Source organism: Lygodium microphyllum, chromosome 25, assembly GCF_053477565.2.
Source record: "Lygodium microphyllum isolate KBCC chromosome 25, Lygodium_microphyllum_v1.1.10, whole genome shotgun sequence".
Taxonomy (NCBI): Eukaryota; Viridiplantae; Streptophyta; class Polypodiopsida; order Schizaeales; family Lygodiaceae; genus Lygodium; species Lygodium microphyllum.
In genome coordinates, this window is record NC_141159.1 from 100,399,571 (window position 1) to 100,543,749 (window position 144,179).

At 39.4% G+C, this 144,179-nt stretch overlaps 1 protein-coding gene across 1 annotated transcript; it reads right to left on the reverse strand.

Moving 5' to 3' along the window:
* Positions 1-73,668: 73,668 nt before the first annotated feature.
* LOC148014558 (vesicle-associated protein 1-2-like) lies at positions 73,669-104,730 on the reverse strand. The gene is made up of 9 exons (XM_087667038.1): positions 104,430-104,730; positions 103,600-103,794; positions 103,387-103,457; positions 103,068-103,149; positions 102,857-102,972; positions 97,504-97,653; positions 97,336-97,374; positions 74,355-74,432; positions 73,669-74,163 (listed from the first exon to the last, which is right to left on the reverse strand). Exons 2-9 carry the CDS (start codon positions 103,646-103,648, stop codon positions 74,029-74,031), a joined length of 720 nt encoding a protein of 239 aa, XP_087523164.1. The 5' UTR covers positions 103,649-103,794; positions 104,430-104,730; the 3' UTR covers positions 73,669-74,028.
* Between the last annotated feature and the right edge of the window lie 39,449 nt (positions 104,731-144,179).

The window sequence follows — 144,179 nt, forward strand, 5'->3', positions numbered from 1 at the left end:
GAGAGGTCTGACTCTTGCAAGGGAGTAGTGTCATCGTCTAATATTCCACTAGAACCAGTGTCCTCCTTCTGAACAGATGACTCATTTGTCTGTTGAGATTGTTGGAAGGGTATCAGAGCTTTGTTTGTTTCTGTGTGAGTGGTGATTTCTTCTGGACTTAGGGATTCATCTTTAGAGGATGCGTCCAGGAATGTCACATAGCACGGACCTTCTATAAACCGTGGCTTTGATGGCTCTGGCTTCTATTGACAAGGGGCATCATCATCATCTTTTCTCCAGAATGAATGGTCAGGGCGATAGGAGTAATTGGAAAACTTAATTTTTATACCTTTGATCCATTGCTTATGCAGATTTTGCATACTTTGTGGTCCATTGGTCAACCCAAATGAAACCATGGTCATTTCATCCAACACTCCGAGATCTTCGGCCTCTGAGGTCTCTATAGAGACATCAACAAGATCGTCCGCTATCAGAGGAATGTCTTCATCTACACTTTCATAACCTACATTTTCTTCCTCATCATTTTCATCCTCTTCCTCTGGAGGCTCTGTCTCTGCTTCTGTAGAGGCTTTGTAGGAGAAAAACAAATATTATGCCTCTGCGTCTACTTCTGCTTCTACTTCTGTCTCTAGCTCTGTCTCTACGATTGCCATATAATAGGGAGAGCAATACATCCATGCTTCTATTTCGCTATCAAAGGTGATTTCAAAATTCAATTCGGGTTGAGACAGGAGGTATTCTCCCATGGAAAAAGACTTTGCTTCCTTTGGTAGTTGGCTTATAGTGCCCACTCTTAGGGACTGTGCCTCTATTTTCTTGGGAAAGATTTGTTTAATAGCCTCTTCGTCTCCTGATGTACCATTTGTTACTTCATTGGAGGAGTTTTTATTACTTCAATGGATGTGGATCCATTGCCTTTTTGCGATCCATACAATTTCAACACCACTTTATGGGGTCCTCTTCCTAGGGTTAGGGTTCCTTTGAACCAGTCAGTCTTGACTCTTGCTTCAAAAAGCCAAGATATTCCCAATATCAGAGGGTATGAGGTCCCATAAGAATTTGGTTTGACCACCAAATATGTCAACCAATAGTCTCTTCCAGCAAGGGTTGTTTTTACATATGGGAGGATGCCCAACGGTTTAATTATGCTTTGGTCTGCCAATCTGATAAGCCATTGTGTAGGCTGAATTCCTTGCAAACCTAAGTCCTTCATTGTCACATCCATCATTATGTTTACTGATGAGCCTCCATCAATCAATGCATTTGAAATAAAGCATCCTTCTATCCATACACTAGTCTTTGGGGTTCGAGGATCTAGGAAGGCGTTAGCCACATCCACTTTCTGCACAGGTTCTAAAGCTATATTGGACTTTATTATTGTTGGGGGAGCAATCCTTAGTTTGCGTCTTCTTGTCAAGATGCTTTTGAATCTTTTTCGATAACTGGGACATAGCATCAGCAACTGTCAGAATGTTAGGTTTGGTTTAAAGGTGTCTAGGTCTTTGACCAAGTCATAATATTTGATAGGATCCACAGGCTTCAATTGACTGGGATATGGGGCCACACCCACTTTTATTTTCCCTTTTTCTTCAAGGAGGAGCAACATATGTGCTTCATCCTCACGAGGATGGACTTCTACATTCTCTATTTCTTGGACCTCTGGCCCTGCCTCTGCAACTGTCTCTGTAGCTCTCTATGACTCTGTGGTGATCTGTAATTCCTTATTTTGGATTGCATTGTTTTGTTTTTTCCAAGGGAGGTCGAATTTCACCGTCTTTGTAGAAGGAATATTCTCTTTTGGAACTATGGGTTCTCCTTTCTTTGCTCGCATTATTGCGGCCACTTCCAATTCCACCAAATTGGAAGCAGGTTCTTGGGTCTTCTATTGGGTATCAAAAGTAGATTTGATAGGGGTTGGACTTGGACAATCAATTGCAGTATGGCCTTCTCCTTTGCATCGACTACATAAGGGCTTGTAATCCACAGATCTTCTAGGGTTTGGACAATTCGGTGAGATATGACCCTTCTCTCCACATCTGTAACATTCCACCTCTGATCTTTGACTATCATCCTTTTTGTAACTTTGAGAGGGAAACCTCCTTGGGCCAAAATTAGGACCAAACTCCCTAGGCTTTGGTCCAATGTCCTATGTTGTCATTTTAGATTCTAATAAGTTGAATCTTGTGTTTTCATCTTTCTATCTTCGTTCATGCATCTCTTTCAGAGAGAAGATATCCTCTGTATGGTTCTTCCTCAAATAGTAGGAACATAAGACTCCAGGAATGGTTGGTTTTTGGGTACATTCAGTGGCTAAATGTCTTGCTTGATGGCCCTTTCCGCACCATATATTAGAACGCATCACATCTCTCCCACCTCCCATAGAAGTGGATATATTGGCGGTATTCACCTTCAACGTCTATAGGTGCTCTGTAATCACATCCATAAGCTCTTTCTTGATACTTGCGACTGAGTTGGATAAGTAGTCCTTTAGATTTTCACCTCCTGAAGTACTTGTAGTAGGGTTTTGGGAAGCTTCTATAATTACTGCATATACAGGTTGGGTTGATCCAGAGGGTCCTCTGTTCTGGTTCTAATTTAGAGCTCTTGTTGAGACTTGGGGTTGTTGATTCCAGTTGGTAGGGTTTCACTGTTGTTGAGTCACCATTAGAGGAACTATTTGAGGCCACTGATGTTGTGATTGAAACATTATTTGAGACAGTGTCGTCTATGGCCACCACTATGGATTAGGTACACTGTACTGCGGCACTGTTTACATCTGGGGATAGGGGTAGGGAACTATCCCTAGGAATGCATTTGGTGGGTATACCATTCCTGGCATGGGAGGAGGTAAGACTCCTCTTTCTGGAGTCATTGACAACCTTGCTTCAACTTTGTCATACAATCTTGCACCTTCCACTCAACTTGCAGATTGACTGGTCTTCTCAATTCCACAAACTTGTGAACTTCTGGTTGTAGGTCTCTAAGGAACACTCCTTTCTAGATACCTTCATCCAAATGATGGTTGGTCCATCTCTTCAAGATGGATTCCATTTGCGAGACATAAGATTCTACTCTTCTCCAGAGGATTGACTTAGATTCATGAACTCCTCTCGCATCCGCTCTTCAAAACCTTCACACCTGAATTTAGTGAGGAAGGCCAACTTCAGGTCCTCCCATGTGCCAAAAGCTCTTGCTGCTTGTCTCTCATACCATTGAAATGCCGCGCCTTTAAAAGTGGCAAGAAAGATTGCTAACCAATGCTCGAGGTTTCTGGCATTGTTAGCCACACATGCTACCATAAACTCTGCTACATGAAGATCGGGGTCTTCATTGTACTCTCCCTTAAAAATTGGCAATGAGACTACATTTGCTGGCCTATCATCAATATTTCCAGGACGAATCTAACTAGGAAGGGGACCTTGAGTTGCCATAGGAACTTCTGTAAAGAGTGCTTTTAGGGTGTCAAAGGAGGCTTTTGCTGCAAGCTCATTCTCAGCCTTGATTCTTGCATTCTCTCTTCTTACGTACCTCTGGACTCGTTCTAGCACTTGCCTCTTGATTACGTCATTCATCAAGGGGTTGGCTCCAACCAGTTGGTCTATACTCAGTAGAATAGAATCAGAGAGAGGCTTCAGTCTCTGGAGGATTCTTTGGCCAACATCTCTTCTACTTCCTTCTTTTCAACATCTTTGAATTCGGCTTTCAAACCACTATAGAGGGGGAGATATTCCATTCTGAAAGTATAAAAACTCATTCTTCTTAGAATCGTTCTTGTGCCATCATTATAAAAATGCCAGCTTCTGATGGTTTCAATAGTGTATGTTGTAAAGAACACTCTATCTACCAACTTCTAGTGAGTTCTAATTGGACACCAGGCATCCCAATATCTTGCTGTTGAGCATCCACAAACAAATTTCAACTCTTTTTTTTCTTGCTTTCGTGAACCTCCATTGACCACGACTCCTGAAGCTTCTTCACAATCTCCCACTTGATGATGTCTGAAAACTTCTCAATGAATGTCAAATCTTCCATGGATGGTCATTCTCTCTGTTTCTACCCTTCAGTTTGTTCCCAAACAATTTGCCACCACGATGCAAGTTTCTACTACTTCAACAAGAAGATAAAATAGTCCACCACATAGAGCTTGCATCATGATGATAATATGTTTCTGCCATTGTGGAATGAAATTCTTGTAGAAAGTGGCTTTGGCAATAAGAATCTCCAACTCTTCAGTGGAAAAATGAGCTTTGCAAACATCCATTGAATTTTCAGCCTCTTCTGATGCTTGTTGATGGCAAGTTTCCTCGGCTGCGCACCAAAAACATGGAGCCCCAAGAGGAACACCAAGGAAAAGTGTTTCTACTACAAGAAAATCTATGTTGTAACGTCAACAAGCTTTTATTTCATTCTTTTGATTACCAAAACAAGGAAAATAGCAAATCTTCACGCAGCATCAGAGTAGATATCTCCCACGGATTTGATAGAATCAACCATAATCTTCAACATCTTCACAGAATCCATCAATAGAACAAGAAATACAAAATAATACACCATTTTTGAATGGAAATCAATCACATAGTATTCATCTTTAATGTCTTCATAGTTCTCTCTCTATCTCTCATAGTAGATACATTGTTTGTTTCAAAGGCATAGAACTGAGTTTCTCTCACTTCTCTCTCTCACATACTCTTACTCTCTCAATAATACATCATAGCCTCACTACAGTACTCAAGAATGGCACTCAATAATCCTTTTTAGGTCGTGGATGCACCTCCCAAGAGGTATGGGAGGTATGAAAAGGCATGAGAGCCGCTATAGTGTCTCTTCATAGCTCACTACTGTCACTATCATTCCAGTCTGCTCTTCAGTCTTCGGTAGCTGCTTCTTCCATTTGTTTTAGCTCTTTTGAACTTAGATTCATCCTTTCCAAAAGCTAGAAAATTTTCTCAAAGTCACACATACATTCTACAGAACACTTACAGAAGATCTACATAACAGAACAGGAACAGAGCAGAGACAAAGGCTCTACAGAAGGTCTACAGAGGGTTACAGAAGGTCATCAGAGAACAACAGATTCTCATAACTCATACTAAAACCATTCCAAACTATCAAAAACTATTCAATAATATTTCAAAAGACCTCAACCTTCATCAGTCATCAATCCATGCTTCACAGACAGAACATATCTGAACCAATCAGAACATACCAGAACATCACATAGCTTCATATTTCCACTAAGAATCATCATGAGCTTCCAAAAAATGATCAATATCATCCAAAACACTCTCAAACACTTCCAAAAACAACCAAACATCACTCAAAATCCATCAAAAATCAACCATTCAGATCTCAAAAATAACAAAAATTAGTCAAAATTTCAGTCTTTTCCCACTCTCAACAACTCATGAAAAGTCTCTCAATGGAGTGTTTTTCCTTCCTTAGGAAGTTAATAGGCGTTGGATGAGACGACCTCTATTCCTCATCCTATTGTACTCTATGTACATGTTGCATTTTTCTTTTTTCCTTTTAGTCCTCACTCGAGACACATTCACCTTCTTTAAGTGGGAGGTTGTTGAAGGTAAAGGCACATATGCCTAGTCATCCATGTATTATTACACTAACAATACCTGCACATCTACACAGAAGTACAAGTGGCAAGTGTCCATCACTATCACTTTATTCTTTATTCTTTCAGTGATATTTAAATAAGGAAAGGTCAGTCGTCACACATTGTGACTATTGGAGTTCCCACACACACACACACACACACACACACACACACACACACACACACACACACACACACACACACACACACACACACACACACTCTCTCTCTCTCTCTCTCTCTCTCTCTCTCTCTCTCTCTCTCTCTCTCTCTCTCTCTCTCTCTCTCTCTCTCTCTCTCTCTCTCTCTCTCTCTCTCTCTCTCTCTCTCTCTCTCTCTCTCTCTCTCTCAGGGCTCATATGCTCCACTCATAGCTCACTCCCTTCATTAAGAAAATTCAATAAATTAGTTTATTCAAATTTAAATGAAAAAATTATAATATTAATTTTCCTTGTATAATTGCCTCCCATTGATTCTCCCTCATAAAATCATCTTCTTTCTCAATGAATCATTTCCCATAAAGTGACCTCCCACCTCCCCTGAATTACTTCCCCATGAAGTGACTTTTCACCTCTCTCAATTGATTCCTATCAACTCAAAATTTAACTCTCTTCTTTTTAAAGTACAAAAAAAGATAGGATATTCCTCCCCATTTATTCACGTGAATATTTTTTACATATTCATTAAGAGATGTCTTTTTTATTATTCTCCATGAGTGAGCATACCATTATTCTCCACTATTTCCAAGAGATGTCTTTTTCCTCATGTGGGTTGTATGCCTTTACACACATGAAATAAAAGTCCCCCTCCACCACCATTTTGGTGATCGACACCTCTTCTTCCCCCTAATCATGAGGATAAAATCTCCATCTCTATCATCTATTTGATCGACACCTCCCCCTCCCCCTCCCCTACCCATTTAATCCAAAATGCCAATGACATCATCGGCATCTTCTCTGCCCCCCCCCCCCCCATTCCTACAAATCGAATCCATGGGCAAAGATAGAAGCATGAAAAAATTTAGGATCCGAAAGTTTGAGTCCTTCTAAGAGAGAGAGAGAGAGAGAGAGAGAGAGAGAGAGAGAGAGAGAGAGAGAGAGAGAGAGAGAGAGAGAGAGAGAGAGAGAGAGAGAGAGAGAGAGAGAGAGAGAGAGAGGTTGTGATGGGATAAAATTGGATGAATGAAGACATGTTGAGTTGTAACTCATGTGAAGCTTCAACTTCTTATCCGTTCCTTCTCTTTTATCCTTCCCATTTCATCCCCACAATATGCTACAATTATGGGAGTGTGGGATGATGCGACTTGATCAAAGCATATCAACACTCTCCATAAAACCTAGGTTCTTTTCTTGTGCCATTCATTTAAATAATTACTTAAAAATATATTGCTCTTAATAATGGATAATAAGACATGACTAGTTACTATGAAGGGACTAAGATTGGTTGTTTTCACTAGGTTCTCTCAATATGCTATTTTCATAAAGGGATTATGCAATGGTGTCAAGTTATATGGATGTGATGTTGTCTAAGATAGGGAACATGCAATTGTATCGAGTTATAGATACCAACCTTGAGTATGCATGGATGCATCATCATAAAGACAATGAGTTTTTTCTATGGCCTAAATATGTTCTTATGTAGGCATAAAGTGTTGTTATGCAAGAAATGCTATGATTAAAGTGAGTTTGTTAAAGTGGATTATTGGATGGAAGAGACATTGTGGTATCATGTTGTGACATTATGATTGGAAGCTAGTTGTCAATGCGGAATTATTGTTTCATGGAAAATGTTTTTGCCTAGTTATACCTAGTTATGGATTACTATTGATAGACACGTTTGCGCCTACATATGGCTAGTGTTAGGCAACATGCGCTCAACATTTTGGGATGTTGGGCACCCTCTTATCAATTCAATATATTTGAACATGTAATGTGATGAGTAGCTCTCACCTAGCCTCTTGCACATTGCAAAGGTCCTATCTATTGTAATGAGCTCACTTAGCCCACCTTCACGCTTGAAGGTCACACTTGGCAAGCTCCACAATCTACACATGCACTCCTTTCCTTCTTTGCCCTCTACAACCTTCATGTGCAAGGAAGTACCATGGGCATAGGCATGAGCGAATGCTCAAGAAGAGTATAGAGGTTTCACCCTTGGTCCCTCACCCTCAAACGCTTCCTCTCTCAAACTCTCTCCCTCACTCACAATGGAACGTGAGAAGATAGGTACAAGAAATTAGCACATATGTGAAAGCCTTTTCTATTCTTTTCCAACCTATTTATAAAACTTTTTAGGGTTAGGGTTTCCCATCCCCCTTGGGCATCTAGCCCAATTTTCGGGCCAAAGACTAGTCTTCCCTCAGAGCATACACCTAGGTCTATTGATTTACTTATTTTCTAATCCTAAGCACTACTTATTGTGCCAATACAATTTGCACATGCCTGACTCTCACTACGACATTTGATATAATGATTTTTCCTTCCAAAACATGGTCTTTCCCAAAACTCTATGGCCTTTCATGCTCCTCGTTCTCTTCATGTCATTAACATTTTCCTCTCCTAGACAAGTGTGAGTCCCATGGCACTCATGCTAGTAGGAACATAGTGCAACTGAAAAATGGTATTGGAATTGTTGATGCAGAGGTCCTAGTGAAGTGGATGCTTGGATGGTGATGAAGGAAAAGTGGGATTGATATATTAGATCTTCCTTGGTGTGCTCCATAGCAATGAGAAAATTGATCCCTTGAATTTGCTCTAAGCCTTCTAAAGTACTAGCCACCAATCATAGTCACAAGCTTTGAGCTCTTCAATGTTCTCTATTTGCAAAATTTGAGTCGTTAAGGTAGCTTCTCTAAATATTGCATGTTGCTTTAGCATTGTATGCTTATATGCTTCAATTTTCACTTTATGTTGGCTTTCCTTGTACATTGGTGTATCCAAGTCATTGGGGATTTTCATGAGGTTTTCTTCATAAAGCTTCTGAGAGTTTGACTTTCTTTACTAAACTTACAGCTCCAATTAATCTAGTGCCTATGGTTTCTTGGAGGCTAGCACATGTGATCTTCTACTATCCCTATATTTTTTGACATTCCTATTTATCTGTGTCTATGGTTTCTTGTAGGCTAGCACATGTGATCTTCTACTATCCCTACATTTGTTGACATTCCTATTTTTCTCTTCCTCGTAGTGCTATTTTTGTACCTCTTGTGGTAGTTGGATTTTGACATATGAAAGTTTGTGCTTTATTTCTTATAATTGTTATTGCAACTCCATCATCTCTTCCTTCTTTTCATGAAGGGTGGAATTCCATTCTTGGAGTTGTTTTTGAAGGTTGTACACATGTTCCTCCGACTGAATGATGAATTTTTTGTAAGATTCTTATGTCCCATTCAACTATTCTTGACATTCTTTCCTGATATAAGAGATTCTAATTTCTCCTTCTTGAGTTCCTCATAGAGTTTTTCAAGGCTTCGAGGGCCCCTTTTGCACTCATTTTTGTAATTTGAATGATGGGTAAAGGAAATAATGGCCATTGTAGTAGAGACTCGCAATCCAACATGGGCAAGTCTAAGTCTCATGGGTAGTCATGCAATAAATCTTGTGGTGCTAAGTCCTCTCTTACTTATCATTTTTGTAGGCAGCAAGGTCACATAAGGCCACAATGCTATAAAATGCACAATGACAAGCATGAAAAAGAAAGTGGAAAAGTATAGGGGAATGCTAAAGTTTTCTAATGATTGTAGGATTGTTCAGACCACCGTAAAGGTTGAGGAGATAAATGCATTAGGGGGATAGTTCAGATGATTATGTCATTGCAGCTTCTTCACTTGATCCTACCCAGTTGATTGATATTTAGTTCATTTACTCTTAGTGTTGGCTTCTTGATTCGAGATCTTTCTTTCATGTAACCTTGCATCGTCATTGGTTTTATACATATCACACAATTACATGTTCAAGTAGACTAGGGGATGATCATGTGTGTCATGTTGTTGGCATAAGTGATGTGAGACTACAATTTGGTAGGGATAATTCATTTGTATTGCATGATGTATGCCATGTCCCAACTTTGATTAGAAGCCTTATCTCAATTGATAATTAGATGATGATAGGTATTATGTGTCTTTTCGTGATTCTACATGGAAAACTACACATGGCAATCTCATTTAGCTAGAGTTGCCAAGGTTGGCAACCAATATCCCTTACTTGTATCTAGATCTATTGATCATGTTTTGGCCATGGCTAATCTTCTACATGTATCTTTTTGGCATATACCCACAAAGATAATGAAGAAAGGTGTGTGCCCTCTTTGGGAAGATATTTGGGACTATTCTAGTCTTTCTTTCAAAGCTATTCTTATGATTCAAGAGCAATTTCGTCTATCTAATAAAGAAGCCAACTTTGTTAAAAGAGTATTGGACAGATGATTGGCCTTCTTCTAGAGTCACTTCACAATCCAACATTATCACGTTCTTGAGAGCATGATCTTGTAAGCCTCTATGGAAATGCAAGAGAGAGAAGGATTTTTTTTTAATGACAAGAAATTCTTGTTGAAAGCTTCTAAGTACTAGAGAAAGTGGTTCCCGTGTAGTAAGAAACAGACTTGGATCAAAAGGCTCAATAGGGTTTGGAATTTCTCATCATTAAATAAGCTCAATTTTATGCTTTGGAAGGTCTGTATGAATAAGCTTACCATGAGGGAGAGATTAAGCAAGGTCTTTCTTGCATCCCCATATTGTGTTTTCTATAGAAAGGAAATAGAAACAGTGAGACATTTGTTTTGAAGTGTAAGGAGGTGAAGCCTTTGTGGAAGTAGCTCAAATAGTTGGTGAGGAAAGCAAGCTTTAATGAGACTATGGATCACAAACTAAATTTATTTGGGGATAAGGGTAAGTTGGATGTTTAGACTTTGGGTTTTTGGAATGTTCTCATAGCTATTTCTAAGCAAGAAATCTAGAAGTTGGGGAATGACAAATTATTTGGACAACTTCAACATCCATTAGTTCCCAAAGACAAGTGATTTAAGTTAAAAACTGAAATCTTGATGGTGCTTAGGAGCCTCAAGAGGTCTAATAGTTCTTTTAAGGTTTTCTGTAAAGCATTATCTAAGTTCTAAAGCTTTGTGCTTTCCATTAGCCTTAGTCTAAGAGGCTATGTAAATATATTTCTTCCTTATTTATAATAAATATTATTTTCAATGTATTTTAAAAAAACTACTTCATATGGAGATGATTTTAGCGGTCGCCTAATGCCAACAGGCATAGTAATGGAACTTCTTAACAATGTGTATTTTAATAAGACCCAAAAATATTTGTTTGCCAATATAAATAAAATTTATATTTTTCAATAATGCTATATGAGTAGAATTAACATAAGCTAGTTTTAAATTTTTTGTAATTTATTATTATGTTGAATGTGCAGCAACTTAATTTTCTTTACATGTTTAACCATTATGAATCATTACAATTATCCAAAGTTCATAGTTCTAAAAATTGAATTATCCAATGATGTTTTAACACGTGCAATCTAATGTATATACTTAATTAAAACTCATATAACTTGATTAATACAAATGCAAGACCACATTGATTATATAAGATGAACTTGTTCATTCAAGAGTTTTGAATAAATTTGGTTAACTATGTCTTACCTAGATGCTTGCACTCTAAGCTTTAAATCACTATCTCAAACCTAGTAGTTTGCACTCTAAGCTCTAAATCATTGCACTCTCCTCTCATGATTCCCATGAAAGAAAGTTCAATGACTCAAGAAATTATGGTAGATACACCTCTCCAATACCTTATCTTCTAGTCTATTCTTGAAGAAAGATGTAGTTGGTCACAAATACTCGAGGATGCCCTTCGCAAGCCAAGCCTTTGATCCAACACCTTTGTGCCTCCTTCCAAGCTTTCAAGAGAATCAATCATAGGTAATGATCATTCACACACTCAATGATCTTAGATGCATTATATAAGAGAAGAGGGAGTGGATAAAGAGAACAATTGATGCAAGGGAAGGTTTTTCTCCATCGAGTCCCACGCTTGCTCTCACTCTTTCTTTTTCTCGCACTAGCAATGGAAGTAATTGATGCAAGGGAAGGTTTTACTCATTGAGTCCCACTCTCACTCTCACTCTTTCTTTTTCTCACACTACACACAAGAATGAGCTTTTCCATTCGCTTTTTTTCTTTTATACATTAGGGTTAGGGTTTTCACCAAAATTTGGTCATCCTAGCCACTTTTATGGTCCTTTAAATAATGTGTGCATATCCTCTAGGTTAATTGGACCTAATCTAATGGAGATGAATAGATGCAAGTTATAGGGAGTGTGCCTAACTCTCCAAGTATTCCAAGTTGATATTAGCATGATATTGACATCTTATTACATGTATCCAAAATAATGTGATGTAGTCCAAGAAAAATACATGTTCTTGAAAAAATAATTATGGCACTTAGTTCTTTATTTACTTGGATTTATCATTCATATTTCTCAATTAACATTTACCCCTCTCCTAGATGAGTGCCAATATCTAGGCACTCAACATTGAAAGTAGCATGTTGGAGCTTGCACCATAGATGTCTTATGCTAGGGATAATCATGATGGGGTCTAAAATAAGGAAGTTCCTTATAAGTGTCTTAAAAAATGAGGTAGGATTAATTAGATAACTAGAGCAAAACCCATATATATATAGTCCATCCTATGGTTGGGTGGGCTCGATAAGTTGGAAGGCTTCTCCATGATTGAATTTAGGATGATTAAAACCAATGCATTGATTCATAGAGTTTATGATTTATTAAAAGGTGGAACCAGAGTGATAGCACAAGTGGAAGCAAGAGGATATAAGAGCTATGGATGTTCAAGCAAGAGAACTCCAAATGTCCCCTTTGACTCAAATTTAGGCTTGCAGGGAGGAGATGATTGTGCATGCCACAAATGTCTGCTATGTTGAGAAATCATTCACTCTGTGCTTTTCTTTCTCTTCACTTTTCAGGTATTATATAGTGGAAAGTCTCAAAAAGGGTGTGCACGCCCACATTCAAGGGTGCCATCCTAGACAATATTTGCCTATTTATATGTCGTCTCTCTCCTCATTCCAAGTCTCTCACACATATCATTAGTCATTCTCCTAACACAATCTTTCCACCATCTCCGTTCTCTCTACTTCTAGGTGCCTTGTCTCCTTCTATCAGGCTTGCATTTGGAGTATCGTCCTAGCTGGCATCATCATCCCCACCTAGTGACAACTCATCTCCATCAAGCATCAGCTCTCCTCCATCAGACGTTACTATCTGCCTTGTGTTGGATAGTTTGGGAGGCTCATCCCCATCTGGCATCATCTCCAAAGACTACTAGGATATGTGTATTGCAGCTTGGCTCCTCCTCCTCTACCTAGTGTCACCCCACAACATCAGGTGTCATGAGGACATGTATTTTTGAAAGCTCACTTAACACGTGGATTAATTTAGCCCAAGGTGATAATGCCATAAGAATATATATGGGACTACATCCACTGCGAAAATATGGTCAACTGACCCATATACAAGTAAGGGATAGAGAGTGTTGGACTTAGCACCACGTGCAATGACAAGATTTCCACGAGTAATCTTCCATGAGGAATCACCAAAAGAAACCACATAACCTACATCATCCAAAGTGCCAGCAAAGATAAGACTCTTCATGAGAGCTAGTACATGATGTACATCATGAAGAGTAAATATGCAACTTGAACCAAACTGCAGCTAGACATCACCAATACCAACTATCTCGTTCATTACCCAAATGGACAGATCCAGTCAAATTGCAATAGTAGTAAAGCCACTCTCTATGAGGGGTCACATGAAAGGAAGCCCTAGAATCTATCAAAGCTAACACTGAGTATACCCTAACAAAGCATCAGTTAGTTATGAAGTATCAAGAGAAGAAGCTATAAGTATGAAATCATTATCAAAATCAGTATGCACAACATTAATCTCTTCACTCTTAACACCTGACTTGCTAGGGACAATGCTGCAATCATCGTTTTGTCTTATACTTTACCCTTTCCTTTTTCTTTGCACTTGTCCTCATGCATCTTGTGGCACAATGGTCAAATATTCCCTACTTTCCCATAGTAATGACAAGTCAATGAGGACTTATAACCACAGGACTTACCGTGAGATTGTCCACGTAATTGAGAGCGAGATTGTTGAGAGTCTCTCCCACGGCAGTCATTACTTCTCCTACCATTATTGCCTCTAATTGTCAAAGTATGAGAGATGCAGGAAGCATTGATATTCTTTTGTTAACCTCTTCAGTCAAGAGTGCATCCTCTACATCCTACAACTATAATCCATCAATAGGTATTTTGGCACACATAGTAGTATGAAAGATATCCCATTATTCAGGCAATGTAACTAAGAGGAACAAGGAAGAATAGTACCCTTGAATCCAATCCCATGTGAAGACAAATGACTAATAGTGGAATGAAACTCATTTAAGTGAGCTAACATAGAAGTGTCCTCCTTCATGTGAAGGTCCATGAGTTGCTTTAGCCCCAATATATCTAAGAAGTGGGGCTTTGCTTGTCATAGACATTGTGAGTATTTTTCCATAATTCCCATGCAGACTACCCATCAAGGACAACATTATAGAACGCCTACTTATAGAGGGATAATATGATGGTGGACTTACATAGCTCATCTCACTCAACCCAATCCTCTACATCAATAAATTCAGGCTTGACATCCTTATGTTTTAAAGGCCTAACCTACATTTTTTGCACTAAAACTTGCCAAACTTGGGTCTTCGAATAGCTGTAGTTGGTGCCATCCAACTTGTCAATATTAAAGATAGCACTATCACTCAAGCAACTAGCCATGATGAAGGCAAACAAGTGCACAAATTGTCAAAACATGTTTTTGTAATTACTACAAACAGCCCTAAAACCATTGCCAAAATCAAGTTGAAAATAAGGGGTACTAATCAAGTAATGAGCGTGCACAATCTCAATGCAAAGAACTATCAAATGAGGGTGACTACTCGCATAAATAGTACAGTAAACTGCAATTACAGCATGCTAAAAATGAAACAAATTAGTAAGAAGTCAATCCCAAAGAGGGGCAATCACTGATATAAGACAAACTGCAACTACCAGGGAATAGCTCCAACTAGCAGTTATTGAATATGCGATTGGTAGTGAGAACTGACAAACAACTAATGTGTCAGACTGAGATACATTCCATAGGCATAACCATCATGCATAGAGTGGGTCTCATGGGTAATAACTAAAGGTACAATAGGCCAAGAAATGTAACAAAAGCTCAATACATAGCCAACCAATATGTTATACATCACTAATAATAGCATGGCAAAGATAGGTGCCAGCCTAAGAGTAATGTCAGATCTGTCCACTAAGCATCAACTGTGTACATAAAGCATGATAAGAGCATGTACATGTCACTAAGTCCCATGATCTCACTATAAGACCCTCAAGCTCAACTACATAACCAAATGCTCAATGTAATATCCAAGTGTCAAGTAGTGGCTCCCATTGGAATAACAAAAGTCAAATACTAGACGAGCGAAAAAAGCTCAAAGCATCATATGGAAGGCATCCATACATCCAAGATCCAAGTAGCATATATCCGAGAGAATCTCACCCACGTAACTTGCAAAGCGCTTATTGGAGCATCAAATAACCATACATAATAGTGAATGACAACCAATATCAATATTCAAAGCTCCAATCTCGGCTCAAAAAGCAATCCAAGAGCATAACCAAGCATGTAACATGAACCATATGCATTGAAACATCACCCTGAATAGTTTGTAAGCACATATGCTTTCACATATAAAATAAGCTTCAGCTATGTTATAAATAGCAATGAAACAACCTCTGTAAATTGATCCAAGTGAGTTCAATAGAAGCCCAAGAAGCATCCCAAGCATCAAGCTAGCATATGGACATCCATGTCAAGCCCCAAGAGCATCAAATAGGTAGAGATAAGCTCAGTACTTGTTGTCCACATGTAATATACAATAGACCACTATGAATACACAATGAAGAGCTAAAATAGGAAGGCCCAAATCTAACTCCAGGAGCTAGTAACTAATGCCAAGGTGCCAATGGGTGAATGCCCAAGAGTTATCCAAGGAGTAGAGACCCAATGGGAGGCAAGACAAGTACCTGATGAGGTAGGAAGAGGGGAAGGGGGATAGTAGGCACAAAGACACTGCCTGCAACCCCTCTTGTTGTAGCTATCACTGCCCACAATGGAGCCCAAGGAAATGATTGCTGGGGCGAGGGGACGGCTTGGAGTAAACCTCAACAAGTCTTCTATCACTAGGAAAAAGAAGAGCACTAGCTATTGATATTGTCTCCCAATTTCCACAAAATGTTCAAAATCATTTTGACATGAAGATGAGGCTTGAGGTTTGCCAATCAAGCATGTACATCAAAAGCAATAAAGTAGTAGAGATTGTGAAAGGAGTGGACATCGCAAATGCCTTCCTAGATCATGGCACCCTAGAGACCAGTATATGGATAGAAGGTTTCTTCATTGCAGATACATTGATAGATAGAGGTTCCTCAATGATAGATATAACAATGAAAGATCTTGGCCTACAAGGCATGCAACCTACTCTCACTGGCTCATTAGACTAGCGATCAAAGCAAAATCAAGTCCTTAGGCATCCTCCCATATGTCAAGTCCACCTTGGCAAGATGAGATTATTGGCTCACATATATGGTGATCAAGCCAAACCCTTATGGGACATCTTACCCTCTATTGTTTACTAGAAAGACCATGGCTATTTGAAGCAAGAGCAAGGATTGATTGGTTCCCCGAGAGATCCGGTTATAGAACATGTAAGATACCACCTAAGTTTAAAAGAAAGGGTATTATATTTAGTAAAATTTATAGGATTATATTTACAAAATAGATTTTTTAATTACACTTTGAAAAAAATCGTAATTTTAGTAAAGTAAAAGTGGTCGTTTTAAGGCCTTATAGTATGTAAAGAAAAGGTATTTCTTAATATCCTTTGAATGCAGATTATAAATATGATTTTACAGATGGATTCTGTGGGATTGGTTCAAAGGAACCCTAACTCTAGGCATGGACCCAATAAAGTGGTACTAAAGTTGCATGGTTCTCAAAAATGAAATGGATCCATCTACATAGAAATCTTGTTGTTTGACTCTTTCAATGAAGCTACAAATGGAACATTGATAGAAGAATACATTATCAAACAAATTTTCCCAAAGAAAACAAAGGCACAATCCCTAACAATGGGCATTGTGAGCCAACTCCTAAAAGAAGCAAAGTCTTTATCAATGGGTGAATATCTCCTACTTTAACCAAGAATGGCTTCAAAAATTAACTCTGATAGTGAGATAGAGGCATGAGTGTACTGTTCTCCCTATTAAATGGCTATAGCAGAACCAGAGATAAAAGCAAAAACGAAGCACTGAATTTATTCTTCTCTTATAAAGCCCCTAGAAAGGCAGAGACAAAGTCCAAAGAGGACAATGATAAAAGTGAAGAGTAAGATTATGAAAGCAAAGTGGAACAATCCATCCAATCAGAAGAGGATACAAATGAGGAGGAAGTCCCGAAGGACACAAATGTTGAAAATCCCATACTGCTGGATAAATTGACTATGGTACCCTTCGAACAAATAAATGAATCTCATCATATGCAAAAGAGTTATAAGAAGTGGATTAAGCAAAATAAGCCTTTTCTTTAGCAGTGCCTCTTGTCACCCTAATCTACCCTTCTCAAGGAAAGATGATGAAGATGCACCATACCAGCAAGCACTAGTCCCACAACCCGAACAAAGCTCAGATAGTCCCTATTATATGACATTCTTGGACGCGTCCTCAGAAGATGAGTCCTCAAGTCAAGAAGTAATTTCACCTCAAAAAATTTTAGAAATAGCCCTAATACCATTTCAATATACTAAGGGGCCCGATGAGTCTCCACTAAAGGTCAAAGAAAGTGGTTCCAATAGAGCGTTAGAAGAGGAGGTCACTCCCTTGAAGGAGTCATATCTATATCAGACAGCAGTCCACATGACCTTCATTAAAAAAGTGAAAGGTAAAAAGAAATTTTTGTGGATACAAATGGCACTGAATATCATCTTAAACTAGGTAGTAGCCTTCCAGAAAAGGAGCTATTGGACTTGCATGACCTATTGAAGGAGAACTTGGACGTATTTTCATGGTCTTATAAAGATCTAAAGGGGATTGATTCCATTGTGCATCAGCACCATATCAACTTAGAGCCTCATGCTAAGACACTATGGCAACATCAGAAGTGCATGAACCCAAATTACTTAGCCTTGGTGAAAGCAAAGCTGTTAAAGCTCTTAGAAGCCAAGTTCATTTATCCAATGGCCAATAGTGAATGAGTCTCATGCATCATGGTGGTACCTAAGAAGAATGCAAAGTTGTGAATCTGTGTGGACTTCCAAAATCTGAATTTCAAGATAAAGAATGATCATTTCCCATTCCTTTCATAGACCAATTGTTGGACACAATGGTAGGAGATGAGTTCTATTCCTTACTAGATGGCTATGAAGTCTAGATAGCAAAAGAGGACCAATCCAAGTCACCCTTTACTACAGAATGGGAAACCTATCCTTACATGGTGATGCTATTTGGACTATGAAGTGTCCCTACCATTTTCTAGAATGTGATAATAGTCACTTTCTAAAATCATTTGCACGACTTCATTGAAGTCTACCTGGATGACTTTTGTGTATGTTGTTTGATCGCAAACATTGGGGGCACTTAGAGCAGTACTTTGGTCAATGTCGGCAGGCTATGGGATCTCCCTCAACCTCGACAAATGCATTTTTGGAGTCTCTTTAGGAGTTCTATTGGGCCACATTGTCTCTACACTGAGGAGGGCTATTATAGGTGGTCCATTACACATTTTGCAACAAAGGCAGCCCTATATAAGCTCCTAAGGAAAGATGCAAAGTTTATTTGGACTAGATGATTATTAAGAAGTCTTCAATACCCTCAGGCAATGTCTCATCAAAGCATCCATTTTGCAACCTTCTAATTGGACAAAGGAGTTTCATGTGCATATTGATGCATCAATCAAAGGCTTAGGTGCAATCCTTTACTAGAAAGGCATCTCAAAGCTAGATCAACCCATCTATTATGCAAGCTATAAAGTCACTGATAGGGAGCGAAACTATATAGTAATAGAGTTAGAGTGCCTATCAATGGCATTTGTGCTAGAGAAGTTTTGGCACTACTTACTATCAATCCACTTCAAGTTTTATGTGGATCATGAGACATTGTCCTTCTTGATGAACAAGGTAGATATGAAAGGCAAAATGATGATATGGTTACTACTATTCCAAGAATTTGATTATGAATTGGTCACAAAGTCTATTGCTCCCATATAATAAATACTGGTCGATCATCTCTCTCGAATTCTTTAAACTGAAGAAGAGGGACAACATGATCCGGACCTTTTTTGTGCTTCCTTGTTTTTGGTCAAGAATATAACCCCATGGTATGCAGACATTGGCAATCTCTTAGCTACATAGTAATATCCTCCTGGTAATCTAGTCAAGAGAAGAAGAAGCTTTTATTGGAATCAGCCCCCTACACCCTGTTAGGCAGTAGATTGTACACAAAAGGCAAAGATGAAGTGCTACAGAGATGTGTAGGAGACAAGCTAGGGATCATACTAAAGACATACCATGACAAGCCATGTGGTGGACACTTTGTAGGAGAAGGGAGAGCCAAAAGGCTCTATTCGTAGGATACTGATGGCCTAAGCTACATAAAGATGCTTACAACTACTACAAGCCTTGTGATGCTTGTCCAACAAATGGAAAAGTCTACCAAAACCAATGACATACCCCTACAATCTATCATTCCCTATAATAAAACCCCCTTTTCTATGACCTACAAGACCCCCCCTAAATCATTAAAATTAATTGATTTTTTTAAACTTCCCCCTATTGTCAACGCCGCCAGTTGGCCGGAGGGAGGAAAGTAGTAGATGACGAAGATGAAGATGACGATGATGACGATGATGATGTCGATGGGGAGGAGTGGCACACGTGTGCCTCCCCCCCAAACTATCTTTTTCCTCCCCCAAAGTAGACTACATGGCGATGGGCCAATCTGGCTGCCTAGGTGGAGGAGAGTGCCTCCATCATGCCCCCCCCCCCCCCCCCCCATAATAACCCTCCTCTCCCCTATAAAACCCCCTTGGAAAAAAAAATGATCGATGCCCCCTCTCCCCCCACCAAAAATTGTGCCGAGATAGAGAGAGTGTGAGAGAGAGAGATAGAAAGAGAGAGAATCTCTAAGAGGAAGGGAGAGAGAGAGAGAGAAAGAGAGAGAGAGAGACTCTGAGAGAGAGAAAGAGAGAGTCTCAGAGAGAGAGAGAGAGAGAGAGAGAGAGAGTAGTTTCCAATCCCCCCCTTAAGAGGGGTTCCCATGCAATATTTTCTCTTGTAAGGAGCAAACCATCCACCAAGGATGCATGTGCGAGGAGCAGCTTCAAGCTACCCTGGTTGAAGATTATTCGAGTCTTCGAATGGCCCCCAAGCAAAAATCACCTCACACTGATGGAAAACCCACAAACCTCAATGGAGTTACCGATCAAGGCAATACGAAAAACAACAACTCAAGTTCGGGTGTAGACAATACATCCTTGAATAATCAGGTGCTATCGATAATTTTTCCTACGTAGAAATAGTAGATAAAGGAAACAGTTTCAACTTATGAAAGATCGTACTTCCTTGCACTGAAATGGTCTATTGAAATGATCATGTTATATTGTATAAAATTGAATAAATTGGTACATGAAATTAGAGTTAATTTGGCAGAGAGCTACATATAATTCACGGCTCATTCTCACTCATAAAATCACACAGCTAGCAATGCTTGCATTAAGCCGCCATGAAGAATAGATATATGTGTTAAAAATCTTCGTCTTTAACTTATAAAGTTGTTCTTCTAGGTGTATGTGCTAATACCTCTTTGGTTGTAAGATTCATCTTTAGAATTCTAAAATTGAATTATTGTAAGGGATGGTATCTCAAGGCGTTCTTAAAAGAAATATCTTGCATAAGCATGAAGAAACTTGCATTACATGGAAAACATGCTCTCAGGGGTGTTAAAAACTTGCATCCTGATTTTTCTCGATATCATAGATATAACTTTGATTGTACTACACATAGGACATGGTCTTCATCGTAAAATTTATTAAAGTTTTTACTAAAGTTGGCTTGTAGGAGGAAAATTTACCAAGTCATTCTTTTGACAGTAATCAACCAAGAACCAAGCACAAGGTAGATTGAAAAATGATACAAACCCGAGATAGTTTTAGTCGAACAACATTAGTGAGAGGATTAAACTCGGTCATCAGTCGTTACTAGATTCAAGAATCCCTCTAGATAAACTTCATGGGCATGATATCACTTAAATTGACGCATCTAACGTCAAGGGAAGGACCTTCTCCACTAGTCTAATATCATACATAAAGCTTGCAATTGGACAAGAGATAACTAAAATAAACTAGGTTATCCTTACCCTTGCAAGAGGATTGAGCAAAAGATTTTCATCATGGAACCCTAGAGGAGAGAAACTCTTAACGGAAGTTGGAGTGGAATATAAATTCGTAATAGAATCTCAAGAGGGTGGAGGCACCCCCTCAAACATACCTTTGGGATCCTAGATTGGATTATCTAAAATCATGCCAAAAACCCAACTCAACGTGTCTTTTAGATCAGACTCCCGATGGACTACTAAAGCATGTCAAGGAGCAAGCACGTTACAGTTGGTATCAGAGCAAACCAAGCAAACAATCAATATAAGAATAATCGGGAAGAGTAAAGTGATGTTTCACTAGAAAACATTTTTTCTTTTACTCACTTTTGGGATTGTTGCTGCTTCCAGACCGTCAACGAGACATGGAGCAAGTTTCTCATATTCCATATCATGTTCAAGTCTGCTATGAACTCTTCAAGTTATCATAGAAGAACCGACATGATGAGGATCCTAGATTAGTTGTACAACCCTTCACCGATGTATGCGGAAAGGCATTGGACTTAGAGTGCAGGATACTGCTACATAGATACCAACTGGCTTGCCTATTTTCAAAACAATCTAAAGAGGCTAAAATGGCTGGAGGACTTGAAGATTATCAAATTATTCAACTTCCATGAGGCACGTGTGAACTTGATCCTACACATCGGACGCCGACAGGTAGAACAAACTCGCTACATCTATGACGAGGTGGTCAAAGTCTTGCCGCTAGTAGATAGAATTAAAATAATGGGACGAAATGAATTTCATGGCTATAAAAAATGGGGATTTCCTGAACTTCCCATGACTTACCGCTTCCTGAGAATCCATTCCCTAAACCCATATTGCTATTATGTCCCTATAGCTAAATCCAATAAAGAATTATTAACCTAGTGTTGATGTACCTCTTGAAAGAAAAATCATCCTAGCCTATCTCTATCTATCCCCAAATAATTGTACTTGAGGCTTATTCTTTTTTATGAATAAATAAGAATTTTATGATGATTTGATTTGTTGCACAGTATTGATGAAAAATAATATGCGCATTGAGATAAGTTGTGAAGAGATGTATAAATGCAATCTTAATGCGAAAGTTTAAATTGAAATCAGATACACCCCAAATGCAGAACCAGAATCTTGTTCCCACACTAAGCTCGATAGAGGCACGAGAGAAGAAGTTTCTTCTCAAACAAATCAAACCGCCGAAATTTGATGGGAAAGGGAATGCTGAAGTATGGATTGAATCCATGGAGGATTACTTCAGTGCAGTAGGAACATCACCTGCAAACCAAGCTATGATTACCAAGCTGAAACTCACCGACGAAGCTAGGCTCTAGTGGAAGCAATGGTGTAAAGATCAAGTAGTCACGGAAAGCACGGTAACTTGGGATAAGCTAAAACAAGTAGTACATGGAAGGTACATGCCACCCTGCATACAGAACTCAAAAGATGAATGAGTTCTTTAAGTTGAAATAGCTGGGCCTTGTCTCTAGAGACGTACTACTCAAAATTTGTCTCCTTGTTAAAATACGCCCCGACAATGAGTATTTCCCAACGAGTCTCTAAGTTCTGTGATGGGTTGAATCCACCAATGAACACTCGATTGGAATCAATGCATCCTTTGGATTTAGAAGATGCATTGATAAGAGCAAGACCTTTGCCTAAGAAGTCCACGCAAGGACAGAGTCAAAGCCAACGGAAGAAGCCGAGGGCAAATGCAGTTAGTGACTTTGTCCCCACTCAAAGAAACGACCAAATTCTGCGATGTTTTTACTACAAGGAACCTAGGCACTTCAAAAGAGAATGTCCCAAACTTGGCGAAGATCATCGTTAAGGAAAATTCAGTGGCCAAGCCAAGGCTACCCATGGCCGCAGTCATGCAGTAATGGGAAGGGCAAAAACTTCCAATATTACCATTAAGGGAATCAATGAAGAAGAAGACCCCTCCATGAAAGCTGAGATGAGAGGGCATCAGTTCATACCACTCTCCATATAAAGGGCCCGAATCACCAATTTTCAATGATCTAAACTCCATCGATTTACCAAGGTAAGAAATTCAAAACCCTAATTGACTGCTTGTCGAATTGGCAAATGGGCGAGAAATTGCTTGCACTACACAAACTACTAAGGTGGAATTTCTACTCGAAAAAGAGTCCACATCTGTTAAGTTCAAGGTAATGAATCTAGGAGTCCATGAGTGCCTACTCGGGATGGATTGGCTAGTCCCCAACAATGCTCACATCCATTTTGGGAAGGGCCAAGTCTCCTTTCAAAATCCTAAAGGTGAGTCAATTACAACTCAAGGACAAGCTGGTAAACCAAAGATCCAACTAGCCAAAGCAACGCAAATAGCTCAAGGAATAAGGAAAGGATTATCTATCTATCTGATCAAGCTAAACAAGCCCAAATAGGTAGAGGACTCCAATGACGAACTGTCATGGTTAAAAGAGTACACGGATATATTCCCAGAAGAATTGACAGAACTACCACTGCCTAGGGAAGTGGATCATGAGATTAAGCTAATACCAGAGGTGTTGCACTAGTTGCAAAAAGGCACTACAAGATGTCCATTCCTGAAGCTACTGAGTTAAAAGAACAACTCAAACAGTTATTGGACCAAGGGTACATACACACTAGCAGTTCTCCTTGGGGGGCTCCGGTCTTGTTCCACAAGAAGAAGGATGGTACACTTCGCCTTTGCATCGATTATAGAGGCTTGAACCAAGTAACCATCAAAAATAAATATCCTATCTCAAGGATAGACGAGTTACTTGATCAATTGCAGGGAGCAAAAATCTTCTCCAAAATTGATTTGAGGTCAAGATACTACCAGATCCGCATCAAGGATGAGGATATTCCTAAGATGGCATTCAATATCAGATATGGTCATTTTGAATTCACAGTAATGTCCTTTGGATTGACTAATGCCCTTGCCACATTTAATAGGCTAATGCAAGATATTTCTAGACCATATCTCGATGATTTTATACTTGTCTTCTTTGATGACACCTTGGTTTATTCCAAGGAAGAGGAGGATCATGAAACCCAAATTCACATCGTCCTCCTTGAGACCATGAGGACACACAAGCTCTATGCTAAGAAGAAAAAGTGTGCCTTCCTCAAGAGACAGATCGAATATCTTGGATTTATTGTGTTAGAAGAAGAAATCTCCGTAGACCCTACAAAGGTTAAGGATGTCCAAGATGTTGAGATGACAAGCTCAACACATGCGGACATTGATGATGGACCGCCTGGCTAGATGGGTCCGCACGTCTACATTTAGCACATTGGTATCCATTATGACACTCACATGGCCACTAATTTATCACTTATTATATTTAGTTTGTTACACCTACTTATAGCTGGCAAAGATATAGCGCCAGTCCATTAGTGTAGTCGGGTATGCACTGTTTGACTTAGAAGGGCACTTTCCTTTATGTTGTATCTTATTATACTTTGTGTACATTGTATAATGTGTGGAAGAAGAAGAAAAAATCAGCAAGAAAACGTTTTGGCCTCCATCTCTCTTCTTCTGTTCTTGAGTGAGCTTCATCATATGTATACAGTGTGTGTTTGGTGCAGTAGCTTAAGCAAATCCACCCATCACGCGATTCTTGACACAAGAGTGGCCTCCACCAACCACTATCAAAGAATTGTGTAGTTTTCTTGAATTAAATGGTTGGAATAGGATCTTCATTAAGGAATATGCCTTAATCGCAGCACCCCTCACAAATCTATTAAAAAAGTAGGTTGCTATAGTGTGGATGCCCACCGAACAATCAAGTTTTGATCAACTCAAACATAGCTTAGTGACACCACCAATTTTGACACTCCTTGACTTGAGCAAGGAATTCAAAATTGTCACGAACGCTACCTCACTTGCCCTAGGCTGTGAACTAATGCAAGAATGTCATCCTATAGCATATTCTTCGAGGAAGCTAAAAACCTATGAAAAGAACTATGCTACTCATGACTTGGAGTTGTTAGCAATTATTCATGCTCTCAAAATTTGGCGACACTATTTTCTTGGCAATAAGTTCTCTTTGGTCACAGACCACAAGAGCCTCAAATGGATCTTCACCCAGGCTGCGACCTCAATATGAGGCAATGTCATTGGATTGAGGTTCTGCAAGAATATGACTTTGAGATCAGGTGTAGGCTTGGTAAAGAGAATGCAGTCGCTGATGCCTTAAGTCACAAGGCGTTCCTCAACTCTCTTATTATGGAGGAACCTTAAATGGGAGAATCATTAGAGACTATAGTGTCAATGCCTAGTAAGCCTGTCCTTGAATTAGCTAAGGAGGAAGCTAGCCATGACCCAGAATATCTAAAGATGATAAAGGATATTTGGAAAATGACCAAAACCCCAGACTTAAGATCAAGTATCAAGAATTCTCTATTAATGGGGGACTTGACTATTTTAGCACAATATTATACATTCCCTCAAGCAAGAAACTCAAATAGACAATACTCTGGGAAGCACATGACTCCCCCTTTTCAGGCCATCCCAGATATGTCAAGACCCTCAACACGATCAGGAAGAGTTACCATTGGAAAAGGCTTAAGGGAGATGTACTCAAATATGTCACGAAATGTTTGTCTTGCCAGCGCATTAAGGCAGAGAATTTCAAGATGCCTACCTGCATAGTAGCCTTGTGCTTGCAACAAGGCCTTGGGAACCATTATGACTTGACCATACGTCGATGTTTGTAGTTTCGTCTCGGCCTCCTAGGTCTTGAGTATGGATCCTTAGCCTTGTGAGGCCATGGGTTTCTATTCCTAGGCTGCACTCTCTATTTAGGTACCCATTTGAACTGGGTTCATGGGCTTCAGTAGTGTTGGTTCTAGTGGGTTTCTGGCCTTGAGGCTAGGTAGGTTGTGACAAGTCCCAACCCCCCTCTTGAGACTTGGCAGTGGGTTTCTCTACCGATGACTTTGTGGACTTGGAAAGAGTCAGACCGCCCTTGCTGGAAGTTGTAACTATACAAACATTACCCATGGCTAGGTGGATACATTGCGACTCATAGTCAGCATGGCAAGAGGCTTGCTTCTTGAAAGTTTGTCCTAACAGCGATTACGTGCTTGCATTCTTAGTGTTGGGTGACACATAGAAGTTTATTGGCATGCTTTCAGACTTGATAGAAACTGCAGCCTTCCACTTTTCCAAAAGTGTGTAGGGTTGGCCTCCATAAGGGGTGAGATTAGCAATAGTGGGATGCAACTGCGGTTTGCCAATTTGGGTCCAATGGTCATGAGTCAAGATATTAAAATCAGCTTCCTCATCGATCAAGGTGTTGATGGTACATGTGTATTTAGCAGTGACCGGCATGCTTCGGTAAGCTTGTGGTACTACTTCCTCATCCTCATCGTCCACCTCGGTGATAGTGGCTACTCGTACATGGACAAGGGGTGCTAGTATTGGGGGCTCATGCAATGGGTGAGTGGGAGTGAAGTACTTCTTTATGCGGCTGCCATTGAATAAGCTTCTCTATGGTTTCGAGTTCTACGTTGCCAATTCGGCTGTTGGTTCGAACCTTAAAATATTCTAGCCGTCAAAACTTCAGCTTTTGCTTATGTCCCTTGACTGAGTACAACAGTACTAAGTCACCCTGTTCGAATTTGCACTACTTGACATGCTTGTCAAACTATCTTTTGTGTCTTGCATTCTCGCATATGAGCGCATGGGTGGCTAGAAGGTGGATTTCTGTTAAGCATTCGAGTTCAATCAAGCGTTTCATCCATGTCCCCCTTCCCATCCCATCTTTCTTGGAAGGCGATCCTAAGGCTTGGTACGAAGAATTCCAAGAGAAGGATTGCCTCCGTGCCATATGTCAATCTAAAGGGGGTCTATTCTACCGTTGTCTTGTAAGCCGTGTGGTAAGCCCACAAGGCCACCATCAATTTGTTATCCCAATCACTACGTGAAGCAGAGATGACCTTGGTCAAGACATTTATTAGGATTTTATTTTTCGATTCAACTTGACCATTTTTCTGTGGGTAATAGGGTGAGGATTTTCAATGGATGATTAGGAAGGAGGACAGGAGGTGAGCTATTGCTTCATTGATGAAGTGTATGCCCTGGTCACTAGTTCGATGGGGTAGCCAAATCGTGAGATCACTTGCTCCCATAGGAACTTAGAGGTGGTCCTAGCATCATTCTTTCTCGTAGCTCGTGCTTCTGCCCATTTGGTTAGATAGTTGATGGCCACAATAATGTATTTAGCCTGTGAATATTGTGTCCCAGGACTAGTGGATTCGATGAAGGCAATCCCCCATTTCTCGAAGTGTTATCGTACAATAATTGGGGTTAGCTCCATGAGATCTTTACAAATAGGGACTTTAGTTTGTTGGCACTCATCAAAATTCTTCACAAATTGCGTTGCATCTCGGAAGAGGGTAGGCCAACACAGCTGGGACTACAACACCTTGTGGGCTATCACATGTCTACTAAAATTTCCTCCTGCAAATTCACCATGTGCCTCTGTCAGTACATTATGCATATTATGCTCACACACGCATCTGCGCAACAACCCGTCTTACCCCAGCGTATAAAGTTGGCCAACTATCAATTGATAGGGTTGGATTTTTAGGATAAGCCGCCTAAGGTGACCTTTTCTATCAGTCGTTCCGGTAGTCCATGCTGAAGCACTTGAACTATGTCATCTGCCCAATACGGCTTTAAACAAATCTTTTTTGTTGGATAAGTAGAATATGTGTGCTTCTGGCAGTTCATACACAATGCCTTGTCCAGCGACTTCTCTCGTGGGGATACGAGACAAATGGTCAGCCATGTAATACTGCTTTCCTTTACGCACCACCATGGAGAAGTCAAATTCCAAAAGCAAAAGTAGTCATCTAGCAATGCATCACATAGTGCATGGTTTATTAACCAGATACAACAAGGCTTGATGGTCAATGAAGAAAGTAAAAGACGTAGCCAAAAGATAACATCGAAATTTATTCATGGCAAATACCATGGCCAAGCCCTCTCTCTCCATTGTCGAGTAATTCATTTCAGTCTCAGTGAGTCATCTACTAGCAAAGCTCACTAGATAATCTAGGTTGTGTTCACCAAGTTGGCACAACATAGCTCCTACGGCGAATTTCGAAGCATCAATGTGCACATGGAACGTGAGTGTCCAATCTGGGGCTCGTAGTATCGGAGTAATGGTTAGAGCCTTTTTTAGTTTCTCATATGCGCGTTGGCACTCCACGGTCCATTTGAATACAATCAATAGCTTATATAGAGGTTTAGCAATCAATGCGTAGTTTAACACAAACCGTCAATAGTACCCCGCATGTCCTAAGAAGCACTAAACACCCTTGTAATCAGCTAGGGATGGAAAATCGACAATGACCTTGATCTTTGAGAAATCTGTGGCAATGCCATTCCTTGACACCACGTGTCCTAGGATACATCCATGCTTCACCTAGAACTGGCATTTCAAGGGGTTCAATGAGGGACAGTATAACCAGCATCGTTCAAAGACCGCTCGAAGCCTGCCTAAGTACTCTCACCAAGCGGAACGCACAAGTCATCCACGAAGACTTCTAACTCCTTCCTTATCATGTCTTTGAATATTGTACACATCCATCGTTGGAAAGTGGCTAGTGCATTAGTCAATCCAAAAGGCATGACTATGTAGGCAAAGACTCCCCGTTCAGTGGCAAATGTCGTCTTATGCCTTTTGTATCCTGAGAATCCATCTAGAAAATTGTAGGCTTCTTTGCCAATCACTCTCTCTAACATGTGCTCGATATAAGGTAGTGGGTAATTATCTCTTTTTGTAGCTGTATTTACCTTATTGTAATTGACACGCACTCGAATCTTCCCATTTTTCTTTAGGATGATGACTATGGGCGAGACCCAGCCCATGTGTTCAATTTTGTAGATGAATCCTGCTCCCATAAATTTTTCAATTTCTTTCTTAACAGTGTGAGCGTACTTTGGATTCATGGGATATGATCGCTACTTAGCCGGTGTTGCATCACATGCCATGGATATGTTGTGAGTCACCACACTCGAGTCTACCCTCTTGAGCTATTCTAGGGACCAAGCAAAGACATCTACATACTCTCGCAAGAGAGTGATGAGACTTGCTTCGTCTTGCTCAGCCAAGTCATCGCCTATAAAGACAGGTCGTGGGGTCGCCCCTTCCCTGACCAAATCAACCTCCTTAACCTTGGCGGGTCCCTCGATTGGTTCACTTGCTTGCCCCTGTCATTTGGCTCCCATCAAGATCACCACCCTATCTCCCTTTTTGAACTTCGTGAATCGTTTTGGCAGGTATTGTGGTTATCGTTGTTTGTCTGTCCACGTTTCTTTGCTCAATGCCTATCATTCCTCCTTTAATCGTCGGTGTCAGAGGTGGACGGGTAGGTCCCCCTTAGTGTGTCGAGTCTTGGGAGGCCGAGGTATTTCTAGGTCACTATTTGATCTGACTTCTGACTCGGAATTGAACTCTCCCTTTTCGCTAGAAGAGGGGCTCTCCCCTGATGATCGTAGCTCAGAAGGTGAGTCCATTTGCAGCAGTGGTGCGTCACTTGGTTGGGCTAGGCCTGCTTGCTCATAGTCGATTGTGCCCATGTGCTCCAACCAAGTTCAATCACAATTCTTGTGTCTGACTCCTTTCCCTACTCTAAGTGTACTCTACTTACGTGATCTGGAGTCTACTTGTATTTGTTCAATCATATGCCCCTCAGTGTCATACTCTAGGGTATTGACTTCCTTTTCGCTCTCTTCACTAAAGGAACAACATTCCTCATATTCATCATCAAAGCTATCTTTGTCCAGTTGCTCCTGATTCTCCTGGTTCTAACTATTCCCTTCTTGTTGGTCAAGACGTAAGGCCCAATTGTACTTCAAGTTTAAATTGTGCACCTTGGACCATCACCATTCAGGCTCATCCAAGAGAACTTGGAGTGGTTTAAGGTTCATCGTTGGATTGCCAGTCAGCTTGTTGGTTAAGTATCCTAGGATCTCTTGGAGCTCGCGTCTATTGCTCGGGACTCAAAATGCAACATGAGTGGGTCTTCCATATAAACTTCCAGTCATCATATAGACCGGCATTGAAGGTGTATCCTTGAGCTTTTCGGTTGCCTTGGTGGCTTGTTCGTACCCCTCAGTGTCTGAGAATGGTAGGTCAATGGTGGAAAGAACATGCATCAATTGAGATGGCAAGCTCAACACGTGCGGACATTGATAATGGATTGTCTGGCTAGATGATTATGCACGTCTACACTTAGCACATTGGTGGTCATTATGATACTCACATTGCCACTGATTGGTCACTTATTATATTTAGTTTGTTACACCTACCTACAACTGGCAAAGATATAACGCCAGTCGATTAGTGTAGTCGGTTATGCACTCTTTGACTTAGAAGGCCACTTTCCTTTATGTTGTATCTTATATATATTTTATGTACATTGTATAGTGTGTGGAAGAAGAAGAAAAATCAGCAAGAAAACGTTTTGGCCTCCATCTCTCTTCTTATGTTCTTGAATGAGCTTCCTCTTGTGTATACAGTGTGTGTTTGGCGCAGCAGCTCAAGCAAAGTCCCCCACACTCGATTCTTGACATGGTATCAGAGCCGTGCCACTGAGAGAGGCTGATTTCGAAGGCTGAAGTGAAGGAAAAGAAGCAAGGTTCGAGCAAGCAAGCAACAGCTAAGAAGCTCTCCTATTCTTCCACTCTCTCTCTTGGATAGTGCATGTGGAGGCACCAGAAGCAAGGTCGAGCAAAAATCTCAGATTCCTGTGAGATTTCGTGTGTGAGAAGATCACTATATATTCTGCAAATTAGGGTGCATCTAATCATATGACCAGTCATGTTGAATGGTTTAGAGAGATGCAGGACTTACAAAACCTAGGTTATGTGCAGATGGGTGATGATTCATGCTACCCAATTTCACACATTGGAAAGGTTCCCTTGTCCTTATATGATGGCCAGACAAAGAGTCTGACAGATGTATTACATGTGCCATCAATTACAAAGAATCTAGTATCTGTTGGCCAAATGCTAGAGCAGGGGTTGCAGGTCCGATTCAATGAAAAATGTTATTTTGTAGAAGACTTTAATGATAAGTGCAGGTTGGTCGCAAAAGGAAGTAGAGTTGGCCGAATGTTCACTTTAGATGCTCGAATTCCTGCAATCAATGCTGCTATGTATGGGAGCAGTTGTATATATTGAAATATGGCATAAACGTATTGGACATGCAAATGTGCAAAGGCTAAAATTAGTGGAGTCTAGAGGATCGGTTACAGGGTTGCCTTCTTTTAGAGTTGTAGAATTGCATAAAGTCTGTGAAGCATGCCAGTTTGGTAAGCAAGCAAGACAACCCTTCTCACATGACAGAGAAGTGAGTAGAAAAATACTTGATGTAGTGCATACATATGTTTGGGGGGCTACACAGAATGTATCTCTTGGTGGTGGCAGCAAATATTTTGTCACATTTATTGATGATTATTCAAGGAAGTTATGTGTATACTTCATGAAGGAAAAGAGTGATGTGTTGGAGCACTTCAAATCTTTTAAGGCAGCTGTTGAAGGAAAAGAGTGATGTGTTTGAGCACTTCAAATCTTTTAAGGCAGCTGTTGAAATAGAAACAGGCTTAAAAGTGAAGTGTTTGAGATCAAATGGAAGGGGAGAGTACCTCTCTAATGAGTTCAGTGGCTTCTTGAGGACTCATGGGATAAAGAGACAATTTACTTGCAGGTATACCCCACAGCAAAATGGTGTTGCATAAAGAAAAAGCAAGCATATTGCACAAGTTGCACGGGCATTAATGGTTGAAAAGAATATGCCCAAACTATTTTGGTCTGAGGCTATCCATACTACTATCTACATTATGAATAGAACTCCCACAGCTACAGTTCATGGGATGACTCCTAAAGAATGTTTTACAGGCAAGAAGCCCGATGTATCGCACTTGAAGGTATTTGGCTGTGTTACATACGTTCATGTGCCAGATGAGCTACGGAAGAAGCTTGATCCAAAGGCAAAAAATGTATTTTTATTGGATACTCTTTAGAGCAAAAAGGGTATCGATGTTATAACCCTGTCACAAGTGAGTTCAGAGTGAGCAGGGATGTTATCTTTGATGAGATGGGAAGTTGGTATACACCTGTTGGTGATGTTTTGGATGATGATAATGATCAGGACAGCTATATGCAAAAAGATAAACAAGAATCACAGAGTCTTAGTGGACCAAAAATATCATCTGATACTACATCTACAGTGAGCCCTTGGTCTAGGAGACTAAGGAGTAGCCCCACATCTTCAGGTGGATCTATAAGTGTTACAAGGAAGGACAAAGGAAAGAAGAAAGTGTTGGATGGTAATGATGCATCTACCAGTAATTTGGGAATTGATGGAGATTCTAGTGGTTTGAAGAGTTTGGATGATGAGCTTGACATTCCTTCAGTCAAGACATCAGGTATACAAAGAGCTCATAGTAATGTAAAGGCTCCATTGAGTGATCCAGTGGTACACAAATCTAGCAGGATTAGATACCCTATTAGAAGATTTGGTTTTGAAGGTTATGCAGCTCACCATTATGCTTATATGGTGAAACTAGTTGAGGATGTTGAGCCCACTTGTTTTGAGGATGCTGTTGGTCATGCTCATTGGGATGCAGCAATGGATGAGAAGATGGCTGCATTAGAAGCTAATAAGACTTGGGATTTGGTACCCTTACCTAAGGGTAAGAAATCTATCGGCTATAAGTGGGTTTACAAAGTCAAGCATAATGCAAACGGTTCAGTTAGCTTGTATAAGGCTAGGCTGGTTGCAAAAGGCTATGCTCAAACATATGGCATAGATTATGAAGAGACATTCAGTCGAGTTGCTAGGATGGCAACTGTTAGGTGTGTGATTGCCTTGGCAGCAGCCAAAGGTTGGAGTTTGTAGCAAATGGATGTTAAGAATTCCTTCTTGCATGGTGAATTGCAAGAAGAAGTGTATATGGAGTAGCCAATAGGTTATGAGGATTTAGAGCATCCCACATATGTGTGCAAGTTAAAGAAGGCACTCTATGGGCTGAAGCAAGCACCTAGAGCATGGTCTGACAAGATTGGAGAGTATCTTGTCAATATTGGATTTTGTATTTCTGATGTTGATCACTCACTTTATGTGAGAAAGGGAGATGCAGGTTTGGTCATCTTTGTCATCTATGTGGATGACTTGATTATTACAGGTGACAGTGACAATGGGATTACTGAAGTTAAGGACTTCTTGAAGAGGATGTTTGAGATGAAAGATTTGGGTGAGCTGAGATACTTTCTTGGTATTGAGGTGATCAGATGTGATGATGGTATATGGCTATCCTAAAGGCAGTATGGCTTGGATATGTTATCCAAGTATGGTATGACAGCATGTAAGCCTCTTTCAATACCATTGGAGCAAAATGTGAAGTTGAGTGTTGACAGTGGGGATGAGATAGAAGACCCTACTATGTTCAAGAGGATAGTAGGGAGTTTGATTTACATGACTATCACTAGGCCAGACTTGAGCGATGCTGTTGGCCTTGTCAGTCAGTTTATGCAGATGCCTAGAAAGCCTCATTTGAATGCTGTTAGACGTATATTGAGGCATGTGAAGTCCACTTTACATTATGAAATTTTTTATGAGGCAGTTAAGGACGTACAGGCCTTTGGATACACAGATGCAGATTGGGCTGGTAGCATGTTAGACAGAAGATCTACAAGTACTTCATGTTTTCCCTTGGTAGTGCAGAAGTTACATGGAGCAGCAAAAAGCAACCTACAGTTGCTTTACCAAGTACAGAGGCTGGGTATAGGGGTGCTACTATGGCAGTATGTGAGGTGGTATGGCTGCAAAAGTTATTAGGTGATTTGACTTACAGGGAGATGGTCTAGTTGTCATTCATTGTGACAACATGAGCAGCATACAACTAGCTAGGAATCTAGTGCTCCATGCTAGGACAAAACACATTGAGGTGCACTACCACTTTGTGAGAGAGAAGGTACTTGCAAGAGAGATTGACTTGGTATATGTCAACACACAGGATCACATAGCTAATATTGTCACAAAGGCATTGGGTGTAGAGAAGCTTCGAAAGTTTGGAAGCTTACTTGGAGTTGCAAAGATAGAATTGAGCTTGAGGGGGAGTGTTGAGATGGCAAGCTCAACACGTGCGGACATTGATGATGGACCGCCTGGCTAGATGAGTCTGCACATCTACACTTAGCACGTTGGTGGTCGTTATGATACTCACATGGCCACTGACTTATCACTTATTATATTTAGTTTGTTACACCTACCTACAACTAGCAAATATATAATGCTAGTTGATTAGTGTAGTCGGTTATGCATTGTTTGACTTAGAAGGCCACTTTCCTTTATATTGTATCTTATCTATACTTTGTGTACATTGTATAGTGTGTGAAAGAAGAAGAAAAATCAGCAAGAAAACGTTTTGGCCTCCATCTCTCTTCTTGTGTTCTTGAGTGAGCTTCCTCTTGTATATACAGTGTGTGTTTGGCACAACAGCTCAAGCAAAGTCCCCCACCACGCGATTCTTGATAGCATCCAATCTCGCTCATCCTCAAGGCACAAGATATACTTGGTAAGGGCCCCATAGGATCTCCTATCTGTCCCTCACCCTTCAACATGGTGGAGATGGCATCTAGATCAACATGTGTAGTCTTCCAGGTGTCCATCTTTACTCTCACAACCTCCATTCAATTGCCTAAGAAGATGAGGCCATTGCCACAATCTTCTACAACCCTCACGTTGCGCATCTAGGGTCAGCCTAGCAAGATGTCGTAGTCCACTCCCTTCATGACTATGAAGTCAACAGAGAATTGGATCCTTGAAATCTTTACTAGCCAATTTGTTAACACTCCGAACTGCTTCACCTTCATTCCATTTGCCAGTGTGATGTTAAATATAGCAAACTCGACTATTGGGTTACCCCAAGTTTAGAGTATTGTCAAACTTACCACACTCACTCATGCCCCTGTGTCCACAATCCCCTTTTTGGTGACGTCCCCTAGTGATAAGACTGGTAGGACTACATGCTTTTCCATGCCTTCCCAAAAGGTGTTGACATGCAAGGACTTCGACATGGAGTGCAGCGTTAAGCTCGGTATTTGAGTTTCTGCATCATGCTTAGGCAAGTCTGCAACAATTGGCGCATTTGGTTCTTCAACCTGCTACTTCAGCTCTAGCCATAGCGTTGGGTGCTGCCTAAGCAGATCGCCTAAGCTTAGAGTTATAGGGGTGGCCACCAATGTATTGAGGAGGTTGTTAGTCACTTGTCTCTCTCCTAAGTCTGCAGTTCTTGGCCAATGGCCTTGACTGGTGTGTTGGCCCGAAGCAGTTAGACTTTGTCTAGGCTGCCCAACTTGTGATTACCTCCCTTGATTTTGGTTGTGGGAGAGAAATCGGGGTGCCTATGCTTGAGAGATCATCGATCTCATCCTCCAGTATGGGTTTAGCATCCTTTAGGTGCTCCTCGCCCTCCCTCACCCACTCTTTCACCTTCTTGATGGCTTGGAGTTGGCACTTCAGATTGGGGTACTCCCTGACCTTAGCACTTTCCTTCTCAGTCGTCCATGGAGCCAACGTTTCTTCCTTAGCATCAATGACTTTCCTTCCAATCAGTAGTGTTGTGGCACTTTTGATTTTAAGGGTGATCTTAGCATCTGGTCTCTTCTTCCTTCGTCTTTGACTCCTTTTTCCAACTGAGGTTACGTCAAGGTTGCTAAGACCTGGCAATGATATACTGGCTTGCTTCATTTACGCACGGGTCATGACATGCAACAAGATAGGTGTGGCCTCCCTGTCAAGTGTCTTGACACCGAACAACCCCAATGGGACCGATGGCTCATTTGCTGAATTGGAGGATGGTCTTCGCCTAGGGCAGTCGACAAAGAGATGAGTGATTCCACACTCAATGCATCTCAAATCATCCTTATCTCTATTCGCTTGCTCTCTCTCGAGGCAGTACGAAGAAATATGTCATGGACCGCAAGCCCAGCACACAATTGGCTCCTAGGGTTGCCCTCCTAGGCATGTGCCTCTCCCTCTTCCCAATGTCATCACCGGTATTGGTCAATAGTCCATGAGCATAGCATTGCCTTCCTCATTGTATGACACACACGGGTTTACATACCACTCATTGTTGCTAGGCTCGTACACATAGTGGACCGGGGCATCACTTAGTAGATGGGTCATGTAGGGTCCATGCATTCTAGGGATACTTGTAGGGTTGATTTCCATCCTAGGGCTGGTAGGTTTAGTGTCATTTGGTGCTGAAACAGCCAATGGGGCTCCCGTTCCAAAGAAATTTGGTGGTCTATTCACAGGGTGGAGTTGACCGTCAGGTTGCAGGTATGGGAGCCTCTGAGGTAATCGACAATGTATGGTTTCATGATCGAACCTACCACAATTACCACAAGGTCATGGCCTAGGGTCTTGACACTCAGTTGGTAAGTGGTTCCCACTACAATGCACACATTGGACATGTGGGTGCGTTGGTCATCTCATCATCTCCTACAGTTTGGCTATGTCCATCCTAATCTTTGCTAGCTCTTGTCCCGTCTCAGTGCCCTTTCCTTTGTCCTAAGTGCTTGAGTCTATTCTCTCACTCGGCGTTGAGGCTCTCCCGGAACTCCTGGCACTGGACTATTCCTGATTCAAGCCTCTAGAGCCTCTTTCCTTGAGCTAGTCGTCCACTCTAATAGCTTCTTCAAAGACCCTTGCCAGTGCATCTCGCTGCAAGCTTGAGTTGCTGGCCAAGGCTTTGTAGAGCTCCTCGCCCTATATTCCATTGATGAATACCATATATACCACCCTTTCGGTTGGTCTCTCACCCAGGGGAATTCTCTTAAAGAGGCTCCTTACGTGGGTCACAGAATCTCGAATGTCCTCTCTCTCTTTCTACTTGACGTTCATGAGCCGTGCTGACAGGTTATCGGAGTATCCCGGTTCCAAATATCTCTTAATGATGAGGTTTTTCAAGCCTTTGAAATCAGCACGCTCCACAGCATCTAAACTTGTGTACCAGGTTCGACCCTTGTCGCCTAAGCACAATCTGAAGGCTTGGGAGCGTTGATAAGTAGGATTAGTGAGGACGTTGGCTTTGCAAACCTACTCAAATTGCTCTGCAAAGCCATATGGATCATTGATTGCTTGTATTTATCTAGCTGCTTTACTACCATAGGAATTTTTTATTGTCTCCTAGAGTCTTGGTTGACTCCTAACCCTATCAATAGTGATGTTACCAATGCTGTGGTGCTTTGTTCTGCGACCATGTTATCTGGAAATCGCTTTGTCAGGAGCTCTCTCAGTATGAGATCTCCTTCTAGAGCTCTCTCACGCTCGCTAAGGCTAGCACTCTCTGGATCTCTTGCATTTCTAAGCTCTAGCATAGGTTCCTAGTTTGCTGATCTTGGTTATACGCAACTAGGCCTTGCAGAGCTCTGCGGGGGCCAGTTTTCTTTCCTCCTCTAGGTCTTCCATGATGTCCTCGACTGGTATGTCGTGATGTTCTAATCGGGTTTGAGCGTTGTATTTGTACACTAACTATTAGACAACCTCAGGAAAGTCTCCTAGATTTACCTCATTGTCGCTTCTATAGCTTGAGCTGCCTCCTTCCATGTCTAGGACTTCCTGTTCTGCCAAGTTGTCGATCAAGTTGATAAAGCCGAACAAATCCACTTCCACTGTATTGTCAGTTCTTGTGGCATTTAGATATTTTTGGTCATGTTCTCCGCTTGGTCGTACCTTTTGGGGATTCGATATCCCTTCTATATCATTGGGTCTTCTCTTATTGGTAGGTTCCTTCAAGTCTTTAGGTCCACGTGTGTTCCTTGTTACTTACAATCAACCCTCAACTTACCCTCACTCTGTGTGTGGGTATGCGTGTGTGCTCTTTTCTGTGCACTGTGCAAAATCTGGCTTTTAGCTTTCCTTAATTGAGCTTCGAGTGGTGGAACTCAAAGTGAGTGAAAAAACAAAGTGCACATAGCTCCGGTGCTCTTATCTATGGGTTGGCTTGATAGCGTCATGTGTTTAGTTCCTGTGCTATCTCGTTCGGCTCAATCCGAGTTGAGTTGGGGTCTTGCAATCAACCCACAACCAAATACACAGGGAATCAAAGCTTTATACAGCAAATTTTCGTGCTGCCCATTCAACGCTTCAAGCATTTCACTGTTGTAGACAATCCATTACTGCATCAAAGCAGAGCTTGCACTAATATAGCAATGGAAAATCATGATGAATTTCATGGAAAACCGAGTTGGTGACGTAGATGCTGCTAAATTCACATGTTTCATCATAGAGCACAGAAAATTGCCTCATAGCGCATTACATAGAACAGTTCATAACTTTCTATGCAGACCTCAGATCGCCAAGATTCAAAAAGGAAAGTTGTAGCTCTCTTTCTAATTTATAACTTTTTAGAACAACTCATAGTCAGATTCCTTGATCTACTATCCTAAAATAGCTCTGCACAGTCTGCAATCCTAAATTCTTGCATGCTCTATACAACAAACACAACTTCTTTGTTCCAAAAGCACAATCTTGCATTAATGAAGAGTCACGGGAGCTTCAAAATTTATGAACTCTGATTCATTATTTTCTTGGCTGCAAATGTTTTTAGATTTCCACTGACTCAAACCCGTGCATTCAACACTTGCTCATTATAGATATTATGTGTCTTATACCCAATTTCAGATGTAGAGACCCTTCACTTCCATTCTTCTCTTCTGACGGGAAGCATCATAATACATATTTCGTGCCTCATACCCAGTTTTAGATGTAGAGACCCTCCACTTTCATTCTTCTCTACTGATGGGAAGCCTCACTCAACAACTACCAAACATCATTCTCAACATGATGAAGAACAACCCTCTGTTGTCGTTCACTCATATCCATACACCAAAACTAATTTGCAAACTCTCTGCCCCACAAAGCAATAGAAGAAAACAAGAAAAAAGGAAGACTCTTATTACCATCATCTGAAAATTGAGAACTCGCATCAGCCCATTGACTTCAATAGCCTTGCCATCATGCTCCACGGCTCCAATTACTTTAGCTTCACGGTCTCTTTCTTCTGACAATTTGTTCTTCTTCTTCTGAGCTTCAAATTTCTCCCTTCTTCAGCCTGCAAGATTCTTCTTCCTACAAGATTATTATTATTATTATTCTTCTTCTTCTTCTTCTTCTTCTTCTTCTTCTTCTTCTTCTTCTTCTTCTTCTTCTTCTTCTTCTTCTTCTCTCTCTCTCTCTCTCTCTCTCTCTCTCTCTCTCTCTCTCTCTCTCTCTCGTTGATTGTCTTGTGTCGAACACTTCTCTTTTTTTTTTCCCAAAAAAATTACTCACGTTTTTGCTTTTCCCCTTAATTTTTTAAGTTGCCCCTTGCTTCCCCTTAATTGTTAGATGGCAAACATGCCCCTTGCCACTTAAAATTCCACTTGGGTACTCAAAATTAGAAGCGACAATGCATTTCCTTCTCTTCATATATGAAGCACGTGTCTCAAAACTGAAATATCACAACCATGTGTCGAACATGCATAGTACCACTTGGGGATTTTCATTTATCAACCTAACTCCTGCTACGGGTAAGTGTTAGAAAGACAAAAAAATGATATTTTCATGTGTTGCCCCACTTGATTTCACACAACATCATGTCCCCAGTCGCTCATTTTCACTCACCACCATTTTTGTTTCCCTATCCACACACTAGATGGGCCTCCACCATCACTACACACACATCACTCTGTTTGGTGCACTCCAAGGGTTTCTGGCCTTTCTTCTCGCACCTATGCCACATAGGTTGGGATGCACTAATAACTATCAAGTGTGCACGTTGACATACTTCTTTTGAACCATCCCTCTTGTTGATTTCTAAACCAGGTGTGAGATACGGGTTCCAGTTATTCTCCTTGAGTGATGTGAGCTATGGGGCAGCGCGACTGATCTATCATTTAAATATGAGTGACTATTGAGATTGAGTATTATATTCTTCCCTATCAACAGCTTATCGAATCTTCATCAACAACACTACCTCCTTGGGTATTGTTGCATGGTCTCTACTATGATAGAAGTGTCGTGTGGTGAGCCTTGGTACCTCTTGTGGATGACTTCGCCTCCCTAGTCCCACATATCAATGATGACCTACATCAACCAACCAAATGGGCCATGTGTTTCTAACCCTACCTCTTGCGTTCACTTATGTATATGTCATGTTTTAAGTGTGGAAACACATGGATACGGATTGTGGTCAGGTATTAGGCCCTTGTTGCTTAGTCAACCTGATTTATTCATGTCTTACGTGTGGGGACACGTCCTTGTGCATCTTGGTTGTATACATCCATGAACATGCTATTAGTTTATCCTTACACGATATCATGTTTTCTTTATGCCCTAATGCGGTCCCTTCCCACTCAACCAGCCTATTTTCCCCCATTCTCGTGGTCCTTCATTGACCTTTTGGTTGTTGTACCATTTTCTTGCTCCTCCATGTGACTATATCCTATGTTCACCAAAATTGCAATCTATCCTTACAACCCCATTTGTCCCTTTGAGTTGGCCACTTTCCTTTTTACGACCCTCGGTTCCGAGCAATGGTTTCTAAGTTATTACTTTTTGAAGAATTTTATGTGACTCCGATGTGTTTCCATGCAAATGCACCTTTTTTACGTTGAAACTGCAGTTTGATGTGATAGCCCTACTTTTTCCTTTTCTTGGAAACTTTTCCTTTTTTGTGGCCCCTCTTTCTGATGCATTGATTCACTGTTATTTATTTTTATGTGTTTTTTTTCATGTGACCCACTCTTTTCTCATTGGAATGGCATTTTGTTTAGATAGCCTTGAGTTGTTAGTCCCCTCGAAAATTTCTCCTTTTTTCTCCCTTTCATTCTAGCCTACCGATTTTTTGTTATTAATTTTTAATTGTGTTTTCTTATGCATTTTTACCCCTTTTTCATGTGAACGTGCCTTTCTTCCATCAAAATCGTATTCTGACCCAATAGTCCTCTCAACCATTCTTCCTTGGACATTTTTCCTTTTTGTTACACCTTTTTTTGACTTGGATTGTTTGGAATTAATTTTTGTTTGGATTTTCGAATCTGTTTTTATTGTTTTTTCCATGCAAACCATCCCCTTTGCCATCAAAACCATGTTTCAACTACACAGACCTAACCAACTTGTCAACACAAACATTTTTCCTTCTTGGTATATTCCATTTTGACTTTTTTTTTTAATTATTACCTTTTTGGGATTTTATTTTTCTATTTTTTCCATGTGAATGGGTTCTAGTCATGCCGAAAATATTCTGATGTGACAAGTCTGTCCAACTCCTCATTATGGACATTTTTTTTCTTTTCGCATTTTGTTTCGGATTGACAAATTTTACAAAATTAATTTTTGCATGCTTTTTCATGGTTGATTTTTCATATTTTTCTATATGAACCCCCTATTTGCTGTCGAACATGCTAGATGCATTGTCTGTGTCATTCCTCCTTGCCCAGTTTTGATTTTTATAGCATGTGGATTCGATGTCCCTATCCCACCGAATTAATTTTTTTGTCTAAATTTTGTTTCCTTGCCCCCCGTGTATCGTGTAAACGGTCAGTTTTGCCTCATAATGCATGCCAAGAGTTCGTTGTGTCGCATTTGGCCTCTCCAATCTCTCGTCCACTCCCATCCATTCCCGTACATCACAAATTTTTTTACTCCCCCACCCGTGTTGGTGCACGAGACACGGAGGGCACGCTTTTTTCTAATTACCACAATTTTTTAACAAATTTTTAAACACAAAAAAAATATTTTTAAAAAAAATTTACCCCCTTCCTCAACCATCATGTCCTCTCCTACCCTCTCCTTCTCTCTCTTCCCTCTCTCTTTCTCTCTCCTTGAGCCTCGTGTTCCTCTCCTCTCACCTTTCCCCCTCCCTCCTCACCTTTCCCCCTCCCTCCTCCCTCTCCTTCCACCTCTTCCCCCTCTCCTTTCTCCCCCTCCTCCTTCTCTCCCTCTTCTTCCTCCCTTTCTCCTTCCTTGCCGCCGTCATCGAAGGTCGGCATCGCCACCATCATCACAAAGGTCATTGCCCGCCGTTGTAGGTGCCGCCTTCGTCACCCGGCCGCCATCACAAAAGCGCCACCACCCACCACCGCATGGCTGCCATTGCACAAGCGCTACCACCTGCAATCTTTGCCACTCAGCTGCCATCGCAATGCTATCACCCACTAGCCCACCTTCCTCTGCTTCCTTCCCTGCCCACACCAATCCCCCTTACCCCCCACCCCTTTCAACCCCCTTTTTCCCCTACCCTCCCCACCAATCCCTCTTGACCCCCCTTCCCTTTTTTCTTTAATAACACCAAACACCCATGTCCCCTCACGAAATATTTATTTATTTATTAAACAAATAACACAACAAAACAACACCCCACTTCCCACCCCCTTTCCAAGTACCAAAATTCATCTTTTCGCCCCTTTGCTCTGTTTGTGGTCCTTTGTGTGGGCGCGGTTCATAGTTGTTTTCACGGTCATTCATACGCGAGAACGTGCGTGTGCTCTTGTTCATGCGGTGGCGGGATTGTTGCTATTCATATGCGGTCCAACCCCACGTACATGCATTTTTTAAAAAAATTAATTGTGACAACAAAAAATCATAAAAATTACACAAAAGTAGTAAACCAAATGGTAAAAATTTTTGAAATTTTTTATTATGTTAAATAACTAAAAATAAAAAACAAACATTAAGTTAAAAATAAAATTCTCTTAAAAACCCCAACATTCATTAAAGTTTTGTAAAAATTCTAAAAAATAGCCAAAAAACTACCTAAATTTTAGAAAATTCTATTAAATTTCCATGATTAATTTTTAATCTCTATCTTATTGATTGAATAATACATATTTTCTAAATCAAGTATACTTAAATAAAATTGAAATTAAAAAATAATTTAAAATCTATCTAAAATAAAAACCAAAATATATCAAACAAAATATACATGGGTTATGGTGTTTTCACTTATGCTGAAAATTTTTCAACTAGCTCAAGTGTATTTTGGACTCAATCATGGTCATGATCATTTCTCATCCTATCAATTGATTTTTGTGTGCATTCATATACACTTGCATTCATATCCCCTTTAGTTACCCTATTCTTTTTCTTGTTTTCTTTTTGCACCAAATATCACAACTACTTGCTAAAAGGAACCAGTTGGCCATATTTTTCACACACATCAATGATATATATACACATATGATTTAAATAAACCAATCGTTCACGTAGTATGCACTTCATGTGCTAAACACACATGTTTAATTTGTAATAAAACTAACCCACCATCACATAGGCACGTGCTAAACGGAAAGCACTACACACACATTAGATTTTTTTAAAATGAACTTGCATTTAGAGACCTTGAGTTAGGAATAATATTCAAGAAATGTTTAAGCATTATGAAACTTAATGATTTTTAATTAATAGGTAAAATGAACCACCATTTTCTTGCTAAGATTTATTGTTTAATAAAACTTATCCATTGTTAATTAATTATTAAAACTTATACTCAATTAAATTTTCATTTCCTCTCACATTGCACAATTCCCCTTCTAAATGGAGCGCTACATGGGGTGGGTGATGTGGTTGTCAGTCTCAATCCTTGTTGATCATCTTAGTTAGGTATGGTCTAGTTATCAATGTGTTATCATTTGGTTTAGTCCAGTTTTCTTTGGTCATGTTGATTTGAGTCAAGATACGATGTGTATTATTATTATTTTTGCCTGATTATGGGGATGTTAGGTGCTTGTATGTCTGCATAGCAAAAAGCTTTCAATCGCATAAGTGGAGAGGTCATTACAAATTTTTTCAAGATGTGGATTGCATGGGGTGGTCAGTCGATAATGTCTATAAGAATCATTTCTTTTGTGGTTATCTTATCAGTTGCTATTATGTTGTTTTCCAGGCATTCCTTGTTATAGTTTGTGTGTGTGTGGTGTGTATGATCCATCTGAATGGCACCTCGTACTCCTCCCCCAATCCAATATGTTTCATTGGTTTCCCATGATTATTCGCAATTGCTAGAAGCCAAGTTATCCAAATTTGTGGCCCTTACACTGCCACTTGTCCCTAATGATCTTGACATGTCTGATCAATTCTTAACTTCTTACAACAAGCAACATTTTATCCGAGTCATGAGAGGTAATGTGACTAATGTCACATTTGGTTCCTACCTTTATGTTTTCTTGATATATGCTGCCCCTGCGAAGGAAATTCCCTCGCTACCAGTTGTTCCTCCAATGGTCCCTCCTCCTCCTACTGAAGATCCTAATGTCATTATTATAGTACTGGTCCTTCTCCTTTAGTCATTTAGAGGAAACGTCTTAAGCGAGTGGCTGAATCAGTACAAGTTTCCACTCCTTCAATTCTAATTCCTATCCAATCTTGCAGTCAGCTACTTGCTTTCCTTACAATGCCCAATCTTTTCAAAGCACACATGGATGGTACTCTAGATATTTCAATTCCTTCTGTGCAACGTGTGGTGACAGGAGATGCAATTCCATTTTTGGGCAAAGACATTCAAAGCTCTATTGAACTACTGCTTGTATTCAACAACTATTCTTATTTTTATGAGGTGATACATTAGTCTAAGGAGGAGTTGAACAAGTCTAATACTAAGCTCACCTCTGCCACATAAAAATTTTCTGACCTCTGTACACAGGTGGAGCAACAAACCAAGGTCATTGATGCCCAAAAAGAGGAGATGTCTACTTTGCAAGCTCAATTGGCACATACCAAATCTAAAGTAGTTATTCTGACACTAAGGTAGTTACTATGACTAAGGAGAGGGATAGGTTGTTGAAGGAAGCCCAAGTGATAAAAGCTTTGATAGTTTTCCAAACAAAAGAACTCAAATTAGTCAACACTATTATCAACTAGAATAATACTCAAATTCAATAGCTTAAGGAACAATTGGCTCAATCCCATTGTTCTTCTTCATAGAGTCCTTCTATGCAACCAATTCCTTCCTTATCCCCTGCAGATTTAGTTGTTTTTCAAAGAAATGCGACATTATATCCTTTATTCCGAGCCAAGGTGGAAAGGCTTCAATCAAGAATGGATTTTTTGTGGACTTGTTTTGAGCAATTCTAAGAATTTATTCCTCCAAATCACTCCTTCTTTGTGCACTATCAACAACATGAGCTAGCATTTTATATTAAGCTTTCCACTATAGATTTATCTCCTCTAGAGGATAGCTAGAGTGGAGCTTGGTGTTCATAGTCTTTGAAGATTCACTGACTCCAAATACCATGCTTATGTCATATAGGTCCTTGCAAGATTATTTGTTGATCCTTGATGATGAAGATTTATCTTAGTATATTGGAGATGTGGTATTACAAGTTGTTTTATATGTCAAACATTTGGAGTTGCATATAGATCAAATGTTCCAATCATATTCCTCTCCAAAGTGGCTCATTGCCCTAAAACTTTTGTGATTATGTGATCTTGAATCGTGAGAACAAAGCCTCTGCTCATGTGCAAAACACTGACCAACTTTGAGGGTGGATCTCCTAGCCCACCTTTTGAAATAACTGCCATTTTGTTCATCTTTCTTTGATGCCTATCATCGCAGATCTGTGCTAGGACCATCATTGCCTTGTTTATCTTATTATCAACAGATGGCCCATAGATATGAAGCCTACCTTTCTATGTATCAATCTACTCCACAAATTATTCAACCCCTTCTTTTTCAACCCCAAGATGCCCCTCAGATCCCTATTTTCACACATTGTTCTTTTATTGAGGATCATGTCTTTTTCCCTCCTCCTTGTCCTTCCCCATCCATAGTTGTTTTTTTCACTTTTCCAACATACTTGTTAACAACCTTTTTAGTTGATTCCCCCTAAATTAACATACAATCCTTCTTTAACCCATTCCTCCTTTTATGATTTTGTGTATCCATACCTTCACCCTCTCTTGCTTGTTTCTCTTCCATCTCCTACCACTTTTATCCCTCAATCCCCTCAGTTGGTTTAGTAGTTACACAAGTTGTGATCTCAAAATTCCTAGACATTGAGAATGGAGTTCAACAGATTCTCTAACATGACCTCAAATAAATTGGCCTCCACCACTGATTCCAGGGAGATGAATAACTGCTACCCAAACTTTTTAGAATTATATGCACTTTGCTCAAAAGTATTCTCAGTCTTCAAATCCTTCGGTGAGATTGATACGCTCACGTCTCGAGCATTTGCAACTTGCCCTACTTGATTTTTAGGATGTATAAATGGGATTATTCTATTAGCTTAGGAGATATTTTAATGTGCATAGACTAGCTCAAAAACTAGGTTTTACTCATAGCATATACAATTTGCATATGCATGAGCCCGATGCTCAAGTTCTATAACTTATATTATTCGATTATTCTCCATGTACTTAGTGTATTTTAGAACTAGCTCTTTAATATTATGGACCACTCACATGACTAAAAACTAAGTATAGACATCATGACATCATTTAAAAAAGACATCAAGGGGGGCTTACTTATCTCAAAAAGATACTTTGTTATTTTCTAAGGTACCAATTTGATCTCTTTGTTATTTCTATCTATTGATTGTCACTTACTACTTTGAGTAATTACCTATTTGGGTAATTTATATTTATGGCAACTTGTGAAAATGATGCTTTGTTAACTCAAGGTGCCTTTTCAGCTTGCTTCACACTTTTGGACTTTAACATGTAGTAACTTTGATCTAGTGATATACCATCTTCATTATTTAGTTATGTAACCTTTTATGGTTGTCTCTCTTATTAGTTGGCATCTTTATTGTCGAGTCTCTCTAATCCCATATCAAAAAAATTCTTTTTAATGCATTTGGTACTCTAAGGTAGCATATGATTGGAATAATCTTGCTATAGAGATGCCATGACTCGTGATGACAAACTTAAGTGGAAACTAGCTATGCAATGAGAAATCAATTATATCATGAAGAATCAAACTTCAGAGTTCGTTCCTTTGCCAAAGAATAAGAATTCTTTGATATGTAAGTGGTTTTACGAATTGAAAGTTACAGCTTATAATGCTAAGCCAAAGTATTTTGGTAGCCAAATGTTGCAAGAAAAAGAAAGGTATGGATTTTGCTGAAATCATTTCACTTGTGGTGAAACAATAGCTATCCTTTACATTATTCTTCCCTTATTGCTAAAGAAGACATGGACTTTACAAAATTGGATGCAAAGACAATATTCTTACATGGTCACCTTCATGGTGAGATCTACATACAACAACTAGAGGGGTTTGTAAAAAAGAGCAAAGAAAATATTGTCCCTGCAAGCTACATAAAAGTGTTCATGGCTTAAAGTAGTCCCCATGCGAATGGTATAATAAGTTTTATGCCTTTATGTAGTCGTATCGATACAAAAGAAGTGGCACATATCACTACTTATACACTAGAAAAGGTAGGGATGGCAGCTTGATAGTGTTAATCTTATAATGCGGATGATATGCTAGTTGTTGGAACAAACATATGTGAGATCGATACCCTAAAGAAGAGGTTGGTGATGACGGATTTGGGACATACCAATCACATTCTTGATATGCACATAATCAGGGATAAAATAAAGAGATTGCTATATCTATCCCAAAATTATCATGTAAACAAAGTCTTACATCGTTTCAATATGGAGAGGGATAGTGTTTTTCTATAAAAGCCCCTACTACAAAATGTGCTCAAAGATTTGGCAATTAAAGCTCATTTGTCATCTAAGCTTGTGATCTTAGATAAGATATACATATGAAAAAGATATATATGGATGTTAATAAGTATTTGGTTTGCTATCCTTCTTTATATTGCAATGTTGTTGACTTTTGGCAATAAAATACCTTAAAAACCTTACGTTATAGGCATATTTGGTGATAACTTGTGATTTTTTATGTGAATTGTAGCTAAATTTTTGCATTTTGGACCTCTTATATAGCCAAATTTGCAAACTTTCACACAAAAAAAATCACTAGAGAGGGAAGGCAAAAAAATCGTATTTGATGGATTGGATTGGTTTTAGTATGAGTTGTATGATTTTTATGCTTTCTATTAATCTTTTGTAGTATATTGTTGAGCTTATGTATGCCTTCTATTGTCTTTTGTTTACTTCTATATGTGTCATGTTGGATGAATATTTAGCTCGAAAATGTTTTTCAATCTTAAAAGGGAAAGAATGCAACCTTGGATTAGCTAGTTCAAGTGGAAAAAGTAGTTTTTGAAGACTTGAAGTGAAGATTGAAGTGATAGTAACACTAGTAAGCTCTAGAAAGCCACTATGGCAACTATGATATCTCTTCATATCAAGCATACCTCTTAGGAGGTGTCTCCATGACCAAGAGAGGATTATTGAGAGTTATTATTTGTTACTCTTATGTATTGTTGAGAGAGATTGTATATAAGATATTGCCAATTTCTTTGAAGAAACCTTTTATCTATATGAGAGAGATTAAGAGAAAGACTATGAAGACTATGAAATATGAATACTATGTGATCAATTCCATTCAAGTTTGAGCATTCCTTTGTGTTTCTTTAGTTCTTTGGTAGCTTCTATTAAAAAAATATAAAGAATATCATAAGTTTTAGTAAAGATAAATCTATGGGAAATCTTACATATGATGCTGTGTGAAAATTTGGTGTTCTTGGTATTCTTTTTCTTCCTATGGTTTCTTAAAGAATTAAAACCATGCTTTTTAATGCTACAACATAGATTTTCTTGTAGCATTTTCTCTGTGTCTTCAATGTTCGTCTTGGGGCTCCATGTTTTTGGTGTGCAACCAAGGAAAACTACCATCAATAAGCATATACAGAGGTTGAAAATGGAAGAAGTGGCACTATTGAAGAGGGAGAAAAGGAATGGAAGAGTGTAGAATTCGTGCTACTCTTGAGGAGTTGGAAATTTTCATTGCCAAAGCTTCTTTCTACAAGAAGTGCATCCCTCAATGGAAGAAACATATCATCATCCTGATGTGGGCTCTCTATGGCAAATGGTTCGCACTATGTTCTAAAGCTACAAAAATGTGTATCATTATAGCCAACTATCTTCTAAGAAATTGATGAGTAAAGCATAAATGGAGAGAATGATTATCAATGGGAGACTTGGCCTTCATTGAAGAGTTTCTAGACATTATCAAGCGGGAGATTGTGAAGAAAGAAGCTTCAAGAGTCGTGGTCAGTGATGGAGGTTCACAAGAATAAGAAGGAAAAGAGTTGAAACTTGTTCATGGATGCTCAATAGCAAGATACATGGGATGCTTGGTGCTCTGATAATCTTCTGTTTGTCTAATTGGTGATCCACCGAAAGCTTGTGGATAGAGTTTTTTTTCACAACATACACCATTGAAACGCTCGGAAGCTAGTATTACCATGATGATGGCACCATGCCTATTCTCAAATGAATGAATTTTGATACCTTCAAAAGCGAATACCTCCCTCTCTCTACAATGGTATAAAAATGGAATTCAAAGACTATGATAAGAAAAAAGTGGAAGAAATATTGGCGAGTGGGTCTTGTAGAGACTGAAAGCCCTTTGTTTCCTTCTATTGAGCATAGACAATTTGGGTGGAACTAACTTCCTAATGAATGATGCGATAAAGAGGAAAGCATTAGAATGTCTCCAAATGTATGTGAGAAGATAGAAGGCTAAGGCCAAAGTTAAGAACAAATTGGCAAGAGATGCCTCCTTTGACACCCTTGCAGTACTCTTTCCAAAAGTTCCAATGGAAAATCAAGGTCCCCTTACCAGCCATATATGTCCTCAAAATGTTAATGATAGGCCAATGAATGTAGTCCCATTACCCAACTTTAAAGAAGAATTTAATGAAGACCCTGATCTTCATGTGGTAGAATTTATAATAGCATGTGCAGCTAACAATGCCAAAAACTTGGAGCATTGGTTGGCAATATTCCCCACCACTTTCAAAGATGTGGAATTTTTGTGGTATGAGAGACAACAAGCAGGAACTTTTGGTACATGCGATGGTAGCCTTTCTCACCAAATTTAGGCATGAAGGTTTTGAAGAGAAGATGTGAAAGGAGTTCATGAATTTGAGTTAGTCCGCTAGAGAACAAGTGGAAGTGTATGTCTCTAAAATGGAATCCATACTGAAAACATGGACATGTTAACAATAACCTCCATGACATGATTTACAAGGAAGACTTCCTTAGAGGATTACAACTAGAATTCCATACATTTTTGGAGCTAAGAAGACCAATCAACTTGTAAGCTGCAATGAAAGATATAAGAGTATAGGAAAAAGTGGAAGCTAGATTGTCTACAACCTCAATAAGACGAGTCATGCCTCCTCTAGTGCCAAGAATGGTGTACCCACCAAATGCAATCCTAGGGATTGTTCCCTATACTTGCCCACCACAGATGCCAAGAGTATGTAGTACAGTGTACCAAATCCATAGTGGCTATAAACGGTATCTCCAATGATGGTTCAACTACAAGAGTAATGGCCTTAAACAATTCCCCCAATGGCAAATCAACAACAACAGCGGAACCCTACTAGTAGAGCTTAAATAAATAGCCAACAATCCAAAGAGCTTTGAATTAGTATCAAAACACTTCTACATCAACCCAACCAATCTATGCAATGATCATGGGGACTCCTCAAAATCCCACCATAGGTACACATAGAGGAGAAAGTTTGAAGGACTATCTATCCAATTCATTTGCAAATATCAAGAAGAAGCTGATGGATATGATAACTCAACAAGCCTTTTATTCATATTACCTAAGATAGAACCATATAGAGGACATATTCTCTCTAAAGAAGGTACATAATAGAAGGAAGAAAGACGAGGAAGGTAGATTTGATTTGTTATAATCTAAGATGATAACCCAAGATATTGGACCAAAGTTTAGAGAGTTTGGTTCTAATTTTGACCCAATGAGGTCTCCCTCCTAAAGTTACAAAGGAAGATAGTCAGGTGGTGGCTAGAGATCAAAAGTGGAGTATTACATATGAAGAGAAAATGGACATATTTCCCTAAATTTTCCAAATCATGTAAGGTCCATGGACTACAATCCTTGAGAGTGAGCTCTAAAGTGGAAGCATAGAGCAGAAGCAAGAGCTATGGTGAAAGGAGATAGGGCAAGAGAAAGGGAGACACACAACGTGGAAACTTCAACCATCACACTATAATTGACCTTCCCTTTATTCAAATGTCACTAAAAGAATAAAGAATGAAGTGACAATGATGGGTGCCCACCACTTTCAGTATATAAGTGTGTAGGTATGCGAGTATTGCTAGTGTAACTAATACACGAGTGATTAGGCATAGGCACCTTTATCCCCAACAACCTCCCACTTAAAGGTGAATGTGTCCCTAGTAGGAGAGAACAAGAGAAAAGTGACAAAGTACAAATGTACGTAAATACAACAAGACGAGGAAAGATATCATCTCATCCAATGCCCATCAACTTCTTAAGGAAGGCAAAGAGATCCATTGAGAGACTTTTAGTGAGTAGATCTGTAGGATTTTGATTAGTTGAGATCTTAACAAGGTCAATTGACCTGTCCTCAATAACCTCTCTGATGAAGTGGTAATGCGCCTCAATGTGTTTCATCTTCACATTGAAGATCGGATCCTTGGCCAATTGAATAGTACTCATAGAATCTGAATGTAGTATAGGGAAAACATCATTAATGCCAAGGTCTACCACTAGACGGCCTAGCCAAAGAGCATCCTTGCAAGCCTTAGTGGCTATAACATACTCTACCTCTGTAGTAGATAAGGCTATGTATTTCTGCACTTTGGACATCCAAGAGACAGCATCTCCAGCAAAAAGTAAAAATATAGCCAAAAGTGGACTTTCTATTATCTTCATGTCCTACATAATCAAAGAGACAGTCTTACCTCATGGCTCCAATAACTTGGCCACCATAGCATATGCACATAGCTAATGTGCCCTTTAGGTACCTCGTGATATCCTTGGTGGCATCCTAATGCCATATGCGAAGAGATGTAGCCATATAGCATGCCACGACTCCCACTATAAATGCTATGTCGGGATGAGTGGCTAATCATGGCTTACATCAAATTGCTCTTTGTGGATGCATAAGAGGTCTTGGCCATCTCGGTCTTCTGCTCATTAGATTGTGGACAATCAGCATGACTAACCTTCACATGAGAAGGTAAAGCATAGCCAATAAGCTTAACATCTTGCAGATGAAATTACTCAAAGACCTTCTGAATGTACTCCTTATGTGACAAGTAGAGGTGCTCTAAGGAGCCCCTTAGAGCAATCACGTGTAATGCATATCCCAAGAATATATGAGACTTGTCCCATGTCCTTCATCTCAAAGCTCTACTTCAGCTAACCTTTCAAGGCATCCAACTCATCATGATCACTCCCAATAATCAACATATCATCAACATAAAGGATCAAAATCATAAGGCTGCCATCACAAGCATTCTTCATGTACAAACACGAATCCATATCATCACGAGAATATCCTTGTGAATGCATAAAAGCATTACCTAGGTGTCTACTCAAGTCCATAAAGGCTTTTCCTCAATTTGCACACTAGGTGGTCCCTATCAGGTTCTACAAAGCCCTTAGGCTGCTCCATGTAAATCTCATCATGCAAGTCCCCATGAAGAAAAGCCATCTTGACATCCATCTAATAAAGATCTAAGTCAAGTTGATCAACCAAATCCAGTACCATGCATAGGGTAGTCATTTTCACAACAAGAGAAAAAACTTCATCAAAGTCAACATCATGTTCCTCCTTGAAGCCCTTAGCAAGCAATCTGGCCTTGTATCCCAGCTTGGGATATCCAAGGGTACTTTTCAACTTGTACACCCACTTGCATGGCAAAGCACTCTTACTACTAGGAAAAGGAACCAAATCTACATATGATTTTTATGTAGTGAGTCATACTCTCTTTTAAGTCTCTCTAAAATCCTATTGTTGGGCTATTTCCAATGGCTGTAGAGAGACTTTAAGACTGTCATTTATCCTTACTTTCATTATATGGCCCTATTCCAAGAGTGACTATTACCTCTACACATGGCCTCATCATAGTAGTTGGTGCATTTGAGAGTTGAGGGGGGTAGCACCAGGACTATATATGGTCGGTTGTTAGTATAGGTTGCGGTTTTGGCTGATATACTATCTTATGCCTTGCTGAGCTAGGCCTTGGAGGCTCTATGGACTTAGCGGCCTGATTCTCTTATTGTTTGAGTGTCTCTAGCATGATGTTGTGTGTGGTCAAGCTTGAGGGTGGCATTTGAGTAGGCCCTTTGGGTGTTTTGACTTTAGGCAGTCAAATCCACATCATGGACTTTGTTGTTGGGTTACCTTCATTTCAAGGAGGATACAATCCAATTATGGTTATAGTAGACATGCTCAAAAAGGTTGCACATCTCATTCCAGTCAAGACAAACTATAAAGCCTCAGATATTGCTAGATTATTCACTCATCAAGGAGATATTTAGACTCCATGGGTTGCCCAAAAGGATCATTAGTGGCCACAACTCCCTCTTCACATCTCACTTATGGAGAGGAATATTTGAGGCTATTGGGACTCAACTCTGTTTTAGTACAGCCTATCACCCTCAAATTGATGGCCAAATAGAGAGAGTCAACTGAGTCATTGAAGATATTCTTAGAGCATATTGCTGCTGTCGCAAACCCAAGAAATGGATCCAATATCTACCATTGGTAGAGTTCACTTATAATGCTTCCTACCAGCAAAGCATTCAAATGACACCTTTTCAAGCATTGTATGTTCATGACTATCATAATCCATTGAATTTTTCAGATCCTACCTTAAGGGTAGAAGCTTCTAAGAAAATGCTCTAGAAAATGGATGAGCAAGTCAAGGCCATTAGACAAGACATTAGAGCCACCAAGGATAGGCAGAAAGCCTATGCAAATCTAAATAGACAAGAGTGACTCTTCAAAGAAGGAGATATGGTTTTTATTTGTGTACGACCCAAGAAAAGCTCCTTATCATTGGGAGAGTTTAAAAATCTGTCCAAGGTATTGCGGGCCCTACAAGATCCTCAAGTGCCTAGGGCCCAATGCCTACAAACTCCAACTCCCCGAGAATGTAAAGGTTCACAATGTATTTCATATTAGCCTACTAAAAAAATATGTATCCAATCCTAGCCATGTACTCAATGATCAACAAGTTGTAATGCCAAGCCAAGGAGTCCTTGACCTTTGGCCAGATAGAATCCTAGACATTCGGAACAAGCGATTGAGGAATAGAACTCTCAGAGAGTACCTCATCCAGTGAAAGGACTATCCACAGAAGAAGATGCCACATGGATTGATGAGAGTACTCTCAATTAACAATACCCCCAATTCCTTTCAAGATGAGGACATCTCTATCCATTAAGGGGGGAAGGATGTAATAACCCCCTTTTTTCATGACCCATAGGACCCCCCCTAAATCATTAAAATTAATTTACTTTTTTTTCCTTCCCCCAATCGACGCTGCCACAGCTAGCGGGAGGGAGGGAAGTAGTAGATGACGAAGACAAAGACAAAGATGAAGAGGACAATGATGTGGATGGGGAGGAGGGGCACACATGTGCCACCTCTCTCCCCCCCCCCCCAACGTAGACTGCATGCCAGCGGGCCAATTTGGCTGTCCAAGTGGAGGAGAGGGCCTCCACCATGCCCCCCCCCCCATAATAACCCTCCTCTCCCCTATAAAACCCCCCAGAAAAAAAAAATGATTGATACCACCTCTTCCCATGCCAAAAATTGTGTCGAGATAGAGAGAGAGTGAGAGAGAGAGACAAAAAGAGAGAGAGTCTCTGAGAGGAAGGGAGAGAGAGAGAAACTCTAAGAAAGAGAAAGAGAGAGAGTCTCTGAGAGAGAGAGAGAGAGAGAGAGAGAAATTTCCAATCTCCCCCCTTAAGAGGGGTTCCCACGCAATATTTTCGCTCATAAGGAGCAAACCATCCACCAAGGACGCACGCACTTGGAGCGGCTTCAAGCTACCCTTGATCGGAGATTATTCGAGTCTTCAGATGGCCCCTTAGCAGAAATTGCCTCACACCGATGGAAAACCCACAAACCTCAACGGGGTTACTGATCAAGGCGATACGACAAACAACAACTCGGGTTCGGGTGTAGACAATACATCCTTGAATAATCAGGTGCTATCGATAATTTTTCCTATGTAGAAATAGTAGATAAAGGAAAGAGTTTTGACTTACGAAAGATCGTACTTCCTTGCATTGAGATGATCTTGCATTAAAATGGTCTATTGAAATGATCATGTTGTATTGCATAAAATTGAACAAATTGGTACATGAAATTAGAGTTAATTTGGTAGAGAGCTACCTATAATTCACGGGTCATTCTCACTCATAAAATCACACAGCTAGCAACACTTGCATTAAGCCGCCACGAAGAATAGATATATGTGTTAAAAATCTTCGTCTTTGACTTATAAAGTTGTACTCCTAGGTGTATGTGCCAATGCCTCTTTGGTTGTAAGATGCATCTTTAGAATTCTAAAATTGAATTATTGTAAGGGATGGTGTCTCAAGGCATTCTTTTTAAAAGAAATAGCTTGCATAAGCATGAAGAAACGTGCATTACATGGAAAACATTTGCTCTCAGGGGTGTTAAAAACTTGCATCCTAATTTTTCTCGATATCATAGATATAACTTTGATTGTACTACGCATAGGACATGGTCTTCATTGTAATTTGTACTAAAGTTGGCTTGTAGGAGGAAACTTTACCAGGTCATTCTTTTGACAGTAATAAACCAAGAACTCAAGCACAAGGTAGATTGAAAAACCATACAAACCCGAGATAGTTTTAGTCGAACAACATTAGCGAGAGGATCAAACCGGTCATCAACCATTACTAGATTCAAGAATCCCTCTAGATAAACTTTCTGGGCATGATACCACTTAAATTGAGGCACCTAACGTCAAGGGAAGGACCCTCTCCACTAGTCCAATATCGTACCTAAAGCTTGCTAACTAAAATGAACTAGGCTATCCTAACCCTCACAAGAGGATTGAGCAAAAGATTTCCATCATGGAGCCCTAGAGGAGAGAAACTCTTAATGAAAGTTGGAGTGGAATCTAAATTTGTGATAGAATCTCAAGAGGGTGGAGCCACCCTCAAACAAACCTTGGGAATCCTAGATTGAATTATCTAAAATCATGTCGAAAACCCAACCCATGAGCTATAGAACCTAGGGAAAATTTACCAACCAGAAACAAAGGGGTGTTGCTGATTGGATGTAAAACCAATTGCGTAAATTCTCATTCTTATTGCATAAGAATGAGGAATGGAACAAGGGTGTTCCCTACCCCCACAAAGGGCCATTGCAGTTGACACCAAGGCAAGAAAAATCCGAAGGTTGAATGCTAAGCGTTAAAAAAGAAACTCCACCTTAGCAGGTGTTCTGAGAACTTGCCCACATTACTGTTTGTGCTTCTAATTTTAGGAGCACTGTCTATGAAAGGATTGTTTGACCCAAGCTCTCATAAGAAATTGGTATACTGAATCAAGTTAAATTCATGGAGGGCGAGCTAAACCACCCTCAGCTGGCTGCCAACCCTATCCAAGGGGGTTCTAAATAATCGTGACGGGAATATGGACCGAACCCACCACGAGAGGTCTCTCCATGGATTAGTTTGATCGTAGGAGGATGCTTGGATGCTAGGGGGAGCTCTACCTGTAAATTCCCGAGGATTCTCAAGATGATTTACGTGACTCAAGATGGATTCTCGAGGCCCTATTACTAGTGCAAGGGCGAAAACCTGGAGGAAAATAGGATGCATCCTTATGGATCGCAGGAATCATCCTATGGACAGAATTTGTATCTCGATTTGAAATTTTGATATAAAGTTTATGTTTCAAGGAATTTGTCTGAACTATTTTTGTGTCAATGCATAAAATTACGTAAAGAAACATGTGGCTAATAGGTTAATTAAGGAAGCTGCTTGTATGTGTTAGCACTAATGTGCCCTTAGGTAAGTAAAAAACTAAAGCTATCAAGGAAAGCAAGTGGACGGAACCCCAATGGGCTCATCCTATGGTAAGGTGGTCCCAGAGAACTGGGAGGCTTCTCAACATTCAAGTCGTGATGATGTAGTAACCTTAGATAATGTAGGGTAGAACCCTGGCTCGTATCATTTTAGGGGACTGGAATGGGACTTTACTCTACGGGTAGAGAGGTCGAGTGATGCATCCCTCTCGTTTCCCACTCTTTTAACCAAGTGCAATATGAGTCTGCCTCAATTTAGATACTCTACGCAAAGTAGATCATCTGACGTTAAAAGGCTGTAGCATGACTTGACCACTAGAAACCCAGAAAGTTTCAGGTCAATCCTAACAGGGTTGGCCGACACGCTTCATTGCGAAGTAGACTCAAGATTTGCTATCTGACAAACCCTGTGACATTTCGTGGGAGTGCTAGCAGTGTGCTTTAGATCAGGGACTACTAAAATGTATCAAGGACCGGCATGTTACATTGCCCTAAAGTCATTTGAGAATTGGGGTATTGACTTCATGGGCCAAATCGATCCTCCAACTAGAAGAAAGCAGAACATATACATTTTGGTATGTACTAATTATGTGATGAAGTGATGCAAAGCCAAAGCTCCCAAGTGGGATGATGGAAACAATACAGCTTTGCTCCTGTATAAGAAAATTATCACCTACTTTGATAGTCCCTTAGATCTTGTCAAGATAGAGGCACTCACTTTCTAAATAAGATTATGAAAGACTTAATAGAGATCTATAAGATTCAATACTATAAGTCCACACCCTACTATCCTAGCACCAATGGCTAAATTCAAGTCATCAATTGCATTCTTTGTTTGATCCTAACAAGGATGATTACTGAACCTCATCGTGATTGGGATGATCAACTTACAAAGGCTCTCTGGATGTACATAACCTCTCGTAAGGTAATAACAAGATAGACACCCTTTCAATTGGTATATGGCACAAAAGTTGTTTTCCCTGTTGAGGTAGAATCACCCTCTCTGCATGTGGCCATTAAGGAGCAGCTAGAAGATGACGAGTCCCTGCAATGCTAACTACTACTGCACTTGGAATATTTGGATAAGACTCGAAGGATGGCCTTACATTGTATAGAACCCACATAGGCTTAGTGTAAATCTTACCATGACGGCTTCATCAAGCATAAAGAATTCAAGGAAAGTGACCTCATTCTCACCTACTATGACTCTCATTTTGGCAAATTTCTAGGAAAGCTCCAATAGTATTGGATGGCCCTTACAAAGTATTAGAAGTCAACCCTAACAACTTTGTCCAAGTTCAAGTCATCGATACCTCTAATGATCCCTTTCTTATTAATGTCTATTGCTTGAAGTACTTTCCTCCCTAAGCATCCTAACAATCACATCCGACAACCCCTCTTCCCATTGGGATGTCACTCATTAATTTTTATCATGCTATTATTGATAGAGGTGTCATTCCCATTCTAATGAGGTGGCATTGTTCTTCTGGCTTCTCAACTCCACCTCCCGTCCCTATTATGTTAGCTTCCTTTTCGATCCAACAGACATAGCATGGATGGTTATGATACAAGTTGTTCTTGCCATTTTCAAAAAAAAAAACATATCATGGAAAAAAAATACTTCGATCACACTATCATGCCAACCTATTCTTTGAGAAAAGGCGAACATATCCTTGGGAATAAGAAAAATGAAAAAAATAAGAAAAATAAATAAAAAGACTATTATGGAAGAAAACAAACAAATTCCATGTCATAATGGGCCTCGCTCCAAGAAAAGGTGGCAAACACCTTTGGATGGGAAGCTAACTATGGAAAAGATGGCGATACCTTGCAATCCAAACTAGTTGAATCGTTAGTTGATATCTCCAAGCTATAGTTCTAAAGCTCCCTCCCTTGGCGTATTGTGCTCTATGATTCCATCGTGTGTCTGACTCCTACAACAAATGGAATATTCTTACATATGTTCTAAGTTCATGATCTGTCAACTACCTCTGTAGGTATGCCTCTCCAATTACTATTTGATATCATCGATATCTTCATCAAAAACCATTGAGTGATATGAACTTTCATCCTAACCAGATGGGGATGTAAGTATGGACTACCCTCTATATCCATCAATAGAGCGTGAGACATAGGGTGGGGTGAGTGACCAGTCCTTGCCCTTCAAATCCAAATGAGAGGTGAGATGCATGAATAGAGCATTGCATGCACGGATTGGACCTCTCAATGCACAAAGCATGATCTCTTCTATGCATGGCACTATAAGGCTCCATGGCCTTTCTTCTTATACTACATGGTAGCATAGCACAAGATGCACTATGGCACCATCAATTGCACACAATACATACAACCTCAACACAAGTGGCAATGAGAATTACATCAATGGGTGTCAAGAATTGGGTTGCCCTCATGTATCTATCAATAGAGCTTGAGACAAAGGGGAGGACTAAGCATGAATGATTTTTCCCTTCAATCAACTAAGAGGTGAGGATTGGGGAACATTATGACAATGGTGACATGTACATTCCTATTTCCCTATGCACACATGGCATAGACCTCTACAATCACAATATGACATGTCACTCTATTCCGAGCATTGTACTATGAGACCTCCTGACCTTCCTTCTCGCACCTATGCCACAGATGGGTTGGGACGCACTAATGCATAATCAATTGTACACACTGGCATACTCTCTTTGAGCCCCTCAATCTTGTCAATTTCTAAATAGGGTGTAAGCTATGGGTTTTTCAACTCTTCCTTGAGTGACATGAACCATGGGATGAGAGATTGATCTATCATTCCAAAATGAGTTACTATTGAGCTAAGTAATATATTCTTTGTCAACAACAAACTAGCGATCTTTGACAACAATGCTACCTCCATGGGCACTATTGCATGGTCAGTGCTATGGCTAGAGCGTACTATGCCAAGCCGTGGTACCTCCCTACAATCAACTCTAACCTCTTGATGAGTGATAACAATCATTCCTGACAACTGGAGAAATAGACCACATGTGTTTATAACCTTGCCTCTTGTATTTATGAGTGTATATCATATTTTAGATGTGGGGATGCAAGGGTTGGGTCAATTGTCAATGTCTATGCCCATGTTGATCAACATAACCAATCCAATAAGGTCTTAAGTGTGGAGGTGTGTCCCTACATGTATGTTCTACGTACCCTTATGCACACATCTCTATCTAATTTTTCAATGATAAAATTACATTTCTATGCCCTGCTAGGGTCCCTTCCCCACCACCCATCCTATTATATCTTATTTCCAGGATCTTCCCTTTTCCATTTTTTTATTAGTCTATTTTTTGGTCCTTCCATGTGAATGCAGTACCCTTGTTTCACTAGAACTACCATCTAATGTTATAGCCCTTGTTTGTCCCTTCAAACTAGACACTTTTTCCTTTTAGAGCCCTTTGTTCCAAGCAATGGTTTAGAAGTTGTTAATTTTTTAATGATGTTATGCGAATCAAACGTGTCTCTATATAAACGCATCTTTTTCACACCGAAATTGCAATTTGATCTTATAAACTTGATCCTCCCCTTCCCCCTGACATTTTTCCTTTTCACACTCTACCATTTCAATGCCATGGATTGTTCATTATTAATTTTTTTGGGTATTTTTCCTTCATGTTGTTGATCTTTTTCCATATGAATGTCCATGTTTCACATCAAAATTATGTTCTAACTTGATAATCCTATCCAAATCATCACCAGGATGTTTTTTCCTCCTCCTTACACACCTTTCCAATAAACAAAATTTTTTGTTCTATTACACATGCCATCATGTCTCTCAATGTGTCATGCCAACCTCGTTCATGCTCTTGCGTGGCATCCTGCTCCCATTAGTATTAAAAAAATTTACCCTGCCCTACGCACATGCTCAAGACGAGGGCACGTGCTTTCTCTATGAATTTTTTTTAATTAACACAACCAAAAAAGGCCCAAAAACAACAAAAAAATATCATTTTAAAATTTTTTTAATCGCCCCCACTCCCCCCGTAACCACCACTCTCCCCCCCCACTCCCTTCCTCTTTTCTCTCTCCTCTTCTTTTTCCTCCCTCTCTCTTTCTTTCTCATTTCTTTCTTTCTCTCTCCTTCCCCTCCCTCGCTCTCCTCGACTCCTTCCTCACCTTTCCCTATCTCCCTCTTTCTCTCTCCTCACCTCTCTCCCTCATTGCATTCACTCACTTCTCCCTCCCCTTTCTCATTCCCTCCTCCCTCCATCTCGTGCTTCTCTTCGGCTCCCTCCTCCTCCTCTCCTTCCTCCACCTTGCTTTCTTCCTCATCCCCCTTCCTCTATTCTACCTCCCTTCTCCTCTTCTTCTCCCTCCTAGCTGCCTACGACTGGCTTGTTCGTGATGCCGCCATCCTAATCTCCCTGCAAATGCCATTGGGCCGTCATTGTTATGAACCCTACCATCACTGCCTGGCCAGTGCCCCCACTGATCTACTATATACTCTGACACCACCATCCTAGTCTCCGTGATGCCTTGCACCACCCTGCTCATTGTCATTGGCCATGCCGGTGCCTCCTCCTCCTTTCCCTTCAACCACCTCCACCATCTCCCTCCTTCTCCTTCTCTATGCTCGTCTTCTTCCTCCTCACCCTAACTACCCTGCTAACCCCCTTCCCTCACTCGATTCCCTTCCCCAAAACCCTCCAAACCCCCATTCTCCCATCAATTCCCACCCTTGTGGGTTTCCCACCCCTCCCCCCATGTTAGTCCCCTTTCCTGCTTACATGCAACCCCCTCCCCACCCCACAATTAAATCTATAGATACGCGCCCTCCCCTTCCTTAGCCCCCTATCCTACCCCCCATGGACACCCCCCCCCCAACCAAGAAAAAAAAAACCAACCCAAAATACCCACAAACCCCCCATTCCCATGCTGAATTGTTAGCAGTTGTTTACTCGCAAGGTTGAGGAATATACTTGCAAGCTATCATTCACACACAAGGGTGCACATGTCAACTCGTCCTAGCCATGGAGCTCTTGCTATTCACGTGCAACATAGTAAGTCCTGGTACACGCCTTTTCACCGATTTTTTTAAAATATATTTTTTGAAAAAATCCATCATTAATTTATCAAAAATATTTAAAAGAAATAAAAATTTGCAAAAATTTAAAAAAGAGCCAAAATTTTAGGATAACAACTACAAGCTAAAAATTGACACAAAGAAAATGAAAATCTAAGAAACCCTAATAAAAAATTACAAACTACATTGAAAATATTTAAAATTAAAAAAATGGCCTAATATAGCATTAAAATATGAAAAAATCCTATGAAAATTCCAAATTTTTTGTTATATTTGACTCACTAATTGGTTCACTTTAACAACTTTTTTTAAAAAATGAATAAAATATTTTTAAAATCTATAAAGTTAAATAAATTTTTAAAATCCATCAAATACACAAACCAATTTAAAAATACATGCTATGGTTTTATCTTTTTCCTCGTGGTATAAATTTGTAGACTACTAGGTTGTTTTCATCGTTTTCTTCATGATGGACGTACCTGTCTATTTTTCATGTACTCATTCAGATTAGGTAGCATTCACAACCCTTCAGATATTAATTTCTCTCTCTTTTGTACACAACAAACCACATGTAATGATAAAGTGAATCTAGCTTATCACCTTTTTCATGCACATTCACACTCAACACATAATCAAACATAATAATAAAAGGAACCCAGTGTTCACATTGCTTGTGCCAAACACACATCTTAATTTATAATAAAATAAACCAATCGTCACTCTTGAACACATTGGTAAAAAAGCAATCCACACACATTAAATTTTAATCAATGAATTTTGCATTTAGAGACCCAAAGGGTCAGGATCGCAATTGTGGATTACACTCGATGCACCAATCAATTTAACAAAATGTTGTAATGGGTAAGTAAGGAACACTGTTTTCTTTTCTAAAGGTTGATTGAGCTTAACTAACTTGTTTTTTGGGCTTTTTTTTGTTCTAAATGGTTGTTTTTATGGTTGATTGATTGGTTTTTGATCAGTTTGGAAGTGTTTTGAGATGGATTGAGTAGGTTTGAGAAGCTCATCATGGTTTTTGGTTCAGTTATGATGCTCAAATTGGTTCTGTGGTGGATATGTTTGGTGCTATTATGTCTATTTTTGCCTCTATTTTCTTTCTGTTTGAGAGGTTGAGATAGTAGATAAGTGGTTTGAAGAATGATTGAAAGTGTGTTGGATGGCTTTTAATGGATTGGATTGATTATACTATGAGTTGTATGGTTTTTATGCTTTTTGTTGATCTTCTATAGTGTATCGTTGATCTTTTGTATTCCTTTTGTTATCTTCTATTTGCTTCTGTATGTGTCCTATTTGGATAAATGTATAGCTTGGGGATATTTTCAATCTTAAAAGAGAGAGAATATAAGCTTAAATTAGCTAGCTCAAGTGGAAAACGTAGTTGTTGAAGACTTGAAGTGAAGATTGAAGTGATAGTAATACTGATGAGCTCTTCAGAGCCACTATAGTGACTATGGTGCCTCTTCATATTAGGCATACCTCTTGGGAAGTGTCTTCATGATGACTGAGAGAGGACTATTGAGAGTTATTCTTTGTTACTCTCATGTATTGTTGAGAGAGAGAGAGAGAGAGAGAGAGAGAGAGAGAGAGCATATATGAGAGAGATTGTGTATGAGAGATAGCCAATTTCTATGAAGAAACCTTATATATATATATATATATATATATATATATATATATATATATATATATATATATATATATATATATATATATATATGAGAGACATTGAGAGAATGACTATGAAGACAATGAAATATGAATGCTATGTAATAAATTTCATTCAAGATTGAGCATTCCTTTGTGACACTTTGGTTCTTTGGTGGTTTCTATGAAGAATATGATAGGTTTTGTTAAAGATAAATATGTGGGAGATCTTGCATATGATGCTAGAGCAAAGTCAACAATTATTGAGGCTACTAGAAAGCCATTGAGCTTGGGAACACCTATAGGATATATATTTGATGATAACATTGTGGTGGCTTGATGGCGTTTATAACATTTATGCTTGGCCGACCAGCATTTAATGTTGGCCAACCTGACATCACTTATGGCATTATTTTTGCCTATTTATTTAGACTACTCCTCCACAGTCATTATGCATCATCTGTCATTCATCATCTAACAAGTTCTACTAGAGGGAGAGGAGCAAGTCCCAGTGCCTTCACAGCTGGTGACTCACATTGGTTCCATATTGTCTCATATCTTAGCATATGGATTTCATTTTTCAAGTACCTCTTTGCTTCTGAGTTCTTCGTGCAGTGTTCTTTTCTTTTTCAGTGTTTCTCTTTCTCTTTCCTTTGTCTCGTGTTCAATAGTCTATTACATCAATTTTCCACGCTTCCATCACTACATCCACTTTTGACATAGTATTAGATTGCATGATCATTGTTCTTGCTATTGTTTTACATTGTTTCCAGTCTAAATTTTGACTTTTTGACTGTTGTTTGGACCTGTCCTAACTATTGCGACTGATTTATAGCTTGAACAAACTTCCTTTGTTATTGCTATTGATTTTCGACCTATTTTTCTACTATTTCTCAGTGTTTTGTAGTCTCCCATTTGTGTTTACAATTTTTTGGGGTTGTTTCAAGGCTGGGGACATGTTATTGACCCTTCCAAATCTGTGTTTTGGGGATAGTAGGCTGAGGTGACTTGTTTTCTATAGGTCAACTACACTTAATGGAGCTATTGTCTACTTTTTGTCATTAGCATATGCATTTTGCCTGTCTAATTCTATGTAGGGTTGGGTGACAAGTCTTAGGCTATTTTTTGGCTATGTTTGGTCTCCACTTTATTCTTGTGATACACTACTCGACTGTAGAGAGGGTCCATGTGCATCCACTTGTCATGTTCTCATCAGTACTCTCTAGTTACTGTTGATATTTTCTCTATGTGCTTTCTTTTCTGCTTTGAACTCCTACAATCCTTGTGGCATCTATATTTTTGGCATACTTTTGTCCCTGTAAATCCCTTGTCTTCATCTTCTCTATATCTCCCTCATCATGGCTCATCCGACATCTCCTCCTAATGGTTAACATGCCGACATTATTTCCTCATCTACAAGTATTATGTTGGAAACTTGCTATGTTCAGCTTCAGGTTTTTGTGAGGATGGTATCTCTTAGTGCTTCAGATGTTCCAGTTTCAAAGAGGGGTGCCATACGGTGGAAGAAGAAGAAGTCACAATGCTATTATTGTGGTAAGAAGGGCCACCTTCGGAAGGGCTGCATAACATTAGCAACTTTACGACAGGAGCAAGTACAAATGGTGATGAAGGGTGATGACTCTCTCAATGAGCCTTCCTCATCTCCACGTCTAGGTTTTGGCTCCAGCTATGTGGCCCCAACGATGGCTGCAAGGGCCCCCTTCCAAGGTGCTAGTATAGATGATGCGGTCATCCCTCACAACTCTCTAGTGCCAAGAGGAAGTGTGAGAGGGTGGTGCAATGGGATTGGAGAGCCTCATCTATACAAGTATACAAGTGCACAGGTTCCCGACAAGAGAGATCTCCCTAACTCATCGATTGAAGTCTTGACCGAAGTCTTGTAGGTTCAAATCTCAGAGCTAGGATTGGCATTCAAATTCATGATGAGCTCGTTCTTTTCCTGAGAGTGGGATTGGCTTCTAATTTGAGCTAACATGAGGGAATACTTTAGTGGTCTAGCCAAAGGTGGGAAATCCATGGTCATATATGTTCAAAGGCATTTTTGATAGGATATTCTTGTATGCTACTACGAGACATTGTTGACAGATATTGAGAGCTACTATGGTTCTTCTCTGTTTTACGTGCTAATACAATTGCAATCAACATTAGGCTTGTGCACCCACTACTTGGGTATCCATGGTTCTAGTCTGATGGTCCTTGTTATATGTACTATGATGGGACATTATCATTATATATTGTATTGTATCAAATCACCCATGATCTAAGAGAGGGTGTTAGCAAATATATCAATTCATGGTTGAGTCTGTGCAAGCTAGAGAGAGTTGAGCACATTCTAGATATTTTGTGCTTTTTTTAAAAATGGTGTTTATAGCATTTATTGATGGCTGACCTAACATCATTTATGGCATTTTTTTTGCTTATTTATTAAGACTCCTCCTCCACAGTCATTACGCATCTTCTTTCATTCATCATCTAACAAGTTCTGGTGGAGTAAGAGGAGTAGGTGCCAGTGCCTTCATAATCGAAGACTCACATTGGTTCTATATTATCTCATATCTTGGTATATGGATTCCATTTCCCAAGAATCTCTTTACTTCTGAGTTTTGTGCAGTGTTCTTTTTATTTTGCAGTGTTTCTCTTTCTCTTTCCTTTGTCTCTTGTTTTCAACAATCTATTATAGCAATTTTTCATGCTTTCATCAGTACATCCACTTTTGACACTTCTTTGGTAACGAGGGGTATTTATGGAAGGACTATAATAAGTAGTTAGTGGCATTACAAAAGCAAAAGGAGACAAAAGGAAAGGGTTCATATTATGACACAAGCTCATGGTGACCACAAAATTAGCCTACTATCCCTAGTAGGTTTGTCACCCCTCACAACTTGCCAATGCTCTAAACACATCCATATTTAGGTGTGGTGGACCTTGAGAATCACTTTGTACATGCATCGATGCAATCTAACACTTCAAATCCTATAGTAGATTTTCCTTTCAGATGTGCTTTTTGTGAAGCTAGTTTGTGACAAGCATTGAGTTTTAGCTATTTGTAGTCTCATTGATCAGGGCTTGGTATGTTCTACATCAACATTACTATCCTTCAAACTCACCTTGTTGGGAGCCCATTGTTGGATATACTATGGTGGTACAAGTTTTTGACAAATCGTGGCTATGTTATGGGACATGGTGATGGCTCTTAGGGGCTTGCTATTCCCCATAACTGTGTCATATTCTTAAGAGATAAGAGGTTGGATACCTCATCATGTGAAGGGGGACCCAGTAAGGTAGGTGTGTGTGTGTGTGTGTGTGTGTGTGTGTGTGTGTGTGTGTGTGTGTGTGTGTGTGTGTGTGTGTGTGTGTGTGTGTGTGTGTGTGTGTGTGTGTGTGTGTGTGTGTGTGTGTGTGTGTGTGTGTGTGTGTGTGTGTGTGTGTGTGTGTGTGTGTGTGTGTGTGTGTGTGTGTGTGTGTGTGTGTGTGTGTGTGTGTGTGTGTGTGTGTGTGTGTGTGTGTGTGTGTGTGTGTGTGTGTGTGTGTGTGTGTGTGTTAGGACTAGGGAAACCATGAAGTCCTAGTTAGCGGCCTATATAAAGAGCCAAAGGATGCCTCTTATAATGAGAGCAGGGACACCTAATCGTATTCCTCAGTAACTACTAAGCAAGAGGGGTTTCTTGCACACATGCATGGGCACACACACACACCCATCTCTCTCTCTCTCTCTCTCTCTCTCTCTCTCTCTCTCTCTCTCTCTCTCTCTCTCTCTCTCTCTCTCTCTCTCTCTCTCTCTCTCTCTCTCTCTCTCTCTCTCTCTCTCTCTCTCTCTCTCTCTCTCTCTCTCTCTCTCTCTCTCTCTCTCTCTCTCTCTCTCTCTCTCTCTCTCTCTCTCTCTCTCTCTCATGCTGATTGCTTCTCATGTGCAAGTGAGTTCTTTCCTTTTTCTCCACCCTAGTTTCAACATGGTATTAGAGCTAAGATTTATTCCATAACTTTTTTTGAAGCCACTACAACATAAGAGAAGAATCCTATCCTCCATAGTTCATCTGTTCCACGAAAAGCACTACAACTTAAGAGAAGCACCCTATCCTCCATTTTTCACCTCTTCCACTCTAACTAAGTATGGTAGCCATTCAAGGGGTTGAGGAGAATAAAGGGACTATATTCGGTTGAGGTTTCATCCGGATACTTCTTCCTCATCAAATGCTATACCACCCCAAGATTCACAAAGTTTTGGGGTGACACTATCTAAAAATCTAGTAAGGGTGGCAACCTATTCATGCCAATAGCTCTCACAAGACAAAGCTTTATTCTCTAAGCCACCTTAGGGCTTTTGGCCCTATAATGGACTACTCCTAACTCAAAAGAGTCACTAGAAATTTATCCTCATATTGTAGACGCCATTCAAATTTGTCAAACAGGATTTGTGTGGTAGGGACTCTTAACCCCAACTTGTTCTCTTCCACACTAAGTGATTCTAACCTAATTGTGAATTCATTTGACCTTGGAGGAAGCCTTAAAACCATGTTTGAAGGTGTCTCTTGCCTCCACAAGATATACCTAAGCCTCAACAATATATCTCTCTTGAGATCATTTCCTAAAGCAAGAAACCAAAGCTTGACAAGAGTGCATGTTTGCACTAATGGTGTTTCTAGACTCCTTAAGCCCAAAAATCAACAAGAAAAATTACTCTTTGATACTAATTTTGAGCTTCTTCTTTATCATGGTGGACATGGCACATGGTTTAAGTGCCCGTCTTTACCTGTTCTACACTAAAATCACCTCCATTAGCAACCTTGAGATAGATTGGCTCAAAGAGCATGAAGACCTACATCAAAAAACCAAGGAGGAAACATTTTTCCCTTGGAAGCCTTGCGGTTCAAGCCTTTAAACTTCCCAACTTCTTCCCAAGAGGAGATGATGGAGAATCTAGACGTTACACCAAAAAGGTATGTGTAGCTTACAATTTGATATTCTCATAAAATCCATAGAGAGATTTCATCATAAAAATCTTCCTAAATTGAAGATGTCCTATAGCATCCCAATGTGAATTGCAAGGGCCAATAACATAATTCACGCACCAAAATAATTCACCTTATTTGGCACAGATTCATTGGAGAGAGAATTTGTGCTACTTACGTATTTTTTTATCTACAATGAGGGGTCAAGAATGAACCCCCTAGTTGTTTTGACTAAAAGTTTGTACATCAAGGACCTTCAAGAAATAAAAGTGAACATCAATTCAACCAAGTCTCAACCATCATAAAACACTTATATAAGCAATGATATGCGTAAAGGACATCATAAGATACTCATATAACCAAGACTTGACCATCATAAAACACTTATATAAGCAATGATATGCTTAAAAGCCCCAATTTGCGGTGTTGGACCCTATGGCCCACAAAAGCTCTCTCTTAAAAGTGTAACAATAGCAAGACCATCAAGATAGTGTCACTATATATAAACATGAGGAACACATATCTCAAGAGAACCAAGATGGTTGCCTCATTGATCTCCTTGTCCATTCTATACAAAAGAATTGTACCTTTAGAAAAACTGCTCTAAAAAATTGTGGGATTCCTTCTCTCCGAGTATCCACCACCACTTGTCATGGAATGAGTAAGAGCCTTTGAGAGTGTTGCTCCACCACCACACATTGAGTTTCCATTTGTTTCTAATGTTCCTCAACAATCTCAAGAATGGTGCCTCAAGGTCGAGCATATGGATAGCTTTCTATGGCCTCATCATTTTTCCAAGAGTATCCAATTGTTATTTCACCCTTCTCTTGATAGACTGTTGGGATTTTCCAAGGTTCTTGCCTTCGCCTTTGTCTTGGAGGTACCTTTGGATTTGAGACACTTCTATGACTTGCTTTTTGTGTGGGGAAAAGCACTCTAGTTTCTCTTTCCAAAGTTTTCGACCTTTCGTGGACTTGTTGTGGTTGTATCTAACATTAGGGATCCCGGTTCCTATTGGGATTTACTTTTGGTACGACTAAAAGTATTTTGCTTTCCTTTATCAAAATTTCTAGCCTTTTGTAGATTTGATATGATTGTTTCCAATTCTCACTAGGATTTACTCTTGGAATAAGCAAAGCCACCTTACTTCGCTTTTCCATAATTTCTTATAGTGGAGTTGATCTCATTATACCCAATTGTAGAGGGGCTGAACTTATGGAGGCTTTTCGAACCTTCATCAATTTTCCTTATTTTACCCATTACATAAAGCAAAGAAAGGCTTAAAAGGCTGGAAAAAGCATAACCAACCTCAAACATGAGCGAGCATTGCACATTTCATATGTCAAACTCTATTGTGCATTGAGACGACTTTGAAGGCTTGCAATCTAATTACTTAAATGTCGATAAAGCGATGTTCACTTTGCACCAGCATTGAAAAAATAAAATTGGCATAATATTAGGATAGGAGTTCTTATGATAAACAAAGGAAAAGAAGTACCAAAAGCAAAGAAATGAAAGCCTATATTAAATTTTCTTTCATGAGGATTCTCATAATATGAAGACCATAATTGAGCTCAAAATGGCTTCTCTATTCTTTCATGAGGATCCCCATAATACTAAGACCATAAATAAACTCAAAATGGCTTCTCTATTCATTTATCATACAAGCATCACCACTTTCTAAGCTTTCGAGTGAAAGTTATGCCTTTGTTAAGGTGCAAGTTATATAAAAATTGTATGGTGTGCAAATGGCATGTCCCTTCTATTGGACCTCCCTTTTGCACATTATAGGTTGGGAGTACCACATTGGCAATATTTCTTATGTTTTACACATTTGCTTCATTGTTTGTTAAGGTATGCAAACCTTTTTGCAATGGTTTTCAATGATAAGCTATGCATTAAGTAAAAATAGGAAGGAATTTGCATCAAGTTACATGGGAAGGCTAGCTAACAGAGATGGGAAGGTTTACATTAAGCTTAAAGAAGCTTATGGATAAGCATTTGATTTTCTTTAGAAAACCTTGGATCTCTTCTTCAACCTCAAAGAAATACAAGTTTCCAGTGTCAAGTAAAGATTAGAACCCCATTTAGCATGTCCTTATATGTTATTTGATTTCCTTTTCTGTGTCAAACTTGTGATCATTTACACTATGCGTGAAACAAATTTTGTGTGTGATTTACTTTTTTAAAAGGCATGTTTTATATTGCAAACCTTGAAATTGACACTTATATTTAAGTTACAACTACACCGCATAGAGAAACTCATCTACAAGCAAGTCTTGTTCAACAAAATCTATAGAGGGTCAAGTGTATGCACTAGGCATTAGAACTTGAGGCAACAATTATATGTATTTATGAATTTACAGCATCTATGCCATGCATTATAGGTACTATGCACATACTTTCATGCAATCATTGTTGATCAAAGTGCAAACAAGAACTACCTACGATCAATGGAAGGGAGCAAGCCATTAGAGATTAGAAAGAGAAAATGATCAAGAAGCACACTAGGTTGTTTGATAACATCAATGTCTATCAATAGATATATTCAAATGAGCTATTATAGCCCGCTAGTCTCTTCTCAATGAATGGATTAGATAACAAACCACTTTAAGCTAATTCAATTCAACAATGATTTGACACTAACGTTGAACAAAGTGGCATTAGACTAAACTACCCTTGCATTTCCAACATCCCCTCAGGTTGTGTTGGTTGGTTACATTTTCATGAGAAAGGTCTTCCCTCCCTTAAATCTACCATGCTAGCTATTAATTTATGTTAATAACATGTTTGTTATTTGACAATCTTAATAGGCAATTGGCATTTCGTGGACTAATTATTACAAGAGTCTAACAAGTAAAGTCTATCTACTAGAGTAGAAGTGGACAAGAATCCCCTCCAATCAATTGGCATGGTCATTCCATAGTCTTTGATAAGGTGACTAATCTTGCATCTCTCAATTTATTCTCATAAAGGCATATAAATTTCTCTCGTCTAATCTCCCCATAATGGTTGCAACTAACTTCAACCTTTCCCTTGACTGTGGTTTCTTGAAATAGAACATTGCATAACTCGATAGTGGTGTAGCCATAGAATTTCCTCTTTTAGGAGAAATGTCGAACAATGCACTAAAGTTACTCTTACCATATTTCTAGATTTCACATTGGTTGATCCATATTCAATTGGAAGTCTCACAATCGACATAGCAATTGCACTTTCTTCAAAGGTAGTGGCACTGATTTTGCCATGTTGACTAGACTTAACCTCATTTTGTTTACCAATTCTAAAATGGAGCATTTGCATTTGAGTTCAAAACAGATCTCAATCTTGACATAACATAAAAGGTCATCAATCTTTTGAATTCATTCTACACTTGTTTTGTAATCTTGGATGGTCGTTTGATGAATCAAAATCAAGAGCAACATAAAGTGCTTATAGTGATTGTGCATATTTGTCCTCTCACCTCGATCTTTGGATCTTATGGTAGGTACATGTTGGCTCTAACCCACAATTTTTATGTATTTGAAAAAGTCATTCAAGTAGACCAATCATGGAAAGTGTTCTTTTTACCGTTTTCTACAGGCATTTAATGAAGAGCTCGTCACCTCGACTGGGTAGATCTTCCCACTGGTGGTGTGGCAATGGCTAAACCCTTACAAGTAGCTCTTTTGAAGCTAGCATGGAAAGACAAAGGAAAATAATGCAGTAATGGCTAAACTTGCATGAGTAACTGTTTTGATTAATGCTTGTATTATACTCTGCAACTTCAGACCTAACCAATTTAGCCAATTTCAAAGTCAACCACAAATCCAACCCTATTCGGCATCCTTGATAGGATTTCACATGCTTGCCACTAGATCCAGCACTAGGTGTCATCACATACACATGAACCCAGTCACTAAGAATCACCATTGAATATCACTGAGAATTACCCTTAATTATTAACTTGAACTTGTATTAGACATTATCCAGCCTAAGAACTTCACAATATTTATGGCAGCACTCCGTTTGATTGCCCATATAGCCCCTGGTCCACACTGTACAAAATTATTGCTGATTCGATCACACTATACAAGATTGTAAACCCTCATTACCTAAAAGGTTCAACTCATATAACACAGCATCTTGTTTCAATCTAATACAGAAGAATCAGCTCATGTAACCTAGAATTCTTGCTCTGCCTCACCCCCTGATAGAGAGCACAACATTATCACTCCTCCCAGATCCCTATGCCCATACAAACAGGATTTTCAGTTCTTCAAGATCCTCTTCACTAGGAAATACCCTTCCATTATTCTTCTTTTCATACTTTTGATCATCACTCCAAACAAAAAAAAAAGACCCTATGATCTGAAACTAATTACATGTGAAAACTCAAACAGAAGGGCCAAAGATCTTGAAACTAAAAGCAGCAAACCATATAAAAACTAGTGTGGTTCAAACTTCCCCTATATGCTATACAGTATAACTTAATGATTGAGTATGTAGACTGGTGGTTGGGTAATGTGCAATGAGAGACCTTCAATATAGACTGGTAAATTTCAGTCTGATCATTTGGGTATCAACATTTTGAAACTGTTTTCTATCAACCCTTGAAGTGAGTGATGGAATACTGAATGAACAGGACCTCTTGCAAGAAACACAATCATAGACTATTGCTATCTAACTGACAATTCTAGCCAGTAAAAGAAGTGTGAACATTCCAATCAAATATGGTTACAATACCTTCGGGCAAATTCTACTGCAATATTATAGACGTAACTGGCAGTAAAACCTGGAAATTACTTTCTGTATCCGAGCTCAAAACCCTTGTGTTCTAGCAACAAGAATGCCTGAAAACAATCAAACTCTTCCAAGTAGCATCTGTTTATAATTTCTATAAACAAGAAAATTTGAGTCAGCTTTAGAAATACAACACAAACTGCTCCAGCCCCATTGCCAGCTCCAGCATCTTTGACTAGAATGCAATACAATGACCCATTCTAAAAATTCTCCAATATACAGCTCTAAAGCAGAGCCTACACCAACACAGCTGTTCTATCACGAACTTATTCATTCACAGATATACAGCTACCAAAATAAGCACAGGCAAGGTGCCTCCTCTCTTTCTATGATGAGTATGGCAATATTTACTCCCTACCAGCAGCAAGTATAAATAGCTATCTTATCAAAAATCTTGAAGAGAGCCACAAACTAAGACCGCAAAAAATACCCTACTAGAATCCCTAGTAACCCAACTGCCAAAACAAATAGAAATGAGAAGCCTGATGATGATTTTGACTGCATTGCTGTGCTAGTTCGTCCACCAGATTTTGCGGCAATGGTTGCCTGAGCAAACAAATAAATAAGAAGCATGTTAGTCCAATAGAGAATCTGCAAGTACCTAACCAGGAACCCTTTTATGCAGCATAAGATATGTTTGAATGACTAGAAGTGACCCTAGGTTACAGAAGCAGCAGTACTGTCACTAATTCAATACATTACTTGCCAATACCAGGTTTTGGCAACAGAATACTCACAAGCTCTTCCTGCAGTTGTTGACTCTTCTTTAGTGCAGCCTTCTTCTCTTCATTTAATCTTGCTACTTGAGACTGTACCTGATAAATATGACAACATCAAAATAGACCACTTTGAGAAACGTGACAAGACCCTCTCCCACAGCAAGCGACAATTTTTGTACAGAGAGAATTCACACAGCTAGCATAGTCTCAAGTTTTGAAACTTTTTAACTCTCATCACAGATACAGATCACTGGTTATGCACGTCTTCAATCAGGCTCTATGGAGTTTTTGGTTTGCATGATGCTTGGGATCATTGGCTGCCATAGAATTTGCTTGGTATGTAATATTGCCTTTGAAAACTCATCAGTATGCTTCCAAGAGAGACTGGATGACGGCTGGAAATGAAAGATAATGTGGAGCGATGACAGCCTGACCTAGTATCTGTTGGAAATCTGCTGAGGAAAAGGAAGAAGTCATTTTAAGGTCCTTTTTGGACATCAAGCTTCTTGAAATGAATCCAGTCCCAAAATTTCAAGAATCCAAGTAAAAACTAAGTGTCCCTTTTAGGACTATTCAAACTTGTATTGTCTTTCAAGCAACTGTTCTGGGGCAGGGGGGGAGGGGGGGATTATGATTGACAATAGTACAAAAACTAGGGCCTCATTATATAGGGCTGTTGTGTGGTGCCTCCCACAAGGAGAGGAGCAATCATGGTATATGCAGCTCCATGGCGGAGATAGAAGACAGATGAAGAGGGGACTTTTCTAAGTACACAAAAAGCTGGATAGACTGATGTGATAGATAATTGATGATAATACAAGAACTAGGGCTCATTACATAAGCTTGTGGTTTTTCCCAAATCTTTTGACCCTTATTAAATGCTGACAGGTGTACATGTTCACACCTAAATACACACTAACAAACCCCCATTTGGGTCATGGGTGACTAAACACGTGACACACAACACGAGAGAATGTGGGAAGGCCTTGTTAGCAGATTAGTCAGCCATGCATATTTGTGGGCTGGGCACGAGAGATTCTTTAGGCATCTTTCTGGTTTCTATTTTTGTCGTTTTTGGCAATTTTTTGGCTGGCCAACTTTATTATCAGGCCACCATAATGCTGGCCAGCCTGATGCATTATTAGGCATTATTTTTGCCTATTTTCTTGGCTCCCTCCTTCACATGCATCCATCACTTGCATTGTAGAGAGGGAGGCAGTGCCAATGCCCACACAACTAATTACTCATTGTTGTATGCGAATGTTTCATGTTTGGCATATGGACTCCATTTCCTGAGCATATCTCTAAGTTCTCTATTTGCAATGTTTCTCTATTCTTGTGTTTTCTCTTTTCTCTCACTTCTCTCTTGTGTTATGCAATCTATTACAGCAGTCTCCTATGCTTCAGTCGTTGCACTCACTTCTTACATGTCTTACCTCAGTAAGGTAATGTCTAATCCCAAACAATAGATTTTGAAAGAAGATACACTTGTGCAAACATCATTGCTGGTGTAGCAATGGATGGCTACAAAGCTGGTGGTTGCTTCTTGTGCCGCTTCCCCTTCTTTTTGAAGCATTAATCAAGGTATGACCAATACATTTGCAATAAATACACTTGGGTAACTTGTTTTTGACATAGAACGCACCAAGGACCAAATCTACATCCTTGTTTCATCATTATTTTGTCCAAAAAAGTGGCAACCATTCTTCAAAGCTCATTCCCCATGCTATAATAGACTCTTTAAATTTTTCTTTTTTTGTGAGAGAATTTCAAAAGCACGACCATTGCATCATCATTTGGAAAACTTTTGAGTGATCAATTGTTCAAAAAGAAGACTGGGATAGTAAATATGTTGCTTGAGAGAGTTAGTAAGATTGTAAAAAAGCCTATATAATTGCATATCAAGAATAATTTTGAATATTTTTGTCATCAATGAAAGTTGTAGCAAGATTGTCCCGTCCCATAGCTCTTTGGTTGTTTTGGTGAGGTCACGATCGTGGAGCAAATTGTCCAAGAAACCAAGCCCAATGACCGCCAATGCATATTCTCATTTTCTCAAGCCAATCTTGATGAGGTCAAGGATTCCCTTGAACATCTTCCAGTTCAATGGTTACGACCTTCCATGCGCCTTCCTCATAAGGACGAGCTAGATTTTGATCTTTTGGATCGAGAAGCCAACATTAGAGAACTTCTTGATAGAGATGTCATACTTTGTTATGCCAATGGAGGATGTCATTTTATGCAAAGCTCTCCCATGTGAAAAGCCCCAAACTTTGTACGAAGGGCTTCCTGTGAAAGTCCTTGTGTGAAAAGCCCCAAATTGTCTTCAAGAAGTTTTAAGAAGTTCAAGACAAATTTAAAATCCCCAATTTGGGTGTGAATTGCCCCATAGAAAAAGTTTATTTCAAATGAACTTTAATGTTAATTAAAAACCTTATCTTGATTAATAGATGTATGGTATGTTGAGCTAAAACATGTTTTACAGCTGAGTAGCATTTTTAAATAGCCCCAAAACACACCTAATTAATGAAAAATGTGAATTTGGTGCACGATTTGAGAGAGTTTCAGTGATACCCCAAAGCCCTAATTTTTTGGGGCACCCTCCAACATCTATATAAATAGACAAGTTGCCCACCATTTAGCCTTATCCTTTTGTTCAGGTTTCTCACTCTACCATGCAGATTTCGGCCATCAACCACCTACCATCTGCTGTCCAGCCATCACCAACTGCAGCCCATCACTATCCAGCCCTAGGCGTGCTGAGTCGAAGCGGAAACAGATCGAGAAAGAGAGCTGAGAGCAAGCACAGTAATCGAGGAGTTTAAGGACTCAGAGCTAAAGAGTGTTTGACCGTGATAGAGTGAAGGTGAGTCGTCGAATGGGTGTGTACCAGTGTGGTAGTGTGGTACACACAAAGAATGAAAGAATAAATTTATACTTAGGGTACGGTACACTTACACCCGTTAGGGTGGGTTCACACGTGTGAAGTAATATATACACGAGAGAGCGCGTAAAGGGCCTTAACACCCAACAACCTCCCACTTAAAGGTCCTAAGCGAACCTTTAACCAACTCCCACAAGTCTAATGCAATGCTCATGTGGAGCCTTTGCAAGACTTTAAGTGTGAACATCTGCAAGGTTATCTTGTGATTTGATCTTAGTCAGGGTGACTAGCCCATCATCCAGAACCTGTCTGATAAAATGATACCGAACATCAATATGTTTAGTACGTGCATGAAACATGGCATTCTTAGCCAGGCATACAGCGCTCTGGCTATCACATCTAAGTACAAGTGTTTTGGTGGACAGCCCAAAATCCTTGACCAAACGACCAAGCCAAACTCCTTTTGAAGCCTCAGTGGCTGAAATATATTCAGCTTCAATAGTAGAGAGTGCTACTACTTTTTGCAATCTAGAGCACCAAGAAACTGCCCCACCCGTCAAGGTAAAGATATACCCGCTAGTAGATTTGCGAGTATCCAAGTCACCTGCCATGTCTGCATCACAAAACCCTTGCAGATCCAACGTACCCTTGCCATAGCAAATACATTTTCTTTGTGTGCCCTTAAGGTACCTTAAGATACATTTCAGTGCTTCCCAATGTGCTTTGCCAGGATTTGACATGAACCTGCTTACAACTCCCACTACATAAGCAATGTCAGGTCTAGTAGCAACCATAGTATACATGAGTGAAACACAAGCTGAAGCATAAGGTACACCCTTCATAGTATTGGTTGCCTTGTCATCTTTTGGGCAATCTGCTTTGCTAAGCTTAAGGTAGGGTGAAAAAGGTACACCAAGAGACTTAGCATCAGACATAGAAAAACGATCAAGTACTTTGTTGATGTACTTTTCTTGTGAGAGAAATAAGAGTTGCTGCTCTCTATCTCGTGTGACACGCATGCCCAAAATATGATCAGCTACACCCAAATCCTTCATAGAAAAGGCTGAATTCAGCTGCCTTTTCAATGCATTAATCTGGCTTTTATGCTTACCAACAATAAGCATATCATCCACATAAAGCACGAGTATAATAAGGCTTCCATCATCAGCCTTCTTAATATATAAGCAGTGATCTGCACTACTCCTTTTAAAACTATGTGAGAGCATGAAGGCATCAAACTTTTTATACCATTGTCTAGAAGCCTATTTCAAACCATATAAGCTTCTCTTAAGCTTACATATCAAATGCTCCTTTCCATGTATAACAAATCCTTTGGGCTATTTCATGTACAGCTCTTCTTCCAGATCACCATGCAGAAATGCAGTTCTAGCATCCATTTGATCAAGTTCAAGATCCATAGATGCTACACTGGCAAATAACACTCGAAGAGTGGTCATTTTGACAACAAGAGAAAACACTTCCTGAAAATCAATGCCCTCTTTTTGTGTATAGCCCTTAGCCACAAGTCTGGCTTTGTATTTGGGTTTGCCATCCACACATTTTATTTTATAGACCCATTTGTTAGGAATGGCTTTTCTATCCTTGGGCAATGTAACCAAATCCCAAGTATCATTCTGATACAATGATTTCATTTCTTCCTGCATAGCTAGCTCCCACTTTTTCTTTAACTCACATGATAAGGCCTCTTTATACATAAGAGGCTCACCTTCATCTGTGAGTAAAATACAGTCCAAAGAAGGATCAAATCTTTCTATAGGTCTTCTAACACGTGTAGACCTTACCCAATGATCTATGTTATTAGGTAGTGGATCCACATCCAAGGGAATGTCAATGACCTCATTGTTTGGCTGCTGAAATGCATGTTCAGGTTGCTATAATACAATTTCAGGCTGCTGTAATTCATTTTCAGCATGCTGATTGTTATGCTCAAGCTAATGTTCAGCCTCCACTTGCTGCCCATTTTCATCTGGCTCAATGATGATATGCTGATTGTCATAATCAGCATCAAAAGGAGCTGAATTTTCAGTGGCTGATGGCTGCTCTAGTAACTGATCATGCTGAAATTTAACTTTCTTTTTGTTTGAGTCATTAGATGTGACATTTTTCAATAGCTTTGACTCATTGCATATCACATCCCAGCTGCATAGCACCTTTTTTCTGCTTGGAACCCAAACTCGATAGCCCATTTCCCCTTCATCTCCATAACCCATGAAGATGCCTCCATGAGATTTCATGTCAAGTTTGGTTCTGTTATCAACACATACATGTACATAGCATTCACAGCCAAAGACTCTTAAGTGGTCATATGAAGCAGGTTTGCCAAACCAAACCTCTTCAGGAATGCCACTGTCAAGTGCACGATGTGGAGATTGGTTGCAAATATGCACCGCGGTTTTAAGTGCTTCTCCCCAAAACAATTGCGAGAGATCAGCTATGAACAACATGCACCGAATCTTCTCGCATAACGTGCGATTCATTCGCTCAGCCACACCATTAGAAGATGGATTGTAAGAAGCTGTAAGCTCTCGTTTAATCCCATTGTCACCACAAAGCTTATTGAATTCTTTAGATACATACTCTCCCCCATTATCTGTTCTTATGCATTTTAACTTTCGGCCTTTGTGAGTATTAACCAATGCATAAAACCTTTTAAAAGCATCCAATGCTTTACTTTTTTGCTTAAGCAAGTAGACCCATAGCTTCCTAGAGTGGTCATCAATAAAAGGCACAAAATAACGGAAACCACTATGAGTTTTTATTGGCATGGTGCAAACATCAGAATGGACTAGATCCAAGATACATGCCTTCCTAGCGGCTCCATGAGAGTAGGGATTATTTACATGTTTCCCAAAAATACAATCATCACAAAAGTCAAGCTTTGAACTTTTCACATCAACTCTTCCAAGTGAAGAGAGTGTTTGCAAACCCTTTTGGCTCATATGTCCAAGACGCTTGTGCCATAACTCCATATGTGACTGTATTTCAACAACTGCAATAAACTTTCCAGGAAGTGCCTTGCAGTAGAGATAATACATAGTCCCCTTTTTACCATCTCTAGTGACTAGCATAGATCCTTTTTGTATTTTCCACATGCCACCACCAAAAGTAGTGAAGTAACCTTTGCTGTCAAGCTGCCCAACAGAAAGCAAGCTCTTCTTCATGCCAGGAACATACCTAACATCATGAAGAATCAATTCCTGATCATTTTCTAGAGCCAGGTATATGGTGCCCATTCCTTCAATATCACATGCATAATTGTTACCAAGGTAGACTTTTCCAAGATTACAATCTGCATAAGTAGAAAAACACTCCAGAGATGGAGTTACATGAAAAGAAGCACCGCTGTCAACAATCCACAATTGTGACAAACCATCATGAGCTGACGACAAAGCATCTATCACATCTGTTTTAGTGATATACATGTCCTCCACTGTCATAGCAAGCGGATCTGAAAATCCAACCAGCAAGTCAGCATCTTTATCATCTTCTATCTCCTCAATAACAACACTAGATACCACATTTGCTTTCTCTATCTCTTTGGGGTTAGAGCTGCCATCCTTGTCATTCTTTTTGCCTTTTTCATTAGCCTGCTTCTTACGTTCTTATTCTTTTTTTAAGTACTTGCAATCGAGCTTTTTATGCCCTTTGCGACCACATTGATAACAAGTTACATCTTGTTGTTTTTCCTTGCTTTTGCTGCGATTTTGTTTTTATTTGCAGCATTATACCCTTTTTCAGCTCTTCCTCTTACATTGTAGGTTGATCCACTGTTTTCCCCAACTTGCCTTGCGTCTAATCTCTTCATTCAGAATAGAACCACGAACACCATCAAATGGTTGGGGTTATTGCTCAATGACACAACCAATGCTTCCCATGAATCGGGTAAGGTCATAAGCAAGAAGATAGCCCTCAATTTAGAATCAGAAGCTGGCAAACCTGCATCCTGTAACTGACTCAAAATACCAGTGAAAGCATTCAAATGCTCTGAAGCAGGTTTGGACTCATCAAGCTTCAAGTTGACCAACTTCCGCATGAGATGTACCTGATTGACAGGAATTGTATTCTCATAAGTAGCCTTAAGCTTTTCCCAGACTACATAGGCAGTATCAAGTCCCTTTATATCAACCAAGATGTTATCTGTGATAGCCATTTTAATGTAAATAATGGCCTTTTTATTCATTTTAGCCCAATCCCCATCTGACAAAGCAACAGGCTTATGTTCTTCTAAAGCATCATCACAATCCTTTAGAAAGAGTATACCTTCCATACGATCTTTCCAAAGATCAAAACCATTTCCGTCAAATTTACGAATATCAAAGACATTCTTTGTGTCAGATGTAGATGCACTGCCAACCATTTTCAGGAATACACAACTGTAATAACGGGCTGAATGCTTTCAGCCAATAGCAAGGTTTCTGAATTGTAACAGCAAGTATACACTCTTGTATTTCCAAAGTGTCCAAGAAGCAAATGTTTAGCTGCAAATTTCAATCTCAAGTATTGATTACAGCATGTGCATGAATCAAATCTGATACATTTGCATTATGGATAGTTCCCACTTCAGTAGTACATCACCAAAATTCCCAAATGCTGTATTTACCACTGTTTCACTGCATGATGAGTATTCAGCAATGCATGTACCAAGAGAAACTGCCCTTTTTTAACATTTGAAGCATCCAAAACTATAAAGATTCCCACTCAGCAGTGAATCTGCTGCAAATTTCACTGTCCAGTCTCAACATGACTCAAAAATACATCACCAATGTGAAAAGCCCCAAAATATCTGCAGTGAATCTACTCCAATTGCATAAATACATTATCCCAAGCATCAAATGCAAGCCAATGTTGCAGAAATTTCACAATTTCTGTAAAAGCCCCGAATTTCGGGGTCCCACAGAGCACAATTTCCAAGAAATTGGCTCATCCAAGCAAAAATTTCACTTGCATTTGAGAACCCCCAAAAAAATTTTGAGGCCTCTGCACTCAATGTCTGCAAATTACAGTCCAGAGATCTGCAATATGTGTCAGGTACCAGATTTGGGAAAAGCCCTAAATTTTAAGACACACATTTGCACATATTTGAACTCTGTGCTTATAAGCGTGAACACCTAGTAGAAGGGGAAAAATAAGGTGAAGAAAAAATTAAAAGAAAAGTGCCGTTGACCTTCTGCCCCATTCGTGTGACAGGATGCCCGTCATGTATAGGTCGTCGTGCAGCCCGTCGATCGTCGTGCAACCCGTCTAACGTCGTGCAACCCGTCTGACGTGGCATTTACGTCCCGTCCGTATAGCTGCATGCAGATCCTGTGGCGCTGGTCCTGGCTGCGTGCTAGTCCCAAAACCTGCAAGTCGCCTAGGCTCGACTACGGTCACCTGCCACCTGTCACATAGTCCGTCTGACTTGTCGTCAATCTGCCGTCGACTATTACCTATCCGTCTACTTGCCACGTGTCGCCTGCTCCTCAATAGCCTGACAGACCGACATTGGCTCTAATACCAGTTTGCTGAGTCGAAGCGGAAGCAAATCGAGAAAGAGAGCTGAGAGCAAGCACAGTAATCGAGGAGTTTAAGGACTCAGAGCTAAAGAGTGTTCGACAATGATAGAGTGAGAGTGAGTCGTCGAATGGGTGTGTACCAACGTGGTACACACAAAGAATGAAAGAATATATTTATACTTAGGGTACGGTACACTTACATCCGTTAGGGTGGGTTCACATGTGTGAAGTAATATATACATGGGAGAGCGCATAAAGGGTCTTTACACCCAACAAGGCGGCCTGTTTTCAGCCATCACCGTGATGTTTGGAGGTCTCCATTTGCTACATCATCATAGCACCTGATCAACCTGCGTTTTCAGCGTCTGGTGCCAAGCGACAAGCTACTTCCATCTCTCCATCGAACGACTGATGTAGTACTTGTGTTTTTGTTGTCCAGCAAGTCGTCTACATCAGCAAACACCTCTCCTATTGTCGCCTGACAATTCTCTGCATCGACATTCTCATCTACGACTAGTGGTTACTACACTTCGGATCTGTCACTTGTGGACATCACTCTCTGACACTACATTGCTCTACCCTTGGGCATTCTTTACACTCTTGCATTCATTGTCTTTGTATTTGAGTTTTGAGTTTTTGTGTTTTGCGTTTTGCATTTAGGGGTGAGTTTTGCTTGTCCCCTTTTGAGTCTTTGTGTTTCAATCTTGGCCGTACATGCTATGTTTTCTCAGTGCAAACCCTAGCATATCTTAACATGGTATCAAAGCCGATGCTCTTCTAAAGAGTATCCCGCAATGATTGTGGAGCTAGTCTTTGCGCAAGACTCGCACGCGACTTAATTCCAACTCATAATGTCTCAGCACCTTCTAGGGATCCTATGATACCCTATTAGGCTTCTCCATCATTGGATGCTTTGAGAAGACACTATGGTCTCGAGGAGAAGGTAGACATACCTTCACCTTTATCGTCTTCTTCTTCTTGTTTTCTTCATCTTATAGATGAAGAGTTTGAGGAGTACTTACATATCATATACAATTCGGTTTACGCTCCTCCAATGAGTGCTACTACTCCGTTTGGACTGATTGGTAAGACTGGCCATCTCTTTGATCTTGGAGGGATTATAACATTTGACATGTCTAACGATCCATCTCCTTTATCTCTGCCAAGCCTTGTGTGTTCATATAACCCTTTTAAGTCATATGAGCCAAAACCCTCTCCTGTTTCTTGTTTTGTTGTGCAAGATCCGAATGATTTTCAATATATTAACTTTAATAAACGAGACTCTCAAAGCAAAAACCCTTAATCAAATATACATCTACCATTTGTTTCATTTGAGCAAGTAAATCACACTCCTCAACTCTCTCCCCTCCTACCACTATCTTCGCCACATTTTGATCTACTCACACCTTCATTTCAAAATCTTGGATTACACTTCACTTCCGCTCAAAGCACACTAGGGGTTAAATCTTCCATCTCCACTCCTAGCACTTTGTCTCTCTCCATTCCACCATGTATCTACCCTCCATTCACTCCACCTCTTGGTGCATCATTAGACGAAATGCTACCCTTTAACACTGTAGCTTCCACCTACCCCCACTTTACCACATCCTTTCATTCTAGGACAATTGTGATGGGCGTCCCCCTCACTACCCTCGGACACTCACAAACCCCCCATATGACCCTTCAGATGCAAGGATATTCATCCTCTGCTTAAGGATTGTCGTCGCACATACCTTGGGTCACTCCTATGTAAGGATTTTCCTCCTCTGCTCTCCATGTCCTTATCCCTCCACCTTGGGCTCCTCATGCGATTACCATGACCATACCCAATCCGCCCTTGCCCACATTTGGATCTGCTATGCACACTTCTCGTATGCATGGTGGGCACTCTAAGATTACTTTCCAAGTGTGTGCTCCACGCTACCTTCCTATCCACCTTATTCACCCTACCTCCATTACAAACCTCGACATATCAATCTCGAGTTCGAGCTTCAAGAGTTTTCCATTAAGGAAGGGCATGATCTAAAAGTCAAGTTGACCGAGTATCGACATTTACTAGCCGAATTTGCCAATACTAGCTCCCGAAAGTCAAATGACCATCAAGTCACATTCTTCTTGAACAAGTTGCCCAACAAATACTTCAATTTTATCCAACACATTATCTCACTATCTAGATTGCCGACCTTTTACGAGTTTGAGTGCTAGTTCTTGCGTTACGTGAGGCTACACGATCAAGTCCACAAGAAGTCCTCCACACATATCCATTCAAAGGAGCAAGGGTTGGTTACCTCTTCTTCGAGAGGGAAAACCATCAATAGCAAGAACTCGCAACATAAGAAAGCAAGCCAAAACAAGGATCGCACCACTTCCTTCAACAGAACCAAAGAAACACGATCCCTTTGTCAACAAATTTCTAAGAAAAATAGGGTTTTCACACACTGTCAGAGATTGGGCCATATGGACTAGTGTCATACCAAGGCCCAAGGTCTTCCACCTAAAAAACCACAACAGACTGTTATGATTGCCTCCACTCCGGTTGGCCAGTCCAATGAGGCTACACTTCACACTACTGCACCATCTACTCCATCTGCCCAAGTGGCTATTGGACCACCTCGCCATAAGCGATGGTGACCACACACTTAGCCTTTCCCTTTTTAGACTTTTGCAGCATACTTACATACTCATTACATTGAACTTGCCTTCTCTTTCTTTTATTTTCAAATTTGTTTTTGGAGCATCTCACTATTTACCTCTGTGGTTGCAAATTTTTTATTTATTTTGCAAGCTTTTGTATTTCCATATAGGGCTAACATGCAAACTTGCATCAATCCTTCCTAGGCAAGAGAGAAAAGATGTGCGATGTGCCTTTCATGGTTCCATCTACTTGGAGTTATGCTCTTCTACCAACGTGGAGGCTTCCCCTCCCGTGGCGAATCGTGCAGCATCTCTCTTGATGCTATCATGGCAATGAAGGGATGCTTCATCATTTTCATCCACATGATTCTCGACACCACATGAAGACCAAGCTCCTCTTTCTTCTTCGGCATCGACATCCAAGTTGAGAGGGAATCTCTATCCTTCATGGTATTGTACAAGTTCTGATACTTGTCTTCGACATCGAAGTTCCTCTCTTCCATTGTACTCTTGAATCTTCCGCTATGCATTGCATGATTTCATCATCTTTATACTAGGACACCTCAGTAAGTGAACAATTTTTCCACAAGGGACACTATCCAAGTGACGCCTGCTACATGAGCATTCTTCAACATGTAACATACTACGCCTCCCATTGTGCGGAGAATCACTAGACGAATTCTAAGTTGTTTCCACTCGTTGATTACACCACCACCCTTCTTTACATGATACTTCATCACCTTTTCCCTCGTCGTCGACATCCTTGAGTAGATGGGTAAGCTTGTATTGTTTTGTGGTGTGTTGGGTGTGTCATCTGTACTCCCATCTTTTAAGTCACTATTACTTAATCAGCTCCTCTCCCTAAAATAAACTTTCCACCCAAAAAAAAAAGTTCAATGTGGTTACATCCGCCTTTGTAGGACTTGGTAGGCCACCAAGCAGTCGATGAGTACCCTTTGTCTAATGCCCTCGCCTCTCTGGGGTGACTACTTAGGCTCCTTTAGTAAGATAACCATCACATCTGTAGTCTTGATAGACCACTAGGTAGCTGACGTGTGCCTCCAATGCCTTGGCTGCTTTGGGTGGGAAGCCTTGGGATACATATTGCTGACCTTACCTTTTAAACTCAATTTTGGACTTGAGAGGGGGTATTGAGCTAAAACACGCTTTACAACTGATTAGCATTTTTATCAACCCCAAAACACCCTTAGTTAATAAAAAATGCAAATTTGGTGCACAGTTCGAGAGAGTTTCAATGATCCCCCAAAACCCTAATTTTTTGAGCACCCTTCAACATCTATAAATAGACAAGCTGCCCACCATTCAACCTTAACGTTTTGTGCAAGTTTCTCACTCTACTGTGCAGCTTTCTTAGGTATCAACCACCTATCATTTGTTGTCCAACCATCATTGACTACATCCCATTACTATCCAACCCTAGGTGGTCTATTTTCAGCCATCACCCTATTGTTTGGAGATCTCCATCTACTACGTCATCATAGCACCTGATCCACCTACGTTTTCAGAATATATAGTGCAAGGCGACAGGCTGCTGCCATCTCTCACACTAGACCACAGTTACAATACTTGCGTTTTTACTGTCCAGCAAGCTGTCTACATCAGCAAACACCTCCTAGTATTGCCTAATAGTTCTCTGCCTTTGCGCTCTCTCATCTCCAACTGGTGGATACTGTACTCGGGATCCCTCTCTTGTGGATGTCACTCTCCAACATTGCATTGCTCTGCCCTAGCATATCTTCACATGGTAAAGAGCTGATGTGACATGTAAGCTAGTCATCAGCCAGGAAGTGATGATGATGACACACAAAGACTAGCACCAAAGTGTCAACAACGAAGCTGCATGTAGAAAATGTTGTGGAGAGCAGAGGTATTAATGCAAGCTTTGAAGATGACAAGGTATTAGGCAAAAGCGACATGACAAACAAGCAAGTCAATGGTGATGAACGACGTGGATGCTGCAAAGCAATGTGTTAAAGAGTAGAAGGCAACGACAAGTTGACTCACATGCATCATTAACCACGACAAGAACAATAAGGTCGATGGTCAAGTGGTGCAGAGGCAACAAGGAGACAAGTTGACCCACATAACAGTAGGGATAAAGACCAAGGCAATGCCTACAAGGGGTAACAATCAAGCACTTCTAGAGCAACATTCAAGAGGAACTAGCATGATCACGCCTGGACAAGCTAGCGCATTGTCTTCTTTTCCTCCTTGTGTTCTTCTTCTGCAATGGTAGTAGGCAATCTGCCAGAGTGCATCCGATCGTAAGGTCTTCAGCTTCCGCCCCAATCGATTCTCCTCAAAGAGCAACCAATCCTTAAAGTTGGAGAAAGCCTCTGACATCAGCTTCAAGAAATAGGCCCATGTCATCCTGCTGTAATCATCCACAATTAGCATGAAATACAAGCTCCCGCTAAGGAACTCTGTTCTCATCAATCCACAAAGATCAGTAGAAACAAGCTCCAAGGGTGCTGAATACCGCCTCGAAGCCTTGCTGGAAACAACATCACGAGTTTGCTTCCCACGGTTGCAGGATACACAAGCGGCTGGCTTACCACAATATCTGGCAAACCTCAAACAAAATGGTCCTAAGACGACTTCCAAATGTAATCATAATTGAGGTGGCCAAATTGAGCATGCCAAAGCTTGGACTAAGTTTGAGAGGTAAAAAAAGAGAATTCGAGGCAGAAGAAGACCGCAACTTGTAGACCCCATTCTCCTCATAACCTGAAGAAATAACCTATCTCAATCTTCAATCAAGAATCCGAAAAGAATCCACATCAAATTCGACCAAAAGGCCAAGGGCACAAATCTTGTGTATCGAGAGAAGATGATACCCCAAAGCCGGCACATTAAGTACTTTTGATACATGGGCACCACCACATCCATCTCCATAGAATAAGATGCATGTTGCCCTGTCCTCAAATAGAAATAGACGAACTATCACCAACGAGATTCTGACCATGAAAAGGCCGCAAATGAACAACACCTGTAGAAGGAGTCATGTGCCAGAAGGCACCACTATTAACAATCCACTCCCGAGTGAATGGGACCACCATCGACACAGCATCAGAAGCTGTCAAGGTCGAATCCTCAACCACCTCCAAGCGGAGGAAAGCAACTGATGAGGGAGCAGCCATCACTCCGGAATCCTTTGAAGATTTCTCCTTCTTCTCCTTGTTAGGGCAATCCTTCTTCCAGTGACCTATTTTGCCACAAATGTGACAATTAGACTCCTTGTCTTTATCCTTCTTAGATTTGTCTTCCTTCTTCTTCTTCTGGTCCTTCCCCTTCTTCTAAGAGGATTGACCAACGAAGGCCTCAGATTTCGAAGCATTGGTTCCTTTCAGTTGCTCCTCTTGGTTCAAGACCATAGGAACCAACTCTTCCAACCGAAGAGTCTCAGACCGCCCTTAAGCAATCAAGGCGAAATAAAAACCATTGAAGCGAGGTGGTAACTCAGAAAGGAGAGTTATCGCCATGTCTTCAAAAGTGATCACCTTCCTTGCATTTTGAACCTACATGTGAAGCTGCCTTATGATAAGTGACAATCAATCTTACGAAGAGTTAAATCTCTTGCCATGGCGAACTGAATTTTTCTTAGAAATCTTTGGCACGAGGCCTTCGTTTCTCCTCCCAACCTCGCCTAGAAGGGTGATGGCTCCCCGCCTCGTAATCCGACTGTCAGCCGTCAACTTTAGGTGAGTCCTACTATTCTCGGACTCTCTAACTCTCTAGGCTTCCCTAGACCCCGTTCGAGTGCCCAAGGCCCCCGAACGATCATCCCTTGCACCTGTCTCCCATAAATTTACCTTATTAATGTAACATTTCCTTCCCCTTAAGAATCGGTTTCGTCCTCAAAAATGATACTTGGAAGGTCCAAGTGTAAATTGGGAAACTTTTTCCTTAGGGTACTTACTCGCTCCCATGTTGAGCTTTCTTCTGAACAATCTTTCCACTTAACCAAACATTCTTGGTAAATAGTATTCCTTGTTCGTCTATTACGAATATTTAATATTCTTTCTGGTTCATGTGGATTAGATTGGTCATCTAATAGCTCCTCAATGTTATCATTTAAGATTAAATTATTCAAATCACCCAGCTTCTTCCTTAGCTTACTTACATGAAAAACTGGATGTATTTTACTACCAGCAGGTAGTTGGAGCTTGTAAGCCTGTTCTCCCACCTTTGTAAGTATTGTGAAAGGACCACAATACCTGGGTGAAAGCTTTGGATATCGTCCCGTTTTCATGGTTTTAGTTTGTTCAAGCACCCTAAGATAAACCAATTCTCCTTCTTTAAAGAAGATGTCTCTTCGGTGAGGATCTGCATAAGCTCTAGCTCGATTTTGAGCTTTCTTAATATTTTCTTGAGCAAATTTTAACATACTATTCATATCCTCCAAAAAATCCTTGGCTGCCTAAACCTTTTCCTTATGCAGTCCTACTGCATGAGGAGCTCTGGGCTGAAACCCATACATTAACATAAATGGACTATATCCAGTGGAAGAGTGCTTGGCACTATTATAAGCAAACTCACCTATCGGTAGATACTCTTCCCAATTAGTTTGCCTTTTACTTACATATGCCTTGAGCATATCTTCAAGGATTTGGTTAACCCTTTCAATTTGTCCATCAGTTTGCGAGTGGTCTGCCGTACTCATGCTAAGTTTAGTATCCAACTTCCTAAATACATTACGCCAAAATTGACTATCAAATTTTCTATCCCGATCAAAAACTATATTTGCCAGAAGGACATACAATAGGTATATGTTCTCTACGAACAATCTAGCCAATTCTGGTGTTTTAACATCAGTTGAAGTTGGAATAAACCTAGCCATTTTGGTTAACCTATCTACAATCACCCACACAGAGTTGTGCCCCCTCTATATTCTGGGTAATGCAACAATAAAGTCCATGGAGATACTCTCCCATTTTCTCGAAGGAATCTCTAATGGGTGGAGAAGTCCTCCCATTTCCAATCTTTAAGCTTTATTAACCTAGCATTTATTACATTTGACCACATAGTCAAGGACCTCCTTATTCATTCCAGGCCAATAGAATTGCCTTTTAATAAGACTATAAGTCTTATTAACTTCTGGTTGTCCCGCGCTAGGGGTATCATGACACTCAAAGAGTATTTGGCGCCTTATTTCTTTATCTTTCGGGACACATACCCTACCCTTGTAGAGTAAATAACCATTATCAATGGTAAAATTTTTCCACTTGAATCCCATTTGAGCAACCCCTGATGCTCCATTTCCTTGTTGAACATCCTCGGATATTCCTTCCTCAGTGGAGGCCCTTCCATTTGGATCCCCATTTTCTATTGCTTCCCATATGTTGGAATATGCCAGATCAACCTGGCATTTCCCTTTCAAGGATTCAAGCAAATCAAAAGTGAACTGAGTAAAACTCAATTCATTTATGATGGGCATTCTGCTGAGTGTATCAGCCACTATATTATACTTCCCTTTTCTATACCTTATCTCATAGTCAAACTCTTGGAGAAGTTCGAGCCATCTAGCTTTACGCCCCTGTAGATCCGGTTGGTCATTAAGCCACTTAATGCTTTCATGATCCAACAAGATCAAAAGTTTGGCACCATACAAATAGTGTCTCCATTTCTTCATTGCATGTACTATTGCATACAGCTCCCTCTCATAAACAAAATAATTCCGTTTTGCACGGTCTAATTTCTTGCTTTCAAAAGCAACTGGTCGACCTTCTTGTAATAAGACCGCGCCTATGGCCTTATCACTGGCATCAGCTTCAACCACAAATGGTTTATTGGGATCCACAATTAATAGTATTGGAGCTGTAGCAATAGCTACCTTAAGTTTTTGAAAACTTTCATTTTGGTCTATTCCCCGATTAAAACTCTTCCCTTTCCCTTTAAGTTGGTCTGTCATTGGAACAGCTATTTTGGCATAATCTCGAATGAATCTACGATAAAATTCAGATAATCCTAGGAAGATCTGCAGCTCTTCCAGGTTCCTTGGAGATGGCCATTCAATAATTGCCCTTACTTTTTCTGGATCCATCTTGATTCCCTCTTTCGAGATAATATGCTCCAAATATTTGACCTCTTGTGTGAAGAATTCACATTTAGTTTTCTTCGCATAAAGGGAATGTGTTCTTAACAATAGGAATACTAATCGTAAGTGTTCCAAATGTTATTCTCTTGATTTACTAAAGATCAAGATATCATCCAAGAAGACTACTACAAAATGTCCTAGATAGGGCCGTAACACACTATTCATCAGCTTCATAAAGGTAGCTGGTGCGTTAGTGAGGCCAAAAGGCATCACCAAAAAATAATAATACCCATATCTAGTACGAAATGCTGTCTTAGGAACATCTTGTGTCTTAATTCTTACTTGGTGATAGCCTGATCTTAAATCTATTTTTGTGAAGAATTTTGCCCCTTGTAATTGATCAAAAAGATCTTCCATTCTGGGCATAGGAAATTTATTCTTCACCATTACCTTGTTAAGTGCTCTATAATCAACACAAAGTCACATAGAACCATATTTTTTCTTTACCAATAAAATTGGCAAAGCCCAAGGTGAATTGCTGGGTTGTATATACCCTTTATCAAGGTAATCCTTAATTTGTCTTTCAACTTCTTGGTGCTGTGTTTCACTTAACTTATAAGTTAAGGTGGTTTAGAAATAGGGTGTGTATCCTTATTTGTGTCAATTGGATGATTTATATCACCCCTATCCGGAGGAAGGCCACTTGGTAAATCAGAAGGAAACACATCTTTAAATTCATCTAACAAACCACTTAATTCATTACTTACATTCAACTCACAAACATAAGAAAATTGTTGCTTTATATTACAGAAAGTAAAAGTGTTTTGCACAGGAAGAGACCATAACATATATACCTCACAAGCTTCCTTCTTTATCAGCTTCTGAACTTCAGTGGAACACAACAAAAATTATCAAATACTTTATGTTCACCTTGAATCACAAAAGTCTTACCAAAATTTCAGTGTATTATGATGATAACTACGTTTTAAGGATGGTTCCAATCCCCATAGCCACTCCCTCCCCAAAGCAATATCGGCTCTTTCCATATTCATAATTTGGAAATCAAGTTTATCTTTATATCCTTGAATCCAGTTGGATACCATGGTATCCCATATCTTATTATCTTGACCTTGCATCATACAAACAACATATTGATGCCAACTCTTTTGTTGGGGAAGTTTCAATTTTTTGACAAGTGCATAATTTATAAAATTGTGGGTAGCAGAGTCATCAATCATGACTCTAACCCTCTTTCTAGCTCTCAATCCATGCACTCTAACTAAATCATGTGGCCCAAAAGTAGGCTGCCACATAGAAGTTGACATACAACACCTGTGTTGTACATCCTTGTGCAACACCTCTAAAGATTTATACTTTTCATGCCGCTTTAATTCTAGGGTCTGCACTACATGGATTTGTTTTTATTTTCCCTTGCCCTTGTCCTTATCCTTTCCTTTATCTTCCCCCTTTTTCCTTTGAGGACAATTCCAAGCAGCATGGTTAGGAGATAGGCAATTGAAACACAGCTTTTCTTTTTTGGCCTTATCAAAGTCATCTGGACTTAATTTTGGCCTTACATATTGTTTCTTTTCAAAGGGTTGTTTCTTGCCCTTAAGAAATGGCATTTTCCATTTAAATTTGCCTCCAAATTTTGAGGTTTCCAATTCCTTAGTCTTGGGCTTCGTATCAGTGAGACTAGTGAGTGTAACAAAATACTTTGTACCACCCATAGACTGACAAGGTATGGGCCCACAGACATTCGAATGTACCAATGCCAAGGGCTCACTCATGCGTGGCCGACCAGACTTCTTATGCGTAGACCTAGTATGCCTGCCATAAAGACAATGCTCACATGAATCAAAACATGCATAATCAAGGGGCGGTAAATACTGCAAACCAGAAAGCATTTTCATTCCCTTCAAAGACATATGGCCCAAACGAGCATGCCAAAGACTATCTTCATTGATTAATGCAAATTTAACTGCCTCTTCAAGCATCTTAGGTGAACTCCTTTTCATTTCCTTTTTACAGGCCTTATCTAGTCCCCTAATGAATCCTCTTGTCTTTTGAAATTCATCTATTCCTTTCAATTTTAGGATTATCTCATGATATTACTCCAAATATGTCAGCAAGGGTCTTCCCTTTAGTCTGACATAATCCCAATCTTCCCAATTTCTTTCCATTTCATTTTTAGAAAGGAATTCTTTCAAAAAGACCGATTCAAATTGAGCCCAAGTTTCAGGTATTTTATTTGCCTCCTTTAAAGTTCGCCACCATTTATACGCCTTTGGCCCCAAAGTTAAACTGGCTTCCAGTGCTTGGAGATGTGGTGCAGTATTTTTAAGTTTGTGCAAATCTTTTCATTTTTGGAGAAAATTAAAGATAGTGTCTTTATTTCTATCTTTTTCCTCCCTGTGAAACTGAGGAGATTTCATATCTTTTAAGACTGGATTATCCCTCAACTTTTGGTGGGGTTCTTTAGGATCTCACATAGTCACATCCAAATTTTTCGATGAAGATGGAATATCCGAGGTTTCTAGCTTATTTTTATCCCTTCCTAATAATAAAGTTAATTGGGATTTTATTCCGGTGAGTGTTTGAGTTAAAAATTCCATTTGAACCCCCTGTGCCTGCACACGAGCAGTTAGATCATCAAATTGTTCTCGTGTGGCAAAAAATTCTTCCCATTGCTCTTCTTGTATCTCCGTTTCATGGGGATCTACCATAGGGTGGTCCCCATAACTAGAACCCTCAATTACTCCCTCTCTCCCTTTCCCCTCCATTAATACACTAGAATTAGAAAGCAAATATAAGAAATTTGCTTAGTGAAGTACTTCCTTGGTTATAGTGATAGGGCAGCTGTTGATGGCTTTTAACAATAACCCCGAAGAGTGAGGAATAGTTTGTCTTTCCCAACCAACCATATCTCTCAAACCACCGTCAAATGCTCGATATGAGAGATAACAATTCTGGACTTGTCACGCGAAGAATGTGGATAGCCTCCATAACAAGCTCCGCTAAATCATAGGACTCCAATATGGCAAGCATCATGACCCGCCAGATGAGGTAGTTCTCGCCATTGAGCTTTTGATCTGATGGAAGAGCCGGTAGGACAGGCGCCTTCTGGTCCATGATTGCCTGAAACTCTGTCTCAGCCTCAAAAGACATCTTCACCTACAATGCCTGCTCAAAACACAAAAACAATCCCCTCTAACTGTGAAAATAAAGCCTGCTAAGACTATGGTTTGCTCATGCCACTCCACCCGCCAGAGGCGATGAAAATGTAAAATCTGCACTTGAAGGCCAAAAACTCAGCCTTCCTCCTCTTGGAACAACAGCAAACAGCAGTAACTTCACCAACTTTAATCCTTTCCCGCACGCCCACACTCGCTTCAACCTTATTCCGATGCGCAATCCTCCTGCTCACCCTCAAATGCTAGAAACCCAACCTTATCATACTAAAATCTCCTCTTTAGATGGGTTCTTCACTCAGTCAGCCCATCTTCACTGCTCTGATACCATGTCAAAGTGTAGCGGTGCAAAAGCATGGGACCAAGACAGAGAGTAGAGTGAACACGGAGAGAGAGAGAGAGAGAGAGGAACACGAAGATCTATTGTATAAAGTATGCTGAATACAAAAGAATGCAGATATGTACACGAGTGCAGTCCGCATGTCCGCATATCTCGACCTCGACAATATCTCCCTATTGGACACCTCAAAATCAACTGCAATCTACCCGATCTCTGCCCTAAAATCTGCAGTTGCAAGAATGAGAGTGCGCTGGTGGCAGGCTATTTATAGCTTGAATAAAGCGCTAAGAAATAATCAAGTCCGCTGCATTAAATGCAACCGATATACAACAGTCCAACTCAACTGCCACGTGGCAATCCACCGACTGCATCCTGCTGCATGGCTGGTGCTGACGTGGCAAACTTGCTCCACACACTGAAACTCTCTCAGATAACTGCCTAGCTGGAAAACTACATATGTACACAACCTAACTTAGAAAATGCCTGTTCATGGGATGGCAATCTCTAACACAACCAACATGGAGCTACCAAGTCAACATTGGTGTCAGTTCATTGACAAGCACAAACAATGGCTGATATGATGAGTCAAACCCACTCTAATACCAATGTTGGGTGGTGCATCTCACAAGGAGAGGAGAGCATGCAATTTCATGGTGGATAGGGGCAAGGGTTTTTTTTTTTTTTTTGGGTGGGGGGAGAAGACGTGACGGCAACAGCAAGTACACAACAAGCTAAATAGATTGATGTGATAGATGATTGACGATAGGACAAGAACTAGGGCCTTCCATTACATAGGTCTAGGGTTTCCCCCAAATCTTTGACCTTTTATTGAATGCTAACAAGTATAGAAGGTGTCACACCTAAATGCATGCTGTAACGCACACACAAAGGTGATAAAATATCTAACAATAAGGTGATAAAAGTGCAAAGCTGCAAAATTAACAAATTGTCGAACCCCCCAAAATCTTGCAATGTCCCAAGGATAACTCAATGCAACCGAGCAATCAAATGGGCAGCCAACCCCAAGTTGTTGGCACACGACTCTTAATGAAAAAATGAGGTTTAATGAACAGCTTCTTTCCTTGGAAAAGCCTTCAAATTTTGAAGTAGCTTCAATCATGTAAAATTTAGAAATGTTTAGTTAGGAAAATGGCAAATGCCTGCCATTCATTAAAAGTCCCTCCGGATTTTTTAGGTAAAGGATTTTGTAATGAGCTACCGATGTATTCAAAAAACTTTCGCTCCTTCCCCACCAGAATTCTGCAATGTCTAGTCGGGGCATGGCAGTTCCAATGTGGATTGATGCAACCCGCAACGAGGCAGCATATCTACATCAAGTAATTACTCTTCAGGAATAAATGAGATCTGCAGACTTGGCACATTCCCAGCAATCTGCATGGAGAGCAGATGGTGAACGCCTAGGCAGGGACCTCAGAGGAGAATGAGGTAGCCACAATGCAAGGGCATCACTCACTAGTTTGTAAGGGCTCAAAACTCAAAGAGCTTAAACACTCTAGTTCACAGTATAACGGGGATGGTCAAGTCCAAACCATTGTGGTTAGGTGGATCATTAGCCTACTAGTGTTAGACCCCAGACAACTGGCATTCTGGACTTCAGAATAATGGTCCAACTATCGTAGACTTCATGGTTATTACAGGCTAAAGGTCAAGCTGGTGTTCTTGACTTGTGAATAATGATTCAACCATCATAAGGGCTATGGTTCTCACAGGAAAAGGTTGAACTGCTACTTTCACAAACTGCTGCAGAATTTCATCCAGAATTTGATATCCTTTTTGAAATTTTAATGTGGTTTGAACCTTTATATATTCTGGCTTGCGTGGAAGACAGAGAGAGAGAGAGAGAGAGAGAGAGAGAGAGAGAGAGAGAGAGCAAACAAGCACCACAAACTGCTAAAGGTTTCTTCTTCCATCAGTTGGTAATCCATAGGAATGGATAGTACCAATCAATGATCAGGATATTCCAACAATTCACTCAGCAAGTCTTTGATCAGTATATCCATGCCAAATATATGTTTCACTAAAGTTCTATTTAGTCGTACCTCTAATCATTTTTAAATATAAAAGTTTGCCAAAAACACACTTGAGCAGTGAATCAATAATCCTCAGCCAGCTCAAATAATGCCACGAACGGCAGTTGCTCTGCTCTGGAGGTAGCCCAATACTCAAGTGACACACTAAGCTGCAATTGTTTCATGCCTATCACCCCAAGTTCACACTTAAGCCATACCTGCTTGATATTGTTAGCGGAAATTTTCACATTGCATACAAGGCAAAAACCTCATTAGCTAACAATAGCAACATTGCAAGGCTTGAGGCTCAACTGAGTTGTGCGTAATAAAAGCAGGATTAACCAACCTCAGATAGTTTAATCCTCATATCACCAGCATCATTTCCCTGAAATAATTATGGCATACAAACACTCATAAGTCATCATGAATGCAATGCTTTGTAACATTCTTTTTTTTTAAGGCAACAGATTAACTCATTCCAAATAGACTGGCAAATTTAGTGCAAGAATAATACGTTATCAAAACCGTTGTCCAGGTTTAAAGAAGGCCTGGGTGAGACACCCTCTTCAGCTGACTCAGGAACAGGAGAAGGTGGTTGAGGTGGTGACACATAGACAACCTTCAGCTTTGTCTCATAAATCTCCTTTCCAGGTGCTTTGTTGAACTACACAAAACCCAACACAGAAAGCTTAATCCTGTGTGAACAATAAAATGATACTCATTCTCCCAACAAGTTGTGTGAATTTTCTGACCTAATCCATCAAATATCACATATCTCCCATTGAGATTGCATTACATACAACATAAGTCATTCAATGTATTACAATAATGAAAACATCAAGATGGAAAAGACAAGCATTTATTGAGAAAAGCTATTCCTTGCATGAATTGCCCTTTCTCTGTCAAACTAATTTGAAGATTACTTAAGTTTTGAATGTCGTAACAAGGGCAGGCTCTGTGATCGATCTAAGTTTGTGAATGACAAGTCACTGAATGTATGACTAAGTACACCCCTCCTTTTTATGTAATTTGTAAACAGATAATGTGCATGAACTGCCTCTTGTTGTCAAATTAATTTGCAGATTTCTTAAATTTTGAGCTTAGGTAAATTGTGCAGGCTTGATGCTTAATCTAACTTCATGAATCCTTGACTCCAAAACAAAGGTACAAATTGCAGGCTTCATGATAAACCAAGGTTATGAAATCTTGACTCCAAAAGGAGAGAAAAATGGTTGCTCTCAAAAGGCTTTTTTTGCATGTCCCTCAAAAGCCCAGCTTAGTTTTAAAGTCTATTTGAACTTCATGCAATAAGTGCTTGAATCTCAGGGACTCTGGGACCTAGTAGTTGGTCTTGAGCCTATGTTGGACCCTCAACTAGCTCACCCTAAGCATATCCGTCGATGGAAAGCCCGTAATGCCGTAGCTAATGTTGAGTTAATGCAAGGGCTTCCTTAGTTCCACTACCGATTACAGCATTTTCCCATTGCATCTCAGCATTGGAATCATCTCATTGACCACTATGCCGCAAGAGATCGCACTCAACATGTCAATCTTGACTTTGAGCTTCAAAAGCTTTCCATTAAGGGAATGATTTGAAAATCAAGTTGGCCAAATATCAACGATTGCTCACTAAGTTTGCCACTATTGACTCCCCGAAGTCAAACAACAATCACGTTATGTTCTTTTTGAATATTCTACTTTAGAAATATTTCCATTTCATTCAGCACATTATCTCGTTGCTCTAATTGCCTATATTCTTATTCACAGAGGTATCTGGTTGCCTCTTCTTCATAAGGGAAAACCAACAAGGTAAAAACTCACAAGATGCAAAGCAAGTAAAAACAAGGGTAACACCCCTTCCTCCAACGGAACCAAAGAAACAAAACCTATCTAACAATAACTACCTAAGAAAAATAGATTTTGCACATACTGCCATAGATTGGGCCATGAATGAGGAGTGTCATACCAAAGCTCCAAGGTCTTCCTCCTAAGAAACCTCAACGGATAGCTACAATGACCTCTACTCCATCTAGATAGTCCAATGGAGCTATGCCTCTCGTTGCTGCCCCATCTCTTTCTGCCCCACGAGCCACTACAAACATGTGGCCTGCAAATAGCCTCGACAACATATATCTTTCAAAACTCTTGAAGGATTCACTGATTGGTCTACTTGCTCATCACCCATTGCACTCTTTGCATCCATTCCTAGGTCGTCTGTGCATCTTCATCTAGAACCACTTCCCCACCTCGTCAAGCATTCAATTGGCAAAGACCTGTTGATGAACGTATGCAATAGTGACCCCATCTGGAGTTTTTCCTTCTTTAGTCTAACAATGGTCTAGGGGTTTGTAACCATCTAACCATCAACATTCGATAGTCTTGCCATGTTCTCCCAAGCAGAGGATGTATGCAAACCACAAAATAATGTGGGATTGACACGAGTTATCTTGTAGGCCCTCTATCAAGGCTTTCAATTTGGCTTACCTAGGGGTTTGCAACCATCTGACCATCCACATTGGATAGTCTCGCCATGTTCTCCCAAGCAAAGAATGTATGCAAACCACGAAATAATGTGGGATTGACACGAATTATCTTGTAGGCCCTCTATCAAGGCTTTCAGTTTGGCTTACCGATAAGAGCACATCTAAAAGTACTTAACAAGATCAGCCATGCATACAAATAGTGTAGCCAAGAAAGTATCACCTAAGGACTCAAGCTCGATAGTCTTGCCATGTTCTCCCAAGCAGAGGATGTATGCAAACCACGAAATAATGTGGGATTGACACGAGTTATCTTGTAGGCCCTCTATCAAGGCTTTCAATTTGGCTTACCTAGGGGTTTGCAACCATCTGACCATCCACATTGGATAGTCTCGCCATGTTCTCCCAAGCAAAGAATGTATGCAAACCACGAAATAATGTGGGATTGACACGAATTATCTTGTAGGCCCTCTATCAAGGCTTTCAGTTTGGCTTACCGATAAGAGCACATCTAAAAGTACTTAACAAGATCAGCCATGCATACAAATAGTGTAGCCAAGAAAGTATCACCTAAGGACTCAAGCAACACGAAACAAACCAAAGTCAACAATTTCTCAGTCGTATGCATATCTGCCTACAAAGCGAAGCATAGTGAATCCCGTATTGCCTAGCAACCCTCTACACATTTAAAATCAACTATTCAAAGAGAGACTACATACATTCGGAAAGTCAACCAAATGTCCCATGTAGCCATTGAAAGTTGCATGGCTCAAAAAAGAGCAATTGAAGCACAAAGATAGCTTGCTCAAAAAATGTGCAAAGTGGCTAATGGGTTATCTAAGCATGTCAAACTACATAGGAAATTGATTAGATAGAGATAGAGCATATTGTTGCAACCCCTCATCTCTAGAATCTCCGATAAGAAAGCATCATCTTGCATAACATATATACAATCTAAGTGACTCCATATAATGAAAGGTAAATCCTAAAATTGATGGACAAAGGAAAGGTCAAAGATCTTCTTTGAGAGCTACTATTTAAATTCATCGCACATACAACCTTCTGGTGCATTCATCCTTGAGTGTTGAAAGGCAAACTACAAAGGACCAACACACATATTGAAGTCACCCATGGGCAAACCTAGTTTACTGAGGGACAAGCTTGCTTTCACACAATCCCATAAGTCAAATCAATACGAGGCATTGTTCAGCGCATACACCCTAACCAACCATAAAGCTTTGCCTTTAAATATAATTTCAATCACTAAAAAATTGCCAAACTCATCATTCTTTATGGGAATCGGCTGAAATCTTTCACAAATAACCATGAGAATACCAAAGTAAAGCCCCCAACATCAAACAATCTAAACCCATGTTATTCAATAATTCTACATGCTTAGTAATGACTCTTATGCTCAACAACGCATAACACATCCCCATTTATTCTCATGCAAGACACGCCAATCACCTTCATTTGGAGTAATCTCATTCTCATCATCAACACTTCTATGCCCAAAGGATTGCTTCTCTCCCTTCACAATGCAAATCCCTTCATAGGTGCTACCACTTGGTCAATCAAGAAAGCACAATCATCTTCGAGCTTTGATTAGTGTCATCGACTCATCTCAATTCACCTTGGACCTTGGTATATGTCCATTTTAGTTTCCAAGTTCTACATTCTACATTTCATTATATGTCCCCTATTCAATATATTCATTTATTCTTTCTGCCACCTTTGAGTTTTCTATTCAACCATTCAAAAAACATTCCCCTATTCATTACATTTCATTCATTCCTAAGGTTCCAAGTTCATTCATTGTCTCTATATTTTACCATACACATTGTTTTCTATGCAAACTCTACCATTTATTCACACTTTCTTTTTTCATTGCCTCTACTTGTTACCATTTGGACATGCATTATGTACTTGTTTGAAGGAAAATCAAAGATCTTCCCATACCTTTATAACATCTTCTTTCTCTTGATTTTGATTCACAATTCAAGCTAGCTATAGTTGAAATATTTTTTGCTAAATGCTTGTCCTTTGTTTCTACACAAATTCTCTACATATTTGAGAGTGACATTCCCTTCTTCTACATTTAGCAAACACTTCACGTGTTGCACGATCATACTACAACTCTTAGAGATACCTGTCACTTTTTGGCTTGGGCCAAATTTAGAGCACTTTGGACCGTCTAAAATACTCAAAATCATAAAGTCTTTGATGAGATTGCAATTGATCTTTTTACCTTTTCAAAGATTCTCTTAAGCAATCATTGTGTGTTGCTTTTCAATTCATGTTCACCTCGAACCATACACTCGTTTTTTAAATGGATTCTATGTTCATCTAAATATATTCCCTTTGTACATTGAGTGTTTTCCCCATGTTTTTTATACTATTTTCCTAATGTTGATTGTGTGATTGCTTTAAAGTTCATGATATTGGTCTTGATTAGTACTCTCTCTTTATGCATTGTTCTTAATTGAGTTTGTATACTCCTACACATATTCTCCTTGCACAATGTATACTTTCCCCATGTTTCCAAAGAATTCTTTCTAATGTTGACCTTCTTTGTAGCATCACATCTTGCACATTAACTTAAACAAGACATTAATTTCATACAAAAGATGTGAGTGCACGTGCACGTGCGTAAAGCATCATCTTAATCTTAAACACGTAATAGAAAGAGGCTATGTTAATTTGTGGCTCTTCAAGCAATATGGCAAACCTAGAATCCCCTAAAAGGATGTTGGCTCAACACCTTCTATTTCCAATCACCAACTCAAGTAAGTTGATGTATAACCAAACTACATTTCGGCCACTTCAATCATCAAGCCTTTTCATCCTCAACAATGCTAGTGGACGTGGCAACTCATGCAAGGGCTAACATTGTGTAAGATCTTCAATGCCTATGATTACATATCTTCATCACCTTCACCTTCATCTTGTAATTTCAACAACCATTCCATTTCCACTATGCTTTCAACTACACTCTAAAAGCTTCGACTAGAAAAGCAAGAGAACTAGAGAAGTACCATATTTACACCATGGGCCACATTTTTTCCCATGGAAAGGTGGCGAAGGCATGAGACAAGCAATGCAGTTGATATTTCATGAATGTAATTTGATGGAAAAGCTTGATCCTTTGAGACCACGGATCCACATAGATGTTCAACCTCACACATGAAAAACAACAACTAGCTATAGTGGTACATACAAGAGGTCTCAATTCACCACAATTGAAAAACCCATTGCCGGTTACTTTTGCCTCTTCCTACACTTAGCTTTAAAGCTAGATACCCTTGCCCAATAAATTTGCCAACATGACATGAGTTTTAATGCGGTTAATATACAAGCACACAATGCCCACAAGTACACAATACTAACCAAATCTTGTGACACTTCCTTTAGTTGTGCACCATCTTCTACAATGACACTTTGTACTAGGAACTTGTCTTTGCATTGCATGTCCGGAGGGTACTCGCGTTGTGCTTGCATTGTAACTAGCATGGCCCAAATTGTGGAAGATAAATCAAAAACTAGTATAAGCAGCTTGTTGGCACTATCCCTCAAGTTAGCAAGATGCATTATGTCTCACCTGTGACATCGCATGTAGCTCCAGGTGGAACAATGCTGGTGTTAGGTCGTACACAGTATTTTTTTGGAGATGTTGTCTTTACCTGCAAGATGGAAAATCTACAATCACACCAGCATTAACTGCATATTAACATAAGTTAGAAAGTAATGACAATATCCCCCTTCTTGTTTCTCAAGTGAGATTGAAAATATCCATCCAACTCACCAATAATGTTCATCAGAAGTAAAGACTTGCAACTCAACAACAGAGATCGCTGGAAACCCAAGTTCCTACATTCAAACTACAATAGGAATCCGGCCAAAATCAAGTATAAACCAACCTTGAAAGCAACATACTTCTCAGAGGTGTTGACAAGCTGTAAAGAACATGATATCTGTTTTCTGAGCTCAACTGCACAAACATTCGAACTGAGACAGTTAAGGATGGTGTTTTTCCTGAAGTTTCAAAATGATATTATCGTACTTTGGCTGTGTGCTCCAAAAACAAATGAAAAAGTTGAAAACACTCGTAAATGCTTTATGAGTGAACTCACATGCAAACTTCAGCTCCCCTGGTTGGATGGATAAAATATCGGGACCCATGGATCTTCTTTGATTGGCCAATGAACTAGAGGCCTCTGGAGACAAATGTGGGCAATCGACCAATATCTTGCGAAAATAATATCCTCACCGTAATTCACACACTAGTTGTGCCCGGGTTTAAGATGATGGAACAGCCAGACAATGCCCTACACAGAAGCTTTTCTTCATAAGTGTAATCCAAGTGCCTGACTCTGGAGAGAAAGAGGACATAAATAATCGGGTAGAGAAGATAACGCAGTTTCGGGCATTTTAAGAGAGGTCGCGAACGGCAGTTGTATCATGGTAAAGCTGGGACTGTTTCGTAAAAGCTTGAAGATGCAAAGCTGCACAAAAACCCCGCAAGATGGCTCGATCCGAGAAAAGCTTGTATTCAAAGCTTGGAAAGCGAATGCATCAGTAAGCTAGGAAGTCAAGAAGTTTCCACGTCCGAAACAAAGAGGAAGCTTTTGATTAACACGTCGCAGACAACACAAGATAAGTGATCTTTAAAGCGAGGGATCGGGGAACAGCCGTGAAGAAACTCTCTAAAAACGAGAAAGTACCACGATTGAAACGACAAAGCTGGCTATGGCTACCAGATATGGCTTCCACGATACATCAACGAAGGGGAGAGTGCTCATAACAAGGATCCAACCAGGACCGCAAAAAAATGTTACGGTAGATGGAAAAGCACGATATTGGTGTGATGGAGCGCTAACAGAGAGCAACATAAATGAAGAAAGTCAAAGAAAACGGGAAGAAAACATCAGCGATTAGAAGAAAGCGGATCGAAGAAAGTCACCTGAGAAAGGAAGTCGAAAGGGAAGAAGACGACGAATCTCGAGCTTCACGGCAGCACAGAACTGCAGGCGCCGACAAGCTAGGGTATTCAGCTCCAGCCTCCCTCTCTCTCTCTCTCTCTCTCTCCCTCTCTCTCAGAGTTGATGACGTCCCGTCAGAAAAGAGGAAACAGAAGAGAAGAAAAGGAGGGAGAGAGAGAGAGAGAGAGAGTGTGTGTGTGTGTGTGTTCGCCGACCCTTTGGCCGTGAGCAGAATTTTACAGAGAAACTGACAAGCATGAAGACGATGAATTTTTTTCTTCTAATTTCGGGAAAAGAAAATTCAACTGTTCAAATCAACCTTAAATTTTCTATAAAACCTTAACTGATGCTCTGGTTTGTAAGTTCAATTCAACCTTCCTTAAATTTCCTTTAAAACCCTAATTAAACTGATGCTCTTTTATATTTCATCAGATCAGTCCTACTTTCATTTTAATGCATCTGAACTGCCTCGTATATAGAGATTATTAGGCATTGGCGAAATGATCTCCCCCCATACCACCCAGCCAAGTATCCTTCTCATGCATGCACATCATATACCCAGCGAACTACATCGAGATTCCGCGTACTTTGTTTTCATGACAAAAGTAGCCAAGAATATGTCCTCTAGATACCCACCCTCCCCTTTACTTGTACACCTTGTGTTCCCATACTAGTCTCTTAAGGGAGTACTAGGCGCTCTGCGCCTAGACTTGCCCTGGCGCTTCGTGCTTCGCGCCGGGACGGGCGCTATTTTTGCGGGGGGCGGGTGCTGGACGCGTGGCACCCACCCCCACGTTCTCTTTCTTTTTTGTGGGGGAGGTGGGGGGCTGCCACGTGGCACCCGCCCCCCACCTGTCCTTAACTAATAGTATAGATTTGTAATACAAATCTTACAACCCATGTCTCTTTAGGGAGTATTTGCAATACCAATCTTACAACCCATGTTTTTTGCACAAACTAGGGGGTTGTTCTCATTAAGGGATTTCTTGTGGAGACCAATCCAAGGCACATGGACTAGATTTTACTTTTGGATGTAAACCCTCATTGGGGACATCCTTAGAGTGGTGTTTCAAAATGAAATCTAGGTTATTCTTAACATGCAACCCCATTCTAGGCACATATTGATAACCAGTTCGTGTTGAATATGCAAGTTTAACTCCCTCCTTTTTGCATGTCTTTGTTGTTTGGAGATAAATGGCATGCACTACATGTTCTCTAGGTTCCTTCTTCTAAAGAAGTGCTTCATGTCACAATATATATGTGTAATAGATGTACTCCTTGACCTCCATCCACTTCATCATAAACAAATGATGTTGCATTCTTATCAACAATGGTCTTTTTCTTCCTCCCTCTATTGCAAGTTTCCAATTAAATAATTAGATGAGGAAAATGCCATCAATTGATCCCCTAAATTCGTTAGTTTCTGTCTTATGCATGTGCAAGAATCAACAATTTCTAGTTTGAACACACACACACACACACTCTCTCTCTCTCTCTCTCTCTCTCTCTCTCTCTCTCTCTCTCTCTCTCTCTCTCTCTCTCTCTCTCTCTCTCTCTCTCTCTCTCTCTCTCTCTCTCTCTCTCTCTCTCTCTCTCTCTCTCTCTCTCTCTCTCTCTCTCAGCGTGCATGTGTGCATGCGTGCACGCGTGCCTATGCATGTGTGTGTGTGTGTGTGTAACATTAATAGGCCAAAAACCTTTCTTGTTGAGCACTTTAGTCCCATTCCGATAAAGTCTTCCAACATGGTCAATTGAAAGAACCAATGCATTGCGACTTAGTAGTCCCATTCAACTAAAACTACTTCCTAGTATCAATTAGTTTCTTAACATAGAGTAACTAACAAACATAAACTTCATATTTGTTGCACAAAAACACCTACATAACAACATGTTTTTGTTTGACAATCAAAAAACAGTGTAAAAATGTATGCATGACAATGTGTTTTTGTGTAACGAATTACTGAAGCTTATTACTTCATTATTTGCATGGCTCAAATTTTTTCATTATTAGAAGAACCTTTCTAAACATATGGTGAACATTCCAATTTGTAGGTGAAAATAATCATTTACTATTGTCACTATCATCATTACAAAACATGGTTGTAATTTGTCATGTCATGGTTATCTAGGAAGGGTAAATACCCACATAGTACATCTAACACTAGTTTCTATCTGCACAGTGCACTCATATGTGCTGAAAAGTTGACATACTTGGCTAAGCTCATCAAAAAATATGGTTGCTTAAATATTCTACTTTCCAAGCATGTTGATTTCTTTCACCCTCATATGATAATGTCCTCGTTTGTAACTTCAAGAATAGTAATGGCATATTGATTTGTACCAAAATACTAAGTTTTTACTTTGTGGGTCATTGAGAAGAAGTTTGATGTGCTCATGTATAATTGTGTCTATATTTGCATGTACATTCTCTTCATCATCTCTATACCCATCTATTTGTTTTTGTAAAGCTCAATGTCTCTCTAGCACAAATTCTAAAAGTTCTTAAAGCACTTTACATAATACAAGACTAATGATCATTTTGTACAATTGTAGTTTGGCATTTGAATCATACATTAAATGACATAGATACTCTTGATCATGGGCTCACAAGCTCCCGAAGTGATGAGTTGGATGGCTTTAAGTACTCATTTGTGCACTCCTCTCATCTTGATGAAGGTGGTTGGATTCACAGGACCAGTGGAGACTAGCAATAGTTGGACCTACTCCAAGGTCCAACGATAGTTGACCTCCTCCAATGTCCAACAAAAATGCCAAAAGTGCATGAGACAAACACAAGAGGGGCATAGCTTGGGACACACAACGCTGTGACAAGAAGCATTCACAAATAGCAATTGAACAACACCAACTTGCATTTTATTTTATATCTTCATCATAGGTCTAAACACTGCCATTGAAGGTTGAGGCCACTGATTTGAGCTGATCTCATATTCATGTCATAAAGGGTCATCATGACTTGCCTCATAGCATTCTTTGTATAGTGATTTCTATCATTTCATAACTTTGTAAGTTTAGATTATTTAGGATAAATTAGATAAGTATGCACATGGATATGTTGGTTACAAGCCCTCGAGTATCATAGAAATAGTTGTAGCAATGGATTTTTGGCCATCATAAAAGTGTTCCCCCTCCCCCTCCCAAGTGCTCATCACAATTGCACATTATGTACAAGCATTGGATCCATGAGCTTTTGATCACGAGGGAAACCCAACCAAGAGTATGACATCTATTGGACATTGTAGGTCATTAGTCATTGCAAGTTGTGTTTAATGAAGTGGAAGTTTCTGTCATAACATTGACACATTTTACTTTCTATGATGAGATTTTGTTTTCTTATCATGTATCTATCAAAAGCACATGCAACAGAAATGCCAAAGTGCATGAGATAAACATAAGAGGGGCATAGCTTGGGACACACAAGGCTGTGACAATAAGCATTCACAAATAGCAATTGAACAACATCAACTTGCATTTTATTTTATATCATCATCATAGGTTTAAACACAACAATTGAAGATTGGGGCCACTGATTTGAGCTGATCTCATATTCATGTCATAAAGGGTCATCATGACTTGCCTCAGCATTCTTTGTATAGCGATTTCTATCATTTCATAACTTTGTAAGTTTAGATCATTTAGGATAAATTAGATAAGTATGCACATGTATATGTTGGTTACAAGCCCTCAAGTATCATAGAAATAGTTGTAGCAATGGATTTTTGGCCATCATAAAAGTGTTCCCCCTCCCCCTCCCAAGTGCTCATCAGAGTATGACATCTATTGCACATTGTAGGTCATTAGTCATTGCAAGTTGTGTTGAATGAAGTGGAAGTTTCTGTCATCATAACATTGACACATTTTACTTTCTATGATGAGCTTTTGTTTTCTCATCATGTATCTACCAAAAGCACATGCATATGTTGAGTATAGACCCCCCAGTATCCTAGAAATGTCAAGAATCGTGTGGTAGGGGGACCTGCTTGAGTTGTGTGCCAAACACACACCATGCACACAAGAGGAAGCTCACTCAAGAACACAAGAAGAGAGATGGAGGCCAAAATGTTTTCTTGTTGATTTTTTATTATTCTTTCATACATTATACAATATGTAGGTATAGATAAGATACAACATAAAGGAAAGTGGTCTACTAGGTCAAACAATGCATAACAGACTATACTAATCAACTAGCGCTATAACTATACCAGTTGTAGGTAGATACAAATAATGTGTGATAAGTAAGTGGCCATGTGAGGATCATAAGGACCACCAACATGCTAAGTGTAGATGTGTAGACCCATCTAGCTAGGTGGTCCATCGTCAATGTCCACACATGTTAAGCTTGTCATCTCAATGCTCCCCCTCAAGCTCAACTCTATCTCTACAACTCCAAGTACGCTTCAAAACTTTTGAAGCTTCTCTGCATCCAATTCCTTTATGAAAATGTCAACTATCTGATTTTTTGTGACTACGAGTCAATCTCTCTTGCATGTACCTTCTCTCTCACAAAGTGGCAATGTACCTCAATGTGTTTTACCATAGCATGGAACATTGGGTTCTAACTAGTTGAATGCTACTCGTGTTGTCACACTAAATGACAACTCGACCGTCTCCCTTCAAATCCAAATCACCCAATAACTTTTGCAACTATACCACCTCACATGCTACCATAGTAGCATCTCTATTCTCAACCTTTGTACTTGATAAAGCAACTGTAGGTTACTTTTTGTTGCTCCATGTAACTATTGCACTACCAAGGGAAAATATAAATTCGCTAACTAATAGATCTTCTGTAAGACACGCTACCCGCCCAATCTACATCTATGTATCCAAACACCTACATATCCTTACAAGCCTCATAAAAAACTTCATAGTGCAAAGTGGACTTTACATACCTCAAGATATATTTAATTGTATCCAAGTGAGGCTTTCTACGCATCTACATAAATAGATTGACAAGACCAACAACATAGCTCAAGTCTGGCCTTGTGATAGTCATGTAAAGTAAACTTCCTACTATTCTCCTAAACATAGTAAGGTCTTCTATCTCATCCCCAATATCAGTGCTCAACTTCACATTTTGCTCCAATGGCATTGAAAGTGGCTTACACGCTATCATACCATACTTGGATAGCATATCCAAGCCATATTGCCTTTAGCATAGCCATATACCATCATCACATCAATACCAATAAAGTATCTCAGCTCACCCAAATCCTTCATCTCAAACTTCTTCTTAAAAAAATATTTACTTTAGCATTCCCACTGTCATTATCAACTATAATAATCAATTCATCCACATAGATGACTATGATGACCAAACTTGCATTTCCCTTTCTTACATAAAGTGAGTGATTAGCATCAAAAATATAAAAGCCAACATTGAAAATATACTCTTTGATCTTGTCAGATCATGCTCTAGGTGCTTGCTTCAACCCCATAGAGTGCCTTCTTTAACTTGCCTATATATGTGGGATGCTCTAAATCCTCATAACCTGCTGGCTATTCCATATATACATCTTCTTGCAATTCACTATGCAACAAGGCACAACCTTTGGCTGCCAAAGCAATCATGCATCTAACAATTGCCATCCTAGCCACTGGACTAAATGTCTCTTCATAATCTGTACCATATGTTTAAGCATAGCGTTTTGCAACCAGCCTAGCCTTATACCTACTAACAGAACGTCCATCTGCATTATGCTTGATTTTGTAAATCCACTTACAACCAGTAGCTTTATTGCCCTTAGGCAAATTGTACCAAATCCCAAGTCTTATTGGTTTCTAATGCAACCATCTCCCTATCCATTACTGCATCCCAATTGAAAGGTGAGAAGGATCGAACCTTGCTTGGAAGTGAGCTATGGTGGAGAGCAAGAGCGAGAAGAGAGAGAGACACACAAATGAGAACTCCAACAGTCACAATGTGTGACCGGGCCTTTCTTTATTCAAACTGTCACTAAAAGAATAAAGAATAAAGTGATAGTGACCGGCGCCCGCCACCTGTAGTATGCAGTGGCGGGTACTGTCAGTGTAGTAATACACGAGCGGCTAGTCGGAGGTGCCTTTATCCCCAACAACCTCCCACTTAAAGGTGAATTTGCCCCAATGAGGAGTGAAAAGAAAAAAAAAGAAAAGATAGTACAATGTACACACGTACAACAGGATGAGAAAAAATGTCATCTCATCCAACGCCCATCAATCTCTTAAGGAAGGCAAAGTGCTTAATAGTGAGGCTTTTCGTGAGCAGATTTGCAGAATTTCTGTTAGTGGAGATCTTGACAAGGTCAACAGACTTGTCCTCCATAACTCCATGTATGAAGTGATACCTCATCTCAATGTGTTTCGTCTTCACATGGAAGACCGGATTCTTGGCTAGATAAATAGCACTCATAGAATCCGAATGCAGCATAGGTATAGTATCAATCCCCGTGGTAGAGAGAGCTGTACACTTCTGAACCCTAGACATCTAAGAGACAACACCTCTAGCATAGGTGAATACATAGCCAGAAGTGGACTTCCTACTTTCTGTATATCCTGCATAATCGGAGTTTGTGTACCCCACAACTCCAATATCCTGGCGGCCATAGCAAATACACATATTTGCTATGCCTTTCAGGTATCTCATGATACCCTTCACGGCATCCCAATGTTTATTTCTAGGTGTACCCATATCGCGTGCCACAATACTAACTGCAAAGGCAATATCTGGACGAGTGGCTATCATGACATACATCAAACTGCCCACGATTGATGCATAAGGAATCTTGGTCATCTTGGCCCTTTGCTCATCTGTCTGCGGACAATTGGCCTATGAAACCTTCACATAAGAAGGTAATGGACAACCAATAGGCTTTATGTCCTGCATGCGGAAACGCTCAAGGACTTTATGAATATACTCCCTCTAAGAGAAGTAAAGTAGTCCCTGATGCGTATCGCGCTTAATGCGCATACCAAGAATGTGAGAGGCATGCCCCAAATCCTTCATCTCAAAGGTCTTCTTCAACTGAGATTTAAGAGCATCCGCTTATCGTGAGCTTTCCCTGTGATTAGCATATCATCCACATAAAGTACTAAAATAAGCAATGAGCCATCACTGGCTTTCTTCGTGTAAAGACATGGATCCATAGCACTCCTACTGTAGCCCTGTGACTGCATAAAGGCATCAAACTTATGATGCTACTCCCTAGGTGTCTGCTTTAAGCCATAAAGACTTTTCTTCAATTTGCACACTAGGTGCTCCCTGCCAGGTTCCTCAAAGCCCTTAGGCTGCTCCATGTAAATCTCATCATGCAAATCCCCATACAATAATGCAGTCTTGACATCCATTTGATACATGTCCAAGTCAAGCTGCGCGACTAAGGCCCAAAACCAAGCATAGGGTGGTTATCTTGACCACAAGAGAAAAGACTTCATCAAAGTCAACTCCATGCTCCTGTTTAAAACCCTTAGCAACAAGTCTTGCCTTGTAAGCTGGCTTGGGGTGTCCAGGGGTACTTTTCAGCTTGTACACCCATTTGCATGGCAAAGTCTTCTGGCCCTGAGGCAATGTAACCAAATTCCAAGTCATATTCTTGTGCAAGGAGTCTATCTCAGACTGCATAGTCCTCTCCCAGGAGTGACTGCCACCCCTATACATAGCATCATCATAGGTGAGAAGCTCTAATGCATCTGTAACCAAAACATAATGCATTGAGGGCTCAAATCTATTAGGTGGATGTCTATCTCTAGTAGATAGTCTCACGACAGGCTCTGCGACCGGACCAACACCCTAGCCATGTGTACCAACTGTTGTTGCAGGTTGTCCGACTGGCTGTATAGGAGCACATGGTTCCTCCTGGAATATAACCTTGCGTATCTCAACCACTTTTTTAGGCTACCTATGCATCTTGTCTTCATGGAAGACTATATCATGGTTGCGGATGACTTTCAGCACTTGCAGATCCCAGAGGCAGTAACCCATCTCGCCTGTATCCCCATAGGCAAGGAAAATGCATTTAACACTCTTAGGATCCAACTTAGTATGCTTGTCTTTGGGCACATGCAGAATGCCTCACATCCAAAGATGCGTAGATGCGCATAAGACGTAGGTTTCCCAGTCCATATCTCCTTTACAACTTGGAAATCGAAACCACTAGAAGGTGATCTATTTATGACATGCACAGATGTGCTAACTATCTCAGCCCAAAAGCTCTGTGGTAAGCATGCATGGCTAAGCATACTGCGCACACTCCTAAATGGTTCTATTCATCTGCTCAACCAAACCATTTTGGGGTGGGATATAGGGGGCGATCAACTGACGCTTAATACCCCTCTCGTCACATAGTTTCTCAAAAGCACGTGACACATATTCTCCCCCATTGTCAGCCCTAAGGTATTTCAGCCTATGCCCAGTTTGTTTCTTGACCAATGCAAGCCATCTCCAAAACACAGCCAAGACTTTTGACTTAAGCTTAATGGGGTAAGCCCAGACTTTACGCATAAAATCGTCAATGAACGTCACAAAATACTTTGCACCACCCATAGGTTGACATGGCATGGGCCCACAGACATCCAAATGTACCAATGCTAGGGGCTCACTCATGCGTGTCCTAGTAGACTTCTTATGCGTATTCCTAGTCTGTCTGCCATAAAGACAATGCTCACATGAATCAAAACATGCATAGTCAAGGGGCGGTAAGTACTGCAAACTAGAAAGCATTTTCATTCCCTTTAAGGACATATGGCCCAAACGGGCATGCCAAAGAGATACATGTGGGATGGAACCCACTGACAAAACATGGTTAACAGAGAACCCATCAACTACAAGAGGATAGAGGCTGCCAGCTTTGGCACATCTAGCAAAAGCACAAGTCTGCTAACAGGTGATCTTCTAGGCAGAATCCCCAAATGAAACATGAAACCCAACATCATCAAGCTACCCTATAGACATAAGATTGCATGTAAGTGCATGTACATGACGTACATCCTGTAACAGAAAAGTACTACAAGTAGAGAATTGCAGTCGTACATCCCCAATGCCAACAATAGCAAGTGACCTATCATCACCCAAGTGAACTGAACTAGAGACAATGCGGTAGGAGTGGAACCACTCATAGCATGGTGTAACATGAAATGAAGTACCAGAATCCAAAAGCCAGCACTGCGCATACATAGAGTGAACATCAGTCAACGACATAGCATCACAAGAACTAGTGACAAGTATGTATTCCCCATCGGAGTCATCAGTTTGCATGACATTTATCTCCTCGATTTTCACATTGGATTTCGCAAGCATAATGTTGCAATCAGAGGACTTTTCCTATACTTTGTCTTTCCCCTTCTCTTTGCGCTTCTCATTGTGCAACTCATGACACTGTGGGTGTATATGACCCTTCTTGTCGCAATGATGACATGTCACATTAGCATTTCTCCCACGAGACTTGCTGCGCGACTTACCATGTGACTTAGACCTAGACTTCTGTGAGTCTCTGCCATGACCATTCTCATGGTCATTCTTGTCATTGCCATCTCTGCCTCTGCCTCTAATAGTCAAAGCATGCGACACACGAGACACATCCAAGTTCTTATGGGTGATCTCTTCCTGCAGAAGAGCACTCTCTACATCAGGCAAGTTCTAAAGAGTAGTAGGAGCATATAAGGCAGTGTGGAATACATCCCATGACTCACTCAGAGTCCCAAGCAAAAACAATGGAGTAACCTCATCGTTAAAGATAATACCCTGCGAAGTCAAGTTCTTGAGAATATCATGGAACTGGCTCAAATGAGCAGACATTGTCATATTCTCCTTCATGCGCAGGTCCATAAGTTGCTTCAGCCAATACAGCTGACTTGCTAGACTTTTCTTATCATAGAGGTTCTTAATTTTATCCCAAAACTGCCAAGCACTCTATGCTTCCTCAACCACATTGTAATGCACCTGTTCAGTGAGACACAAGATGAGGGTAGACTTGCATAACTCATCAAGCTCATTCCATTCATCATCAGTCATAGTTTCAGGCTACTTACTATGCATCCTTAATGGCTTTATCTACGATTTTTGCACCAATACCTGCCAAACTTAGCTCTTCCAATAGGCATAATTTATACCATCAAGTTTAGTGATAATGAAGATAGCACTATCAGTGGAATAAGAACCCATAATGCAATCCAAAACAGTGCAGACAGTTCAAATTTGCTTGCTGTTTTCTATTGTAAACAGCCAAAATACCACCAAAACCAATGCAAAATGACCAGGAACTGATAACTAATGATAATGTCCACCAAGTACCATCAAAAGTACATAAAATCAGGATGATTCAACATGAAAATTCCACATCACTCCATGCATAAGTGCTTGTTGTAATAAATTACAACCAGATACAATGAGAGAAAATTGTAGACAAAATCAATGCACCAAGTCAACCACTGACTGCCAAAGCATAGCCAGCATCAAGCAGGCGTAAATCAGCATATGATAGTCATATGGACATTGAGCAAGCACCCAAGCATATCAAACGAATCCGTTAGCAAGCCAGCACACCCCTTGTGTAATAGGGCAAAGTGTATACAACATTGGCAAGACTTGACACAAAGAGGTGTATGCTCAGGGAGTGCAAAGCCCAATTAGCCCAAGAACATGTATGCAAACCACGACATATCAACCAAGTAACATCCAAGTAAAGAAGATCCCAGTCTCAGAAGACTCAAAGCTTAATAGCATAAACCACCTACTCAATGTTTGTCAAGCATTCAACAATGCTCCCACTAGCATCAAAGCCATATGGATCAAGCCAAGAAGCTCAAGCAAGGCATATGAGAGCACTAGTGTGACGAAAGATCCAAGACCAGACATCAACAAGACATCATGAGCATATAGGCTTTGTAGCCTCCAATCAGAGCATCCATAGACATCAACTATATCCCAAATACAACGCTAGCAAGCCAAGAAATATCCCAAGTAAGTTCTAGGAATCTAGATGTAATCCAAGACAAGGCACTAGTAGCAATCGGCTCTAAACAATGTAATTAGTATGAAGTAGTGGCATAAGCCGAGCATGTCAAGACCGATCAGACATAGGTAACATACATGCCATATGTACATCCAAGTCGGAGCATCAAATGCATTCCAAATCCAAGCTCAAGCTCAAATGAAGATTCAGAACCAAAGACAAGCTCGATGTCATACCTTGAATGTCAATACTTCATTGCATATCCCAAAGACATAGCCTGAAATCAATAGGCATAACCAAACATGAAGTAATAGGCTTCAGGCCACTGTACAACAATGATTTACTGTTCAAAAATGAGTATTTTCAGCAAGAAAATTAGTCCAAAATGATGGCATAACATGTGCATTGCATCCCCAAACAATCAAGCATCAATAGGTACCAAACCGGTTAAGCAGAAGTGGTCAAACAAGCATAACATTAGATGCCAATGTTACTTCCGCATAACATGACTATGGGACTGCTGTAAATAGTCCTGGGAATGTAGAGATCAGACCCAAATCAGATGCCAATGATCAAGGAGACTTCAACACATATATTAGAGACTAATGCCAAGTGCATTGCCAAGTTCGAAGAAGCATGACATAACCATCACTGAGGAGTAGGTATGCTGCTGTGTTATGCTGTCCAGATCAGCTAAAAAATGACACAAATTTGTTGATGTATGCTTTTACTACTATACAACCACGTGACCTCAATGATAATGATTAGAGACTCCAAGGGGCGCCCAGGGAGGCACATAACAAGCCTCAAGTGCCCAAATGCAAGAGGAGTAAGATATAAGCTCCAAGGGTTTGAGTTATGGCTGCCTTGATTGATTGCAACCTGAGATTTGAATAAAAGCGATGTAAGAAATACTATGAAGCGGAACACGTGGTAAATCTAGCAAATCAAATCTCAATCATAAACGAAGAATTTAGTGGAAATTTCTAATAAGTCAAATATCTCAACTATTAAATACAAACAACATTATAATACATAAGAGAATTTGAATAACTCAATAGATTGAGAAAGTCGAGAGAAAAACCACAATTAGGCCCAACCTCCCCCATGGCAAAAGCCATGGTTTGCCATCTTCAATTATATATTATGGTTTTACATGTATATTTACATACATATCTTACATATAATTACAAAGAAAGTACAAATATCAATTGAAATACAGAGTTTTAAGAGTTAAGAGGTATCCTATAACATACTGCAGTTGTTGCAAAATTTTTTGTGCTCTGAATTTCTTTATTCAAATTGTCACTAAGAAAATAAAGAATAAAGTGACGGTGACAGGCGCCCGTTGCCTGCAGTGTGTAGTGGTAGGTACTGTCAGTGTAATAATACATGCGCGGCTAAGCGGAGGTGCTTTTACCCCCAACACTAATGAGCATGACCAATAGCATCATCAAAGCAAGTGGGCTCAACATCCTCAAGCAGCTTTACCATAAAAGCATAATGGTGAGTTGTATAACCTTTAATACCAAATCTTTTAAGAAGGTATCTAATCATGCTAGACCGATGTACCATTGGATCACTCAATTGAGTCTTTACATTACCATGTGCTCTCTATACACCTCTGGTGTCGTGACCAAAGAAATATCAATCTCATAATCCAAACTCACTGAACCACTAGAATCTCTATCAAATCCCAAATGACTAGTAGATGTATCATTAGCATACAATACTTCCTTCTTCCTTTTGTCTTTACTTGTAATACTTTTAGATCCACCTGAAGATGTGGGGCTAGTTCTTAGTCTCCTAGACCAAGGATTAACTATACATCCAGTACTACATGATATTTTTGGTCCACTAAGGCTCTATGATTATTGCTTTTCTTTATGCACATAACTATCATGATTACCATCGTCATTCAATGATCACCAGTAGATGCATATCAACTACTTATCTCATAAAAAATAACATCCTTACTCACTCTGAATTCAAATGTGTCTGGGTTATAACAACAATAACATTTCTACTCTAAAGAGTATCCAATAAAAAAACATTTTTGAGCCTTTGGATCAAGCTTCTTTTGCAACTCGTGAGGCATATGAATATATGCAGTACAGTCAAACACTTTCAAGTGTGACACATCAAGCTTCTTGCCTCTAAAGCATTCTTTGGGGGTCATCCCATGCACTACAATTATGGAAGTTCTGTTTATAAAATAGACAGTAGTATCAATAGCTTCAAACACCAAAAATGTTTTGGCATATTCTTTTCAGCTAAATGCATGTGCAACTTTTGCAATATGCCTATATTTTATTTTTGCAACCCCATTTTGATGTGGGGTATACTTATAAGTAAATTATCTTTTTATCCCATAAGACCTCAAGAAGTCACTAAACCCATTAAAGAGGTACTCTCCCCCTCCATCTGATCTGAAGTACTTAACTTTCAAGCTTGTTTTTGTTTTAACAACTACCTTGAAAGTTTTAAAGTGCTCAAATACATCACTCTTTTCCTTCATGAAATATACCCACAAATTCCTTGAACAATCATCAATAAATGTGACAAAGTATTTGCTGCCACCAAGAGATATGTTTTGTGTAGGCCCCCAAACATCTGTATATACAACATCAAGTATATTATTTCTTATATCTCTGTCATGTGAAAAAGGTTGTCTTGCCTACTTACCAAACTGACATGCTTCATGCACTTTATGAAATTCAATAACTCTAAAAGTAGACAACCCTATAACTAATCCTTTGGATTGCATTAATTTTGGACTTTGCTTGCCCAATATGTTTATGCCATATTTCAATGTTTACAACCACTCCATTTCCTTTAGCATACATAGCAACATTCGTAGCAAAAATTCTACATCTAAAGTGAATATGCAGTCAAATCTACTTTCTTTTGCAACCAACTTGCACTTATCATTAAAGTCTTCTACAAAACAACCTTTTGCATTAATTAGAACCTACAACCCTTGCTCTACCATTTGGCCAACATACACTAAATTCTTTATGATTGATGGCACATAATATATCTGATAGACTCTTTGTCGTGGTCATTATGCAAGGACAAGGGAACCTTTTCAATGTGTGAAATTGGGTGGCATGAATCATCAGTCATCTACACATAACCTAAATTTTATAAATCATGCATCTCTCCAAACCATTCAGCATAATTGGTCATGTGATTAGATGCACTTGAATCGACATACCATACATCATCATGTGTCCTCTTTCATGTAATAGCATTCATCATATGCTGCATAACAAATAGATACTCGTTTTGGTCTTCATTATGTTGTGAAGACAATGCATAATTTTCTTGTTGCAATTTACCACTGCGCATATCATCCTTCTTAGAATAACAATGGGCTGCAATATGATTTTTTTAAATCATAATAATAGCAAACAATACAAAAATTGCAAGAATTTCTGTTCTTCCATCCACCTCTTCCTCTAGAGCTCCCCTTATCTCTAAAGTTTACACGACTTTCTAAAACTTGCATTTTGTTAAATTGTTGATTTAACCTATTTTGCTAGTTATCACAAGCATGTCCCATACCATAGCCTCTTGAAGAGGATCTGCCACATCCCCTTCATGAACTCGAGTAAAAAGCTTGGATATGTTCACCACTTATTTTAGATGATTCACCCTGCATATTGATCTCATCGGTGATTATAAGAGAGATCAACTCATCGAAATCTAAAAATAGCTTTCACACATATATAGAAGTGATAAATGATTTCTAGGCCTTCTCATTATTAAGGCCACCCAAAGTAGATGAAACCAAATCATCATCATCAAGCATTGCATCAATTACTTCCAAAGCATGTGTAGTGCTCCTCACCTTTAAAACATACTCATTAACAAGCATTTTCCCTTTCTTCAAAGTATTCAACTCTTGCTTGAGTTGAATCTTCCGTGTCTTTATATTTACTGAAAACATGTTCTAAAATTTTATCCAAGCCGCATGTGAAGTTTTTACATTTCTTATATATCCCAACATAGTATTATCAATGATTACTTATAGCCAATACATCATCTTTATGTCCTTTACATTCCATTCTTTCCACACCTTTAATTTATCTAGAGTTACGAGGTTGCTAAGCTCTGGCTCAAAATTTTCACTTGAATAAACTCACAAATGCATTTTCTAATAAGGAAGTTCATTATACAGAACTTCCATGATGGGTAGTTGTTCTTGTCCAACTTCTCAATGATGGGATTTTCACTATTCTCTGCCATTATCACAAAAATGATACAAAACAACAAACAAGTCTTCAACAACCTTTCACAACAAGTGCATAACAATACAACAAGCAACCTTTTTCATTGATTGCTTAATAGTACATATAATTTACAACCTATTTGCATATAAAACTTATGTTTTCTTCTTGGCAAACACCTCAAAACTTATATATTTGAAATACCCACTTTCACTTCACACAGTTGAAATTGCAGTATGCCCTAAAATTGTTGTTGTAACCTTGTGTGTCTAAAATAGGACTTGAAATGGCCTCAGATGCAAATCAGCCCTATAGGGCTTGTCTGTAGAATATATACTCCTCTGCTTGCACACCAAATCTCATGGCAATATGAGATTTTATTATGCCCTCCTTCCAATGCCTCCACATGCACTATCCAAGAGAAAGAGTGGAAGAATGGGAGAGCTTTTTACATGTTTGCTTACTCGAATCCATGCTTATTTTTTCCTCTCTTTGGTCTTTAAAACTAGCCTCTCTCACTAGCGCCGCTCTAATACCATATCAAGAATCACCGTGCGAGGGGGGGGGGGAGGGGGGCAAGAACACAAGAAGAGATATGGAGGCCAATACATTTTCTTGCTGATTTTCTGTTCTTCTTCCACACACTATAATATACATGTATAGATAATATACAATAGAAAGGAAAGTGGCCTACTAAGTCAAACAGTGTATAACTGACTATACTAATCAACCGGTGCTATAACTATGCTACCTATAGGTAGGTGCAACAAACTAAATATAATAAGTAATAAGTTAGCGGCCATGTGAGGATCATAATGACCACCAATGTGCTAAGTGTAGATGTACGGACCCATCTAGCCAAGTGGCCCATCATTAATGTTTACACATGTTGAGCTTGCCATCTCAACAAGAAATAATTACCACAATGCATTTTTCTTCATTATACACATGTTTTTCCCTACAAGTGCTTATCATAGTTGCACATTGTGTTTTCATCCACCATGGAAATTTGACATACTTAATCATCAGGGCAGCTTGAGTAGGAGTATGGCACATACTGCACATTGTAAGTCATGGGTTTTGACAATACTGACTATTCTTTTCAGAGCTTATAGCTAGCAAGTGTGGGTGGTAAGTTAAAATTGTTTTTGATAGTCATAGTCATGCGTGAAAACTATTGTGTATGTGACATGTGCAAATGCATAATTTAAAATCAAATTATGTTGTGGCATGTGTTGTTTTAACCATGTAGTGATGAAGGGTAATGCCTTTTCACTAGTTCATACACAAATGGATTTGTTTGTTACTTGGGCTATGTAGTACAAACCATAAGCATTTAGATTTGTTATTGCTGTTATGTGTGGCAAATTTTCACAATATAATCCATGGATTTTTCCTAAAAATTCCAAAAGCTTGCTCGCGTCTTGCTTGCATTGACCTAGAAGGGCAATGCATGAAGGTTCAAGCAAAATTTTCCACTCTTAGCAAGAACAATAGGTGCTGAAGGTTGAGACAAGGGGAATGACTTTACAACTTCTAGGCTAAATGAACAACCCTTGGGATAGGTGTGTGAGTAGCATCCATCAATTGAACATTATTTATTATCTATCATTGGTTCTATGTTATGGCCTTCTTGCTATCATTGTTCATTGATTGTGATCCTCTTCTCCCCCCATCTATGTTCTTCTTTTGGTAAAAAAATGAAGGGTCATTGTAGCGGATGTTTAAAATTGTTGATTAGTCTAAACAAAACACCAAGCATGCTAAAATCGAGCTAAAATCCAAACAAGTACTTGCATTGAGAGCGACTTGAATAATGACTCAAAGAAAATATGGGATTTCATGAAAGCTCCAATTCCCAAATCCACATGGCAATGTGCAATGTTGTTGGCTTCGAATAGTTAAAAATTGTAAAGGGGCTTGTGGCAAATTGCTATAATTTAGTTACTAGGATGCTTTGGTTTGTTTAAATCTTTACAGAAGCAAAAGCCTTGCTTCAAGGTAGCATATAAACTGATCAAAGCGAGCTTTTTAGTTATTACAGTAAAGGGTATGTTTCTATTAGACATGGAACCATGATTACCTCTTCAATCATTGGTATATTTTGTTGACTTTTTTTCACCAAATACATTGCATGAAACGCGTGCTTGAGTATCTAGTGGGAATCTCGTAGTAGCAAGAAACATTGTTGCCTTATAGGCTTCCAAGTTGTGTCACATGTTTGGTATCTCCTAAGAATCTCCTAGTAGAGAAAAGTTGCCCATTTAGAAATTTACATGCTATTAGCAAGCTAGTGAGCCACATGTTCTCTAAGCTCTTTATTGGCAAGGTTCATCCTCCATAAGGAAATGAAAAGTGCATAATATTTTAGCTTTTCATAACACACAAATGTATACTCAAAGTATATTGCCTATCCTTTCATTGGTAATGCATGTCAAGTATATGCAATTAAATTAGAAACAATTATAGATGACATTACAATGCACACTAATTTATCTAATAAGTGATCAAGTAATGACAATATTGTGCTAGACCTACAACACTCCAAACCAGGAGGAAAACCAACTAGTGCATGTTTCCTTGATGATGTAAAGAGGATGCTTGATTTGATTGCCATTGCACATTCCCTCTAATAATTTAGAGATATGAATCCAAGATATAAGTAAGTGATGTATGAGTCAAAAACAGTGAAGTTGACTCCATGTTTTGTTGCAATACAACTATGAGTTGTGGAAAATCTTCTTTTTTCTTTAGCAAGATTGTATCCATGTCATTTCTATCACCTTTTCTTCAACATAAAAGTGTCAAAATGCCACCATCACACTATACTATTTTTCTACTTTCTATCGCATAAGTTTCCATGGTAGTCATCAATTATGGTCATTGTGTGCTATGGCATTTCATTGTTGACTATTGTACATGATGTTCTAGCCTCCAAGTACATATTCCTTGTGAAAAAAAAGAAAATAATGCAATGGGAACATGATAGCCAAGGTGCTCCCAAGCTTTATTTGCAAGTGTTTTATACTCAAGTATATGTGATATTTCCAAATTAAGAGAGTTGGTTGCATTCACCAAATCTTGGTGATACACATACATCCATAAACAGACAAAAATATTCCAAGTCTTGATAATGGCCAAAATTTCAATCTTATTAGCAAGCGATGTTAAACAAAGTGGCAATCTTTTCTCCATATGTACCTCAAAGGAGACCTTTTGTCACATCTCAAGGACTTCCATCATTATCTCACTTATAGTTTTTTCATGGGATGCAAGCTAATCATCTATCAAGTAGTGTTTCGATGAAGTGCATCCTTAGAAGCATGCATTTGCTGCCTTGATTTTACATAGAGGTTGCAAGTCATTTATGCTTTTTAATTTGGACAAAGGTTCCAAGTTACAAAACAACAAACAAGAGGCAAGTTTAACTAGATGATTTTTTTTGTCTATGCAATGCAAGCTTGACAATGTACATAAATAGACATGCATGGTAATGAGCACTATTTGTTGTACAGACATTATGACCATGCTACCATGAGTGATAAGTGAGTACTTGCACACAATCTAAAGCTAGATGAAAAGAGAAAGAAAAGAGCCTAATTAGCATAGAGTTGTGCATGTTTCGGTACTCAAGAGATTGAGGTTTTAACAAAGCACACAACACACTTGACAAAGGCCATAACCCACATAAATATATTTGGGAAAGTTTTTAGATCAATTGGAGCAACTTGGTGAATGCCCATGTAACAAAGGGGTTGAAAGTATAATGGTCTCATTAACATTGTAGCATGTCTCACAATGATTGTAATAAGGGTTCAATGAAGTTACATGGATGTTGATGCTCTCTCCAAAACAATTTTTGAGAAACAACTACCAATTGGGAGAGTTGCAATCAAACGTCCTTGTAGTTTAAAGTCATGACATTAAAAAGACATTGAATGATTGAAGCATCTCATAAAAAATAGGTGTAAGCTCCATGACTTATGAGGGTTGTATCACAACCAAGGAACATATCAATGTACTTGTAGAAGTAAGAGGATACAAACAAACACGGACATTCACAAATTCTCCATACTTTAAATCTAACTAATGCACCCTTGATGTATAGGTTTAATGGCAACACACACACACACACACACACACACACACACACACACACACACACACACACACACGTAGAGTCCCTCTCCCCCTTTCTCTCTCTCTCTCTCTCTCTCTCTCTCTCTCTCTCTCTGTGTTTGTCTCTCTCTTCTTTCTAAACGTACGCAAAAGTATCAAATAAGATGCAAAATCTCTAGTGTGTATTATATGTATGACTATACACTCATGAAACTGACTACAGTTCTTAACAAAGCATCGTTTCATTCAAATCCTAGTCATAGAATCTAGAGGCATTCCCATACCTCTTAAATATTCAAATTCTTAAAAGTAAGCCTTTTTCAAGCTATGTCATTGCCCAAATTAAAGGCACTATCCCTAATAAAGAGCACATGCTCCATTGCCTAATAAAGAGGAAACATCGTTATAAAGAGCATAAGTGGAGGCATGGTTTTTTTATAATATGAATCGTATCAATAATAATATGTTTGCATAAAAAATAGGTTGAAATAACACATTTTCTTTTAGGGAATAGAAAATGAGAAATCATTGGTCCAAGGAGAATTTGGGAGTGTCACACACACAAGCATGCACATGCATCTTAAATAGAAACTAATAGTATATGCATACATTGTTGTTTATGGTGCTGTTTTATTTATCTCTCTCTCTCTCTCTCTCTCTCCACACATAGTATAAGAATATTAAATAAGATTCGAAAACCTCTAATGTCAATAGTGGGTGAAGTTTAAGTTTTTCCCTTATTATTTCACTTCATTGATAATGAAGCACAATCATGTTCTTCCTACATTTCTTTCTAATATAATGTTCTAAAACAAAGACCAAAAATGATGTAAGGTTTTTCCTCACTTTCCTCCTCGCAAGTATTGACCCTTGAGCACCTTCCAATTCTATTTATAAAGGCATCTCTTGACATATAGAGTCCGAATTTGAAGTTTGCATGATGGAAGTTCAAGCTGTGGTAACAAAAATGTTCGGGCTTAATGAGGCAAGGTGTGGTTATCAAATTTTGTGCACGAATCAAACATGTAAATGCTTTTCTTTCACAAAACACAAATTGTTGGGTCATCACATTGAATTATCACAGTAGTTAGCTCTCGTAAGTTGAAGTATTACTTGCACTTTTCTAAACATAGGGGGTGTTAGGTTCCTTTGATAAATGTGCTTCACTGATATGATGAATCATAGAGTTCACAAGACATTCTAAGGAGCTTAATCCTCCCTAAAAGAGAACATTGTATTGCAATCAAGTATTTAGCACACATCATTTGTGCAAGGTATCCATCTACTCACAAAGGGAAGACTTGATAAGGTCACTCATTTACTATAATTTGCAAGTTAAATTAAAGAGTTTATCTATCCAAATTCCCAGTATTGACAATTTGTGCAAAACTAGAAAATCCACTCAAAACACTCTTGTGTAGAATTCATAATGCATTAGAGGTGCAAGTCTATTGCATGCTCGAGCCAAAATTTTAATGTGTAAATTTTTCTCTATAAATGTGTCATTCTAATGTGATATAACCATAGCATGCATGCTTTGTGGGTGGGTGCAATACATTTTTTGTATTTGCAAATCACTTTGATAAACAATAGTGAGTGCTCAATAGTTTTGGAAAATAAATCAAAGTTGAGTCAAGATCCAAATTAGAATACACAATTATGAAATTTTAGATTAGTAAGTAAAGAAAAGTTGACCCAAGATATCCAAATTAGAAAACACAATTATGAAATTTAAGATTAGTAAGGCACCTAGATGACCCATGAATCACCCTACAATTACTAGGGCATTTCTAAAAAACCATGTTAATGTTGGCACAATGTATTTCTATCTTTAGTAATGTGACAAATAATATTAAGAGTAAAATGTACATCTAAAGAGCTCTCAAGTTGTTTTGATGTAGCTTTAGTAACAAAGTTACTTTTATTAGAATCGATGACCTTAAGATCTTCTTCAACAATGTACTAACCATATGAACCACCTTGAACATCACATTGCTTCTCAACTTCCATACTAATTTCAACACGATGATTATTTTGATGTGCCAACAATCCATCAACACAAGACCTCACATTCTAGCAAGGCTTATCTTCAAATGAGTTTATCATGCAGATTAGCCTTGGCTAACCATTTTTATATCACATTTCCAAAGTGAGCAAATCCCCTACAAGAGCAAAAAAGGTGATAATTGTCCTACTCTTAAAGATGGCAAAAATGGCATACAATAGGAACTTGGGTCCATTTTCTTAGTTTGTTCCTTGTTACAATGTATCCATAAGCACTTTCCTTGCACAACTATTTAGCTTGTTACATTTTGTCCCTTTCCAAGTATCCATTTCCACTTTTCTCATTTTCTAAATTTGTCTTCCTTCTTTTAGATCTCATAAGCTTTCATGAGATGGGCCTCTTGCTTGAGACTTGTCAAGGGGAACATCTTTGATAGATAAGTGCTTGTGTGAACAAGGATAATTCTCTTTTTTCTTTCTAAAACACATGTTCTAGCCATTTTGCCTCTTCACCCTTTATAGGAACATTGTAAGGTTCAAACCTTGTTTTGTGGGGTATAGGATTATTTGTTACTCACATTGGTTCTGTGAATGTGAAAAGTATAGAAACTAATTGTATGGGAGCAAGTCATATTTATCCTGATGTTAAGCTCGAATTTGAGTAGCCCACTTTCTTCACTTTGAAGGTTTGCTAGTAATTACAAAAGTAGGTTACTTGATATTATTGATCAATTGATGTGCTTGTAGCCTTACATTATAGTGATATTCCTTTGTGCTTAATCAAAATATGATTGTGCTACTCGATACAAAATTCCTCACAAATTGCCTTTATTACGACTTTGGATATTGATTGATTAAATGAATACTTCTATAGACCTTATTTGTGTTGAAATCTCTTTGTGTTGTGGAACATCCTCATGCAATGTATGTACACTCTTTTTACAATTCTATTTGGGTACAAACCTCTTAAATACATATATTGAAAGTCACAAGCATTCAAAGGAGTACATTGCCATGTACATGCAATTGCTTTCACATATACTTTTAAATATCTTGGTAGTTAATCTCGAGCTCACTTGTGTGATTGCCATCTCTACATCCATAGTTGTATCACTTAATGAATTGTCAACACACATATATGAAATCTTAGTCGTACATGGATGTAGACATGTGCATGACTATATGCATGTACATGTATCTTTTGGTAAGAGTGGGTGAAGGGGTAACATCAAACATATAGGTAATATTTCCATATCAATTGCATGTTTTTTGTTGAATGAACCATTGGCATGCATGTAGATGACCAATGCTAATGTATATTAAAATTTGAACATATAATCAACCATATATACACAATGGAAGTTCACCTTTATTGATGAAGTTCACCTTTATTGATGAAATATGGGCATACATGTAGGAAGGGGTTGGGTTTGTGAAATGTAATAGCCTAAATTTATTGACTTCGTTCTTCTTCAACTGTGAGATGTTAAAACCTTTGCAATTTCATTCCTTTTAATATATATGTGGTTTTTGGCAAATAACATTGAAGATGTAAAAGCTAATTATTCAAGTGGTAGCATATGAAAAGCACAAGGCACAATTGATTTAAAAAACTAGGTCAAGTGGTAGTGAGATTGCATGACAAACTTGAGGTAAAGGGTTCGATTCTCATGGGTAGTGGTGAGGCATCTTTATACAATGTAAAAGAGAGATTTGGCTCCACTTGGTTGGCCACCAAGTTGGACATTGTAATGGGACCACATGTTGAATCTATAGTCAAGGGTTCTAAATGTCCCATTGGTCACAAGTTTAGAAGTAAGACTTGAAATTCAATTAATACTAAATGCTTACACATCTAACAATCTACGTGGTAATAACAAGTGCTCTTTTTGGAGTGTTCATCTCGATGAATCTTGAGTATCTTGAAAATGAGGCATCACCTCCCATTACCACATTGTGAGAAGAGGACACTTAGATTCCTTTGGGTTGAGGGATTTCTTTTGTTTAATGGGTTCCATATTTAATTCTAGGAAAGGATAAAAAACACTACAAATGTTGTGAATGTTTCATTCATGATTATGACATGTACAATACTTAGACATAAGCATAGTTTAAATAATGGATATTGAAATTGAGATGCATTTAGTTTTTAGATCTCAAGCCATTTGTCTTGTATCCAAAATCTTTAAAAGAGTCTAAGTCCACTACTTAGCTTCTAGCTTTGGAAAGTCAAGGGCAAGCTTGACCATGTTCTTATGTGAATGGGGATGCATGATTAGCATACATGAATGTCAAGCTACCGTTCAATATTGATTGCTTATTGATTAGCATAATAATCTTCAACCTCCTTGTGACACTAGAAGAGCAACACCACTAGATGATATTGTTATAATTAAGAGATAAATGACTATTTGAGAAGTGGATGGTGACATTAAAGAATCAAAGCATGATAATTTGATGCCAACTAGAGTTTTGATAAGGCTCACATACTCTTTGACTATAGCATTAAGTGGCTCCTCATGGGTTTAGTCATCCCTAGGCTTGGCTAACAAAATAGTTGGTCACCTAAATGGTTCCAACTAACTCCTTTGATATGTACTATGTGATGTGCATTCATGATGGGACTTGTACATTATTAGTGAATACACATGAACATCACTCTCAATATTTTGTACAAAAGTTAGCATGCAAAGGGCATGGATTGTTACATTCAAGGGTGATCTTTTCTTATCCAATATGCTAGGTAGCAATGTAAAGCCACCATAATATAAGAAATTAAAGCTCTATATGGAAGATACACACTTTATATCTTTTGAGGATATCTAGCAAAATCCTTTTTTAAAAATGCATGGAAATTAAAGCTCTATATGGAAGATACACACTTTATATCTTTTGAGGATATCTAGCAAAATCCTTTTTAAAAATGCATGGAAATTCTTTCTCTTATCATTTCCATCATTTTATTAAAATAATCAATCTTGACAATTTTATGGGCTATCACTTCCATGTCTAGCCTCCTAGTTCTATCTTATATTTCCTAAAAGAAGGCATATCATTAATGCTAAGTGATAATGCTTTAACAAGGTATATGCCATTAATGATGAGTGATAATTCTTTAAAAAGGTATATGTCATTAATAAACTATTAGTTTTGCTCAATGGTCCTGAATGTTGTTTATCACTATTGCCCGAATTAGAAATACATAGGCAAGTACTACAACTATTAGGTTCCTCATGAAAATGCTATACAATTGGTGCAACTATTAGTTTTTCTCAATGGTCCCGAATGTTGTTTATCACTATTGCCCAAATTAGAAAAACATAGGCAAGTACTACAACTATTAGGTTCCTCATGAAAATGCTATCTACAACTCCATCAAAACAATAGTATACCTTATTGTGTACTCATAGCATGCATAAGTCAAGTTATTGTCTAATACTCTCATGTATATTGCAAATAAAATTATTATCATTTTTCTTTGTTTAAACTTAAATTGTTGGATTTTGAATCACAATAATGCACACAAGTAGCTTGCAGAAGGAGTACCGGGCTCTATGAGCACTCAACAATGGGCCATGGACAAAGCTCTTATTGGTCTTGCTCTCTAGAGGAGGACCATAATTTTTAGGTGCATTGTTCAAAATTTCTAAATAAAAGTCAAGCTGACATGAACTTTCTAATCTGATTTTAGAATGGTTATTACGTATTTTCTTGCTTTCCTCTTCTTTTTTCCCCCTCAAGTGTGGCTATTGCGAGTCTCCATCCATATACACCTAAAAAATTTACTAGCTCAAAAGAAGTTGAGCATGTGAAAATACACATATTTATATGTAAATTTATCTTAAATGTATCTAGAAAATTTTCTAGGCACACTTTAAACTTCTTGATGCACTCACATGACTATGCTTTGGCAATTGAAAACATATAAAATGTTGTGGACTTCCAAAACATGCGCTTAGTACTAAAAGTGCATCAAATAAATATCAAGGATCCATCGAGTTGATAATCCTACACTTATGATGCTATCAATGGTAATGATGTCATGATTGATATGTTTGGTGACTTTATACAATATTATATAGTTACAGACTAAATATGGAGATGGAACAAGCTTATCCAAAGGAGATACTCATCGAGGGTAGATAGTCAAGAAGACTTAGAATTAAATGCATTAAAGTGCATTCAATCTCATTGATTAAACTCTAACATGTCAATTGGAGTCCCTTGCATGCATACAAGGGTTCAAACACCTTGCAGATGGCTTTGATGAGAATGTGCAGGCAATGAAGCAACAGAAGCATGAAGAGAGGATGGATGTGGATTATATCTCAATTGTTGCTACTAGAGATGATGCAATGAAAGTTGAGAAGTGGATGCGAGAAGACAAGAGGTTCTACAATTAGAAGAGGAAGGCATCCTTTGAGGCTAGTAAGAATGTGATGCATGTTTCTATAGCTTTTTCTATTGATTGGATTCATTGATAATATGTAGAATATCAATTATGTGGGGTTCATTTGTATTTCATGGGTAAACCACCCATGGAAAATGAGTTTGCAAGGTAGTTCTTCAGCTCTAGGGTGGCTCTTGTGTAATACAAATTTTTTGGTTGAGTTTTTTTTTTTTTGCCATCATTGTTAACCCTCAAACGAACGAAGGTGGAAAATTTGGAAAGGCTAAAGCAGAAGACAAAGGCCAAGGCAAAGTGAAACGGAAGACAAAGATGCACAAGGAAAAAAGTCCTAAAAAAGGGAGAAAGGAGCGCAAGGAAAAGTGCAAGTCAATACTTTTGTAAAAGAGGCGCATCATGGTTTAATTCAAGGAGCACCGGGCTGTCACCTGTGCAATTTGTAAATGTAGACAGGTGGTGGAAAGGAAGCTAGGAAGATAGAAGGACAATGGGAAAAAGGGCTTAGGCCACGGTCGGCCATGTAAAAAAGGGGATAAAGGGATGACCGCCCAAAAGGGATTTAGGGTTTTGTATATAAAGTTGAAAAGTGAATAAGAAGCTCATTCTTGTGTGTGGCCAAAAGTGGCTCTCCTCTTCTTCTTCTTCTTCTTGTTCTTGCTTGCTTGAGCTTGTGCTTGAGAGAGGGAGTGTGAGGGAGTGAGTGTGTGAGGGTGAGGGACCGGGGAGGAGAAGCTCTCCATCTTCTCCTCTCTTCTTCTCTTCTCTTCTCTTCTCTTGTCTTGCTCGCGGCAATGGAGCTTGAAGCGTGGAGCTTGAGGATGGAGCATGCTTGAAGCTTGCACTTGGATCGTGGAGCTACCGGAGTGCACGGGAGAGGAGGTAACTCGATCGGCATGGAGGTAAGCTCACTACACCCATAGATATAGATGGCACATCGGCTATGTGAGAGGTAGCCATTAGTGCTCGACTTGGAATGCTTGAAACAATAAGCGGCCCGAGGGTCTTGCCGGTTGAGCGAAAGCTCCCACAATCATCTCCTTTAAGGTTGAGAGGGATTTCATTTTAGGCTCTGCAATTGGTTTCAAGGGAAACCTTGTGTATTCTATGCTATGAAATGCAAATTTCAACTTGAAAAGGTTCTTCACTCTAAGTGCTGAATATGGGTTAACTTCCCCAGTCTTCCAACAAGGTTGGATGGTGAGATTGTAGCTTTGACACATGTATACTTGGCAAGATGCTTTATATTTCATCAATCACATGTGATAATGGTGCTATCAGGGCCGAGAGGTATGGCTACATGGTATGGGATAGGTGGAAGCAAATCCGTAATGTATTTGAGATTGTTGATCCTAGTGGCATGGAACTTATGGTTGATGTCAAATTTGCCTCCTTTATAAATACTTGCTTTAGATCACATGGTTCTATCTCAATGTTATGCAAGGAGAGAGACAATTGACATGATTTTGAAGTGTCCCAAGAGTAGTAGACCTGGCAATGGCATTTAATGGTGGAAATTCCTTTGATTTCACCTAGCATAATAAGTAGTTGGGTGCTTATTGGGGCAAGTAGATCATCTAGACAAGATATATGTGAACAAACGAGCTTGGTGGATTTGCCCCTATACTAAAATCACTCATCTTTCTGAGTATTCCATCTATGATCATGTTCATGTGCTTTGGTCTTTTAGACTGAATGATGTCTCAGATACTAGGAGTGGCCCTCCTTTGTTCAAATATATTGTCATTTCTAAAGAAATAAAGTCTCGGTTCAATGTTGAAGGAGGCATGGTCAATTTACAGCAAAACATTAGTTCACCTAGCTAGGAATTGGCTAAATTTCATGAATGCCATTATTGACATAACAAAAGGTTTTGCCTACTCTCAAGCACAAGAAAGAAGGGGTAATGATAATGCTTCAAAAGCATTTAAAGATGCAATCTTGCAGGCACTTAAAGTGTCTCCTCAAGACACCATACTACAACAATTGCTTAAAGATGTTGAAACCTTCTTGGAAGGCCTCCTTCAATGTCAATTGGAGGCTACCAAGCTTAAGTTGAGAGGCTCCTAGTATCTTGTTAGAGATGCACCAACCAGTGTGTTTCTTAAGGCTTTGAGAATCAAGAAATGTTAAGAAAGGATTGCTATGATTGACAATGGTAAAGGATAGATTTTGAGAGATTATATGGACATTGCAAGAGCATTCACCAAACATTTTTCTGCTATTGTTAGTTTAGAACTTGAGTCACTTAGGAATTATCAAGGTAAACTAAGAGAGCTTTTGAAGGAAAGTAGTAATTTAATTAGCGTTGCTAAAGCTACTCTTATAAGTAGGCCATTCTCGTGGAGGAGTTGAAGTTTACAGTAAGCAAAATGGCTAAAGGTAAGTCACGTGGGATTGCTGGAATACAAGCTAAAGTTTTTTAGGCTTTGTGGAATGAATGTGGAGATGATATGTGTTGTCTTTTCGATCATATTAAAAGGGTTGGAGAATTCCTTTCAAAGCTCAATCAAGGTCTTGTAAAAATCATTCCTAAGTCACTTGGTAGGGTCAAGTTGGGTAGTTCGAGACCCCTGACTATGCTTAGTGTGGCTTAGAGGAATTATGCCAAGGCTCTCGCTAACAAAATCAAGTTTTGTCTTAGTATAGTGTTGAATGCTCAGCAACACGATTTTGTGGAAGGTCGTAGAATTCATGGTGCTATATTGAACTTGATTTTTTCCATGGATTTTGCACTATCATTCGAGTCAGAGTTCGAGTTAGAGTTCATCTTAATTAATATGGATTTCGACAAAGCATATGATAGGATTAGTTGGCAATTCATTGTAGGGGTAATGGACACTATGGGATTTGGTCCAGGATTCACAAAGATGGTGAGAGGAGCTATGTTTGCAAACACTTACGCTATTCTATAGGTGAATGGGGTTTGCTCAAACCCCTTTGTGATAAGGAAATCTGTTAGTAGGTAGGGGTGCCCCTTGGCCTCCTGCTATTTGCTATCATCACTCATCTTGTGTTAAGGAATTTGGACCTGAAGATTAGACAAGGGCTTATCAAAGGTCTCCCTATCCTTGGTAGGAATCATTTTGCTACTCAATTATTTGTTGATGACAATTCTAATTTGGTGAAAGTAGAAGAGCAGTCTATGAAGGAATTGCTGAATGTGCATGATAGTTTCTGTGAACTATCCCAACAGGCTATTATTAATGTTGCCAAAACATAATTAGTGCCCTTGAGCTTTGGCAAGCTTCCTAGGTGGATGCCGGATCTTAGCTTCAAGATAATCAAGCAAGATCATCCATTTAAATATTTAGGATGCCCTTTGGGGGTTGGTGTCTCTATGAAGCAAAGAGTATATTGGATGATCTCAAAGGTCAAGAGCGAGGTTGATTCTTGGAGAGGGAAACCTTTGTCTTTTCTTGGTAAAATAGTGGTTATAAAGGTCATGGTGGCTTCTTCTACCGCATTTCTTATAGTGGTACTGAACTTTAGTCAATGAACATGGTCTCAAGTTGAGAGGTTGTTTGCTAGCTTTCTCTGGAGTAAGGAAGGGGGACAGAAAGGATGGAGGTCTATATCATGGGATCAAGTCACTAGCAATGAACAAGAAGGTGGACTAGGGGTCCCTAAAGTGAGTGTTAAAGCTATGTCATTATTTTTTGGCATGCCTAAAAGGTTTGATGCTGCTGAGCCTTGGACATTCACCCTTAATGCATGGTTGGAGGAATTTGGTAGAAAGAAGCTCGACTTCCCTAGTTGTGTTTGGTATCATACCCTCCTTGATGGGAGAAAGATCATCATTCCCCATTTGCAAGTAGCTGAAAATTTGTCCCAAGCATGGCAATTAATATTGGAAGATGCCTCATGGAGAGGTTTAAAGGACAAAAGAGGAGACTCATCTTTAAAGCAAGTTATCTAGTTCTTCAAGCATGCTTTCAACCCTTTAGACATGCATGAGTTGTAGCTCATAACTCACATAAAAAGTATGGTTCTATATGCATGGGTGAGCCATTGGCTCTTGTGTATTTAGATGTTTGTGGTCCCATGCCATGCCAATTATTAGGTGGTGCAAGGTATTTTTTTCTATTCATTGATAATTATATGCATAAGATGTGGGCCTATCCCATAGGCTTTCTTGCTATGGTTGGAATTAGTCTAGTCATAGGTTGAAATTCTTATAATCAAATAATTGTGGTGAATATGCCTCTACTAAGGCATTTGAGAAGTTTTGTTACGAGAGGGATACTAAGCATCAATTGACCGCCCCTTACATCCCACCCCAAAATGGTGTTGCAGAGCCCATGAATATGGCTATCTCTCAAAAAATCTACAATATGCTTAGTCAGATAGGCTTATCACAATATTTTTGAGCTAAGGCAATTAGTACTATAGTTCATTTGATTAATACATCCCCTTGTAGTACTCTTGGTGGTAGAGTTACAAAGGAGGTATGCTTTGGTTAATTTCCATCATATGCTCACTTGCAAGTCTTTGGATTTATCACTAAATTGATTGCTTATTACACATTCTCTATTTAATAAATTCATGTCAATAAATTAATGAATCACTTTTCTTTAAGTGTTGATGATGATCTAGCATTGCCATGAGACCATTTAGAGACCAGTATTCCTAGTGCATCACTTAATGGGGTGATCAGAGCACTATGACGGGGATATCTGGTATAGGCAATACAAGTTATGAAAGGGGGAAAGAAGTGTTTGCCAAGTGTAAGAGTATACACAAGAACCAGGGAGTTATACATAAATGAAGATGGATGGAGTTCTAAGAAGAGGAAGTGCATTAGCATTGTTTATATGTATTTATGTGTGCATTCAGGGATGATTGGGAATGTTTACTTGTGGGTAATGAGCATTGCATTCATTTGGGGTCATCCTCTCCCCTACAAGTCAAGGTTTAAGGTCTTTTATTTCATTAAGAAAGACGAGAGAGGGAATTCTCTCACTAAGAAAGACGAGAGATGTCATCCTCTGAAAGTGAGGAGAGAAGTGATTTTCTCTTTCTAAGGTCTAAAATGACACAAGATTTTGTGTGGAATTCAATCTTAAGGTTGAGGCCCAAGGCAATCTAGTGAACTCTCCTTATCTATGACTCAAGGTGGTTGCATGGACCACAAGTTAAGAGTACAGTTTAAAAAGCTATTTTTTGGAAAATCCATTTTTTAAATATCTCGCAATAGAAAAATGATCTCTAAAAATGGGCCGCGATCTCTAAAAATGGGCCGCGAGGGTTATCGAAAACAACGAGATCTACAATTTTTGTGTTGGACGTTTTTTCATCTAAACAATGCACAAAGAGATATCTCGAAATTAGTGCTGCAAAGTGGAACAACCACATCTTGCATGAAGATCAACTCAACTCTCTCTCCAAGAAGAGAAGCTCTTGAAAGCCTATAAAAGAGTAGGCTCTCCTTGGGTGTAAGGGAGAGGTGAAGGAAGCATCACTTTGCATGTATCTAAGAGGAGAAGAGAAGGTGCAAGTGCTACCGAAGCCTTGCTGAAATCAAGTGCTGTGGAAGCTCTATTGAAATCGAATTTCGAGAGGAGAAGAGAAGGTGCAAGTGTTGCGAAAGCTCTGCCGAAATCGAGTTCTAAGAGGAGAAGAGAAGGTGCAAGTGCTGCGGAAGCTCTGTTGAAATCAAGCTCCAAGAGGAGAGCCCTACACATATTGTGTAGGAGAGAAGGAGACTCAAGAAGGATCAAAAAGTGCCAACTTCCAAGTTGTGCAAGTGTTAGGTGGTTGTATACCGTGCAAGGAACCATGATCTTGTTTCCGAGATCTACAAGTAAGAATTGGCTTATGTGTAATGGAGGAGCTTGCTCCTTGTCAATAATATAACTCCACAAGGGGGGGGGGGGGGACTGGCCCATCTTCCAATCCCTAGTGTGTTGCCAATTTCTCTACCTCTCTCTCTACATCTTTCTTTTTTCTCATCTATTCTCCCTCTGTGCCAACATAATATTCGCCATATATATTTTAAGTATATAAGAAAGTCGAGCATGTATCTCGGATTCTTTAACATGATTTGAGGCTTTTTGCCATATTTCCAAAGACAAACTTAACAAGTTGGATGCAAAGTCTATTTAATACATCTTTTTTGGTTATGGTGATGCATGTGAGATAGGTTATCCCCTTTGGGATCCGTAGGCTCGAAAGATTATCCACAACCATGATGTTGTGTTTCATGAGGATAAGTTGCATTTGAGACCAGAGCAGGTGGTTGAGGTACATACAATGATGCTAGAGGAGCCTCTTGTTACAATACAACTGGTCCCAATTAGATAGCTTGCAGTAGTTGTTGATGATATAATGGTCCAAGATCCACTTGTTGTACAAGACTGTGATATTAGACAAAGAGGATAGGTGGTACATGCCCCATAGACAATTTTGAGGTGCTCTGCTAGAGCCTCACATCCTCCTAAATTTTTGAGTACTCTATCATTATCTCTTGATGTCAAATTTTAATGAGCCCCTTACTTATGTGGAGGCTATGTGCAGAGGTGGTAGTCACTCTTGGGAGAGAGCCATGTAGTTTGAGTTTGATTCATTGGAGAAAAATTGTATGTAGGGCTTGGTTTCCTTGTCAGATGGTAAACATGCATTGCCATGTTAGTGGGTGTATAAGTTGAAGAGCATCCCTAGTGACCCTAAGCTAGGCCCATTTGGTTGCAAAGGGTTTTAAACAAGAAAAGAAAGTTAACTTTGATGAAGTGTTCTCCCTTGTGGTCAAGATGACTCTCTTGCACTTGATTTTGGCCTTGGTGGTTGCATAGTTCAATTCGGGGCTTTATCAAATGGATGTGAAAATGGCTTTCTTACATGGGGACCTCCATAAGGACATCTATATGTAGTAGTCTAAGGACTTTGTGGAAAAAGGATAGGGAACATCAAATGTGCAAGCTGAGAAAGAGTCTGTATGGACTTAAGCAAGCACCTAGGAAATGGTACCACAAGTTTGATGCTTTTATGCATTCACAGGGTTATTATTGCAATACTATGGATCCATGTCTTTACAAAAGAAGGCTCATTATGGTAGTCTTATCATTTTGGTGCTATATGTTGATGATATGCTAATTGCTAGGAGTGCTCATACTAAGTTGGATGCTTTGAAGACTCAACTCAATAAGAGCTTTGAGATGAAGGACATGGGGCATGCCTCTCACATACTTAGAATGTGCATTACATACAATCACTCTAAGGGACCTCCTCTACTTATCCCAAGAGCACATCCACATAGTTCTTGAGTGATTCAGTATGTAGGGTAGTAAACTTATTGGCTATCCATGTGTGAAGGTCAATTAAGTAGACTGTCCCTACTCAGATGATGAGAAGGATGAGATGGCCAAGATCTCATATGTATCCGCAAGGATAGGTTGATATATACCATGATAGCCACTAGACCTAATACAACATTTGTAGTGGGAGTTGTGACTCTCTGTATGACGAAACCTAGCTAAGGACATTAGGGCATCATGTAGCGTATCATGAGATACCTTAAGGACACTATAGATTTGTGCATTTGTTATGGTAGCTAGGATACTAGAGACTTGAGCTACATAGACTCAGATTATGTAGGACATGCAAATAGTAGGAAGTCCCCACCTTTGGATATGTCTTCAACTTTGTTGAAGATGTTATATCTTTGATGTCTAAGGTATAGAAATACATATCCTTATCCATTGCTACTAAGGTTGAGTACATTGCCACCCATAAAGGCTTGCAAAAAGGCCCTATGATTAGGTTGTCTAGTTACAAACCTTGATATGGACTGTGCCTTCTACATTGCATTTGGACTCTACAAGTACCATCCAATCGGCATGTAATCTAGTCTTTCATGTGAAGACCAAGCACATTGAGGTCCGTTTATCACTTCATCAGAGCACCGATTGAGGACAAGTAGATAGAGCTTATCAAGATGAGAATCTTGTAGATCTAGTCACTAAAAGTCTCCTAGTGGAATGTTATGCCTTTCTTGGGAAGTTGATGGAAGTAGGATGAGATCACATCTATTCCTCATCCTATTGTGCTTATGTGTACACATTGTATTCTATCATTTTTTTCTTTTTCTCTCGTCACTGTAGCACATTCATCTTTAAGTGGGAGGTTATTAGGGATTAAAGGCCACATGTGTCTAGTTGCCTACATTTACTTTGTATGCATTGCATGCACACTTGTACATTGCAAATGGCGAATACTGCCCATCACTGTCACTTTATTCTTTATTCTTTTTATGACACTAGAATAAGGAAAGGCACATCGAAAGGCACGTCACAGATTATGATTGTTGGAGTTCTCACATATCATCTTACTATCTCTAACACAAATAAAAAGTTTGATATGACATGCATGGGCGAGCCATTAGCTCTCATTCATTCAGATGCATGTGGTCCCATGCCTTGCAAGCCGTTAGGTGGCACGAGGTATTTCATTATCTTCATTGATGACTATATGCATAAGGTCTGGGCATATCCTATTAAGCAAAAATCGAAAGTCTTGGCTACATTTAAGTATTAGCTTGCTTTGGTTTAGAACCAATTTGGGTATAGGCTAAAATGCCTAAGATCAAATAATGGGGGTGATTATGTCTCTAAAGTCTTTCAATAGTTTTGTGACGAGAGGGGTGTTAAATGTTATTTGACCACCCCATACACCCCACCCCAGAATGGTATGGCTATGTGCACAAATATGACAATTCAGAGTGAGTTCGCAGTATGCTTAGCCAAGTAGGCTTACCATAACATTTTTGAAATGAGACAATTACTACCTTTGTATACTAATAAATCAATCCTCGTGTACTGCTCTTAACTATCAAGTTGCAAAGGAGGTATGGTCTAGAAAACCTCCCTCATATTCTCATTTGCATATATTTGGTTGTGAGGATTTTCTACCATGTACCTAAGGATAACTGCAATAATCTAGATCCTAAGTCTAGGAAATGTATATTTTTTGGTTATGGGAATGTAGGTGAAATGGGCTATTGCCTATGGGATCTGAGGGCTCAAAAGGTTATATGTAGCCATGATGTTGTTTTCCATGAGAAGAAAATGCATGAGTAGCATGAGCCTGTCATTGAGGTTTACAGGGTAATATTTCAGGAGGAGCCTCTTGCTCCTATACAGCTAGAGCTAGATAGCCTGTATCAATAGTTGATATCCTTGTGGTCTAGGTCCCTGATGCTCCACAACTGTACAGGTCCCATTGCCATCGATGCAGTCTACTAGAGATGGATGACAACCTGCATGATTTGAGCTCTCTATGGATTATATTATGGTGACAAATGCTAGTGAGTCTCTTACTATGATGAGGCCATGTGTAGAGGTAATAGTCACTCTTGGAATAGGGCCATATAATGAAAGTAAGGCTAAATGACAGTCTTAAAGTCTCTCTACAGCCATTGGAAATAGCCCAACAATAGGATTTTAGAGAGACTTAAAAGAGAGTATGACTCACTACATAAAAATCATATGTAGATTTGGTTCCTTTGCCTAGTAGTAAGAGTGCTTTGCCATGCAAGTGGGTGTACAAGTTGAAAAGTACCCTTGGATATCCCAAGCTGGGATACAAGGCCAGATTGGTTGCTAAGGGCTTCAAGGAGGAACATGATGTTGACTTTGATGAAGTTTTTTCTCTTGTTGTGAAAATGACTACCCTATGCATGGTACTGGCTTTGGTTGATCAACTTGACTTAGATCTTTATTAGATGGATGTCGAGATGGCTTTTCTTCATGGGGACTTGCATGATGAGATTTACATGGAGCAGCCTAAGGGCTTTGTAGAACCTGATAGGGACCACCTAGTGTGCAAATTGAGGAAAAGCCTTTATGGCCTTAAGTAGACACCTTGGTAATGCTTTTATGCATTCACAAGGATATTCTCACGATGATATGGATTCGTGTTTGTACATGAAGAATGCTTGTGATGGCAGCCTTATGATTTTGATCCTTTATGTTGATGATATGTTGATTATTGGGAGTGCTCATGATGAGATGGATGCCTTGAAAGGTTAGCTGAAGTAGAGCTTTGAGATGAAGGACATGGGACAAGTCTCATATATTCTTGGGATATGCATTACACGTGATTGCTCTAAGGGGCTCCTTAGAGCACCTCTACTTGTCACATAAGGAGTACATTCAGAAGGTCTTTGAGTAATTTCATCTGCAAGATGTTAAGGTTATTGGCTATGCTTTACCTTCTCATGTGAAGGTTAGTCATGCTGATTGTCCACAATCTAATGAGCAGAAGACCGAGATGGCCAAGACCTCTTATGCATCCACAAAGAGCAATTTGATGTATGCCATGATTAGCCACTCATCTTGACATAGCATTTATAGTGGGAGTCGTGGCATGCTATATGGCTACATCTCTTCGCATATGGCATTAGGATGCCGTCAAGGATATCACAAGGTACCTGAAGGGCACATTAGCTATGTGCATATGCTATGGTGGCCAAGTTATTGGAGCCACGAGGTAAGACTGTCTCTTTGATTATGTAGGACATGAAGATAATAGGAAGTCCACTTTTGGCTATATTTTTACTTTTTGCTGGAGATGTTGTCTCTTGGATATCCAAAGTGCAGAAATACATGGCCCTATCTACTACAGAGGTAGAGTATGTTGTAGCCACTAAGGCTTGCAAGGATGCTCTTTGGCTAGGCCGTCTAGTGGTAGACCTTGGCATTAATGATGTTTTCCATATACTACATTCAGATTCTATGAGTACTATTCAATTGGCCAAGGATCTGATCTTCAATGTGAAGATGAAACACATTGAGGTGCATTACCACTTCATCAGAGAGGTTATTGAGGACAGGTCAATTGACCTTGTTAAGATCTCAACTAATCAAAATCCTACAGATCTACTCACTAAAAGTCTCTCAATGGATCTCTTTGCCTTTCTTAAGAAGTTGATGGGCATTGGATGAGATGATATCGTTCCTCGTCTTGTTGTATTTATGTACATTTGTACTTTGTCACTTTTCTCTTGTTCTCTCCTACTAGGGACACATTCACCTTTAAGTGGGAGGTTGTTGGGGATAAAGGTTGCCTAATCACTCGTGTATTAGTTACACTAGCAATACTCGCATACCTACACACTTATATACTAAAAGTGGTGGGCACCCATCATTGTCACTTCATTCTTTATTCTTTCAGTGACATTTGAATAAAGGGAATGTCAATTATAGTGTGATGGTTGAAGTTTCCACGTTCTGTGTCTCCCTCTCTCTTGCCCTATCTCCTTCCACCATAGCTCTTGCTTATGCTCTATGCTTCCACTTTAGAGCTCACTCTCAAGGCTTGTAGTCCATGGACCTTACATGATTTGGAAAATTTAGTGAAATATGTCCATTTTCTCTTCTTATGTAATACTCCACTTTTGATCTCTAGCCACCACCTGACTATCTTCCTTTGTAACTTTAGGAGGGAGACCTCATTGGGTCAAAATTAGAACCAAACACTCTAAACTTTGGTCAATATCTTGGGTTGTCATCTTAGGTTATAGCAAATCAAATCTACCTTCCTCGTCTTTCTTCCTTCTATTATGTACCTTCTTTAGAGAGAATATGTCCTCTATATGGTTCTATTTTAGGTAATATGAATAAAAGGCTTGTTGAGTTATCATATCCATCAGCTCCTTCTTGATATTTGCAAATGAATTGGATAGATAGTCCTTCAAACTTTCTCCTCTATGTGTACCTATGGTGGGATTTTGAAGAGTCCCCATGATCATTGCATAGATTGGTTGGGTTGATGTAGAAGTGTTTTGATACTAATTCAAAGCTCTTTGGATTGTTGGCTATTTATTTCAGCTCTACTAGTAGGGTTCCATTGTTGTTGTTGATTTGCCATTGGGGGAATTGTTTAAGGCCATTACTCTTGTAGTTGAACCATCATTGGAGATACTGTTTATAGCCACTATGGATTTGGTACACTGTACTACATACTCTTGGCATCTGTGGTGGGCAAGTATAGGGAACAATCCCTAGGATTGCATTTGGTGGGTACACCATTCTTGGCACTGGAGGAGGCATGACTCGTCTTATTGAGGTTGTAGACAATCTAGCTTCCACTTTTCCCTATACTCTTATACCTTTCATTGCAGCTTACAAGTTGATTGGTCTTCTCAGCTCCAAAAATGTATGGAATTCTAGTTGTAATCCTCTAAGGAAGTCTTCCTTGTAAATCATGTCATGCAGGTTATTGTTAACATGTCCATGTTTTCATTCCATTTTAGAGACATACACTTCCACTTGTTCTCTAGCGGACTAACTCAAATTCATGAACTCCTTTCACATCTTCTCTTCAAAACCTTCATGCCTAAATTTGATGAGAAAGGCTACCATTGCATGTACCAAAAGTTCCTGCTTGTTGTCTCTCATACCACAAAAATTTCACATCTTTGAAAGTGGTGGGAAATATTGCCAACCAATGCTCCAAGTTTTTGGCATTGTTAGCTGCACACGCTATTATAAATTCTACCACATGAAGATCAGGGTCTTCATTAAATTCTCCTTTAAAGTTGGGTAATGGGACTACATTCATTGGCCTATCATCAACATTTTGAGGACATATATGGCTGGTAAGGGGACCTTGATTTTCCATTGGAACTTTTGTAAAGAGTACTGCAAGGGTGTCAAAGGAGGCATCTCTTGCCAATTTGTTCTCAGCTTTGGCCTTAGCCTTCTATCTTCTCACATACATTTGGAGACATTCTAATGCTTGCCTCTTTATCGCATCATTCATTAGGAAGTTAGTTCCATCCAAATTGTCTATGCTCATCAATAGAAGGAAACAAAGGGCTTTCAGTCTCTACAAGACTCACTCGCCAATATTTCTTCCACTTTTTTCTTATCATAGTCTTTGAATTCCATTTTTATACCATTGTAGAGAGAGGGAGGTATTCGCTTTTGAAGGTATCAAAATTCATTCATTTGAGAATAGGCATGGTGCCATCATCATGGTAATGCCAGCTTCTGAGCATTTCAATGGTGTATGTTGTGAAAAAAAACTCTATCCACAAGCTTCCGGTGGATCACCAATTAGACAAATAGAATTTATCAGAGCACCAAGCATCCCATTTATCTTGCTGTTGAGCATCCATGAACAAGTTTCAACTCTTTTCCTTCTTATTCTTGTGAACCTCCATCACTGACCACGACTCCTGAAGCTTCTTTCTTCACAATCTCCCGCTTGATAATGTCTAGAAACTCTTCAATGGAGGCCAAGTCTCCCATTGATAATCATTCTCTCCATTTATGCTTTACTCGTCAATTTCTTAGAAGATAGTTGGCTATAATGATACACATTTTTGTAGCTTTAGAACATAGTGCGAACCATTTGCCATAGAGAGCCCACATCAGGATGATGATATGTTTCTTCCATTGAGGGATGCACTTCTTGTAGAAAGCAGCTTTGGCAATGAAAATTTCCAACTCCTCAAGGGTAGCACGAATTCTACACTCTTCCATTCCTTTTCTCCCTCTTCAATAGTGCCACTTCTTCCATTTTCAACCTCTGTATATGCTTATTGATGGTAGTTTTCCTTGGTTGCACACCAAAAACATGGAGCCCCAAGAGGAACATTGAAGGCACAGAGAAAATGCTACAAGAAAATCTATGTTGTAGCATTAAAAAGCATGGTTTTAATTCTTTAAGAAACCATAGGAAGAAAAAGAATACCAAGAACATCAAATTTTCACATAGCATCATATGTAAGATTTCCCACAGATTTATCTTTACTAAAACTTATCATATTCTTTATATTTTTTTAATAGAAACTACCAAAGAACTAAAGAAACACAAAGGAATGCTCAAACTTGAATGGAATTGATCACACAGTATTCATATTTCATAGTCTTCATAGTCTTTCTCTTAATCTCTCTCATATAGATAAAAGGTTTCTTCAAAGAAATTGGCAATCTCTTATATACAATCTCTCTCAACAATACATAAGAGTAACAAATAATAACTCTCAATAATCCTCTCTTGGTCATGGAGACACCTCCTAAG

Excerpts from the sequence above, each read along its gene's own strand:
- LOC148014558 (XM_087667038.1), bottom strand. The coding sequence starts at position 103,648 with ATGGGTCCCGATATTTTATCCATCCAACCAGGGGAGCTGAAGTTTGCA. Across the intron at positions 103,458-103,599 it reads AGGGGAGCTGAAGTTTGCAT|TTGAGCTCAGAAAACAGATA; the intron begins GTGAGTTCACTC and ends ATGTTTGTGCAG. Across the intron at positions 103,150-103,386 it reads AGAAGTATGTTGCTTTCAAG|GTAAAGACAACATCTCCAAA; the intron begins GTTGGTTTATAC and ends TCCATCTTGCAG.